General features: G+C 47.1%; 6 protein-coding genes across 14 annotated transcripts; 2 read left to right on the top strand and 4 right to left on the bottom strand.

Moving 5' to 3' along the window:
• Positions 1-22,340: 22,340 nt before the first annotated feature.
• RHCG (Rh family C glycoprotein) lies at positions 22,341-47,770 on the bottom strand. Of its 6 annotated transcripts, none has more exons than XM_048481886.1 (11): positions 46,859-47,770; positions 42,860-43,046; positions 41,561-41,711; positions 40,658-40,805; positions 38,628-38,794; positions 37,330-37,467; positions 36,520-36,656; positions 34,397-34,521; positions 32,946-33,019; positions 29,520-29,619; positions 22,341-22,370 (listed from the first exon to the last, which is right to left on the bottom strand). In XM_048481886.1, the coding sequence occupies exons 1-10, from the start codon at positions 47,064-47,066 to the stop codon at positions 29,551-29,553; spliced, it is 1,404 nt and encodes a 467-aa protein (XP_048337843.1). In that variant the 5' UTR covers positions 47,067-47,770; the 3' UTR covers positions 22,341-22,370; positions 29,520-29,550. The 6 variants fall into 6 exon arrangements, 3 of the variants coding, with proteins under 3 accessions (XP_048337843.1, XP_048337840.1, XP_048337842.1); XM_048481883.1 differs by lacking the exon at positions 22,341-22,370 and adding an exon at positions 28,435-28,795 and having other exon boundaries at positions 29,516-29,619; XM_048481885.1 differs by lacking the exon at positions 22,341-22,370 and adding an exon at positions 28,435-28,795.
• A 4,530-nt stretch (positions 47,771-52,300) lies between these two features.
• Positions 52,301-59,204, bottom strand: LOC125424539 (protein Mis18-alpha-like). The gene is made up of 5 exons (XM_048481862.1): positions 58,738-59,204; positions 57,272-57,338; positions 55,947-56,069; positions 54,197-54,290; positions 52,301-53,246 (listed from the first exon to the last, which is right to left on the bottom strand). Exons 1-5 carry the CDS (start codon positions 58,898-58,900, stop codon positions 53,166-53,168), a joined length of 528 nt encoding a protein of 175 aa, XP_048337819.1. The 5' UTR covers positions 58,901-59,204; the 3' UTR covers positions 52,301-53,165.
• Positions 59,057-84,355, top strand: TICRR (TOPBP1 interacting checkpoint and replication regulator). The gene is made up of 22 exons (XM_048481861.1): positions 59,057-60,644; positions 61,113-61,386; positions 62,346-62,587; positions 63,387-63,630; positions 64,148-64,277; positions 65,242-65,381; positions 65,561-65,764; positions 66,975-67,123; positions 68,008-68,108; positions 70,364-70,457; positions 70,749-70,828; positions 71,628-71,867; positions 72,901-72,997; positions 74,466-74,529; positions 75,207-75,353; positions 76,048-76,138; positions 77,468-77,529; positions 78,263-78,382; positions 78,717-78,865; positions 80,055-82,200; positions 83,187-83,306; positions 83,891-84,355. The coding sequence occupies exons 1-22, from the start codon at positions 59,997-59,999 to the stop codon at positions 84,001-84,003; spliced, it is 5,655 nt and encodes a 1,884-aa protein (XP_048337818.1). The 5' UTR covers positions 59,057-59,996; the 3' UTR covers positions 84,004-84,355.
• Positions 84,356-87,068: 2,713 nt separating this feature from the next.
• KIF7 (kinesin family member 7) lies at positions 87,069-112,781 on the bottom strand. 2 transcript variants are annotated; one of them, XM_048481949.1, is made up of 19 exons: positions 112,521-112,781; positions 111,207-111,585; positions 110,013-110,213; positions 108,857-109,265; positions 106,520-107,027; positions 102,208-102,348; positions 101,174-101,371; positions 100,322-100,500; positions 99,557-99,663; positions 97,648-97,806; positions 96,666-96,868; positions 96,029-96,226; positions 94,969-95,094; positions 93,867-94,043; positions 92,297-92,512; positions 91,654-91,860; positions 90,278-90,476; positions 89,735-89,869; positions 87,069-87,944 (listed from the first exon to the last, which is right to left on the bottom strand). In XM_048481949.1, the coding sequence occupies exons 2-19, from the start codon at positions 111,520-111,522 to the stop codon at positions 87,592-87,594; spliced, it is 4,032 nt and encodes a 1,343-aa protein (XP_048337906.1). In that variant the 5' UTR covers positions 111,523-111,585; positions 112,521-112,781; the 3' UTR covers positions 87,069-87,591. The 2 variants fall into 2 exon arrangements, with proteins under 2 accessions (XP_048337906.1, XP_048337907.1); XM_048481950.1 differs by having other exon boundaries at positions 102,208-102,345.
• An 87-nt stretch (positions 112,782-112,868) lies between these two features.
• On the top strand, positions 112,869-121,406 carry LOC125424587 (ras-related and estrogen-regulated growth inhibitor-like protein). Of its 3 annotated transcripts, none has more exons than XM_048481952.1 (5): positions 112,869-113,234; positions 115,736-115,903; positions 117,977-118,030; positions 119,459-119,535; positions 120,213-121,406. In XM_048481952.1, exons 2-5 carry the CDS (start codon positions 115,765-115,767, stop codon positions 120,636-120,638), a joined length of 696 nt encoding a protein of 231 aa, XP_048337909.1. In that variant the 5' UTR covers positions 112,869-113,234; positions 115,736-115,764; the 3' UTR covers positions 120,639-121,406. The 3 variants fall into 3 exon arrangements, with proteins under 3 accessions (XP_048337909.1, XP_048337908.1, XP_048337910.1); XM_048481951.1 differs by having other exon boundaries at positions 112,869-113,240; XM_048481953.1 differs by lacking the exon at positions 117,977-118,030 and having other exon boundaries at positions 112,869-113,240.
• Positions 121,407-124,436: 3,030 nt separating this feature from the next.
• On the bottom strand, positions 124,437-135,528 carry PLIN1 (perilipin 1). The gene is made up of 9 exons (XM_048481939.1): positions 135,471-135,528; positions 134,527-134,588; positions 132,219-132,420; positions 131,240-131,322; positions 130,748-131,000; positions 128,789-128,961; positions 127,482-127,595; positions 126,775-127,035; positions 124,437-125,350 (listed from the first exon to the last, which is right to left on the bottom strand). Exons 2-9 carry the CDS (start codon positions 134,569-134,571, stop codon positions 124,955-124,957), a joined length of 1,527 nt encoding a protein of 508 aa, XP_048337896.1. The 5' UTR covers positions 134,572-134,588; positions 135,471-135,528; the 3' UTR covers positions 124,437-124,954.
• Positions 135,529-139,882: the final 4,354 nt, after the last annotated feature.

The following is a 139,882-nucleotide window of genomic DNA, read 5'->3' as shown; positions in this document are numbered from 1 at the left end:
AGGTACCGGCCTCCGTGTCCAGTAGGACCCCCAAATATACCAGCCGGCATGTGGGGCCCTCTGTCTTATCGGCCGCCAAGGGCACACCGAGGTCGGCCTCTAAGCCCTAAAAGACTTGAAGGGCTGTTGCACATGGTTCAGTGCCGCACACCCCCACAAATAAAAAATCATCCAGACAGGACTAATTCCCAGCCCCGCCAAATACCTCCTGGTGCGGGGCCAAGAAACCGCACTGGACATAATGTGACAGGTAGCAAAACGCCCGACAGTGCGCTTCTTCGGCGCCATAACGACACCGCAAACACCCTCAGGGAAATCAGGGCTAGTTCCCTTCACACCACAGGATCCCAAACCAACAAGTGCTGGTTCGGTTTTCTCCAGGCGTTGAAGAAGGCCATAGAAACCGCTGCTGCCTAATATATAGGGACCGTGCTCCTCCCCTTGCGCTCGTGCGTCAAGTGCAAACAGGCCAGGTAAGGCTCAGCTGCCCGGCCGGCCACAGGGCTCACTGCTCTGGAGCTCACCATGTGCCCTGCCCCCTGTCGCAATGATGGCCTAGTTTACTCTCGAGCCGTTATTTAGCTGCATCACAGATATTACAAGCAAGAATGGGCTGTACCTGTAAGAAAGCAGCTGGTGATGGAACGGACATGCAAGTCACGATCTAACCGCCCCAAGCCTTGCCTAAGCATGGTGTAGTGGTTAAGAGCAGGTGCACTCTAATCTGGAGAACCAGGTTTGAGTCCCCGTTCGGCCACTTCTGCTGTGGAGGCTTATCTGGTGAAGGCTTATCTGGTGAACCAGATTAGCTTGTGCATTCCAACACATGCCAGCTGGGTGGGTTAGTCACAGTTGTTGGGAGCTCTTTCAGCCCCATCCACCTCACAGGGTGTTTGTTGGGGGTGGGGGGGGAAGGGAAGCCCCTTTGAGTCTCCTTTCAGGAGAGAAAGGGGGGATGCTTTTCTATATTATGGCATCTTCACATTCTGGGTGGGAGCTCCGTTATATTCTCCTTGCCTAGATATACTTTCAGGAGAGAAAGGAGTGATATAAATCCAAACTCCTCCTCCTCCTCCTCCACATTACAGAAAAGCATGGAACAAGTGAGTCTGCAGCAGTATCAAAACCAAAGGATTTCCTCGCCAACATTCGGATTGACCTTAGTGCTCTCTCTCTGTTACCCAGTAAGCCGGGGCTTCCCGGACAGCAGCACCACCACCAATGCAGCTGCCCAGAACGAAAAGGGACTATTGTCTGTGCCAACTCGTTCATGCAACCAAGCGGAAAACATACAAGCAAATCCCCCAAAGGGGGACGCTGGCACCCCTGAAGCCAAAGTCTTTCTGTTCATCTCCTGATTAACAGTTGTAGAGCGGACGCATCTTATGCCATGATTGGCTGGCACAAGTCAGCAGTTTTGAGAAAGACCCCTTCGGCTTATAAGGAACCCGCTTGTATGTTTAAATATAGAGTTCATGGACAGGCGGTCTTAAAGAGAGCGTCCCAATTTTTTTTTCCCCTTATGGGCTAAGCTCTGAATTCTGCCCGAAGTCCTGGGTCATTTGGATGATACAAAAAGCAACAAGAAGGAATAAAGCACATGGGTATATCTAGGCAGGGAGAATATAACTGAGCTCCCACCCAGAACGTGAAGATGCTATAATATAGAAAAGCATCCGTCAAAATGTGCAGAGTTTATTTATTTATTCATTACACTTATACCCCGCCCACCCTCCTGAAGGACTCAGGGCTGCTTTACAAAGGATACATAATAAAAATATAATAAAAACAGTATAAAATCACCAAATAGAAATAGAAATACAATAGAAATACAATAGAATAGTAATTTAATACAACCTTATAATACAAACATCATCTGGGAAGAGGCAGCGGAACTTCTTAGATATAATTGGTATTTTTCGTTGTTGTTCATAACCTTTCTTGAACAATGTGGTTAAAACAAAGTTTTGAATTCCTGTTGACATCCGTACAAATTAACAAATAAATGTAACACCACTGACATTCATTGATGCTTACAGTTAACATAGACTTCCAAATCTTCTGTCTTTAACTTAAGACTTACTGGAAAACTTTAGACAGAAATTGGGTTCTCTTTTCTGATCTTTTGGGCTTCTTTTTATTTTTTTACAGATCTATGGCAAACTGTGATTTCAATTAACTGTAAAATTATCAGATGTCACAACCTGGGACACGGATCCAAAGGATCTATTTTTCTTATATGTTTCATTGCACTAGTGAAGGGACTGCAACGCCTTTTTTTTTTTGACTGATGTGAAATTTTGGGATTTTGAAATCTGTGTTTATTGGATTGTTCAGACTTGTGGACAGTTTCATCGCAGTTTTTGAAAAATACTGTTGGTGTCTTCAGCCTCGGACAATTAGAATCAAATTAATATCCAGCTATGTTTAAGTTTTAGCATGATTCTTCCTACGTCTTAAACCATGGACTTGGCCACATTTAACCATGGACTTGGCCACAGTTGTTTTATTGCATATGTGGCCATTTCTGATTATTCGAACACAACACTTGGTGACTAGACAGCCAAATTAGAGTCAAAGGAGCTAGGAAATTTATTATCATTATTTTAATTTTGTTTGATCTCACGGATGCCAGTTCTTTAGCTGGTTGTTGGCCTTTCATTACAATGCGAGCCTCACCTAGGCATTGTAATGTATCGGCGTAGCATTTGTGCGGATCCCAGCAGGGCTGTCTTCTGAATCTGACAGATATTGATTTTGGCACAGAGGAGGGCAACCAAAATGGTAAAAGGTCTGGAATCCATGCCCTGTGAGGAGAGACTTAGGGAGCTGGGGATGTTTAGTTTGGTGAAGGGAAGGTTAAGAGGTGACATGATAGACATGTTAAATATTTGAAGGGATACCTTGTCGAAGAGGGAGCAGGCTTGTTTTCTGCTGCCCCAGAGACTAGGACATGGAGCAATCGATTCAAGGTGCAGGAAAAGAGATTCCACGTAAACATTAGGAAGAACTTTCTGATTGTCAGAGCTGTTCGACAGGGAAATTCACTGCTTTGGAGAGTGGTGAAGTCTCCTTCTTTGGAGGTTTTTAAACAGAGGCTGGATGAACATATGTTGGGAGTGCTTTGATTCCTCCATGGCAGGGGGGGTTGGACTTGATGGCCTTTGGGGTCTCTTCCAACTCTATGATACTATGATTCTATTATTTTGTTGATTTCTAGGGGTTTCACCTTATTACTGTTATCATTATCATTGTTATTATTTATTCCCTGCCTTTTACAATAGTCGCAGGATCTCTATCTGGGTTGGTGATGGTCCATTCATACTCAGCCATGTAAACTGTCACTTTATATTGCAGTCATCATGGAATGAATCGTGTGTGAGAACCAGAGCAGCACTGATCCTATCTTTCTTTTTGTTTTCTACAGGCGAAGGTGTATCTGAGGCTCCGTGAATGGCAGTAACACAGCGGATTCCACTGAAGTTCAAGTCTAAAACTGGAACCAATATGACCCTGTTGAAAATGTTGTGGGGAAACCGCCATTGGCAGACAACACATCTGAAGTGCTGAGGCCTCCTTTTTTTGCAGAATTATTATGTTTTAGGAGGTTGCATAATCTGCTCTGGGAGAGAAGGTGGCACAGTATATATAGCCCAGTCTTATCAGATCTCAGAAGCTAAGCAGGGCTGATACTTGGAAAGGAGACCACCAAGGAAGACCCTGCAAATGAAGGCCACAAGGGCCATTACGTCCCACCCCCTGCCACGCAGAAACACACAATCAAGGTGCTCTCAACATATGCTCATCCAGCCTCTGTTTAAAAACCTCCAAAGAAGGAGACTCCACCACTCTCCCAGGCAGTGAATCCCACTGTCAAACAGCCCTGACAGGTCAGAAAGTTCTTCCTAATGTTTAGGTGGAATCTCTTTTCCTGCACCTTGAATCCATTGCTCCATGGATTCAACAGGACGGGCCTCAGCCAGCCGACATCTTCCACTTGGCAACTCAACCCTCCTGCTATGGGGGAACCACTGAATTCATCTGACAAGTCAGAGAGACAGAGACAGACAAACAGCCCCTTCAGCCTTCAATGGTTATGTGCAGCGCCCACCCCTTCGTGCCCTCATTTGCAATGCCTGAGTGGGGATTTCTCTATTTGGTGAGCTAACAATGCACGTTCCCAGGGCCTGGGATGACGCTGACATTGCTGAAGTATTGGTGGAGAGGGTGAGGGGCAGGGGTGGATTGAAGGGCTGGGAGGGAGAGACGCACATAATGCAGAGGCAGGCGTGGGAAACGGAGGCATCTGGTGGCAAAGTTCCTGCCAACCGCTTTTCATTCTCAGTCAACACAATCCCAGAGGGCTCGATGGGGCACGTGGGTGGAAAAGGCATCCCGACAGTCTCACGTCCTCTATCGCTGGGGAACCGGGGCCTGACGTTCCCATCGGGCCTACTTCAGAGACGACAAACACCTTTGAACTATCATCCATCAAGTGAAAGAATATCAGCGTTGGGGAGACAACAGGATGGCCCTCGGATGCTCTTACGCACAGACTCAAAAGGGTGGCCCGCAAATCCTTCCAGTTTTGCAAGCCAAGTTTTGGTGACACAAAGCTATGATCGCACAGGACATACAATAATTCACCCACATACACACTGCAGCATTGGCCCCTTCCACACATGCAGAATCCACTTTCAGTGCACTTTGAAGCTAGATTTTACTGTGCGGAAGAGCAAAGTCCACTTGCAAACAATTGTGAAAGTGGATTGAATGTGCATTATTCTACCTTGTGCCCCATGATGATGTCAAATTTCTGATCCCTGCAATTTCGACCTTCCTTTTGGTTTCACTTTTCCCCTGTTTGAACCTATCCCATGATTCTCTATCATCATGCAGTTTTCCATTTCCTGATTCAAAATTCAAAAACTCTACGGGTTTAGGCAAAGACTTTAATCTTCAACTGGACACTTGGCTAGCCTTCCTGGAAGCCCCGCTACAGCTGCTGGTCTTGGGTGGGGGGGGGGGCGGAGAAAGGAGTTGAATTGAATGTTATGATGTTTTGATTGTCATGTTTTATTTTTGATTTTTTGACTTACATATTGGTAATTTTATTATCCAGATTTTATTGTGAGACACCCACAGGATAAGGCAGGGTAAAAATTCCTCATCCTCATCCTCATCCTCATCCTCATCCACCACCACCACCACCACCACCACCACCACCACCACAATAATAATAATAATAATAATAATAATAATAATAATAATAATAATAATAATAATAATAATAATAATAATAATAATAATAATAATAATAATAAGAGATGTATCATACTTATACATTCTGGTTTCTTTATTCTGTGCCCAGCTGGACTGCCCACTTGGACCATGTGCCGACATGTAGCATCGCTTACAAAAGCATGTACTATGTGAATGTTTATTGGTGCTAGCAAAATTTTACTCCATCCTTCCCCCCAAGATATGCAAGGTTCTCCTCTACCTCCCTTTCCCAGTTTTATTCACAGAACATTCTGCAATGTGATGTAGTGGTTAAGAGCAGGAGGAGAGAACCAGATTTGATTCCCCACTCCTCCACCTGAGTGGCAGAGGCTTATCTGGTGAACTAGATGCGTTTCTGCACTCCTACATGCCTGCTGGGTGACCTTGGGCTAGCCACAGTTCTCTCAGAACTCTCTCAGCCTCACCTACCACACAAGGTGTCTGTTGTGGGGAGAGGAAGGGAAAGGAGCTTGTAAGCCACCTTGAGTCACCTTGAGAAAGGTTGGATTTCCAAACTCCTACTCTTCCTCCTATGTACATTAGGTTGAGAGTGACAGATCAGATGACTGCTCTGAGCTCCAGGGCATGTTTCCTAAATCCCAAGCTGACACAGTAACCATTACATCACACTGGCATAACACATAACAAAGCTATAACACCTGTGAGCAGCAGTGGCGTAGGAGGTTAAGAGCTCATGTTTCTAATCTGGAAGAACTGGGTTTGATTCCCAGCTCTGCCACCTGAGCTGTGGAGGCTTATCTGGGGAATTCAGATTAGCCTGTACACTCTCACACACGCCAGCTGGGTGACCTTGGGCTAGTCACAGCTTCTCGGAGCTCTCTCAGCCCCACCTACCTCACAGGGTGTTTGTTGTGAGGGGGGGAAGGGCAAGAAGATTGTAAGCCCCTTTGAGTCTCCTGCAGGAGAGAAAGGGGGGATATAAATCCAAACTCTTCTTCTTCTTCTTCTTCTTCTTCTTCTTCTTCTTCTTCTTCTTCTTCTTCTTCTTCTTCTTCTTCTTCTTCTTCTTCTTCTTCTTCTTCAACGCCAGCAAAAATGGAGGCCGCCAAGGTAATTTAAATGAATGCAAAAATAAACCAAATGGGGAACATGCACACATTCCTGATATGGACTGCAGGGTGCCAGTGGATGAAAGCTTATTCCCATTCTTGTTTGTCTTTGTGACACTGACCAAATCTGATTAGCTAGCCACAAGGTCCCCGGTTGATGCCATTAGCTGAAACAAAAAGAAAAGTTGGTTTTTATACCCTGCTTTTCTTTACCTTAAGGAGTCTCAAAGCGACTTACAAACGCTTCCCCTTCTTCTCCCCACAACAGACACCTTGTGAGGTAGGTGGGGCTGAGGCCCCTCCCACACGTGCAGAATAATACACTTTCAATCCACTCTCACAATTGTTTGCAAGTGGATTTTACTATTCCGCACCGTAAAATCCAGCTGCAAAGTGGATTGAAAGTGCATTGAAAGTGCATTATTCTGCAGTGTGAAAGTGCCCTAAGAGAGTTCTCAGAGAACTGTTAACTTTTATATTAAGCAATTAACTAGTATCTGGGTCTTAGGCAGTGGTGGGATCCAAAATTTTTAGTAACAGGTTCCCATGGTGGTGGGATTCAAACAGTGGCGTAGCGCCAATGGGGCTGGGCGGGGCACGACGAGGGCGTTGCCGGGCATTCCGGGGGCGGGGCATTAATAATTTCTCTGTTACTGTAAAAAACTGTTACTGTAAAAAAAAGTTCCTAATTTCCAGCTGGTATCTTTCTGTCCATAATTTAAACTCATTATAGCAAGTCCTATCGTCTACTGCCAACAGAAACAACGACTTCTCCTCTAATTGACTGCCTGTCAAATACTTAATACTTTCAAATACTTACTTTTGTTTCTAGAAATCAAAAGAAGGATACTTTCCTTAAACAAGGAACTTGACCATATTACTAAAACATGTTTTTAAAACAGCCCAACAGGGAGAATTATCCCGTTTTCTACCTTTGCTAACCAGCCACATAGGAAACAACAGGACTTTATGATTTTTGGACCTAATGAAATTTCTAACGGAAAAGCAGACCCAATTAGTAACCCCCTCTCGGCACACACAAATAATTAGTAACCCACTCTCGGGAACTGGTGAGAACCTGCTGGAACCCACCTCTGGTCTAAGGGGATGCTATTAAAAAAAACCCTATATATCTAAACGACACCTATGGCCTTCCACTGCCCAGCATGTGAAAGATACCAGCTCCATCCCTTTCACGATCTCCTTCTTTAGGCAAAAGGGGCAGTTCTTCTTTCCAGCACATTTGCCATTTCCTGGTCTAAGTAAAGAGTGTCATAAAGTGACAAGCTAAAAGCCACTGATTACTGTGGATTCATGGCATTTATTCTTCCCCTGAAAAGAGCAAACATCAGAAATAATGTGGTCCAGCCTGCCTTAGAACCTAACCCTGCAATTAATCAGCATTCATGTGAAGAAGGTGCAAAGCGCATCTGATGTGGAGAGAAAGAGAGGGGGAGAGTAAATAAAGACAGATGCTTTGTGTGCTGGGGGAAGAAACATCCTTAAAATGCACAGTGGATCGAGACACTCCAGATGCTAATGTTCCTTGTGCTATGAATTTCAGGCGTTTCTCATTAAGCTGCAAATGTCTGAGTCCCTTCATTTCCTGGACATTTGTCCATCTTCAGTGCAATGAACAGACCCTGCGGTGATTTGTAGGGCGCTCCAGGAATCCTTTGCTCTGGGGTGTACTTCTACAAACTGTTGCCTGCATTCTAAAATATCCGTACAACATTTTAATACGTGTGCTGGTCACCCAGTGATGTGTGTGTGTGATTTTGCTGTCAAGTCGCAGAAGGGGTGTGATGATCGTAGGATTTTCAGGCCAAGGGACATTTGGAGGTGGTTGCCATTGCCTGCCTCTACATGAAAGAACTGTGACTGGTCCAAGGCCACCCAACAGGCTTCATGGGGAAGAGGGGGGGATTGAACCTCTCCAAGAGTTATGTTAGACTAGGACAGGGGAGATATGAGTATGAACTCCCATGAAATTCATTTGATGGCCTTGGGCAAGTCATACCTTTTCTAGGCTGACAGGGATGTTGTGAGGATAAAATTGCAGAACTATACATGCCACATCTTACCTTGATTGGCCTCTGAAGTTGCCAGCCATAGATGCGTTTGAAACGTTGGGAGCTAAAAATGCCGGAGCACAGCCGCACAGCCCAGAAACTGGGTGGTACGCCCAGGGGGACATATGGGGTCAAATGTCCACAGGTTGTGGCCTGCATGGGGGGCAGAAAATTGCTCCCACACCCAGCAGTGGCGTAGGAGGTTAAGAGCTCATGTATCTAATTTGGAGGAACCAGGTTTGATTCCCAGCTCTGCCGCTTGAGCTGTGGAGGCTCATCTGGGGAATTCAGATTAGCCTGTGCACTCCCACACACGCCAGCTGGGTGACCTTGGGCTAGTCACAGCTTCCCGGAGCTCTCTCAGCCCCACCTACCTCACAGGGTGTTTGTTGTGAGAGGGGAAGGGCAAGGAGATTGTAAGCCCCTTTGAGTCTCCTGCAGGAGAGAAAAGGGGGATATAAATCCAAACTCTTCTTCTTCTTCCTCCTCCCCTCCCGGGTCCCTACACAAAATGTTGTTAGGTTGTGGTGGGGGAGGGTGGCCCCACATATGTGGGCGGGGCAGAAAACTCAGATTTTGTACCTGGCTACATTTTCCCTAGATACTCCTCTGCCCAGAAAACCCAGCCATTCTGTGCTTCTTGCAGGAGGGCTGGGATTAAAACGTGATGGCTAGATAACTGAGCTCTAATGCAATTTCATATTTGACATGCAGTACTATTTAAGACACGTCTGCCTTTAATAGCTGCCCGGTAAAAGCTGGTGAGCAGATAGTCGTCTTTAATATACGCAATATTGAACACTACTTTTAACATTCCATTATAGTTTAGCACTTAGTAACGGTTGACAGCCAACAATTTATGACATTTCATATTTCATGGCACAGTTTCCCAAACTGTGAATTTGAATTTCAGCTCTGAATGGTGAAAATAGGAACACTGGCAAAACGTAAATATTGGCAGACACTCTGGGTTCAACACTAGGATTTTGTGGTGAAACGCGGAGGCTCATTCACCCTTATTCTCTGGTCGCGTGGTGAATTCTCTGCCCCCACCCCCCACCCCCAATGACTCATAACACCTCTTCTGCCTTCCTAGAAACACGTTAAACCCTTTTTAAAATTCCAAAATCTCTGAATGTTTCTTTTCTTCAACAACAACTTGATGTTTACATTTTGAAATGCTAATTCAGCTTTGCGACAGATTGCTGATTCTATTGCTGATTTGATTATTGTCCGTTTTGCAGGATGCACTTAAAAGTTTTTGACCAATTTTAATTATTGCTGCTGGCTGTTGCTGTTTTAATTGTGTTCAGATGACGGCCTTGAGACGGTTACTTGAAACGGACTTCCGTCGGGATCGAACCCAGGTCGTGAGCAGAGCTCGAACTATTGTTCTGCAACCTACAACTCTGTGCCGCTGGGCTCTTTTCCACATTACAACATGTTTGATACATATATACTTGCTAAATCAATCAAACCCATGCATTGACTTCATCGCACAATCAACAATTATTCAGCAGTGATCGATCCACACATGCGAGCTTTCCCAAATTTTTAGGAACTGCAGATCAGTCAGTATCCTGAGGTGAAGAGCGTGGACACTGTCATTCCCCGCTATCTTCCGCACTACACCTGTTACAATACAACAACCTTTATTAGGCATATTAAAATAGGCTCCAGAGAGTTACAGACATTTCTGAAGTACAAATCAAAAGTACATTCAAAACACAGACAAATAAACTGTATCTAGCATTGGAGGTTACTTAGAAAATTCTGTCACTTGTAAAAGAAATTTTGCTACTTTTTCCAAGAGCACGGCCTCTGTGTTATTTAACAAAAGCTCCACAACAGAGTTGTCAGAGTCTTTTTCAGATTTGTCTAAGACCCGCCCAGGAGAGAAATTCCTAATACCCACATATCTCGGACAGTCAAGTATAATGTGAGCAAGAGTCTCCACTTGGTTTTTACAGTGTGGACAGACCCGATCCTGGAGAGGGATAGATAGGTAGCGACCCTTTGTAATAGCCGATGGAAAAGTATTGCATCTGGCCCTTGTAATAATCCATCTCTGTTGGGGTTCAGTTAATAGTTCAAGATATTTGGCTATGTGCTCCTGTTCCGGTACTATTCCGACAGAAAGGGGTGAGCGTGGCCCAAAACGTCTCTCATTGACCCCGAGCTCTTTTCTCGGCTAAGGGCACAGGCTGTTTGTTTTGCTACATGGACAAGAATATTTGGGGGAAACGCTCTTTTAATTTCGCTTTCCAAATTGATTATTCGAACCCTGACAGTTCAGCGGTGCAGAAAGCAGACTGGGGGTGGTGGGGGTGGGGGAAGAGCCTTTTCAAGGAAGAAATCGCTTGTGGGCTACTCTTGACCCATCGCCTGCCTCTCTGGACGACAACCCCACAGAGACCTTTAATCCACAGGGATCAGTAAATTAAGCCACTAAAGCATGAACAGCCTAAGCTGTGTTTAATCGGCCCCTTTTGTGCACAGCCCATGGCTAAATGACCGTACAAAGAGAAAAACCCACATGGGGGTCAGAAAAGGATGTGGCGGGTGATTAACCCCCCTAACCTCTCCGTTGCCAGGGCAAAGGCCTTGACCAAGAGCCAAGATACTGTCAGGAAATACAACTGGCGGTTACCAACAGGTGAGAAGGGAAAGGAACCCAATCGCCTGTATTAGGAAAGAACAAAATAACATGCCCCTCGGTTCCTATGGATACTACCGCGGGATATTTTTTTTTTTTTGCCGTCATCTTGGAAGGGGTATAATTGTCCCAAAATTAGCTCCGGTTGGAAAAGCGACCATAATTGGGCTCCCTGGTTGAGAGAGGTGTTATTTGGTGTCTGAGCATTCCTGGGCTTTGGGGTTTTCACTCAGCAAGATTTACTCTCACGACCCCCTTGTATTTTAAAAAAAATGGCTGCCATGTTTTATGATGTTTCTGTTTATTTACATGATTTTCATGCCACATACAACCAATGTAATACAAAAACCCAACAGTATATTTGAAACAAACAACCCCCCCCCCCCCGCCCCCAAATCAGTATGAATAACAGCCAGGACTAAAAATGGCATTTCAACTCAAAAGCCTTCTGGAATAAATAAGTTTTAAGTGGTGTTACAAAGCCTGCAATGAAGAAATTAAACCCATCTCCTTGGGAAGAGAGTTCCATAATGTAGGGACGGCTACTAAGAAGGCCTTATCATGGGTCTCTGTTGATGAAATTGTGATAGCGTTGCTTCCCATGACCAAGTCTTCTTGGCTAATTTCAAAGCGTGGTCAAGAACGCAGGAGGAGAAGACTTTGGATCTATACCCTGCCTTTCTCTCCTGTAAAGAGACTCAAAGGAGCTTGCAAACTCCTTTTCCTTCCTTTCCCCACAACAGACACTTTGTGAGGGAGGTGGGGCTGGGACAGTTCTGAGAGAACTGCAACTAGTCCAAGGTCACCCAGCAAAGGAGTGGTCAAACAAATCCAGTTCTCCAGATAAGAGACTGCCGCTCATGTGGAGGAGTCGGGAATCAAACCTGGTTCTCCAGATCGGAGTCTACTGCTCTTAACCCTTCACCACACTGGGGCATAAGTGGTCCTTTGGGTTCTTTAGAGCAGTGATGGCGAACCTTTTTGAGACCTAGTGCCCAAATTGCAACCCAAACCCACTTATTTATCGCAAAGGGCCAACCCTGAATGCTGAGGTTTTAGTTTAGAAAAAAACAGTTGTCTCCCTCTTCCTCCGCCCCACCGGCTTGAGCAGGGCCAGCCTGCTCTAGCCTCCAGCAAGTCCCATGCACACCACTCTGTGCCTCTCTAGCATCCCTGCCTCCTCTGCATCCCCCCCCCTCGGGCAGCAGCCACCCGGAGCACAGGCACCAGGCCCGCCAGCCGAGTCCTCCCTGCTCACCGCGGTGCACGTATGTCGTGCTCAGTGGCCCAGGCCAACCTAGATGTGTGTGTGGGGGGGGGTGTGATTTTCCGCCCCCCACATGATGAACTCTGTGTGCGGGTGTCCACAGAGAGGGCTAAGAGGGCCACCTCTGGCACCCGTGCCATAGGTTCGCCATCACTTCTCTAGAGATTTAAGAGATCAAAATGAGCCCGTTGAATTGAGTCTGGGCTGAGACATAATGAAAAGAAATAAAACTTACATCAAATTGCAAATGGCGGCAACCCCCAATTTACATTCTGGAGGATGCACTCTACAGCAGGGGACATTTCCAAATCGTTGTCAGAGGTGGCTCTGTGTAGACTGAGCTGCAGTAGCCACCTGGGGTCTGGCAACTCCACTCAAGCAGTTCAGGGCCTGTCCATAGAACATCACGCTATTCCCAAGGTGTCGTGTGCATACTGGAACTAAAAGTCAAGGACAATGCAGGACAAACCAAAGGAATCATCAGGAAATGTAAGACATGGGTGCAAATACACTCCACGCTAATCTTACATCCCCGTTATTTGGAAGGCAACAAACACGTGGCCATCTTTCTGAGCGAGCTGTCTTTATGGGCAGCTGTTTAGCCCAGCTGTTTTCTTCAGACTGCTGCTCCCTATAAACTCTGCTACCAAACTGGTTAGGTTCCTTTTTCTGAAGGGAAACAGAACACCATTTAAAAAGGGGGGGGGGGATAAATAAGTACAAATCTTTGCCTTCAGGGCAGCATCATCTCAGCCAGAACTGCCCCCTCTTGATGACAGTCTGTGATGTAGCTTTAGTTCAGGTCTTGGATCCATTTTAGAAAATCTAAGACCCCTTCCGCACATGCAGAATAATCCACTTTCAATCCACTTTCAATGCCCTTTCAATCCACTTTCAATTTACTGTGCAGCACAGTGAAATCCACTTGCAAACAACTGTGAAACTGTTTACTCCTGTTTACTCCTCCCAAAGGCACAGATTCCTTTCACTTTAAGACAAAAGAAAATGGTTTGACCATCATTGCTAAGGCTGCTATAGTTATTGAGGCATTTGTTAAAGGAACACAAATGCCTTAAGCATATATATATTCCCCTTTAAAGTTCTTAAAATCCCTTTTAATGTCTATGCTTAGTGTTTTAATGTGTTCTATCCTTTATGTCATTTATCTTATGCTGATAAAGATACTCTTAAGATATAGTGCTTTCTTTCAATTTGATCCTCAATATATTCCAGAGTGGGCCTTTCAAATCTTGCGGTCTGTCATGGCTCTAGTCAACTAAAATCTCTTTGCCACTCCTCTATTCCTACCTCAATATCAGGAAGGTGTTGCTGAAGCCACCCGACACCTTTACAGATGGTATATTTGTAAGAAATTCTCCTGTGACCATGAGAACTAGAAAGTAACTTGAAGAAGAAATAGAAAGAGGAGGAGGAAGAGAAGAAGATGACGACGGGCATTATTTTACTATATGCAAATCATACATGAATTGTAGATCGTATATGAATTGTAGAAAGCTGAGACAAAACCCCTATGGAGCCACATTCCTGAATCATTTTCCCATCCTATCGCCTTCTGTCTCCCCTTCCCCCTTCTCTTCCCTTCCTCAAATTTCCCTTAGAAGAAGAATAACCTGCAGTATTATTTTCCCCCTCTTTTCTAAAAAACTAATGGACTCCTTAAATAGCAAAAACTGCACCCTGTAATTAAGATCTTGCTTTTTAAATGATTAATCATTCTAAACCCCTTCAAGCAGCATCCCACGTATTTCTCCTCTCACATTGAAATGCAGATTGGAGGAAGAGGGAGGGGAGAGCAGCTACAGAGCAATTAAAATCTTTCACAGCTGTCCTTCCGTTCAGCGATCTCTCCAGATGTCCAGTTATATCGCTAAGCAGGAGGCTGCAAGTCACCAGCAGTAGCTGCGTCATTGCGGCCTGCGCTGAATGAACGATCCACCCATGGGTTTGTCCTCCGGTCTTGCAGTAGCCAGCAGTTCTAGCAATCCACGAGGCCCTCTTTGCCAGATCGGACCGAGATTAACCTTGCTGTCAGCACCAGACATTACTGGTTGCCTCCTAGGTTTCTTAACCAGCATCTAGGCCTTGACTGGAAGGATGCCTCTAACCACGGAGTCTCTGCTTAGCAATCGAGCTTTTGTGTAACATGTTACATGATAAACAGGAATGAGCAGGGGACCATCTAGGATGGTTTTAGCGCCACCTGTTTGTTGTTTTAATGTTTTAATACTTGATTGTTGTTTTATGGCTGTTTTAATCTGTATTTATTTGATGTTCGCTGCCCTGAGCCCAGCTGGGAAAGGGCGGGGTATAGACAGACAGATTGTCCGACCGACCAACCAGTGGCCAATTCTGAGTCGATCCATTTGGATGCTGGGATTCTTGCAAGGAGCTAGATTGGGTGGAGCTTGGTGGCGTAGGAGGTTAAGTGTATCTAATCTGGAGGAACCGGGTTTGATTCCCAGCTCTGCCGCCTGAGCTGTGGAGGCTTATCTGGGGAATTCAGATTAGCCTGTACACTCCCACACACACCAGCTGGGTGACCTTGGGCTAGTCACAGCTTCTTGGAGCTCTCTCAGCCCCACCTACCTCACAGGGTGTTTGTTGTGAGGGGGGGAAGGCCAAGGAGATTGTGAGCCCCTTTGAGTCTCCTGCAGGAGAGAAAGGGGGGATATAAATCCAAACTCTTCTTCTTCTAACCCAGGGGTCTGCAACCTGTGGCTCTCCAGATGTTCATGAACTACAATTGGCCATGCTGACAGGGGCTGATGGGAATTGTACTTCATGAACATCTGGAGAGCCGCAGGTTGCAGCCTGGTCTAACCCAATGGTTCCTGAACATATTGAGCCTGAGGGCAGATTTGGAATTTTGGCCTCTTCTGTACATGCAGAATAATGCACGTTCAATCCACTTTCACAATTGTTTAAAAGTGGTTTTTGCTTTTCTGTACAGTAAAATCCAGTTTCAAAGGGCATTGAAAGTGGATTGAAAGTGCATTATTCCACATGTGCGGAAGGGGCCTTCGACATGGCATGGTGCACACAGCCACAAAATGCCTGCCGCAAGAGGCAGAGCCAGCCACAAAATGATTTCCCACAGCTTAACTTCAGTAACAGAGTGCAGATCCTTGTGCTGTGGTTGCAGCTGCTTCCAAAGCAACATTGTAAAAAAGTCTGCACAATCAATCAAATCTCCAATATTCAATCAGAAGCATTGCTGGGCAAAAACCCTACCTGGTTGCCCCCGATTCCTAAAGGCAGGCACCCAAAAAAGGGTTGGTAAAAGGCGAAACTTATATGATCAGAAGAGAAACCAGAGCAAATGAACCAAATACACCAAAATGTGTTTTCCTTCATACCATAATAAACCTCAGGGGAAAATTGAAAAAAAATGTTGGTGGGCATTTTGGGCAGTGGGCACCCCTTGTCTAATCCACCAAGGAGTCGCTTCGTAAGTTCCCAAGTAAAAATGATCCTTTGGAATCCCCTAACATAGTGGTGTCTTAACTTTTTGAAGACTCACTTTATAAACTTAATGTGCTTTCAATGTGCTTTCACAATTGTTTGCAAGTGGATTTTGCTATTCCACACAGTAAAATTCAGCTGCAAAGTGTATTGAAAGTGGATTGAAAATGCATTATTCTGCATGTGCAGAAGGGGCCTGAGCAGCCCAGAATTGCTTCCATGATGGTTAAAGGTTTGCCTGCTAAGTCCGGCTCTCACAAAATGCTCAGGGGGAGAAAAGGACAGGGGCTGTAGGCAGTGGTGGGATCCAAAAATTTTAGTAACAGGTTCCCATGGTGGTGGGATTCAAACTGTGGTGTAGCACCAATGGGGCTGGGCGGGGCACGATGGGGGCGTGGCCGGGCACAACGGGGGGCATTCTTGGGCGGGGCTGTGGTAAGGACGCAGCCGCTGCGCCGGTCCTTGGGCGGGAAACGAATGCACGCAGGCGCAGGCTGCCACGCATGCTGGTGCACCTCCTGCTAGACTGCTTCAAGTTCTGCACGCTACTGCTGAGAGGAGGGGCGTAACTAAGGCAAAAATCATGTGGCAAAATCACCAATTAGTAACCCTCTCTCGGCACACACAAATAATTAGTAACCTACTAATTAGTAACCTGTGAGAACCTGCTGGATACATGTCTGCCTGAGCAGCAAAAATAATTGAGCCTGGGGCAGTCTTTTAACACATAAATCTATTGCAGCATAAGTTTCCATGAGCCAAAGCCCACTGAGCTAAACATGTTAGGGAAAGGAAGCAAGCATGCCCTCAAACACTAGCTCTAGGAAGTCACCATAACAATTTGGGGCTTGAAAATGGCACAAGATAGGAGGGACAGTGCCCCCTAGTGGCCCCCACTGCAATCAACAATCCAGAAGCAAATTCCCTGGAGCTCTCTGTAGGGCCCTTCACGCACAAACCTTTTAAATCATTTTGAGGCAGGAAATAAAATGTTTCCTCCAGGGAGTTCCATGTGGTTTTTACCCCGAAGCATTTTATTTGCAGCCTCAACAAGTTTTAAATGAATGTTCTTTTAAAATGATTCTTTGGTTGAAACGTTTTGAAAACGTCTTCAATTGTGCAATCTTTTAAAGACATCCCCCCCACCCCACCCGTGACATCCCATACTTCCTCCTCTGCATCACTTTCTGAGCTCAATACGTTTGTCCTTGCCTGTTGATTTTGATCGTTCCTGTGTGTGGTTTTTTTTAAAGAAGCTATGAGAATTGCAGCACAAAACTTTGAAGCACTGAATTATTGATTCAACTCATAACTCAAAGACAAAGGAAGAACAGTTAATGGAAGCCATGAATTGCTTCATGGGGGCGAGTGCGGACTAACATCATGGTAAGGGAGGTATTGAAAACGTTTTGCTAATGTTTTAGGTGATTTTTTGCAGAAAAGGTCTATGTTGGCACACACCAGAGTTTGCTTTTTGACACTTCAAGACTATAACAGACTTCTCTTGGGAATATAAACTCTGCTAGGAGTCTAAATCTATATGTCATATGTCATAGAACCATCACTGCTTTTTAAAAAAACATAGGGGACACATGGGTTTGCTCAGCAAGCCCAATAGTACCCCCCGGACCACTTCAAGAGCCAGTGTGGTGTAGTGGTTAAGAGCAGGTGCACTCTAATCTGGAGAACTGGGTTTGAGTCCCTGCTTGGTCACTTCTGCCATGGAGGCTTATCTGGGGAACCAGATTAGCTTGTGCACTCCAACACACACCAGCTGGGTGACCTTGGGCTAGTCACAGTTCTTTGGAGCTCTCAACACCACCCACCTCACAGGGTGTTTGTTGTGAGGGGTGGGGAAGGAAAAGGAGTTTGTAAGCTCCTTTGAGTCTCCTTACAGGAGAGAAAGGTGGGATGTAAATCCAACTCTTCTTCTTCTTCAGGTCGGGAGAACAGTCGGATGGAGGGGAAGGGTCAAGTCCATTCTTCACATGTGTTACGCTCCTGATTCCAACTGGACAATATGCCAGCCTAACTTAATCCCCCAACAGGACTGTTATGAGATGAAATGGGGGCCAAGAAAACACGGCTTGTCAGGCAAAGGCCTGAATAAATTGCCACATAAATAAAAATCAGCAGGATTTCGCATTTACAACAGGATAAGCCCAAGGGGTGAATCTGCTTTGAATTCTGGGCTATTATGCCTGGTGCTTTTGAAAAAAGAAAAGAAAACAATGCAGCTGCATCTGGCAAATAACAGTTTCTTGCAGAAAGGGCTGCAAAGTTCCAAACCCCCGTGGCACATTGGATGGTTTCACTGAGTATATTTTGCTTCCCGCTTTGCCAGATCTTCTGTGTACAAACTAGGCTGCGGTTGTTCCCTTGCTATTTCTTTTGTGCCCAAGAAAGCTTGGTCTGGTTCCAATGTTTTCCATCAGGGTGCAAAGGCTACGAATGGAAGACGTCCAAACTAGCAAATCCATGTGCCCCCCCCCACCCTTCCCCAACCTCCATCTTGCAGTAACCTCAGCATCAAACTCATACGCATCCATCTTCTTCATTTATGCGCATGAAATTCTCTTGAGGGGAGCATGTTTGGCTTTGGGGGGGGGTGATAGGAGACAGATACAGAGAAGTCATTCAAGGGACTCTGGAATCAAATGGTGTATAATGATTTCCTTTCTCTTCTTCGGCTATTGGTGGCTTGTCCGCCCCTCTGTGGGAGTTCTCGTCCAGTGGCGGAATGGGACCCCCTTGTTGTGTCTGGCCGCTCTGTTCCCTTCAACTCCATTGCGACTTGACCAAAGGTGGCCGGAATTTCGTTCTTGAAAAGCCTTAACGCAGACAGAATGGCTCGAGTCCTGTGGGTCTGGTCCTGGCCGTGGGAGGGGTGGGCCGTGGGGAGCCAGGCTTTGCCTTTTATGCCAATGCTAGCAAACAACACAGATGCCCTTTTCGGCTTCGTTCTTCATGGGCCAAGGCCCAGACAACAGTCCCTTGTCGAGACCGAAGCGACTTCAAATCAGTATGCAGAGGTGGTAGCCACTTGCTAATGGACTTGCATAAAACACTCTAGGAGGTAAATAGACACACACAAGCAGACACTGTGTGCCGTGCGGGGACGCCTCTTTGTTTCCACATCTCTATTGTTGTGATGCCGGCAGAACAGTGATAGAGAGGGCTCTCTGTGTTGGGTTCCTTACACTTTTGACTGCCGGATAAAAGGGGAGCAGAGCATAAAGAAATAGGGGAGAACTTTTTTTATTAAAAAAAAAAGTCCAGACGAAGTTACAGCCGTCTGTTAAACGTCAATTATGGCTGAATAGAGACGTCTGCTGGGAGCTTAGTTATGGGCGCCTTTCTCCCACAGAGATTTTTTTTCTTTTTGGCTAGCCAGAGATGCCTTCGGCAACCTAATTGGGAGATTGTAACTCTATAAACAAGCTCGGGCCTTAATGGCGGCTGGCGAAGATGCAAATGAAAAAGCGAAGGGGCTCCTTGGAAATCTGATGGCCGAGAACAGGAGTGAAAAAATAAAAGAGTGAAGCAGGGAGAAGAAACTTCGATAATAATAATAATAATAATAATAATAATAATAATAATAATAATAATAATAATAATAATAAGTAGTAGTAGTAGTAGTAGTAGTAGTAGTAGTAGTAGTAGTAGTAGTAGTAGAAGAAGAAGAAGAAGAAGAAGAAGAAGAAGGAGGAGGAGGAGGAGGAGAGGAGGAGGAGGAGGAGGAGTTTGGAAATCCTTTCCCTTCCCCCCTCTTGATGCTTGGGGATGTTGCTGCCCTATATAATGTTTATTGTGGTGCACATTCTCTGAGAAACTCGGTGGTTCTCTCTGAAAATATAAACGTCACTGCATTATCCCATGAATGATATTAAATTAATAGGAATAAGACTATTCTGGCACACAATGGCCTGCGTACATTTTGAAGCCAGGATTGGTTACATTTTTAATCTGCCGTTCCTCCATCGAGATCAGAGCAGCACACGCAATTTCGCTTTCCCCCATTCTGTCCTTGCCCCAGAACTGTGATTGAGGTGAAGGAAGGGGGCTGGCTGGCCCAGTGTTACCCTGGGAAGCTTCATAGTGGAGGGAGATTCAGACCCGGTTTTTCCATATGCTATTCCAAACACTACGTTGCACTGGAGTTATGAAAAAGAATCTATTCCCAGATTTAAATTTGCCAGAGTGGAACCAGGCAGTGCGGATAGAATGAAGCACTAACACAGTGCAAATGCGAGATAGCTGTTTGGACAGTATAGCTTAGGCTGCCAACCCCCAGGGGGTGGCTGGGGATCTGCTATTACTACTCGTCTCCAGGTGACCTGGGGAAAATCGCCAGTCTGAAGAAGAAGAGAAGAGTTTTGGATTTATATCCCACCCCCCTTTCTCTACTGCAAGGTGACTCAAAGGGTGTACAATCTCCTTTCCCTTCCCCCCTCCCCACAACAAACACCCTGTGAGGAAGGCGGGGCTGAGAGAGCTCAGAAGAACTGTGACTAGCCCAAGGTCACCCAGCTGGCATGTGTTGGAGTGCACAAGCTGATCTGAATTTCCCAGGTAAGCCTCCATAGCTCAAGTGGCAGAGCAGGGAATCAAACCCAGTTTTCCAGATTAGAGTGCACCTACTCTTAACCACTATGCCACTTTGAAAGGAGAACTTTATGATTATTTTTGTTGGAATTTCCCACACAGAGAAGCATCTCATGTGCTGATTAAAAGGACAAAAGGTTTATTAGGACCACATTTAGGATAGGAAAGCAGGAAAGATAGTATGCTGCTACCTTGCTAGCCTGGAAGAGTCTCTGTTCTAACTTCTGAGAAGGAGCAGGTCTGAGTATCAGTCTGAGGACAGATGTGACCCAAAAGGACAGAGGGGTTGCTAATTTTACAGCCCTCTTTAGGTGACCCCTTGCCCGCCCCCAGCTCCTTTGCATTGCTACATCCAACAATTATACCTCACTGAAGTCCTTTCCCTCCCCAAATCCCATCCTTTCTCAGCTCTGCCTCCAAATAATCTCCAGGTTATTTCCAAATCTGGAGCTGGCAAATCTAACAGTAGCCCCTTGCAATGGTAGCAACGTGACTTGCCGTCAAAGGGACTTTACACATTTCAATAAAAATGCAAAAATAATATATTGTTCGTCAGATAAAAATTTGAGATGAGCACATAGCGTAGTGTGGTGGTTAAGAGCTGGTGCACTCTAATCTGGAGAACCAGATTTGAGTCCCCACTCAGTGACTTGAGCTATGGAGGCTTATCTGGTAAACTAGATTAGCTTGTGCACTCCAACACATGCCAGCTGGCTAGTCACAGTTCTTCAGAGCTCCCTCAGCCCTACCCATTTCACAGGGTGTTTGTTGGGTGGGGGGGGGATATTGTAAAATCCTTTGAGTCTCCTTACAGGAGAAAAAAGGGGGGGGGATATAAATCCAAACTCTTCTTCTATAAATCCAAACATCACAAACTGCAAATAACCCTCCTGAGGTTGCAGGGCTGGCGGGGGGGGGGGGGGACATTCTCAAGCTTCAAATTCATGACACAAAAATTCAGAGCCTGAGTATAATCAAATATATAATTAACACAGGTATATGGGAACCACTGTCCCATGGCGTTTTTCTCTATTGCTCCAGGTGGTCCCACCTTCTGAGATTTTGTGGCAGTGACAGAGCCTTTTCTGTGAAGGCACCCTAGATCTACAACGCCCTCTCTGCAGGCAGTGTCACTCTTCAGGTGCCAAACTACATCTCCTCCATATTCCAGAAGTATGATTTATGGTAATACTGTAGCAGTTCTGTAGTGCTTTGATTCAACAAAAGACATAAGGCTTTCTAGCCTGCGCCAAGTTGCTGTGCTGTTCTAAAGGTGACAGGAGGAGCTTAAAGAATGCAAACTGAAAATAGATGTTCTGTATTTTGTTTATGTAGCCCTGAGGGCTTCTGTAGCTTTTTCTGAGTAAATAGTGTTTTTTTATTAAATGTCTATCTCACTGCACAATGACAACCAATTTTGTTGACTGACATTTGATTGAGAATTGCAGTTCTCCTTGTCTTAAGCACTCCTATTTTGTTTTAACTTGGGGGTTTGGGGCTATATTTTGCTGTTTTGCCTTCGATAGTTTATTGTTTTGTGAACCATCTTAAAAGCTTATTTTTCTGGTGGAAATCTAGGACACACATCTCTTAACATCACTTGTAATAATCTCTGTGGCTACCTGCTTTTGCTGAACGAAAAGGAGCCCAGTTTTTACAAGTCTTAAACTGTTAAGCCACTCAGTTTCCATATTGTTTCTGCTGGACGAAAAGGACCACTCAGTTTCCATATCTTGTAGAGCTCAACAAAACGCTTTTTCTGCAACTCAAAGTCCAAAATTGCACACACAACATTTTGAGCACCAGGACAATTGGGATCCTGACCGTTGCTATTCCTTCTGCCTTTGCATTCCTCGGAAGCATTTGCCTTCCGGATGCTTCCTCAGACTGGAAAACTGTACGTGTGGGAATGAGACGGGCCGAAAACAGCTGCCCTATAGGGAACAAGGGTTATCAATAAAAGCCTGCAAGTTTACAACCAAATTCAAGCAAATTGTTATTCATGGCAGCTTCTGCCAGTTCCTTTTTATGACCATGGGAGGGGTGAAGGTAAAATTACCCTCTTTCCCCCTCGTCTCCCATTCCCTTCTGCAGCCTATAATTCAAGAAGGAGACTGGAAGCTCCCTCCCATTATCCGGGGGTGGAATTCCAGGCGAGATGTTATCTGCCAATCAAATGCTCATTAAAAGGGAAGGAAGAAAGAGACCCTACAGAACAAGATGTTTAGTCTGAACCCCCTCATCCTGTTAACCTGAGGCCTGCCAGACTAGGCCCCAGCGTGCAATAGCCGGGTTCGTGCCTCGCCTAGCAACAAGCCCGGGCGGACCAGCCTGAGTCCTGGCCGGAGAGAAAAACCCCATTCATGTCCACGAAAGATTCATCGTCCTGGCTGAAAGTGGTTCCTCCCCTCTTTCAAGCGCTTGTCAGCAGGGTGAATGTGGCTTAGCTGCGGAGCTGATCAGATCATGGCTAATCTGTTATTTCTCGCCCTGAAAACTGCCACCGGACTTTCAAACAACTTTAGAGAGAGAGAGAGAGATCTGGGAGCAAGCCAAAGAGACGTCTGCCAAAGCCATATTCCAACTCTTATCCTCCACCTCTGCTCCACGTGCGAGAGTTGCCAACTCTGGGCAAATTCCTGGAGAGGGGAATTTGGGAGAGGGATTTCCCCTAGAATATGGGTTCTGAAACTGCCTATAATTTGTTCAGTTTCTGTTTTCAAACATCGGCTGCTTTCGCCTGCAGCCTCTGCCCAGATCTCAGCATGCAAACTCATGGCAGAAACCGTAAATAAACCTATTTAGTAATGTACTAAATTCTTTACTGGCCGTGGGGATCTGTTGGGACAATAAAAGAGAAGCCTTGTTTTGTCATAACTTTGTGGACAAAATATGCATGAGAACTCTATTCAAAAGTCAACTGCAGATTTCTCCGAGGGCTTATTTACACCTTGCTCTGTGCAACACTTTACCGGCATGTAGATCATAGCATAAAATGTACAGAATGTTTTTCTGCTCCGGATACACTCTCTGGGAAGCTGGGAGAGCCAGCGCGGTACAGTGGTTAAACATCTGGACTCAAATCTGGGACACTCAGGTTTGAATCTACAGGTGGGTTTGCTGGGTGACCTGGGGCCAGGTGCACAGTCTTCATCTAACTTTGCCTCACAGGGTTGCCGTGACAGAGAAGAGATGCTTTGGGGTTCCCATGGGTCATAAATAAATCAAATAAATAAATAAAGCTGCCAGATGTCAAGCATTTGTGTACCCTGAACAAATGGAAACCAAAACTGACTTAATTCCTGTCTTCAATGTTTTTGTAGATATGCCAAAGTAGCACACTGTGCTTCCGTTGCCTTCTTTCTTTGGCTTGCCCAGTCTACAATGTGCAGTATAGACTGGCCAATATTCACACACCAGCATGGTGTAGTGGTTAAGAACAGGTGTTTTCCAATCTGGAGAACCGGATTTGACTCCCCACTCCTCCACTTGAGTGGCAGAGGCTTATTTGGTGAACCAGATGTGTTTCCGCACTCCTACATTCCTGCTTGGGCTAGTCACAGTTCTCTCCGAACTCTCTCAGTCCCACCTACTCCACAAGGGGTCTGTTGTGGGGAGAGGAAGGGAAAGGAGTTTATAAGCCACCTTGAGTCTCCTTACAGGAGAGAAAGGTGGGATATAAATCAAACTCTTATTCTTCTTCATTCACATGCGCAAAGATACTTCTGCATTCCCTCCATGGGCACACACTGAATGTCTTGTTCTCCAATGCAAACCGTTGACCTCCTCAGAAAAGTTGCTCCGCACCGACTCCTTTCAAGGATTAGCTTATGATCTAAGCCCACCTACCCCTTCACTAATAGTAGGATTAAACACTACTGTTCCCTTGAGCCCACCTCTTTCCCCATTACTGCACTAACTAACATCCTCTCCTGGGGTAAGCTGCCATCTTTACATGATAATTTTTTTAACCTCTTTTCTGCTTCTTGGCCCGCATCTCTCAAGGGATTAGCTGCCAGTCCAGTCCTGAGAGCTTGGCTGAATGTGACTTGTTTCAAGCTGCCCTTCCCACCCTGGGAACCGGTCTCAGGATGGCTTCAGCCAATTGCTTCATCTCCTGGCGTTCAATTTGTACCTCCTAATCCCCCCACCCCCACCTTAAGACTAGGCCTGGAGTTTGAATGACTTCTTCACCCACATCTCTTATACATCCTCAGAAACAGGATAGACTTTTGCTTGGGGCAACCTTTGGTGGGGAAGGAGGAGGAGGAGGAAGAAGAAAGAGGAAGAGGAGGAGTTTGGATTTATATCCCCCCCTTTCTCTCCTGTGTGGAAACTCAAAGGGGTTTACAATCTCTTTTCCCTCCCCCGCAACAAACACCCTGTGAGGTGGGTAGGGATGAGAGTGCTCAAAAGAACTGTGACTAGCCCAAGGTCACCCAGCTGGTTCCCCAGATAAGCCTCCACAGCTTAAGCCGCAAAGTGGGGAATCAAACCCGGTTCCTCCAGATTAGAGCACATCTGCTCTTAACCACTGCGCCACTGCTGCTCCTTGTGGGATATGGCCTTGAAGCTTATACCTGTTCTCTCCACAGATGTTGAGACTTCAGCAAGAAATTATTTTCACAACAACTCTTTAGCTAAGGAATAAGTAAAACATCTAATTGTTGGCATAACTCATCCTTAAACATATGTTTTTGGGTATGTTTAGTCATTCGATTTTTCTAGGAAGTTATTGGACATATCAGTTTTGTATTAGAACATGCCTTGATTTTTGAGGACATCTGTGTACTTTTAAACTATTTGTCTGTCTCATGTTGGTTAACTGGAGGCCAATAAAAATGGGCCCTCCAGACCCCTACCACAGCCGAAAACCTTATATTACAACACCGGAAAGATAAAAACTCACCTCTGGAAAATCAGTGGATTGAGGACTCTCAGTATTCAAATGCAGGGCATATAGGCATCAGTGGCCCATGGACTTGCTGTTTAGATATTGGAAACCATTGATAGGAATGTTTGTCCGTGTCCAGGTTCAGGCAAGTCTCTGGAACCACAGGCAGCAGCAAGCAGAGCCCAAGGGAACCACACAGGCAGTTAAAAGCCCCAGCACCAAACCAGAAGGCCAGATCCAGAAAGCACAAGCCAGGTCACAGTCCAAGGTCAGGGGTGAATCCAAGAAACAATGTCCTAGCACAGCCCAAAGTCAAATGCACAGTTCTAAGGGGAAGCGTAACAGCCAGGATGTGAGGCTTCTAAAATGGTTCACCCTTTTCTGGCTGCTGCTATTAGGGAAACCCGGAACAGGAGCAGGTACAACCGCTCAACCTGCTGAGTCAGTCACAGGCAGGTGTCACTCATCGCTGGCTAAGCAGCCTCGGGGGTGTCAGTCTGATCCTGGGCTGATTCAAGCCAACAGGCAGAAGTTGGCCAGCGCTGGGCTGCCAACCGCACACCACAGCACTGCTCCTGTGCCTCCCTCCAAGGCCGCCTTCTCTGGCCTACAAGGGCTCTGGCAACCCTGGGGGTTAGTCTGGTGGTGTGTGATGAACTGTATTGAAGTCCCCAAACTTTCTGAGCCTGCGGGCACATTTGGAATTCTGGCATGGCACGGTGGGCACGGCCACAAAATGGCTGCCATAGGAGGTGGAGCCAATGACAAAATGATTGGCAGTTTAGCTTCAGTAAGCCCCACATAGTCCCACCCACTTCCTAGAAACATTTGGTGGGAGCCATAGAAGATGTCTGGTGCATTGCTTCCCACTGACACCATGCGGGGGACCCTGCAATATATATATATTAGTGTAAACGTCTCACTGAGATGATATACTACATTTTGAAGGAGATTATATACTACATTTCCAGAAAGTGACCACCAGCCAGTATGGTGTAGTGGTTAAGAGCGGTGGACTCTTATCTGGAGAACCAGGTTTGATTCCCCACTCCTCCACATGAGCAGCAGACTTTAATCTGGAGAACTGGGTTTGATGCCCCCCTCCTCCACATGAGCAGTTGACTCTTATATGGTGGTCTGTTTCCCTGCTCCTACAAAAGAATCCTGCTGGGTAACCTTGAGCCAGTCACAGTTCTCTCAGAACTCTTTCAGCCCCGCCCAGAGGCATAGCAAGGGGGAAAACTGATTGGTGCACTGGTGTGTCCTCCGCCCCCACCACACCCTTGCCACACCCCCACAGGAGTGCGCGCCGGGTGTGTTGCACGCCCCGCCCCCTTGGAACTACCCCCCACCTCCCTCACAAGGTTTGAGGAAAAGAAGGCATTTGTAAGCCACTTCAACTCCTTAAGGTTGAGGAAAGCGGGGTATAAATCCAAACTCCTTTTGTATTCTATGTTTGCATTTTAGAAGCATGGGGGGACTGTGGGGCATAAATATCTTGTTCTGGAGTGATAGACAGTATTAGTCTAAAGTGGACCTATACACTCCAACATGAAGTATAGCAGATGTTGGATAATCAGCTATTCCTTGAGCTTGGGGGGGCGGGGGGAATTCATACCAGAAGACACTGAGGCCCCTTCCGCACTTGCAGAATAATGCACTTTCAATCCACTTTCACAATTGTTTGCAAGTGGATTCTGGTATTTCGCACAGCTGCAAAGTGGATTGAAAGTGGATTGAAAGTGGATTATTCCGCATGTGCAGAAGAGGCCTGAGACTGCCCTGACACTATGTGATGAGTTAATTTAGCCCTTGAGATTATTCTTGATTAAATGTGTTAGAATATCAAGTGAAAAGGTGATTTAAGAACAACTGGATTGGCAGTCAATACTCCAATATGGAAAAAAAACACCCTTGGCAGAGTTTTAAAAAGGTTCTGCTGGAGCCCATGAAAAGTAAACAGGACATGTGAGATTGAGGCCAGTCTCTGGGGGTGTGCAAAGTGTTTCCCAGCAACAGACTTCTGTACTTACAAACAGGCAGCTCTTTCGGTAACCAACCCAAAACCGATTTTGTAAGGCGATCAGCAAATCGCCAACTCGGTTCTAAATGGAAAACGAAACATGGATGTCGGCCGAAACATCAGTCCTAACTGTCAAAGGCTGACAAGGACGCTGGGAGGACCGGGGCACACATAACTGATGGCAGCGATCAACAAAGTTGATGACGAGGTTGACTGCGCTCGCTCACCAGTTTTGACTGCTTATAGTAGCACAGGAAATCAGTGTGCAAAAGCCCTGCCGTGCAAAGGGATCCCCAGAGCCACCGCATGGAGCAATCTGGTCTTGGCCCGGCAGCCATCACATAAGCCTAGAGAAATTTGGGTACGTCACCTCATCCTTCACATAGCTCTGCGCTCGGTCCCTCTGCTCCTCAGAGGCAAAGGTGGGATCCAGTAGGTTCTCACAGGTTCCCGAGAGTAGGTTACTAATTATTTGTGTGTGCCGAGAGGGGGTTACTCATTGGTGATTTTGCTACGTGATTTTTGCCTTGGTTACGCCCCTCCTCTCAGCAGTAGCGCGCAAAACTTGAGGCAGTCTAGCAGGAGGTGCACCAGCGTGCCTGGCAGCCTGCGCCTGCGTGCATTCGTTTCCTGCCCAAGGACCAGCACAGTGGTCCTTGCCACAGCCCCACCCAGGAATGCCCCGCCCCTGGAATGCCCAGCCACGCCTCCATCATGCCCCGCCCAGCCCCAATGGCGCTACACCACAGTTTGAATCCCACCACCATGGGAACCTGTTACTAAAATTTTTGGATCCCACCACTGCTCGGAGGGTAATCTTTTGGAGGTCCCTGGCCCACGGGATATCCGGCTGCCCACCATGAGGGCCTGGGCTTTCAGTGCGCTGGCCCTACCTGGTGGAATAAGCTTCCAAATGAGATCAGGGCCCTATGGGACCTTGTTTCCTCAGGGCCTGTAAGTCAGAGCTTTTCCGCCAGGCATTTGGCCAACCGACCTGACCTGACTGTTCCTCCTGGCCTCTGTGGGCACGGCAGGGAGGGAGGGAAGTTGCCATTGAGTTGAGTCGTTTTTATTGCTTTTATTGGATTTTATGTATGTCATACTGTTTTATGGTTATCGATTGTTCGCCGCCCTGAGCCCTATGGGAGGGTGGGATATAAATGGAAAAATAAAGGAAGAATATATACTCTCTCTCTCTCCGAGGCTGACCTGCCAAAGAATCCTGATGCAGGAATAGAAAAATAAGGCCATAGGTTACTCCATAAATAATATTTATATCCAGGCGTATGGGTGTAGAGGATGGGGTTGTGGATGCCTTCTTTTCCAGACAAACCACAAACCCCTCCTCCATGAGGAAACCAGAGGGTGTAGAAGGAGACCACGAATCACAGGCAGAGAAGCCCAGCAGGAGAGGCCAGTTGGGCGTGGTCATCAGCAATGTCCTGAAAGGGGAAAGGCAGAGAAGATTTGTCAGTAGGTGGGTGACATCAACCCCCTCTTCCTTATTGGCTTGGATCAAGGCTGCTTGTTTATCACTATGTTTCTCATACTATTCCAACCCATCTAAAACGTGATGCTATCCAGTGGTGGGATCCAAAAATTTTAGTAACAGGTTCCCATAGTGGTGGGATTCAAACAGTGGCGTAGCACCAATGGGGCTGGGCAGGGCATGACAGGGGCATGGCCGGGCATTCCGGGGGCGGGGCATTGCTGGGCAGGACGCAGCCGCTGCGCCAGTCCTTGGGTGGGAAACGAATGCACGCAGGCACAGGCTGCCACACACACCGGTGCACCTCCTGCTAGACTGCTTCAAGTTCTGTGCACTACTGCTGAGGAGCGGAGGAGGGGCGTAACTAAGGCAAAAATCACATGGCAAAATCACCAATTAGTAACCCCCTCTCGGCACATGCAAATAATTAGTAACCTACTCTCGGGAACCTGTGAGAACCTGCTGGATCCCACCTCTGACGCTATCTCTCCGTCATGCTGAAGTGCTTTGATTGTGTGTTCCTGCATGGCAGGGGGTTGGACTTGACGGCCCTTTGGGTCTCTTCCAACTCTATGATTCTAAGTGATATCTACCCGCTGCCATCCTCGAGGACATGGCAAGTCAAGAAACAAAACCGGAAATCAGCAAATGCACAGATAAAAAGAAACCATACCCACTCTAAAACTTGGCCACGATCAGAAAGATGGATTAAGAGCTGGTCCCAGATTTGTTGGAATCCTGCATGGAATACAAGCTAGCCTCCTCATCTTCAAGCACCTTCATGGAGACAGAAAAACATCCATGGAGTCAATAGCATCTTCTTCAGAGCTGTTGTTTTATCCACAGTCTCTCGGCTCCTGGAGGCCACAGAGAGGATGCTCTGGCGTGCCAGACTTTCTCATAAGACAGGCCGCATCTCCACCTAGTGGCAGGTAATGTCTATGCACTTCAAAACAAAGGTTTGTTAAAATCCTCTGGAGATGCCAGCCACAGATGCAGGCAAAATGTCAGAAGAAAATACTACTGGAACATGGCCCTGCAACCTGGAAACCCCATGATATCCCAGGCCCTTTCCCCACTTACCCTTGTCGGAGGGTTGCTGCGTGCAATTCCCAGCATGCGCAATTCCTGGCGCGCGCCCCAGCTTCCCCATGACCCCGCGCTCTGCGCAGGGCCATCAAAAGGCGCCATTTGAAAAGGCGCCAGGAATTACACACGCTGAGGGGGCGCGAGAGAGGCAGCGTCGGGGCGGCTGCGTTCTCGCCGCCCCTGAAGTGAGGAATGCAGCTGGACCCCGCGCTACTTTAGGAGAGTAGTGCGGGGCTTAAGGTAAGTGGGGAAAGGCCCCCAAAGGTTTGTTAAGTCTGGGCTGGGTTTTTAAAAAAATCCAGCACAGGTGAGCAGGAATACAGTTTGAACGAAGGGAGAATTTAAACTTTATCTTCTACACCACACCCTTTTCCTGATCTGAAACAGCCTCATGGTATTACCATTTGTCTCACTGGAGCAAACACAGACACCTATGCAGTTTTAACATCTGAATTTTAGCGATGGAGTATTGCTGTGTGCTTTCTGTTAACTGAACTCCCAGCATTATGCACGTTCAGGCCCTTATAAGGGTTTTAAAAAGTGACAAAGATCCATTTGTCTGAAGTTTAGAAGCTCTCTTAAAATACAGAATATTACTAAAGTTAAGATCTGTTTTACTTAATATTTCAGGCGTGTATTTTTTCCCCTCTTTTGGTTAATTATGAAAAATAATAGAATTTATCAGAGAGAGAGAGAGAAGGACCCAGGTTCAACCTGGCACTTTGAGATTTCCAAAAGACTTTGGTCTGCTTAAGACCCAGGGGAGGGGCTATCAGTCAGAATGGGGGATACTGAGCAGAATGAACCAACTCTGAACAGGTCCAGGAGAGGGCAACCAAAATGGTTAAATGTCTGGAATCCATGCCCTATGAGGAGAGGCTTAGGGAGCTGGGGATGTTTAGTTTGGTAAAGAAGCAGAAGCAGAAGCAGAAGCAGAAGCAGAAGAAGCAGAAGAAGCAGAAGCAGAAGAAGAAGAAGAGGAGGAGGAGGAGGAGGAGGAGGAGGAGGAGGAGTTTGGATTTATATCCCCCCTTTCTCTCCTGCAGGAGACTCAAAGGGGCTTACAAGCTCCTTGCCCTTCCCCCCTCACAACAAACACCCTGTGAGGTAGGTGGGGCTGAGAGAGCTCCGAGAAGCTGTGACTAGCCCAAGGTCACCCAGCTGGCGTGTGTGGGAGTGTACAGGCTAATCTGAATTCCCCAGATAAGCCTCCACAGCTCAGGCGGCAGAGCTGGGAATCAAACCTGGTTCTTCCAGATTAGATACATGAGCTCTTAGCCTCCTACGCCACTATTTGAAGGGATGTCCTGTTGGTGAGGGAGCAAGCTTGTTTTCTGCTGCTCCAGAGACTGGGACCAGGAGTCATGGGTTCAAGGTGAAGGAAAAGAGATTCCACCCAAACATCAGTAAAAACTCCGATAGAAGGGCTGTTGGACAGTGGAATGCACTACCTCAGAGTATGGTGAAGTCTCCTTCTTTGGAGGTTTTTTAAGAGAGATTGGATGACCATCTGTCAGGAGTGCTTTGAGTGTGTGTTCCTGCTTGACAAGGGGGGGGTCTCTTCCAACTCTATGATTTCATGATTCTTCGGACCCTGTCAGTGGGATAAATAGATGGACCATCCACTGTTTTCCAAACAGAAATATGGTGCCCCTTGATACACAGGCTTCATGGTACTTGCGCCCATCCAGGGCCTATCCAATCATAAAAGCAATCTTGGCAACTATCTGGGATGCCACCAAATGCCAGAGATTGTGCGCTTCAATTCTCCTGGAAGTTTCCAACAGGCAACATTGCCACCTAGTGGCACACGGGCTGTTCTCTCTCCCTCTCTCATCTGTGTACAGAGACTTGTCAAATCCAAAACAGGTTTCTTCTTGAGGCCTTAACTGAAGTGTGAGCAAGGCCTCGGGTTTTTGCTGCCGTGCACTTGCAGAAGAGGCACACTGAAGAATCGTAGCACCTCACTGGTTGGCTGACATGCCCTGTATTCCACAGCTGACATGCCCTATATTCCACAGACCCACATGAACAGACAGGGAGATACCTTCTACTGGATGAATTTATTTGTGTGTAGCCACAGGTAGGAGTATATGTGATAGATTAAATTAAAATATACAGCACTGGCCAAAATATACAGCAATATTAGGTAAAATATATAGCAATGTACCAATAAAACATATCAAGAATCAGCTCTGAAAGACTGCTTTCTTCACAGTCATATTGGGCCTTTATTTATTTTAATTTTTTGCAGCCAGGGCACACAAAGAAATTCTATAAGAAATGTACTTACCAGCGTTAGCAAAAATATTAGATTCTCAGAATCAGAGTGGATATTTAAACCAGAAACCACTACCTCCTACTGATCTGGTCTGTGAAGGTGTATTCTTACTGGGAGTAGTTCTCCACAGTCTCAGGGGTCTTTCACACCACCTGTTATCAAATTATTTTAACTGGAGGTGCTAAGCGACGAAACCAATAATTTTCTCAATGCAAACTGGATGCTCTACCAACTGAGCCAAAGCCTTCCCTCCCTCCCCAGTTGTAAATAAAGGAATAAGAAAAGGTAAACCGCATCCTGCAGAATAAGAAAAGGTAAGCCAAACCTTGGTCGTGATCATTTTGTGAACTGTTCCAAGCCTGCATGCCTCACAAAAGCCCCTTCCGCACCTGCAGAATAATGCACTTTCAACCCCCTTTCAATGAACTTTGCAGCTGGATTTTATTGTGCAAAATCCACTTGCAAACAATTGTGAAAGTGGACTGAAAGTGTATTATTCTGCAGGTGCGGAAGGGGCCAAACACCTGCGGGGGGTGGGGATGGTGGAGGGTGGATCGGGGACAAACAGAGCCAAGATGACCCTGCAGAGCCATTTAGTAAGTTATTTACTAAAATGACCACTGTAAAGCCCTTTAGCATCACCAAAGGGCTGCCTGAATGCCAATCACTGTTAATCCAGAGGGGATCCTCTGCCCATAAGCTGTTACAGAAGGAACAGATTTAGAGTTCTCACCTCCCAATAGACATCATCATCAAAGCAGTTTTCGTCCGTCGGATCGCCAAAGAATGGCAATTTCAAAATGGTACCTGGAGGAAAGGACAATCGAAACACCAAGATTATTGTTACGTATTCACTAGGGCAAATGAATGCCAGCGAAATTCACTTCTTGTGTAAGATCTGAGTCAGAAAAATATCATAAGCAAAAGTCAGTGGGATGTCCAGGCTTCCTTTTCTAAGTTAATTTCACACAGGGGCCCGGGGGGGGGGGGGGGGCTTTGCATTCTTCTCATGGTAACATTGCATTTTAAAAATCACTTTCACGTCTGAAGTCCCATGGAAAGGATTCTAAATAATCAGAGTTCGGGTGTATTGTATGACTGCACTACATGGACACAGAAATCACAAGTTCCTGCCAGGATCCATCATCTTCAAAATGTCCCCTTTTCAATAGCTTTATTTATTTTTCTTTGTTACCAAAGCCAAAAGCAATTCCCTGGCTTATTTGAGAACCAAGGTTCTAGCCCTTAAGGGCTGAAAAGCTAAAAAGTGTGTGGTGTGACTCCCGACAAACCAACTCTAGGAGAAATGGCTAGGCAGGAAAACCATCCTTTGCTTTGATAGGACGCACAAGAGATCAGACAAGGGGAAACTCATTTCAAAGTGCTAAATGTGGTGCTTGAGTTTTTCTGCTGGAATCCAAAATGTTGTCTGGCAGGGAGTACACGGACCCATGGATCAGAGCATTGGTCAAAATTGACCCACCCAAAAAGGCCCACTGCTGAAAACTCTACTCTGCCTACTGCATTAGAGTTAGCATCAAAGAATCATAGAGTTGGAAGATACCACAAGGGCCATCAAGTCCAACCCCCTGCCATGCAGGAACACACAATCAAAGCACCCCTGACAGATGGCCATCCAGCCTCTCTTTAAAAACCTCCTAAGAAGGAGACTCCACCACTCTCCAGGGCAGTGAATTCCACTGCCCTGACAGTCCAAAAGGGAATGCCCTGACAGTCAAAAAGTTCTTCCTAATGTTTAGGTGGAATCTCTTTTCCTTCCCCTTGAACCCATTACTCCTGGTCCTAGTCTCTGGAGCAGCAGAAAACAAGCTTGCTCCCTCACCAAGATGACATCCCTTCAAATATCTAAACATGGATATCATCTCACCTCTTCACCTTCACCTTTCATTGATTTAAAAACACTGTGTTAACAGGCAGACTGTATATATGATGTCCATGCACGGGCAGAAATTATAACACATTCACGACCCATGCCAAGGTTTAATTTCTAGAAATTCTGGGCGGGGAGCAGAATGCTACAATGAATTACATTACTAGCGACTCACCCGACAAAATTTTAACAGAGCCCAAATCAAGATTTAAAAATGGGAAGGTGATTTGCCAAGGACCAGGAAACAGGAATTGCCCAAAATAGGTATACACTGAAGGAACATACCTACTCACCTACAATGGCCCCGCCCACCAAGGCCATGCCCAAGGAGACAGCAATGCCAGCTGCCTGATACCCCCCTTGGATACTAGGCGTCCTGGATGCGTAAACACCAGTAAAGTCAAAAGCACGGATCAGCCTACAAGGAAGGGAGACATGGGGAAAAACTACAGTGAGACTTTTCTCTGAGTGAAGAAAGACTCTGGAGGAACAGAATGGTGTAGTGCTTACAGAGTGTCTGGTAGGACCTTGTTTCAAAACCTCTGTCATGAAATTGACTGGGGGCCTTTCATACCCTCTCCCAGCCTTACCTGCCTCACAAGACTGGTGTGTGTGAGAGCCAGCGTGGTGTAGTGGATAATAGCCAGTGGATTCTAATCTGGAAAACCGGGTTTGATTCCCCACTCTTCCACCTGAGTGGCAGAGACTTATTTGGTGAACCAGATTTGTTTCCGCACTCCTACATTCCTGCTGGGTGACCTTGAGCTAGTCATAGTTCTTTGGAAATTTGTTCTGGGCTTCATGGTCCAGTTGTTCAAAAGCCAGTTCACTCTGGGCTTTATGAGCCAACTGATGTAGTGGTTAAGAGCAGGTGGATTCTAATCTGGAGAACCAGGTTCGATTCCCCACTCCTCCACCTGAGTGGTGGAGGCTTATCTGGTGAACCAGATGTGTTTGCACACGCCTACATTCCTGCTGGGTGACCTTGGGCTAGCCACAGTTCTTCAGACCTCTCTCAGCCACACCTGCCTCACAAGGTGTCTGTTGTGGGGAGAGGAAGGGAAAAGAGCTTGTAAGCCACCTTGAGTCTCATTACAGGAGAGAAAGGTGGGGTACAAATCCAAACTCTTCTTCTTCTTCTAAAGTGGGGCGAAGGAAGCCATATTTATCCCTCCTTGAGCTCCTGAAGGGAAGGTAGGATAGAAATGGTTAGATAGAATTGTCAGTAGTTCTCCAGGTCTCTGGGCCTTTCATTAAAGGTGAATTAGCATGCAATACAACTGTTAATTATATATGAAAGAGAGTGTGGATGGGATATGTGTGTGCAAATAATCCAGAAAAAGGAAATAAACAGATGACTAATCACACTATAAAAATGGATAGTAAAATATTTACTTAATTCTTATTTTGTGAATAAAAATTTAGAAAGTAATTATCATATTTACCAGTGTCCTTTGAGCAATTTTGGATTACTAGCAGAATTTTTATCAGTAATTTTGAAAAAACTTTTAAATAAAGTGATATGTATAATCTTGTTTCTGTCTTGAGAATTAACTGGAATTGTGATTCGATTCTTCCGTTTTGGTAATTTCTATTTATAGAAAACAACCACGACAACAATAATAAGCAAGAAAGTGACCATCATCAACATAGCAATACCTGGTGACAGCAAGGCTGTTAAAAAAGAATATGAGAAGGTCACTAAATATCACGATTTGAAAATCGAGATTCAGTGACTACACTGTTTCCCCGAAAATAAGACATCCCCGGAGAATAAGACATAGTAGACTTTGCTGACGTGCTAAATATAAAGCATCCCCCGAAAGTAAGACATAGCAAAGTTTTTGTTTGGAAGCATGCCCGACGAACAGAACACCAGAGCATGCAGCTGTGGAGTGGAAAAATAAGATATCTCCTGAAAATAAGACATAGCGCATCTTTGGGAGCAAAAATTAATATAAGACACTGTCTTATTTTCAGGGAAACATGGTATGGCACAAGCCAGCTGAGGTTGTTGCAGGGCCAATCGGCATCCTGGGCACCATTTCAAAAACACCAGGGATACACTTGAAACATTTGTCAAATCGACACAATCAACATCTATCACATTCAGAAGGCAGCCCTGCTAGGATCCGCACAAATACTGTGCCAATACATTACAATGTCCTAGGCCTCTGGGTGGGGCTTGAATTGTAAGGCAAGGCCAACAACCAGCTAAAGAACTGCCAGTTGTGATATTAAACAATAATAATAAAGACCTGGCAACAAATGTGAGCTTTAAAAAAGTCTCGAGAGACCAAAAAAGAAAAAAAGAAAGGCAATTTAGTAATCAGGCTGGACCCAATTTTAGTTCTGACAGTTTTGTTCCTCTGTTTTCCCCAACCTTGTCCCGGTGATGCAATCGAAATGGCCATACCCTTCATATCCATAGACTCCCTCTGTAGCGGCAGCAGCTGTGACAGCTCCCACGATGCCCCCAATTAGCCCCGGCATGCCATGTAAGTTGTGGATGCCACACGTGTCTTGGATACGCAGCTTGGACTCTAAGAGAGGCTGGTAGGAAGGAAGAAGGCACAGAGTTGCTCAATGCTCATCTTTTTCTTAAGCCATCTGCACCCATCTATCTAGTCTCCGGATACTCATGTGGATAAAAAGATGAGGCCAGCTGCAGCTCCACTAACTTGGCTCCACTAACTTGGGACTTGCAGGGGAAAAATGAAATTTGGCTTTTTAAATGTGTGAATTAACACCCCCCCCCTCCCCCATTACATAACCTGCAAAAAAAATTAAAACATTCTGGCAACATCTAATGGGACTCGCTGTCCCTCCCTCTTGGGGGAGGATTTAAAAACTGGGATTTTGCGGGACGCCTCTTATTATTTTTACTGCTGTTTTAAAGGTTTTAGCAATTATATTTATAACTGTATTGAGATTTTATGTTGCACACCGCCCGGAGCCCCTCGGGGATGGGGCGGTATAAAAGTCTAAATAATAAATAAAATAAAATAAATATTGGAACCCCAAAAGGAACCTTCTATGCTACTGTGGCAATAGCCATCACCAACTGGAAGAAGGAGAAAGCAGGGCAAAGTGGAGGGAGAAATATGATTTCCCTGTTCCCCAAGTCCTGAAATGTCCACCCTGCCTCGTATTAAATGTTCAGATAAATGAACGGAGGAGGCCCTCTCATCCGCATCCGGCACAGCCAATGTGGCTGAGCTCTTACTGTGAGAAAGACAAATCCAACAGTAGAGACGATGCCACACATAAAACCAATGATGAGGGATCCATATGGGGTCAGCATCATCTCCGCAGCAGTCCCGACAGCCACACCCCCGGCCAGGGTAGCATTCTGGATGTGGACCTTTGCAAAAGAGAAAAAAAATCAAGTGCCTTTCAATGCTTACTGAGGCCTTGGCAGTAGAGGTGGAACATGGGGGCTGAGGGGGGGCGGAGACACAGACGCCACTTGCAGGGGTCACATGGGGGTGCACTCAGCCAGTTGCCCTCCCCTGCCCCCCATGCCAAGAAAGTGACTGGAGCCATGGATCGTGGGCTCTGGGCAGTCGGGGGCAGAAGGGGCTCCAAAACTTTGCAATTCTCTCCTTGGAGAGATCATCTTGGCCTCTACTAGAAACTGGTAGTTAAGACAACCCCATTCCCGAAAGAAGAAGAAAAAGAAGAAGAGGAGGAGGAGGAGGAGGAGTTTGGATTTATATCCCACCTATCTCTCCTGTAAGGAGGTGGCTTAAAAGCTCCTTTCCCTTCCTCTCCCCACAACAGACACCTTATAACAGTGGTGGTGAACCTTTGGCACTCCAGATGTTATGGACTACAATTCCAATCAGCCCCAATTGGCCATGCTGGCAGGGGCTGATTGGAATTGTAGTCCACAACATCTGGAGTGCCAAAGGTTCGCCACCACGGCCTTATGAGGTAGGTGGGCCTGAGAGAGTTCTGAGAGAACTGCAACTACTAGCCCAAGGTCACCCAGCAGGAATGTAGGAGTGCGGAAACACACCTGGTACACCAGATAAGCCTCTGCCACTCAGGTGGACCAGTGGGGGATCAAACCCGGTTCTCCAGATTAGAATCCACCTGCTCTTAACCACTACACCACGCTGGTACTGGGCTTGTCATTTTTAGATTCTGTTCTGCGGATTTTGATTACGTGGTGTTCACTTTTGTCTTCTTATTGTTCCTTGTAGTCATGTTTTTTAGATGAGTTGGGTTATTGTTAGTTGTTATTTCCAGCTTCTGAAAGGGATCTGGGGATCTCCTGGAATTACAGCGAATCTCCACATTACAGAGACCAGTTCTCCTGGAGAAAACGGATGCTTCCAGGAGATGGGAATTGCACCACACGGAGGTCCCCAGGCTCTGTCCCCGAATCTCCAGGAGTTTCCCAACCTGAATTTGGCAACCCCACCCCCATCCCCCACCAATGGCTAGGGGGTGTTTAGCAACCCCTCTGTTGCCATGTTAGCAACTGGCCACGGGAAGACTGCAAAACCTTTTGCTCACCATATTCAGCCTGCCTTTCTTTTCCAGCACGCTGGAGAAGGCCACGGTGGTGAGGACGCAGGCCGCCAGAGAGCAGTACGTGTTGATGACGGCTCGGTGCTGGGCGTCCCCCCGATCGGAGATGGCCGAGTTGAAGCTGGGCCAGTACATCCATAGGAAGAGGGTGCCTGGGAAAGGAGATGAAGGTGTGTCTGGTGGCAGCCTCCACCTAGATCACAGGTGTCAAACTTGCGCCTCTCCAGATGTTATGGACTACAGTTCCCGTCATCCCCTGCCATCATCATGCTGGCAGGGGATGATGGGAACTGTAGTCCATAACATCTGGAGGGCCGTGAGTTTGACACCTGTGACCTAGATGCACCCAAGCAGTTCACAAAGGAGAGAGCAATTATGGACAGGCACGGGTAGATAATTGCTGCCCACATTTAGCCAATGTAATTGAATCCGTTTCTCAGATAGTTCTACATCAGGGGTCTGCAAACTGCGGCTCCGGAGCCGCATGCGGCTCTTTCAGGTTTATACTGCAGCTCCACGTGACCTAGAGGTCGGAGGGTAGCGTGGGTGTGTCCCTCCTGCCCTCCAGAGCAGCGCTGGAAGGAATGGTGAGTGGAGGGGCCGCTTTTCGCGTCCCTGCCACTCACCTCTCCTTCCAGCACTGCTCTGGAGGACTGTAGGGACACGCCCACGCTGCCCTCCAACCCCTGGAGGTTGTAGCATGGGCATGTCCCTCCAGAACAGCCACCACCACCCCTCTGCTATCCCCACAGCCGCCATCCCCCCTCTGCCCCACTGGGCAGAGTGGGTTTCCCTCCCCGGCGCTGCTGCCTCCTGCTGCCTGAGAGGCGGCAGCACTGGGCAGGCCACAGACACCATCCCCCATGTGCCCCACAGTGCAGGCGACTGCCTGCTCCGTTGGGCAGAGGGGGTTTCCCTGCCCGGCGCCTCCGCCTCCCAGCACTGGAAGGAAAGGGGAGTGGAGGGGCCAAACCAGAGGTGGCTCCGTAGATCTTCGGGGCTGTGGAAAACGGGTCCAAATGGCTCTTTGGGTGGTAAAGGTTGCTGACCCCTGTTCTACATTGTGAGTTTTACACTGAAGATAGACCGCACTTAATTACCCACCCCCCTGTTACTCAGCTTTAAAGTTGTGGTCTATTATTTGGAGGATGCTAAGAGAGTTCTGATGAAGCAGTGGTTTGAAAATAAACAGGCTTCGGTATCACACGCTGTAGCAAAATTTTGTCGTTTAGCTGTCAAGAAATAGAACGTTCTGATAAGTAAGAAGGTAGACTAATGATTTTATATGCAAAGAGAAGGATAACCGGATCCCCAAGGATTGCCTACTTTTTAGTTGTGGCAGAGGACTTTTGAACCGTTACTTGATATTTGTTTTTTGTTTTCCCTCCTGCATAAAAAGTGTACTGCAAGATTTTACTCTGAACTGTATTGACAGATGCTGGTCGATTGACTGTAATAAATTACTGTTAAAACAGGAGACCTTCTGTGAGCAACACTGCAGAATAGAGAATTGGCATAAAATAGAGAATTTTGGCTCCAGGGCTTTTGTATCAAGCTGTCTGCTGGGTAAGGGAAAGGGACTCATTTTAGAAAGGTTAATGATGGAAAGAGGAAGAGGAGGAGAAGACGTAGTAGTAGTAGTTCGTATTTAGACCCCACTTTTTCTTTTCTGTAAGGAGACTCAAGGTGGCTTACAAGCTCCTTTCCCTTCCTCTTCCCATAGCAGACACCTTGTGTGGTAGGTGCGGCTGAGAGAGTTCTGAGAGAACTGTGACTAGCCCAAGGTCACCCAGAAGGAATGTAGGAGTGCAGAAACGTATCTGGTTCACCAGATCAGCCTCTGCCACTCAGGTGGAGGAGTGGGGAATCAAACCCAGTTCTCCAGATTAGAACCCACCTATTCTTAACCACTGCACCACACTGGCAACCTGAGCAAATCTCCGTGGAGCTTGGCCACCACGAAAGCTGAAGGCATCTTTTTGGAATGCCCCCGACCCAAAGACGAGCTCACCCACCGATCATGGAGAAGAGATCCGAGTGGTAGACAGAGCCCTGCTTGTCTTTGGTCTGTTCCAGGTTGGGTCGATACAAGATGGCGGTTACGGTTAGACCAAAGTAAGCGCCAAAAGTGTGGATGGTCATTGATCCACCGGCATCTTTAACCTGAGGAAGAGAAAGTTTTGGTCTGGAGAGGGTTCTCTTAGCATTGAGTGGAAGGTTGTTCGATAGTCTCCCACACACCAGCAAATTTCCCCAACTGCAGGAAAAGTACATGGAAGTCATGGCCATGTGTAAAATTCAGGATCACATCGCTGGGGCTAGTTCAAGACATTTTGGCCCCACCTCTAGCTTCTGAGCCCTCCCACCACTGCCTGAGTTTTAGGGATGCCAACCACTCAGGGGTGGCTGGGGATCTCCCACTATGACAACCAGAGGTGGGATCCAGCAGGTTCTCACAGGTTCCCGAGAGTAGGGTACTAATTATTTGTGTGTGCCGAGAGGCGGTTACGAATTGGTGATTTTGCCACGTGATTTTTGCCTTAGTTACGCCCCTCCTCTCAGCAGTAGCGCGCAGAACTTGAAGCAGTCTAGCAGGAGGTGCACCGGCGTGCGTTTCAGCCTGCGCCTGCGTGCATTCGTTTCCCGCCCAAGGACCGGCGCAACAGCTGCGTCCTTGCCACAGCCCCGCCCAGGAATGTCTCGCCCCCGGAATGTCCAGCCACGCCCCCATCGTGTCCCGCCCAGCCCCATTGGCGCTACACCACAGTTTGAATCCCACCACCATGGGAACCTGTTACTAAAATTTTTGGATCCCACCACTGATGACAACTGATCTCATTTCCAGAGACCAGACAGCCCACCAAGACTCTGGATTCCCCTTCAGTTTGTTTGAACCACACAGAATAGAGCAGGCTTACGTGGAGCAGATCCAGCAGGATGTATTCATTCACAGAGAAGAGGGTGACTTGAAACAAAGTCATGATGAGCACCTGCACGGGGCTGACCTTGCCCAAAAGAGCCCCAAACGCGATGCAGACGGAGCCCACGCAGAAATCGGCTCCAATCAAGCTAAGGGGAAGAGAGGAGGAGTCAACAGAGGGCAGGAAAAGAGCAGTATCCTGATAAGTAAGAGGCAAATCAGGGGCGTAGTGGTGAAGAGCAGGTGCACGTCTGGAGAACCAGGTTTGACTCCCCCACTCTGCCACTTGAGCTGCGGAGGCTTATCTTGTCAACCAGATTAGCTTGTGCACATCAACACATGCCAGCCAGGTGACCTTGGGCGAGTCACAGTTCTTTGGAGCTCTCTCAGTCCCACGTACCTTGGCAAGTTTGGGCAAGAGACATGGTTTGCTATTGCCTGCCTTTGTGTGCCAACCCTGACCTTGCTCAGTGGTCTCCCATCCAAGTACTCACCAGGGCTGGCCCTGCTTAGCTTCCACAATCTGATATAACTAGACTAGTCTGAGCCACCCAAGTTAAAGCACAGCAGATCGTCTGATCTTCATTCGTCTCCCGTTAAAAGCTTCTCTTGCATACCTGTCCCACCCCTTCAGATTTTAAGGTGACGGTAAGCCAATGGTACATCCAATTCTAAAGGAAGAACCAGACCTGTCCTATACGTGCCAAGGAGGAGGAGGAAATGAGAAAGTACAGTGGTCCATAGCAATTCAGATTGCAGGATTTTGTGTGTGTGTGTGTGTGTGTGTGTGTGTGTGTGTGTGTGTGTGTGTGTGTGTGTGTGTGTGTGTGTGTGTGTGTGTGTGTGTTCTACTGCTATGATCCAACTTAATGTTGTACTGAGATTCATCACACATAGACTGTCTCTCAGGAAGGCTTTCTCTTTCAGCCAGTTTGCAATGCAAAGAACAAGAAATGAATTTCTTGGTTCTGGCCCCTAGGTTTGCCAACTCCAGTTTAGGGGGAGGAAGAGGAGGAGGAGGAAGAGGAAGAAGAGGTGCACCTGCTCTTAAGCACTACACCATGCTGCACACTGCACACTGCACACTGGAGATTTGGAGGGGGTGGAGCCTGAATATGGAGGGATTTAGAGAGGAACTTGGGTGGAGTATAACGCCACGCAGTCACCTTCCAAAGCATTCATTTGCTCCGGGCAAACTGATCTCTGTGACCTGGAGATCAGTCGTAACAGTGCAAGATCTCCAGCTGCCCCCTGGAGGTTGGCAACCCTACCACCCCAAGTCCAGCCCTGCTCTTACCTTTCAATCCCAATGAGTATCTTCCCATTTTCAAAGGTGTGGAGCCAGCCCTGCATCAAGAGAGCCCACTGAATCCCAAAGGCAGCCAGGAGGAAGTTGAAGCCGACGGCTCCGAAGCCGTAGCGTTGCAGAAACGTCATGAGGAAGCCGAAGCCCACGAAAATCATCACGTGGACATCTTGGAAAGCTGCGTTATGGAAAAGCAGACTTGTTCAAGTTTGCAGCTTCCCCGTCTTCATCTGGGGCCTAAGTTGTGTGAGTAGTGACCAATGCCCTTCATGGTGCAGGGGTGTACCACCCAGGGAGACATAGGGGGTCAAATGTCCCCAGGGTGTGGCCATTTAGTCACATGGGGACGGAAAATCACCCCCACACCCCTCCTCCTTCCCCCAGGGCCCTTACAGGGACTTCAAAACCTGGTGCAAAAAAATTGTTTGGTTGTGGGGGTGGGAGGGTAGCTGCCCACAAGGGGGCAGGGAAGAAGCGTGGAAAACTCAGGTTTTGCACCAAGCTACATTTCCCCCAGATACGCCTCTGCGGTGAGATCTAGTTCACACACTTGGTGCTTTTCACTAGACGACTGCAACATCTGGGATCGACTCATGTGCATACTAGGTACTGCAGCTGCGTCTGCGATGCTGCAGGCAGAACTCTGTTGCGGAACATGGAGAATGCAAGCTATAGACCAGGGGTCTGCAACCTGCGGCTCTCCAGATGTTCGTGGACTGCAATTCCCATTAGCCCCTGTCACCATGGCCAATTGGCAGGGGCTGATGGGAATTGTAGTCCATGAACATCTGGATTACCGAAGGTTGCAGACCCCTGCTATAGACCTACCTGTGCAAATCAAGGGGGGGGGTTGCAATTGTTATAACTGGAGACTGAAAGCGGGACATTCTGTACGCAAAGCAGACGGCCCTTTCCCCAGAAAGAGGAAAGGGGGGGCATATTTTGTAACAACATTGCATAAACCTGAAGGTATTTAATGATTAAACCAAGTCCGGCTTGATCCAGGGTTTCTGCGAAATTGGGCAATAGAATGTGCTGGAAACCAGTGCCAATTCTCACTGATTCTCGCTAATGAAGTGAAGTGTTTAGGAAACTTAAGCAGAGGGCATGTGGTTTTACTCCCTAGAGCAATGAATCAGGAACCTAATTTCAAAGTTTTAAGTGCCACTCGCGAATTGGAAAAACTCAGGTCAGTTTAACAGAAAAACAGAACCTTCCTTTTATTCCCAATGAGGCAATTTCACAAACAGGGCAGACCGCATAGCAATGTGATGCCCGGGTGAACCGAAGTAAATTCCTGTCCAGGGCTGGGTCTCCAGAAGTGCAGTTCTTGTTAGCTTCAACTTCTGACAGTGGATTATTAGCTGCTTAAATTCCTGACAATGCATTCTTATCCCATTCTCTTGGCAGGCTGCGGCAATGGTAGGACTAGAAAGGGAACTGCCCCACCTAAAGCACTGTTTGCAGGGAGTAAAAAATGCAGGTTGGAAAGCAAGAGGCAAGAATCCTGCATTTAAGTCACCACCGGGTGAGCGCGGGCCTGACACTGTCTTGGGACATTGTCTCCGCCTAACTTTGCCTTAAGAACATAAGAAGAACATAAGAACTAGCCTGCTGGATCAGACCAGAGTCCATCTAGTCCAGCACTCTGCTACTCGCAGTGCCCCACCAGGTGCCTTTGGGAGCTCACGTGCAGGATGTGAAAGCAATGGCCTTCTGCTGCTGCTGCTCCCAAGCACCTGGTCTGCGAAGGCATTTGCAATCTCAGATCAAGAAGGATCAAGATTGGTAGCCATAAAAGAAGGTGGAGGGGAAACTGCCATGCGTAGCCACAAGCGGAGAAAGTCGAGAACTCAAAGTGGTTTTGCTGGCAGGTGGTCCCGGGTTCCACAGCCTTCAGGGAGGACGGCTAGGGGAAAAAATCTTGTGCCCGAGGACCAAGCAAGTTGTAATGCTGGGGATCTGTGGCCCCTTCCGCACATGCAGGATAATGCACTTTCAATCCACTTTCAATGCACTTTGCAGCTGTGCGAAATAGCAAAATCCATTTGCACCAACAATTGTGAAAGTGGATTGAAAGTGCATTATTCTGCATGTGCGGAAGGGGCCAAAGTGTGGATCGAAAGAGGTACAGCAGAGGTACTGCAAAAAAGCCCTTGCACGAGAGAGCAACAATGTGGATTGAGGCCTCTCCTCTGTCCTGTGTCCTTTCCTGCCCTTCCCACCTCCACCTCGCTGCTTTAAGACCCAGCGGGCCCCTATTGCTGGTAGGGGGAAAAGACAGACTCCCATCTTTGGCCTTAAAGCTGCTTGAGGGAGCAATTGCTGATTGGGGAAGTGGTGGGCACAGAGGAAGAACTGAGCACCCTGTCACCAACTCTGGGGTTCCCGATGCTTGATCAGAGACAGAGAGATTTAGGCCCCTTCTGCGCATGCAGAATAATGCATTTTCAACCCACCACAACTGTTTGCAAGTGGATTTGGCTATTCCGCACAGCTGCAAAGTGCATTGAAAGTGGATTGAAAGTGCATTATCCTGCATGTGCGGAAGGGACCTTAAGGTTGCCAGGTCCCCCTGGACATTGGGAGGGGATGGGGCGGGCTGAAAGATCCAGGTTGGGAAATTCCTGGAGATTTGGGAGTGAGGCCTAAGGAGGGCAGGGACCTCAGTGGGGTACAACACCATAGAGTCCACCCTCCAGAGTAGGGGTGGCCAACCTATGGTGCTCCAGATGTTCATGGACTACAATTCCTACCAGCTGGCAGGGGCTGATGGGAATTGTAGTCCATGAACATCTGGAGCACCACAGGTTGGCCACCCCTGCTCCAGAACATCCATTTTTTTTCTCCAAGAGTGCTGATCTCTGTAGTCTGGAGATGAGCTGTAATGGCAGGGAATCCCCAGGTCCCACCTGAAGGCTGGCATCCCTGCAGACGTTGCAGCTTTATACATCTGCAGATGAGTGTAAAAGTCCCATTCGGCCCTGAGACTTTGCAGTGAGACCTTTTATCAAGAGGAAACAATATTGGGGGTTTGATAACTTTACTGCAAGAAGGCTCCCTTTACTCATGGGGAGCGGCACGGAGCACATTTGGAGGTTTAATCTCCAAATCACCCATGAAAAAGACCTCGGGCATAAGATCTCAAGATCAGCCTCTGCCCTGAAGTCTAGAGAACACACACACAAAAGGATATGGTACTTACACAACTCTCTTAAAATGTTTACATTTTAAAACTTGTCTGCACTTTCTTGTCTCCACACCAAATTCTGAAGCGGCTGTTATCGACAAGCATTTGTGGGCAAGAAACCACAGTCAAGTTTTATAAGGATTCTTTTAATTTTAAATTTTTATTTATCTGTTTGTTTATTGCATTTTTACCCCCACCAAATCTGCTGGAGGACTCAGGGCGGCTTACAATAAAAGCATATAAAACAACAATGCAATAAATAATATAAATATATATACATTAAAAGGCTTTAAAAACAAGTTACAATAAATAGCATAATTCCATACCTTACAGAAGTACCAACACAATTACAATACAAATCAGTGAGGCCAGCACTAATGAAAAACCCCATCGGTGTTAAAATCACTCTGTCGAGCGGTTGGCCCTCATGAGAACCATAAAAATAACAGCAGCAAACCACCTAAAAACATGGCAGGACTGTCAACATGAGAAACTGTTCAGATATATAGAAAAAAAAACTTTTTTTGCAAACCTGCTAAAAAGGGAGAAACATTCAAACAACAACCGGAAGACTAAATATGACCTGGGAGTAGTGAATGTTAACCACCATTGAGAAGGATTTGGATATGACTGCCCAAAAGTCTGCAGAGACTTTGTCAGCCCAGACTAAACAATCGACAAGAGGGTGAACCAGTACAAAATGGCTTTCATATGCTCCTATATGCCGCACAGAAGTCGGGAAAGGGTGTACACGTGGGGGGGAATTGGCATTTATAAGTAGTGTGTTTAATATGACTCACATGGGTATCTGAAGTAGAAGTCATTCTCAGCGTCGCTGGTGATGTTCTTCTGGTACTTCTCCTCCGGCCAGCCGGCTGCGTCGGCTTCTGGGTTAAAGCGCACGAAGACCCCAAAGAGGATGACCATGGCCACCTCCCAAAGGAGACACACCAGCGGCAGGCGCCAGCGCATGTCCGTGTTCCTCGCCATCAGGTTGAACCTCGCCATGGCTTCACTGCCCTCCTGGCTCTTCAGCGAAAACAGAAGCCCAGAGGAACGGCAGGAGAGCCTCGGGCCAGAGCAGGGGACGCTGAAGGCCGCTGGAGCATTTTATGTGGATCTAAAGGTGTGTGGATGTGACAACAGAGCTGTCAGTCAGAATAGCTGCTTCGGGATAGGTTTCTCAGGCCCAGGTACAAGGAAAAGGGTGGGGCGTGTGCCTCAGGTGGAGACTTTTCACTCAGTAAAGAGGCTGCTTTTTGTTGGAACAAACAAACAAATGCACCGTCTCAGTGCCTTCAGGGACTTGGCCCCAACAAACTTTTCAAAGCAGTGCTCCAATATCTGGAGTGCAGTTTGGACTGGGTGTCTGGCTTTGCCATATCAGATACAGGTGTTTCCGTATTGGCAGGGGGCACAGATCTGGGATAGCCTTGTACACAGGTTCAAACCCTACTATCCCCAATAAGGGAGAGCAGGAGATCTCCCACTATTACCACTGATTTCTAGGTGACAAAGATCATCTTATCACTAGAGACAGACCCATATCAAACTGTGCTTCTCACTTCTTTCATCTGCCTCGATTCATTTTCTGTCTCTAAATTGCAGCGATCATGGTGTAGTGGTTAAGAGCAGGTGGACTCTAACTGGGAAAACAAGGTTCGATTCCCCGCTCCTCCACATGACTCTAATCTGGTGAACTGGATTTGTTTCCCCACTCCACCCCGTGAAGCCTGCTGGGTGACCTTGGGCTAGACACATTTCTATCCAAATTCTCTCAGCTCCACCTACCTCACAAGACGCCTGTTGTGGGGAGAGGAAGGGGCTTGTAAGCCACCTTTAGACTCCTTATGGTTGAGAAAAGCTAGGTCTAAATACAAACTCTTCTATTCCTCGGCTTCAACACAATTAGCCAACCTGTCACCGTTTATCCAGTGAGCTGTTCTTGCACAGACGGCACAACATCTGGCTAAATAACTAGATGGTCCATGGGTTCCCTGATTCTTTTTCCACCTTTAACCCGATACCTTTGCATGCAGAATGATTAAAGCAGGCATCTAGATTTTCCTATCTCTGTCCTCCCTTCTCCAGAACCCCCAAATGGCAAATTACAAAATGCTGGTTGGCCTCTCCATGTGATTTGACCTTCTCACTCACCCAGCCTTCCAAGGGATGCCGGCCTTCTGCAGAGAGATGGGGAGCTACCCTCCCTAACCAGCGCTAAGGTTGCTATGGCTTGGCTGACTCTCTTGAAGTTCAGAACCTGAGGCTCAGGGGCGGAGCTTGAGGACTACGGGCCAGTGACTCATAGATCGGAGGGCGGGGCCTAGCGGAACAGGGTGCAGAGCCCACCTGTGTCCAGGTGGGAAGATGTTGAGCCTGAAGGTGAAGCAAGCAACAGGAAAATAGGAGGTATCTGTGGCTCTGAGTTTTTGATTCTTCTTTCACTGTTTGAAGGTCAGGATGGCCAACTGGTGGCCAAGGTTGTGATACAGGTTCCAAAGACATTTTTAGAGCTTGGCGTTCAAAACAATATAGCCCACTCTTTGATTTGCAAGAAGTACTATGTTTACATGCCTCTTCTAGCCAGTATATTTTAGCCTGACCTGGATAGCGCAGGGGAGCCCAATCTCTTCAGATCTTGGAAGCTAAGCAGGGTCACTGAAGGGAAGACCACCGAGGAAGTCCAGAGTTGCCATACAGAGGCAGGCAATGGTAAACCACCTCTATTTGTCTCTTGTCTGGAGATGAGCCACCATTCCAGGGGATCTCTGGGTTCTACCAGGAGGCTGGCATCCCTGCTTAGCATCTGAGATCTGATGAGATTGGGCTACCCTGGATCTGGCAACCTCATGTCCCCTCCCCCCACACCACTGGGCAGAGGAGACCTAGTAACCCTAATACTTCTGTTGGAAGTCCCAAGGTCAAGCCCCGACACTTTATTTCAGCACTGCCGTGTGGGCACAGCAGTATGTTTTAGCTGTTGCCTTTCTACACATCCGATGGAGCTGCTATGAAAGCAACACAACCCCAACCTGCTTCACTTTGAATGTCTCTTGTAATCCCCCTGCCTCTGCATTCCAGCATAAGAAGAAGAGTTTGGATTTATATCCCCCCTTTCTCTCCAGTAAGGAGACTCAAAGGAGCTTACAATCTCCTCCCTCGCCCCCCCCCCCCACACACAATAAACATCCTGTGAGATGGGTGGGGCTGAGGGAGCTCCAAAGAACTGTGACTAGCCAGTTGGCATGTGTTGGAGTGAACAAGCTAATCCAGTTCACCAGATAAGACTCCACAGCTCTAGTGGCAGAGCGGGAAATCAAACCCGGTTCTCCAGATTAGAGTGCACCTGCTCTTAACCACTACACCACTCTGGCTTCTGGATGAATCTTAAAAAATGCGGAGGAGCTCATCAGGGAGCAACCGCACAGAACGGCAGCCGGAACCTTAGTGATGAATCCATAAGTCCATTTTTTAGTGGTGGTGGTGAGGACCCAGAAGACAGTCTGAAAGCTCCAGACCTGTTAAAGCAGCATCACAAGGTGACTCTGTCCTAAAAGCCAAACCAAAGAAGATCCCTCTTTCCTTTCCCCTCTCCCAGCCAACCCTTGCAGATAGTGACTCGCCAAGCCCTATCAATTCTATGGGATTCTCAGCCACTTTTTAATTTTCTCCAGTGGGGGGGAAAAAAGCAACTCGGCTTATCTGCTCTTTAAACATTTTGTTTTCAGTGTGGAAAAAAGGAAAAGCTGTTCCTTCCTTTCCCACTGAACCAACACGACTCTCTCAGCCGGCTTCAGGTTTCCCACCTTATCAGTTTTCAGATCGGTCATTTAAGAGCAGTCATTCAAGTTGCAAAAATGCCACGCTCCACTGCTGCTCCTCACAAAGATAAGGCTGTTGGCTTTTGCCCGCTGATTTGCGTGAGGCACAGTTGGCTGCCGAAGCCCCCGCCCCTCCTTTCAGGTCACCCTCCGGAGGAGTCATAAACAGTGTTCCAATGGTTGCAGCAACAGATTAATGCGAAGGTACAAAAGGTAGCCGAGCAAAGAGGACATCACAGGAAGGCATTCAAGGGGACAGGTTTTCCCACACATAGAATTATGAACTATGCTTTGATACTGAGGAGCCCCATAGGGCAGAGCAATAAGCTGCAGTACTGGAGTCACAGCTCTGCTCACGGCCTGAGTTCAATCCCAACAGAAGTCGGTTTCAGGTGGCCACCTCAAGGTGGACTCTGCCTCCCGTCCTTCTGATGTTGATAAAATGAGCACCCAGCTTGCTGGGGATAAAGTGTAGGCGACCCTGTAAAACAAAGTGTGCCTAGTAAACAGCGTGAAGTGGCATAAGCTCACGAATCAGCCATGACCCAATGCTTGCACAGGGGGTTACCTGGCCCTTTCAGATGATATTGTACTGCCTGAATGCCAGGATGGCCAACTGGCAGCCATGGTTGCGATTTGGTTTCCAGAGACATTTTAAGCATAGGATGGTTTAAAATAATATTACTCACTGTTTGATTTGCATCTTCTAGCCAGCATATTTTAGCCCGATCTGGCTAGCCCAGGGTACAGTAAGGATTTCAACCTGAGTTTCCTAGGATCTGGGGTTCTCAGATCCTTAACCACTACACCATGTTGGGTGTCCTTGGGCCATTCACATACTCTCAGTCTCGACTCTGGCAAATATTTGAATGGGAGACTAAAGGTTGGAAGCTTGGAAGCTACATAGGGCCAGCACTGGTCAGTATGTAGATGGAAGACCACCAAGGGATACCAGGGTCAGTACGCACAGGCAGGCCATGGCAAACCACCTCTGAATATCTCTTGCATTGAAAAACCTATAGAACCGCTATAAGTTGGCTGCTACTTAATGGCAACAGAACAAGTTATTTTAACCAGGTGGGAAGGTCTCTAGGCACACTCCTCAGAAGCAGAAAAGGTGGCAAGTTATGTCAATCCAAAGTGACAGCTAAAGGTAATCTCAAGGGACAAGGCTGACAGGCTTAGCTTGTTTTAGAAGGGACGGGACACACCACAGCTTTGGGCAGTCCCTAGGATGAGTCATGAGACTGGAGCAGAGAGTTCAGTGTGACGTAGGGAGCGGTGGTGGGGCTTGGAGAAAATCCAGCAGAAAAATCTGTTGCAGGATGGGAGAGCCCTGGTTTCAAGAAGACAAGAGACCAGTGCAGGTGAGCCTTGTCCTGGTGCACCTTCTTCCTCTTGCTTGAGCACCTTTGGGCATGTCTCGGGATATGCAAGACGATCTGACCAACAGGCAGCCGTTTAAAGCAGCACTTAGAGCGAATTTCAGAGATTACATGTATAAGAACTGTCCTGCTGCCACATGGGGCATTTTAACACAGTAAGGTCAGTAACAGTCTGAAGGTCAAACAGGCATGGTGATGAGAAACCGAGAATTTTTGAAGGCTACAAAGTGCTAAAGAAAGGCATAACTCAGATTTAGGCCATTTATTTATTTGCTTATTTTGTTCAATTTATAGGGCCTCCTGGATGGGCTCAGGGTGGCTTGAAACAGTAAAATGTAACAGTATAAAAGTATAAAATCAGTATAAAAGTGAAGAAATATATAAATGAACCAAAGGACCTGGCACCAACTGCATGTATTCCAACTCCAAAATTATCCTTAGGGTTTCCCCTAGTTAAACTGGAATTCATGATAACTAAAATACAACAAAACTGTAGAAAAGCAAGAAACTGAATGGTGAAAATCCACAAATCTGTGCAAAAAGATCCTTAAAGGAACAATTTGAAAGTTTCTCACAGTATCTGTGGTGTCCGTTGTTTTTAAAAACAACTCCAATGACATTCTTTACTCTGTTGTGGAGGAAAGTGTAAGAATAGCACCCCAAAATGGAGTTAGTTCGAGAGTGACGTGCCCTTATTTCAAAGACCACGTGTGTGAAGCTAAAGCTAAAACTTCAGGCCAAAGGAATGTTTTAGAACAAAGACTCATCAGATCAGACAACACAAAAAGTGCAATTTCCGCTGGCCTTAGAGAAAGACAAGGAAGATCAGATCATTTTTGCAGTTTGCATCACATTTGTCAGTTTCGGGGTTGCCATAGGTCAGCTGTAACTTGGCAGCAAAAACGCCAAACAAACACTGTGGCTGACAACACAGATTATCACTGCACTGAGTATTTTTCTCAGATTACCTGGACGGCCTCAGCCTAGCAAGGCCCCTTAACACAGCAATGACGAAATACACACCAAGCATTACTCATTAGGACAAAACAAGGACGTTTATTCCTCTTTGCTACATATGTATTTTTAAAAAGGGCAAAGCAACAGGATGACGAATCCAGGAAAGAGTCTGTAAAATAATGACTGAGCTCCAGCACGAGGGCTTCCCTCCAGGGGCAACAGATCTTCTGATCACTCACCCTTTGAACACCCATCACAAAAGGCTCCTTTAAAAGCTACTGCAAAGATACACAGGAGAGGTGTCGATCAGTGGCTCTCCTCTGAGGCTGCAGTTTAAGTGCAAAGAGTGTGGGGTGCAGATGAAAAATAAGATGTTGAGCGATCCACGAATGAGTCAGTTAGGTGTGCTTACGGGCAAACTGTGGTCAGATGCAGCAACCTCTATTTGGACAGACATCGCAGCTTTGGGGCGAGGGCCTGAATGCTCCACGAAGTGCAATTGATTAAAATCTACCCTGACCTCCTTACCCTTCTCCAGGCAACTACCAGGAAAAGGAAAACAACCTAAGCTGTCTGGGACCTTCATATCCAACATTCACCAAAGAGCATTAAGCTTAGTGGGTAACAACCTACTGGTGGTCTGTGACTCCAGCCTGGCGGAACACTCTCTCAGGGCCTGAGGGATTTGCTGCAATTCTGCATGGTCTGTAAGACACAGTTGTTTTACTAGGCCAACAGTTGACAGCAACAATGGGGTGCCAATGGAACTGAAATTATTCTGATTTTAGCTTTGTGAAATGATTGCTGTGAGCCGCTCTGTGCCCATCTTAGACAGGGGAGGGAGGGATACAAAACTAAATAATAATAACAACAACAAATTCAAAGAGGCTATAGCAAGCCTATGCACCTATATCGACTAACAGCAACAGTTACAGTTTGTTTCAGCTGTTATTGGGAAGGGATGCAAAACTTGATTCTATTAGAGATAATCGGTGCTCCAGTGCCTTCAGTGTTGCTGTTGCCTATTAAAGCAAGAAGACATTATTTTTACATTAAACCATACACAGTTGAACCACAATAAAATATAATAAAAAACACACACATACTTATCTATATTATAGAACATGCCAACAAATCACAGCTGACTTATGGCGACCTTATAGGGTTTTCAAGGCAAGAGACTTTCAGAGATAGTTGCCATTGGCTGCTTCTATGTGGGCTGAGAGGTTTTTGAGAGAACTGTGACTAGCCCAAGGTCACTCAGGGGCCCTTCCCCTGGAGGAGGAATCAAACCTGGTCCTCCAGATTACAGTCTGCCACACTTGACCACTATACCTCACAGCTCTCATTTCAAACCTAATTAACTGTAGGTGGCCCCCTAACAATAAATTCCCTCCTTTATCTCATTTAGCCAGTATAAAAGGAATCACTTGATGTGGGTAAAATTTCCAGCAGCAATAATGTCAGTGAGTGCTTTGGTTCCAACATCACACAAGGCTACAGTTTATTCAAACTAATTATGAGTTAAGGTGGTTATCTGGCAATCCACTCCACCCTACTAACTCTCAAAATAGGGTCTGAAATCACGGCCTGAGGTTTATTAACCACAGTTAGTCTCAACTATGTTTTTTTATGATGCCACCCTTATCACATTGTGGGCTGGGATACCAGGTGATTTTCTGTGGTAGGAAAGATTAAAAACAACAAACCCAGGATTCATCAAAGCAAACAAGGAACTGCACGGTCATCTGTATGCTGAATCCTGATTTCATCAGCTCTGGGGACAACTGCAATTTTTGGGGTGTCAACAGAGGCCCGGCAAAAATGCGTGTCAAGTTTTTTTCTTCAGTGTTACAAGGCTACTGAGTTAACCAAAACAAGCAAAACAACAACAAACAAAACAATAAAACCATCCACAGTAATAGGAGTTCCGCCATTAACAAACAAAGCATGGAAACCACCGCCTCCTTACCCTTTCTAGTGATTCTTCCAAAACGGCCTGACTTTCAAGGGTAAGAGGCTCCTCATCCACATCAGCTTTTCGTTCTGCACTTCCTAGGGTATAACTTGGACATTTGACAGTTATTAGGAGCCTGGCGATCATCTAATTAAAGCAAGACGTCTGACAGTGCCTCAACTGAAGTAACGCCAATCAACAATGACAGTTGCATCTGTAGCATCTTCTGCTACAGAATGAGGCATCAAGTGACTGAGAGGAGCCTATTTCCATCAGCCCTCTCCTAACATTTTACTGCAAACCATAGGCAGCGAGTGCTATTTGCCTGAGTAAATTTGTAGCTGAGAATACGCCATTGACATGTACTGTACTGGTACAGAATTCAAAATAGGGGTATGATAATTAAATGAATATTATCATGATTAAAATGTTGCAAACACCATGCCAAAAATGGGACAATAATCAATGTCTATTTAATGCAGTGTAATGACTGAACAACTGCTGCACTCTCCCTTTTCTCTTGCCTGAATGTGTACAATCCTAAATAAGCCCCTATATTTTTAACCATGTATAATAAGGGAATCACAGGTCAACACGATCAAAACCCTTTGTTTTACTATCAGACAGGTTTTGTACAAGTTTATCAGCATGGCTGATTTTCTAGCAGCAAGTTCCGTATTTCAGAGGTTGCATAAGATAAACATCGTTGCCAGTCCTTTTAAGCCCTGGCTGGGATAGCCCATGCTAGTCTGATCTTGTCAGATCTTACAGGCAAAACAGAGCCGGCCACAGTCAGTATTTGAATGGGAGCCCAACACAGAATGCCAGGTTTGATCCACAGCGGCTTCAAACAAGGCAACACCTCAGCATAAAACCATATCCATTTTAAGACAATGGGTCTTTTCTACTTGGCAACAATGAACAGGTTGGCAGAGAAGAAGAAGAGGAGGAGGAGGAGGAGGAGTTTGGAGTTATATCCCCCCTTTCTCTCCTGCAGAAGACTCAAGGGGGCTTACAATCTCCTTGCCCTTCCCCCCTCACAACAAACACCCTGTGAGGTAGGTGGGGCTGAGAGAGTTCCGAGAAGCTGTGACTAGCCCAAGGTCACCCAGCTGGTGTGTGTGGGAGTGTACAGGTTAATCTGAACTCCCCAGATAAGCCTCCACAGCTCAGGCGGCAGAGCGGGGAATCAAACCCGGTTCCTCCAGATTAGATACACGAGCTCGTAACCTCCTATGCCACTGCTGCTCCTAGGTGACGGTGACATCAGCAGGCACAAAATGCTTATAACCAAAGACGGTTATAAGAATCTGGGGGCTAAAAGGAAGTCGAGTTCATTGAAATCTACTTAAATGCTGGCCAAGATCAGAACCAGTTCTGATCTTTTTCCTTATCCTCCATGCACATGAGAAAGAAAAATGTGATTGAAGGGAATCCATGTGCAAAAACAAAACAAAGAACCCGCTCCTAAAATGTAAAGATAGGAGCAAAGGAAAGAAAAGCATCATATGCCATTAATAAAATTTAATGGAACGTTATCCCCATGCCTTGAAAAGCTTCCGTTGCCTATTTCCACACCATCAATGTCTATTAAAGAAGTAGGAGTGTTTTCCCCAGGCTGGTTGGCAACCCTGGCAAGGAATCTCTCCCATCAAATTCCATGCACAAGAAAAGGAGCTCCAAGCCTCACACTATTGAAAGTTCCCAATCTAATCAAAACAGGAACAGAACGCTCGCTTGGCCATTTAAAAATGTTCTTTCTTACCTTTCAAGACAGTCAATGTTTAAACAGTACAAATCTCGTTTATAATCGAGATGCCTCGGGGTGCATCTGTATATGCTTCCAAGGGTCGTTTTGCATCCAGAGCAAAACAAGGTTTCAAGCACGCTACAGAAGCAAAAACAAAAAAACCCTTCTTTAATAAAAAAAAATACCATGGTTAGACTAGCTAGTATGTCATTTATTTGACATATAGACATAAGAATTATACGTTCATATCCCTCCTTTTCTCATAGTTCAAGGCAGTGTACAACAGTTCAAAACATTTTCACTGAAAACCAAAAATAAAATCCCAAATATGTCATAGTTTAGAACATAGTGACAAGACGCTGCTTCCCCGTCCTGCTTAGTGACAGGCTCATCTATGACCACCTGTGGAGACTTATGGATCTAACTGGCTTCTGGAATGCTCTGCAAGACCTTAGACCCTCTGACGGCTCCCTTGATAAACTGGTGGAGGTCTAGAACCAGAGGGGCCAAACCAGAGGCAGCTACGAGCATGAGGGCGCCGCTTTTCATGTTCCCTCCACTCACCTCCTTCTAGCGCTGCTCTGGAGGGCTGGAGGGACATGCCCACGCTGCCTTCCGACACCTGGAGGTCGGAGGGCAGCATGGGCATGTCCCTCCAGAGCAGCCGCCATCCCCCCCTGCCCCATCCCCCGCCATCCCCCCCTGCCCCATCAGGCAGAGGGGGTTTCCCTGCCCGGTGCTGCTGCCTCCCGCAACGCGAGAGGCTGCGGCACCGGGCAGGCCACAGCCACCATCCCCCCTCTGCTCCATCGGGTGACATCAGTGCTGGAAGGAAAGGTGCTGGAAGGAAAGGTGAGTGGAGGGGCCGAATCGGAGGCGGTTTCGTGCGGAGCTGCCTCTCCAGCTCGGTAGACCTTCGGGGCCGTGGAAAACTGGTCCAAATGGCTCTTTGGGTAGAAAAGGTTGCCGACCCCTGGTTTAGAATATTCAGCTCTCTTGAAGCCATCAAGGCTATTCCTCCTCCCCCCCTGCCCCCATGTCCTTTCTGTTCCCAGGCAAACCCAGCCCCCTGGTATACTGAGGAGCTACAGGTGATGAAACGGTAGCTGAGACATCTAGCTTTCAGGGAAGAAAATAAATTCAAACCTGGGTTGCCCAAATCCCAGTCCAACACTCTGACCACCACATCATAGAGTTGCCACACTGAACTTTACTGTCTTATAAGGGATTTTTAAAGGCAAAATAAATGTTTGCGGTGAAAAGAATGTGCTAGCTATCCCAGCGGGAAGGCTGCCTACAAGCCATATTGGACTGTCCCTCTGGAACTGGACACTGCTTACCAACCACGCTCCTCTGGCCAGTTTGAAAGCTTTTGCTCTTTGTCCACTGTGACAGTGGAAGAAACAGCTGTAACAGGAAAAGATAAATCAAAAACACAATATGCCACCAAAATAAAATGCATTAATATAATTAAACACTCCGTCCAATTACATGACCATGCGTTTACATGTAACAGCAAGGCATGGGAGTGGAATAGCATTGTTTTCTGGCCCAAAATAGTTTCCCATTGCCATTGGGTCATGGTATAGTGACCTAGTCAAACAACTGCTAAGCATAATTAGTGACAACAGAAGTCAGCAAGGACCTGGAGCCTGCTACTGTCTTCGTGTCCATCTTCCCGGACAAAAGCAGGTGGGTTGCTTATGCCATTTCTTAAGAAAGCCAAGGTATGCTTTTCATGAAGTCTAACATGGGTGGGGAGACTTCTTTTAAAATATGTCTTGTTTAATCTGTTTCAATAATAATTTTATATGTAACATCTCCAGGGAGCCACTTATGCATTTTTTAAAAGAATGCGCCAGAGAAATAGAAATGGCAGGAATAGACTGGGCTGGTATTTCAACAAAAATATTGCCCCCATCTGCATCTAAACAAATACTCTAGAGTAGAGGGAAAGGAAACAGGTGAGCGCACCACATGCAGAGGAAGAATAAATAGCACAGGTTTGAGTAAATGTTTCCACTAAATAAACTTTAGCTACACAAGCTTCTTAACTGTCAGACCTCAAGAAAAGAATCCTTTTTTTCCACTAGCATCAAATTAAATACCACAATTCCAGCTAAAATTAAACTACGATTTCGAAGATAACCCTGATCCGTTCTGTAATTTTCATAAATCCCTTAACCCCCATTTTTGTTGAAGACACAAATTTTGCCATGTAAATACATTTTCACTCTGCAACAGGAATATTAGGGTGTGTGTGTATACAGAAATCTCTACATCCTGTTATTGGTACTTATTGCACTTTCATTGTATTACTGTATGTGTGAATTGTTGGGAGCTAACCTGAGCCCACGAGAAGGGTGGCATATAAAACTAATAATAATAGGTATTGGTTACATGCAAATGTTGCTACAGTGTCAGATTTTCTACAATTGCCTAAACTTTTAATTTTTTAAAATTGGGAAGCTGTCCCTTTAGAGCAGGAGCTCCATGCCCCATTGGATTCTTTGCTTTGCAGAAACTTAACCTATATTTTGCCTACTGCGGTTTGAGTTTTTATTCCCACCTGGACCAAGGGACCTAAATCCAGGCTAAGGCCCCTTCCGCACATGCAGAATAATGAACTTTCAATCCGCTTTGCAGCTAGATTTTACTGTGCAAAATAGCCAAACCCACATGCAAACAATTGTGCAAGTGGATTGAAAGTGCATTATTCTGCATGTGCGGAAGGGACCGAAGAGAGTGACGGGTGTAAATCGCATTTACGGAGGATGAAAACAACCAGGCCGCGCAGGCTACTCGCCCCTGAGGAGGAGGGACCGGGTGTCTTCGTCGTTGGCCTCCCAGTCGAGCGTGTCTCCCACCGCGCGTTTGCAGCCGGCGCACAAGAGCACCATCGGCAGGGGCTCTCCTCGCCCCGCGGCCTTCGCCGGGCCTTCCCGGTCTTCGCTGCCCGCGGACTGCATCACTGACCAGGAGCCGTGTCTCACAGAGCCGGGCGGCGCCGCCACCGCCGTTCAAACCACCCGCGCTCCGCCTCCTCAACGCCCACAACGGTTCTCCCGGAGGCAAGGAGAGCGGTCTTCGTGCGCATGCGCCGGTCTTCCCACACCGCAGACGCCGCAACGGAATTCACGGGGTCTTCGTGCGCGTGCGCACAACACACGTAAACTGTCATCTCGGGACAGTTAAAGGATGGACAAGTCAAAGCCTAGAGCGACCAAAACACACCGCTCTTATTTTTTTACTGAGCGACTTAGTTCCCCCGCCCCACTACACAATCTCGCCAATTATCAGCTTTTGTGAGGATGCTTCCGGTATCAGAGCCGGAAAGGGAAGTACTCCAGATAGTCGCGAGATTGTGGAGAGGCTGGAGAATCCTCGGGACCAATGGCAGGGTAGCGCCTTGGAGCCAATGGGAGCGCGAGGTTTCGAGCGCGCCAGAGTTGGATTGGGGGGTTTGAGATACGGAAGGTCATGATGGCGCCGTGATGGGACCCCCGGACCCAAAGAGGGGCTGAGCGGGATCCGCGCTCCACGGGACTGGTCCAGGCTTGGAAGCAGCGGGGCTAACGCTCTGTGGGATCCAGTGGCTGGGAGCGGGCACGTAGGGATTCATTGTCAGATTGCTGAGAGGGGACCTTAGGGGTTAATTATCAAGTTATTAGGGGTTAATAAGTTAGGAGTTAATAAGTTATTGAAAAGGAGCCTTAGGGGTTAATTATCAAGTTAGTAGGACTTAATAAGTTACTGAGAGGGGCCTTAGGAGCTAATAAGTTATTGAGAGGGGCTTTAGGTGTAATAGTCAATTTATTGAAAGACCCCAGTAGGGCAGGCGGGGGTGGGGTAGGTAGGACAAGGCAACAGGAACATATTGGGGAGGGGGATGAAGTAGAAAGATTTATGAAGGAAGATTTCCCAGTGAGCATATTTGAGAGGTTAAAAGCACCAAGAAGGGGACTTTGATGTTCCTCATGGAGTCAGCTGTTGGCTGAGGCACACAAGCCTTCCTCACCTGGTGAATACAAGTTGGCTGGAATATAGAATATCTTCGAAGGCATCATGACCTGCTCCCACAATGTGGTCTTTCTCCTGGACACAGCTGGTTCTGTGCAGAAGGCTCATCTTCATCTGGGCACCTTGAAGATCCTGAATTACTTGGGCTGCAGGTTTGGCCTGGCCAAGGTCCGGTGGGGCTTCAAGTTCTTTGATTCCTTAGGTGTCCAGGGAAGAATTTCACGGGTTGGCAGTTTCCGTGAACTTGGTTCTCGCAGCTGGGAAGACTTTGAAGAGGAACTGGAGGCCAGGTTTGAAAACTGTTACCGCACTCGGAACTTGCCCGGACCACCTCCTCGAGCCACTCTTGCTCAGAATGTACTGAAAGAAGCAGTGCTGGATTATCAGTGGGACCGACCTGAAATCGCTTCTCCGGCAAAGCCGGTGCTGAGGAGCCAAAAAAGCAAATTAACAGGGACTTCAGAGAGCTCTGACCTTTCTGAGGGTTTTATAAATGCTATTTTCCTCTTCTCTCCCTGCCCTCATTCCCGGAGAGAACTGTTGCAGTTTGTTTCTGGAAGTCATGCTTCTTTGTCTGATGAGCTGCTCCCTTCGCAGGACCTGGCAGAAAAATTCATACCCAGGGGAATTCAGGAAATGATGGCAGAGCAGAAAATCACTTTGCATTGGGTGGACACTGCTGATGACTCCACGGTAATGAGAGAATGAATCATTTGGGTTACATTACAACTGTTTTATTGACTTTTTGGTCAAACATTAGGTAGTGTTTTAGTTTTGTTTGCTAGTCTTTGTCTGTATGACAAAACTGACAACGAGGGAGGTCTTTTGTAATGCTTCACTCCTTGTTCACCTGAAATCTGTTGTTCATTATATGTTCTCTTTTTTCAATCCTGCTTTTAATGCTAATATGCTGTTTCTTTTTCTAAAAAGCATGCTAGGCAAATGCATAGGCAGGCAACCGAGAAACATTGGAAGCATACTGTTCTTTGTGTGGGATTAAGAGCATCAGTTTTCATCAACAGGGAACTAGTATTTAATTTCAAAAATGGCATCTTGAATTGCAGTATTTCTGTGCATCATATAGGTTTCCTTGTAATGTACATTTTACTGTCATCACCTCATTGATATAACTAAGCAGTGTTTTCTGTTTCCTTCTTTCAGCTTCTTGATTCTCCTGATCATGTTGGGTACCACATATTGACTGAACTGATGCACATTTTGAAGGGCACCATTTTGCCCTCAGGCATCTTCCTTCCACGTTTGAGTTGTCACAGGACAAGGACCTTCCCTTTTGAGTCCATATTCCCTGAGCCGTTCTTTTCACAAGCTATGATGTTGCCTTTGGATTCCACCCTGAACTGTCTCTTCTTTTCGCCTTCTGCGTTACAAGCGTCATTCCCCCAACTGGAAGGAATGTTATTTCTCAACAGGGATGGTAATAAAAGCACTGCTACTATTATATTCTGTAAGGGTTTCTTGCCCAAATTAGGTGCATTCAAAAAGTAGGCATTGTTCTGTTATGTTTTTGTATCTCTGGATGAATTAATGGATCTACTTTTATGCAGTGAACCGTAATGAAATTGAATTCTCTAAGTAATCGCAATTGCGAAGTTGAGCTGTAAAACTAGGCTGCCTTGAATTCTCTCTTTAAAAATTATTTTCTTAATTTTTCATAAAAATATAACATTGTAAAAATAGTTAATCAAACAAAAGAATAGGAGCCAAGAACAACATGTAACTTAATTACAATTCCAAATATAAGGAGAGAGCCAGTAGTTAAATGATGTTGTATAAGAACATAAACTGATGAGCTGATATACTTTAAATATTTTTTCCAAAATTATAAAATCTATAAAGTTATAAACTTTTGTCCTCCAGCATGAGCATCACCATGATTCTATGTACATATGTTACGTTTCCACTATTTACATTTCATTTCATTGTTTCTTTATGAATAATATGGGAAGTTCTTGAGTAGGTCTTGGCTAAACTCGTAAATTTTGCCATTGTTTCATATCCCCTTGACTTATTTTCCCAATTCTCTAAACATAGCTGCCTTGAATTCTTAATACAGATTTGAAACAATTAACATATAATTTATTGCTGAAGTCATCCTCATGAGGAATGGAGGGTAGCAAATCTAATACATCTGAAAAGGAACCCAGAGAAGAAGCTGCTGGGTTAACCCTTGTCCCAGATAGATTTGTGGGAGGGTATTTGTTGCTTGCAGAAAAGTTTCCTTGTGTGTTTCCCAAGCTGGTAAACAAAGCATGAATCCTTGCTTGTTCCAAAGTTACCAGTTTACTGAACACATTACTTTGTCTTGGTTGGTTTACCTGTTTCTCGTTTGAAAGCTTTTCAGTCTCACTGGCTTCTGTTTATTGTCTCGAACAGGAACTCAAAAACCACAGAGCTGTGCAGTGACACTGGTGCCCTTGACTGTGAGCCAGAGACGTTTTGAGAATCCAGTCAGTATTTCTCTTAAATGTGCAGTGGCAGCTGGGGATATGATGCGTACTAGCGGCTTCCGCACAGAGGACTGGATAATTTGGAGTTCCCCACTGGACCAGTCTGTTCAGGAGACTTCTTTGTTTCAGCATCTTTTAAGGTGCATCGTGGTCCAAGGATTACATCTGGTAAGTGACTGGCTCTGTTTTGAATAACACCAGATAGCTAGTTGCGAAGAGATAAGCTAACAGCTTTTTATATCCGTTTATTTCTCTTACATCCCATCTTTCAGCAGCAATGGGACAAATTTCCCAGTGGGTCTTCCATACTGTCTAGACTTGCACTTTGTTAAGCTTTCAACACCTTAGCACCATTCTTGGGCCTGTCCTGTTGGTCATTGCTTTGTTTGCCCCTCATAAATTCTATTGCTTCTTTTGTGGGTTTTTGTGGGGGCCTTGAGGGAGCAATCCTAATCAAGTTTACTTGGAACTAAGTCCCATTTTATTCATTGGGACTTATTCTGATGAGGGTGTTCTCCATGCTGCTGCCTGAATCTTCTAGATTCATACATAAAACGCTGATAGAGAGCCAGCGTGGTGTAGTGGTCAAGAGCAGGTGCACTCTAATCTGGAGAACCGGGTTTGATTCCCCGTTCTGCCACTTGAGCTGTGGAAGTTTATCTGGTGAACCAGATTAGCTTGTGCACTCCAACACATGCCAGCTGGGTGACCTTGGGCTAGTCACAGTTCTTCAGAGCTCTCTCAGCCCCCTCCACCTCACAGGGTGTTTGTTGGTGGGGGGGGGGGGAGGGAGGGAAAGGAAATTGTAAGCCCCTTTGAGTCTCCTTACAGGAGAGAAAGGGGATTATAAATCCAAAATCTTCTTCTAGATGTTTTGGAAGCATCATTCTAAATTATTGTGCATCCTCTAAGTCGGTAGGCGATTTATCTGTGTAACTCTTGCTGCATCTTTGTTTCTGTTGGGAAGGTCGCTGACGTGTCTCCACCTGGATCCTGCTCCCCCTGTACTGGGATTTTTTCCCCCATTTCCAGTACAGCTGCAGTTCTTTCCCTTCTCTGTGCTGAAAGAACAGCTGAAGTTGAGAGATGTCTCCTTCAGACTGCTGAGGAAGGGAACCTATTGAAGGAGGCTGACTTCAGCTGTCCAGAAGCGGAGAACAGCTTGCTGGGTCAAGTAAACGACTTGAAAGAAAGTGACCCAGCTAGTCCAGGTAAGTTTGTTTCTTTGCTTATTGAAAACTGCCAATTTAAAATTTTTATTTAACCTGATATGCTGCCCTTTCCTGGCCCAATGGTCAGGCTTAGGCAGCTGACAACATTCCAAATAAACATCATTTACAATGCACATAAAACTCACCACTTGCCCGCCCTCTGCTGGGTCTTCTCAGTACCTTTGCACATTAGACGTTGCTACATCCAACAGTAATGGGGAATAAATACTGTGCTGTGAACGCCTATTAAATTAGGTGCTGCGGAACACTGGCAGGATAGTGCTGCTGCAGGCATCTTGCTTGCAGTTTCCTAGAAACACCTGGTGGGCACTGAGTGAACTCGATGAGCTTTGGTCTAACCCAACATGGCTTTTCTTATGAAAGCATCGTGGTTTTCCTCCTGGGGAAATACACCTGGAGTTTGAGGCTGCATTCTTTTAGCTGTGGCAAGGGCTGAGGCTGTTGATTGTTATTTAGGATTTTTGTTTGCTTGTGTGTGTTTGTAAACGGTCAACAGAGACACCAGTTCCAGAGTGGGCCCAGCAGGAGCTGCTTCGGGCACGTCGCTGGAGCCCTGAAGTGATTGAAGGCTGGTTCCCTTTGTCAAACCTCTGTGGAGCAAGCTTCCCTCTGATGGAATCGCTAAGGTAATCTTCAGAGATACTCTGTTTGTAGAATTCTATCCAATTTGTTTATTGTCTTTGTGCCAGTAAGACTTATGGTAACCCCATAAAGTTTTCAAAGCAAGAGACATTCGGAGGTGGTTTGCCGTTGCTTGCCTCTGCATCGCAACTCTGGTATCCCTTAGAGCAGTGGTTCTCAACCTTCCTAATGCCGTGACCTGTTAATATAGTTCTTCATGTTGTGGTGACCCCCCACCATAAAATTGGTATATATAAATTATAAAAAGACCGTTTTCTGATGGTCTTAGGCGACCCCTGTGAAAGGGTCGTTCGACCCCCAAAGGGGTTGCAACCCCCAGCTTGAGAACCACTTCCTTAGAGGCTGCCCATCCAAATTTTAAGCAGGATTTGCTTAGCTTCTGAGAATTGACCAGATCAGATTGGCTTGGACCATTCAAGTGAAGGTGCTCCCCAGTTAGCTCCTCTCAAATACAATTTAAACTGAATTGAAACCCAGTGTGGTATAGTGGTTAGAGTGGCAGACTAGGAGACACCTGCCTCACAAAATGTCTGTTGTAGGGAAAGGAAGGAAAAGGAATTAGTAAGCCCTTTAAGTCTCCTTAATAAAGAAACTTCTTCTACCTGAAACCGACTACTTTTGGGATCTTACTTGGCTCATGAGCAGCCCTTGGACTGCAGTACTACTTCTTGCCATTCTGCATATTGCCTTGTATAAACCCCAGTTTAATCATTAAAAAGTAGTTTCCCGTGGAGCGTTTCCATTTGGTCAAAACTGCAGCAGTGTGATCTGGGATGGCACAGGGTACAATGATTGTGTTAAATGGCACAAGAGAATAGGCATTCTGGTCTTTAGTCAATAGAAGGATATGAGATGTTACTTGCCATAGGTCTCTGCAGCAGGGAGAAGCAGCTCTTTTCCTCCTTGGGCCTATAACCCTTATTTTGGTGGGGATCTTTATTTCCACAGGTTACTCCAAGTAGCTCCACCTACTGCGGAAGAGACTTTGAAGTCCGAAATAGACTTGACCCAGAGCCTGGCTGAATTTTATCAGCGGAGAGCCTCTGACGTCTCCACTACATCTCGTCGACAGGATCACAAAAAGAGGCGTATGCACAATTTATGTTTTTGCTGATGTTCTGCATGTTAACCATCCCCAGTACCAACCTGTTCTTTTAAAAAGATTGCATTCTGCTGTCCTTGATTGCATTAATGTCTACAGCATTTGAGTGTGGTTGGTTGGTGATAATTTGTCTCAACCTGGACACACTTTTTTTTATTTGGGCAGGTGGAGCTCCCCGTACTCCGGTCAGACAGAAGATGAAGAGCATGCCACGTTCCCTTCAGATGCTGAATGTTGCGAGGCTGAATGTGAAAGCCCAAAAGCTCCAGCCGGATGAAGAGCCAGCAGCAAGTGAGAAAGTGGCCCAAAGGCCCAGAAGATCCGATGACGGAGTGGAGGAAAATGGAAGAACCGCGAGAACCAAGCTAGGTAGGTCCAAGATGAAATCCACGTATTTTCATTCTGGGCCCATAACCCAGATGGCCTTTCTGTCGCTCCCTCCACCCCAGCCTCCAGCAATAGTGTTCTGTAAGAACTCAGTGTAACATGTGCTAATGGGGTATAGTGGAGAGCCAGCATGGTGTAGCGGTTAAGAGCTGGTGGATTCTAATCTGGAGAACCGGGTTTGTTTCCCCACTCCTTCACCTGAGTGGCAGAGGTTTATCTGGTGAACTATATGTGTTTCCGCATTCCTACATTCCTGCTGGGTGACCTTGGGCTAGTCACAGTTCTCTCCCAACTCATCCCCACCTACCTCACAAGGTGTCTGTGGGAGAGGAAGGGAAAGGAGCTTGTAAGCCCCCTTGAGTCTCCTTACAGGAGAGAAAGGTGGGGTATAAATCCAAACTCTTTTTCTTCTTCGAGGGTTGGACTAGGATCTGAGAGACCCAGATTCAAATCCCCGCTCTGTCATGAAAGCTTGCTGGGTGATCTAGGTCCAGTTGCACACACTCCGCCTATCCTGCCCCTCGGGGCTGTTGGGAAGATGAAAATAGAGGAGAAGAACACTGCAAACTGCTTTGGTTCCTGTTGGGGAAAAAAAGCAGGGTATAAATGAAGTGAATAAATAATAGGTGCTGCTGGGGTGTGTGTAAAGTCCACACAGGCCACAGATGAGTTACAGCAACCTCTTAGGGTCTGCAAGGCAAGAGGCATTCAGAGGTGGTTAGCCATTTGTTTCCTATGCTTGAATTTGCTTCGTTGTCTCCCACCCAAATACTTACCAAAACTGATCCTGCATAGTTTCAAAGATCTGATGAGATCAGGCTAGGCTGGGACTTCCACGCCAGGCTGTAGTTTGCTGCTGTAGTAATGTCTAGGATTCTGTGTCTTGGCAACTGATTTCAATTAAAATCACAAACAAGAAACAGACCGGCTCTAAGAGCTGCGCCAAGAGCGAATGAAGCTGAAGGGAACAACAGCCCTGCTTTGCTTCGGAGATCTAACAAAATTGAGTTCTACCGTGCTGGCCTCCTCCCGCCCCGTCTTCTACTATCGCCTTATTAAATGCAAGATCTGCTTGCTTCAAAATGGAGTTAAGCGCCTTATTAGTATTGTTTGCATTGCAGAGGACGTTTTTGTGTTCAGCCCTTGCTTTCTATCAGTTGCCTTTTTGTATGTCTGTGTGTTTGGAAAACAGGCTTCAAGACTGAGGAAGAGATGGTCTCTTACACAACTGCGAGCTACCAGAAGGCTGTGGCCAGCGGAGAGAATTTGTCCCTGTGTGCTCGTGATATTGTGGCAGCTACGAACGTTTTTCAGATAGCAAGTGAGGTCCAAGAGAGAGCGGTAAGTGGATAGGCATCCTATATGCAAAATTGTGTGTGTGAGACAGAGACATTCCTTGGGGGAAAGAAAAAAACAAGCATGCAGTGGTTTTTTTGACATCAGGTAGTTGTTGCTGATCTATAACTAATACAATAGTATGTTTACCAGTGTTTCTTGCATTGTGGAGATTGAGTCTGCTAAATTTTGGCTATAATAGTATGTGTACTTTTTTGTACATACGAGCAGGCTCTGTTGGAACTGGGGTCCATGACAATATTATTTGGTTAATATCTTTTCCAGCCAGCATGGTGTAGTGGTTAAGAGCAGGTGTATTCTAATCTGGAGAACCGGGTTTGATTCCCTACTCCTCCACTTGAGTGGCAGAGGCTTATCTGGTGAACCAGATGTGTTTCTGCACTCCTACATTCCTCCTGGGTGACCTTGGGCTAGTCACAGTTCTCTTAGAGTTTTTTCAGCCCCACATACCTCACCAGGTGTCTGTTGTGGGGAGAGGAAGGGAAAGGAGCTTGTAAGACACCTTGAGATAAGGGTGGGGTATAAATCCAAACTCTTTTACCTCCCCAAGCATCCCTCAAGCCCCCAACCCTGGAGACCCCATTGGGGTGAAATCACTAGCAGCATTCCCAAGTAGTGCAGAGTCTCTAAGGTTGCCCCAGAGATAAGGCTGACGTTGGCTGACCCAAAGGTTGAGGAAGTTACTACGCACCTGAAGCAAAGGAAAACAAGCCCCCCGGCCATAGTTTCATGGCAAGAGCTGAAATGTTAACAGTTCTTAGCAGGGTCTTGACACTTGTCTCTTTGCTCTTTAAGCCATTAATTTAGCAAGTTTAATTATGATGTCATTGTTTTACCGCTGCTGTTTTTTCTTCTCTTTGTGTCCACAGGCAACCTGTGCAGGTGCTGTTCGAAGCAGCCTCCTGAGGACCAGCAAAGCCCTCCGTCAACAGCTGGGCAGCATCCCCGATCAGCAAGTCAAACTCAGAGAGTATGGGCCCATTGTATGCTTTCTGAAACTGTTTGTTCTTACTCCCATGACATATGGGCATTTGCCTGTGCAATAATGGCTGTCTCACTGTGTGTATATGTGGTGCAGGCGCTGCCGAGTCGCAACCGACCTACCCACCTATTAGAATACTTCCTTGTAAAGCAAATGGTGAAGTACTGAAGTCTATTCAAAGAGAGAACGCTAAACCTAGGGATTATGCAGACTTCTGTGAACCCATGGGCATCTCCAGACCTCACCATCCGTTTCTATGTAAATTATAGAAAGTTGAATGCTGTCACTAAGACAGATGCTTATCTGATGCCCCGAGTGGGTGCTTTGTTGGAAAAATTATATCTGCTATATATACTATAAGGAGCAGCAAAAATTATATCTACTATTGATCTGTGTAAGGGATTTTGGCAATTCGGGATGAACAAAGGGTCTCAATGTAAAACTGCCTTTATAGCAGCTGATGGGTTGTATGAGTTTAATGTTCTACCTTTGGGCTTGAAAAACTCCCCAGCCTCATTCCAGAGACTAATTAATTCACTATTGAATGAAATTAACCAACCCTATAGAGTTTTTAAGGCAAGAGACATTCAGAGGGGGCTCGTGTCTGGTCTAGGATCCCACTCAATGACAGGCTCTGGATTTGTCAATCAGAAGCTTTATTGGAATGGACACTTTGAACCTGGCTTTGCAAAAGCCAGTTCTGATCCGCCACTCAATTTCCCACAGTATAACCCCTCTGTTGCCACACACAACCCCTACCCCCCGTCCTGCCCCTTCCCATGTAGCGCAACAGCAGAAGTGGAGGAAGAAAAAAAGTCCCCCCTCCCCAAGGTCGGGCGAGAGATAGAAAGCCACCTGGCAGAGAAGGCCAGAGATGCCTCTGTTATCTATAGTTCCAAGCAGACAGGAGAGAAGGGAAGAATATCAAAGGGTGATCAAGAGGCCCAGCGTGAAGCACCTACAGGCCCCCTGGCAGTTTGCCATTGCCTGTCTCCACATAGACACAGAATATTCTGAAAGAACTGTGACTGGGTCAAGGTCACTAAGCAGGCTTCATGTAGAGGAGTGGAGAATTGAACATGATTCTCCAAATTAGAGTCCACCATTCATGTGGAGGAGCGGGGAATCAAACCCGGTTCTCCAGATTAGAGTCTTGCCGCTCTTAACCACTGCACCATGCTGGCTCTCTGGGCTGTTTCACTACAATTCTTGCCATTATTAAGTGTAGCTTTCTTCATTAGACTCATGGTAGCCACACGTGTCTGATATAAAACTAAAGTTCTCAAAATCAGCAGGCTGCAGCAATTAATATAATAATAATTGTCTGCTATCAAGTCACAGCAACTCATGGCAAGCCCAGGACTGTGGGCAAGAGATGAGCAGAGCCGGGCTAATCCGGCAATGAGTTTTCAAATTGTTAATTAATTTTTTGCTGACTTATGGCAACCCCTTAGGGCCATGCTGATGGGAATTGTAGTCCATGAACATCTGGAGTGCCATAGGTTCGCCACCACTGCCTTAGGGTTTGCAAGGCAAGAGGCATTCAGAGGTGTCATGCCCCTGATATTCATAGCGTCATAGAGTTGGAAAAGACCCCAAAGGCCATCAAGTCCAACCCCCTGCAATGCAGGAACACACAATCAACCCATCCTTGACAGATGGCCATCCAGCCTCTCTTTAAAAAACTCCAAAGAAAGAGATTCTACCACACTCCCAGGTAATGCATTCTACTGTCCAACAGCCCTTAGTGCCAGGAAGTTTTTCCTGATGTTTGGGTGAATCTCTTTTCCTTCACCTTGAACCCATTACTCCTGGTCCTAGTCTCTGAGACAGCAGAAAACAGGCTTGCTCCCTCACCAACATGACATCCCTTCAAATATTTAAACATAGCTATCATTGTCCCCCCTTAACCTTCGTTTCTCCAGACTAAACATCCCCAGCTCCCTAAGTCTCTTTTCATAGGGCATGGATTCCAGACCTTTGACCATTTTGGGTGCCCTTCTCTGGACATGCTCCAGCTTGTCAATATCCTTCTTAAATTACGGTGCCCAGAACTGAAAACAGTACTCTAAGTGAGGTCTGACCAATGAAGAGTAGAATAGTACAATTACTTCCCTCTGTTTAGACACTGTACTCTTATTGATGCATCCCAGAATTGCATTGGCTTTCTGGCCTGCCATGTCACATTTCAGATCCTAGTCTGTCACCTTAACCACATTATTGCTCTCCCCCTTTTTTTACAGGTGCCAGCTTCAAGTGTATTTGCGCTTGGAGATGTCTGTGCAGTGCCCCTGGGTACAAAGCAGCACAGATGAAATGGAACAGCTTGTCGAGGAGGTAAGCTAAAAGCCCGGTTTCACTGGGCTCCAGAGAACTGTGATTCAGTAGAAACCAGAATTGCGATCCAGTGGCTGTGAATGGTTTCTTCGACTGCTCTCAGGCCCATTCCGCACATGCAGAATAATGCACTTTCAATCCGCTTTGCAGCTGGATTTTACTGTGTAGAATAGCGAAATCCAATTGCAAACAATTGTGAAAGTGGATTGAGAGTGCCTTATTCCGCATGTGCGGAAGGGGCCTTAGTTTAATTGACCTGCAGCTACTTTTCCTCCCCTCCCTCCCTTGCAGATGACGGAAGTGCTGCGCATCTTGTGCTTGACCGAAGACCCAGCGTACCTTACCAAATTTTTAGAAGATGTTGTAGAAATGTAAGTCCTGGCTCGGATCATGGAGGAACGTATCCTTATGCTTGGTTGATTTCATCAAACAGTGATGGCAAACCTTTTCGAGACCGAGTGTCCAAATTGCAACCCAAAACGCACTTATTTATCGCAAAGTGCCAACACGACAATTTAACTTGAATACTGCGGTTTTAGTTTAGAAAAAATGGTTGACTCCAAGGTGTGCATTACTCGGGAGTAACTTGGTGGTAGTTGGTGGCTTTGCTTTGAAGCAACCGTGCAACTCTTCCAACGGGTGAATCATGACCCTAGGAGGGTTTACTCAGAAGCAAGCCCCATTGCCAGCAACCGAGCTTACTCCCAGGTAAAGGATCACACTTTAGTTCTTTGCATGAAAATCAGTGGGGTTTAACAGCGCTTAATAGGGTTACCTACACTGCTTCCCCAAAACTAGGTCTTAGGTTTAATGCTAATAATCGAGCCCAGCGGCCCAGGCCAGCCTAGATTGGGGGGGGGGGGGTGCTCTGTTTGCGTGTGCCCACAGAGAGGGCTCTGAGTCCCACCTCTGGCACCCATGCCATAGGTTCGCCACCACTGTCATAGAAGTATCTTTAGCTGGTACATAGATAGAGAGATAGAGATAGATATTTATACGTTACTATTTCCCTGTAGCCTCTGGTTCGTCGGTTATGACGGATTGGACCACTGTTCCATCTGCTTCAGTACTGTCTACTATGGCTTGCGGTAGCTTTCTGGGGCTTCGGCAAAGAAGGGTGGCAAGAGACCCTGTTGCTTAGTTCATGTTCTTGTTACGCTGTTTTTCTAGATATATGGATTCGATACCCAAAACCCTCGGGAGCTTATACTACAGTCTGGGGACGCAGGTGCCGCCCAAACTGGCCTCCCTCCTGCCAGCAGACTTCTTTGGCGATGATTCCCTGAGCCAGGAAAGCCCCGCCCCGCCCCATCTGGCTTCGGCCGCTTCTGTCCCCACTGCCAGGCCGGGTTCTGTAAGCGACGAGGGGAACAAACTGGAGGAGCTCCGCACCAGATCAGCCAAGAAAAGGTGAGAAGTAACACTGGACTGGAATTGGATCAGGATGCAGTTTATTTCTGGATGTCATAGAATCATAGAAACCAAGTCGGAAGGAACTTCCAGAGACCTCTAGTTCAGCCCTTTACACAGTGCAGGAAATACACTATTACTGCACACAAACACACACTCATTGGGCCTACTCCAGGCCCGGAAGATGTCAAAAAGCCTCCAGTTTTGCCAGGAGAAAAATTGCTTTCTAACCCCAAAGTGGCAATAAGTGTGTAAGAACAGGCCACAAAGGCTGAGCTAATTCATCCCCATTCTTGCCTTCCCCTGAAGTCTCTGAACTCCAGATTGATAAAAGAACTGAAATTACCCAGTTCTTTAGCGGGGGGGGGGAGGAGGAACGCAGCAGAGTTATAAAAAAGAAGTTATCCTTTAATAAAGTTCTAGATATAAAAAAAGTTGGGCTACAAAACATATTTACAAAAGGAGGAAGACAAAAGAGCTAAAAAGCTCTGGCAAGCAAACAAGCTGACACAATAAGTGAGCAAGAAAAAAAATACAGCGCAGCGGCACACAATGATGCAGCATAAGGACCAGGAGGAGAGCAGGATTTCTGGAGGATGCTTGAAATATAAGCCCTACTCCAAAAATAAGCCCTAGGTTCAGATTCCCTGGCGCAGCTGATCTAGTCATGTGGGGGGCGCACAATCATGGAAAAAAAGAAGACATCCCCTGAAAATAAGCCTTAACGCATCTTTTGGAGCAAAAATTAATATAAGACCCTGTCTTATTTTCGGGGAAACACTATGGAGCATAGAAAGCTACACCATGATATACAGACAATGAAGGTGACCCCCAATTAACTGCCCAACTGCCCTGCATTAACATACAGCAACCCAATGATGCAAATGTCTTGCTCCGGCAATGACTTATTCAAGAGATGCCAAACATTCTAACACAGATTTCAAAGACTTTTGCAGACGGTGCAGAGTGGAGGCGGTTCTTCTTCAGATCAGGGCTGAAATGTTACAGTTACAACATGATCTTCTGCTTGTAGAAAGAGCACGTTATCCAGGCACCGAAGCGTGACCGACTCATCACTGAACTTGCGCCAAATAGAGATCCCTCGAGCACGCAGAACTCGGATTAGAAAGGTAAAAATGTTGTGCAAAAATTTTCATGTAAAATTCATGTGAAGGTAAAAATTTTCAGGGAGAAAGACCATACCTGAAATCTGTGACCCCTTCCGCACATGCAAAATAATGCGTTTTCAAACCACTTTCACAACTGTTTGCAAGTGCATTTTGCTATTCCGCACAGCTTCAAAGAGCACTGAAAGCAGTTTGAAAGTGCATTATTCTGCATGTGTGGAATGAGCCTGTGTCTATTTGCTTTGTGGCTATATGTGATCTTTAGGAGGACTTGATGCTGAAGATCACATATAGCCACAAAGCAAATAGACACAGGCTCATTCCGCACATGCAGAATAATGCACTTTCAAACTGCTTTCAGTGCTCTTTGTTTTAATTTCTTACTGGAAAAGAAACGGCATGGGGAAAAACTCAAAATCCAACCATTAAATATAATTTTTGAAAGATATACATAGAGACTAAAAGTATAAATGGTGGCAGAGCTACATATAGCTATAAAAGGTTTCCAAATATCTAAAAATAAGTCCATATACAGCTGTTGCCTGTATGTCATATGTCCAATATTGATAGAGTTCTGAGGTCCTCGGTCGATTAATTTACTAGAGGTGAGCTTTTATTCGCCCTATCATTTTAATTTCATATGGGAAAACACATCAAACGGATGTTGTCGTGACACAATGCTCCATTGTTCTCTAGCTGCAGAAATGGCAAATGGCAATCTAGCGTAAGTAGGTGCATTCCATTTTGTGGGGCACTGGACAAGAAGCCCTCAATAGTTACTCCAAGCTAACATGTCTGCTGATGATATAGACTAACATCAGGGAAGCCAAATCCTCTTTGATGCTGTTCACATTGTACATCGAAAAAAGTTCCATTTGGTTTCATCCTGATTTTTAAACAAACAATGCTACACTTGATCTTAGCCAAGAGACGGAAAAGCCCTATTGCTCCACTAATTATTTCAAGACCTTAACTGTTCCGCATTATCATAGGTGTTTTACAAAAGCAAGGTTAAATGTATTCCCTTCGGAATACCTGAAAGGTAGGTTCAAAGGTGTACCTCTAGCTCTCAGGACACGGAAACTGTCTAGACTGTAAGTTGCCCCATCGTGAGCACCAACTGAGGTTGTTTTCAATGTTGTTGAACCTGAGAGGAAGTTCTGCGCAGTCCTGTGTCCCCTTTCTGGCAGGGTTTCTTTGGCAAAAAGTTTGGCGGAGGTATTTAGCTTGAAAAACCAGAGAACCTCGGATGCTGATTCCTGGCGTTAATTGTTTAGTTTTAACTCTGTCTCTTGTGTACATTTATAATATTTTATCGGCTGTGTTGCTATTCAACTGGTATTATGTTTTTCATTTTGTACATGGTCACTGGTTTGGGTCAGTAGACTTGCAGTGTTAGTTGCCGGAACAAGGCCTAGGCATATAGATGCAGTTTAGAAATCATTCCAATACCTTCTTCTAATGCCTTCAGGACAGTTCCCAGGTGTCAGTTGATCTGAAACCATTCCCAGCAGCACAGAAAACACCAGTGCAAGGTATGTCTCCTTTTCTTTCTTTAGTCAGAGCCTAGTTGGTGGCTTTAGGTGTGTTTTAAACATGCTTGTTTTCTCCCTCTGGCTTGCTGACGGGCACAGCAGGTAGAAAGGAACAGTGGTCTGCCTCATGGAGACCTTGAAGGGTTTTCAAGGCAAGAGGTGAGGTGGTTTACCATTGCCTGCCTCCACGTGGGCATAGAGAATTCTGAGAGAAGTGTGATTGACCTAAGATCACCCAGCAGGCTTCATATGGAGGAGTGGAGAATTAAACCCAATGAGAATCTGCCGGTCTTAACCACCACACCACAATCAATTGAAGAGATAGGGAGATAAAATACATTCTTGTCTGACACCTTTGCCAATTGGAAACCATTCTGTCCCAACAGTCGCCTCCATAGTACGTGTTGCATATCAAACAACCAGATGCCGTGGCGTACTAATTTCTTTTAAGACCAACCATATAATGCCACTTTGTTGTAATCTATGAAATGCAAATGTTTATTCTCAAATTCTCTTGTATGCTCCAGTAACCAAAGTAGATTTGCAAATTTACAAGAATGTTGCTGATGTAGTTTTTCAGCATGATGAATGTTTTGCTGTTTTTCATCACTTTTCTTTCATATTGAGGTAGAAGTCCTCTCTTTTGCTTAGCGTTTGGCTTTTCTTGATGCTTTCAGAAGTGACGAAGGTGCGACGGAACCTTTTCAATGAGGAAACGCAGGCTCCAGGCAAAAGGTCCTTCAAAAGGATCCCTCGAAGCCAATCGGTATCAGCTTTGGAAGGGCTGAGGCCCAAACACAGCCAATCTAACGAAGCTCCTAGAGGTAAGAAGAGGAGTTTGCATTTATACCCTGCTTTTCTCACCCATAATGAGCCTCAAAACGGCTTACAAGCTCCTTCCTTTCCTCTCCTCACAACAGACAGCTTGTGAGGCAGGTGGGGCTATGAGAGTTCGGAGAGAACTGTGACCAGCCCAAGGTCACCCAGCAGGCTACATGTGTAAGAGCAGGAAGACCAATCCAGTTTAGCAAATAAGAGTCTGCTGCTCATGTGCAGGAGTGGGGAATCGAACCCGGTCCTCCAGATTAGAATCCACATGCTCTTAACCACTAAACCATTCTGGCTCTGAGAGAACTACTGCAGTTGGATAGGGTTCTCGCCTTATCAGGGCTATTCTTGCTTTTTCTGAAATAATGCATCCTATAATTTCCTGCCACGTTCTTTAAAGCAGTAGCTACATCCACTGTTCTCTGAAACTTCCCGACAGTCAGGGGTGTTCAACAGTGGAATGCACTAACTCTGAGAGTGATGGAGTCTCCTTTGGAGGTTTTTCAAGAGAGGCTGGATGGCCGTCTGTCAGCAGTGCTTTGATTATGTGTTCCTGCATTGCAGGGGGTTGGACCTGATGACCCTTGGGGTCTCTTCCAACTCTATGATTCTTTGCAAGCAAGCTTTGCTAAGCTTCAGCCACAGTGCAGGCTCAGGTGCCTTGCATGACCATTGCTTCCTCTCTTTCAGATCATCACAAGCTACTGACCAAACGGGTGGCTGAGACGCCGTTGCACAAGCAGGTCTCCCGGCGGCTGCTGCATCGGCAGATCCAAGGCCGGTGAGTTGCACACCAGGTAGCTCAAACTGCTTTGGGCAGAGAGGGAAACGGTCACAAACTCCCTCCATCAGGTGCTCTTTTCCTGTTCCATTCCGCATGCAACTCTGCCAGTAGTCCCTCTACCCCTTCCGTCCCTCTGCACGCAAGTTCCCTATCTCTGCATGGAACTGAGCCACCTGCGAGAGCTTCCCCTGTTGAACGGTCGCCCAATCTGCGCGGCACCAACACAGTGTCTGTGCTGCCTACAGGGTACATTGAACTCAACTGAGCTTTCCCCTTAACCCCCCACCTGGTGCCAAACCTTCAGACTTTTTCTTTATTTTATTTAATTGATTGGACAGTATTTATTTACAATATTTATTTATCAACGACCAGCACAAGATTAAATAATAATAATCACAGTATAAAAATCCTCAATACAAAACCCAAACACAATTAAACTTACTAATAACAATTGAGGGCAATATTTGTTGTATGGAGTTATCCAGAATTATCCTAGTCTTCGGTGCTGTCGGGCCAAATTTAGTGACCTTGTTTCAAAATTCTTATCAGGCAGTTTTATCTTGGACTTTTACTTTGTACGTTGTCTGGGATGACCGATGTTACTGTTAAAAGGGCACTACAAATCTGTTTGTGAAAAGTACAGTCCAACAGAACATCTCTGATCAGTTATTTCTTAATTTCTTTTCTTTTCTCACGAAAAACAAATGAACAAAACATAATGTATTACACATCACATATATATTGACTTCCAGCTGTCCCATCTTTGTTTAAAGTTCACTCTAGATTCATGCATATAATTAAGACATTACTTCAATAAATGTTTCTTAAGTGTATTCTAGTGTTTACAATCTATTGTTTTCTTGAGATTTCAAACCCTGCCACTGCTTCTCTATTTGAATAGGTTTTCAAAGATATTCTGTAAAAGGTTTCCAGTTTTCTAAAAGTTGTCCAAACCGTTGCCTCTTAATAGCCATTTCTGAATATTCTGTGACTTCCAGAATCCAGTCCTCTTTTGTTGATATCTTATTATCTCTCCGTTTTGCATGTATAAAGTCCTTGCTGCGGTCATCATATACATAAACAGAGTTCTATATTGCTTAGGAAAGCCCTCTCTCATAATCCCCAACAGGATTTCTTTGGCTTTTGACTTTCTTTGGCCACTACTTCTCTATTTGAATTTTGAGCCCTCTGGGGGAGGGCGGTATATAAACCCAACCAATATAAATAAATAAATAAATAGGTTGTCCAAAAGTATTCCGCAAAATGCTGCTCCTATCTTGTTTTATGTAATTATATTCAATAAATCAAGGGCTGTTTTCACTGCAGGTGTTCAGACCCAGGGCCTGAAGTGGGTGTTGTGGAAGAATCTCCGGAAAAAGCTCCAATTGGTAGGTATTGGTGTAAATCGAAATCTTTTTCCTCTGTTCTGGATGACACAAACTTTGGAAAACGGTGGTCCCCTCGCCATAATTGATCTTAGCAGACCAGGTGCTCGGGGGGAGCAGCAGCAGCAGCAGAAGGCCATTGCTTTCACCTCCTGCACTTGAGCTCCCAAAGGCACCTGGTGGGCCACTGCAAGTACCAGAGTGCTGGACTAGATGGACTCTAGTCTGATCCAGCGGGCTCTTTCTTATGTTCTTATCTTTGAAACTCAGCAATGTGCATTATTCTGCCTGTACGGAAGGGGCCAGAATCTCACCCATTTGGTTTTGTACTAAAAAGGCATTTGCTGTTAGGAGGGGGAAAGCTGGCCGTTGCATTCCTTCTGCCCAAAGAAATTTCAGATAATTTCAGATGCAGATAATTTGTTTCAACAATTGTAGAAACTGGCAGCTTTCTTTTTTTTTTTTTTTTTGGCAGGATATAACCTATTTCCTGGAGTTGTGGGGAAAATTTGGACTTTGCTTTGCTTATGTAGGAAGAATTGCTGGGGAGAAGGGAAGGGCCCAAAAGCATAGCGAGCAAAACTGAATTTCTCAGTAGTGGCAGGTGGGTGGTAGGGATAGAAGCAGAAGTTACTTTTTTGACATGGGTGGTTCAAGCCTTCCTTCCGTGGTCAGGAACATAGTCTTGAGGACATTTTTTTTAAATGTTAATGCATTTCTCTTATTCCCTTTAAAGTTGGCTTAAGAAGGAGCCCTCGGATCAAGCGGTTGTTGCTGGATAAAACGTTATCTGGTTCGTTCCCGTCCTCCCAGGCTACCTTGAAGAATGTTCAGCACACTCCAGAGGATTTAGCAGGTATGCGAGCAGGTTGGTGCTCTGTCCCGGTGAGGAGATGCCTCTCTGGGTCCAGCAAGATTGATGCTTCCTCTGGCCTCTTCACCAAAAATCACACCCGCTTTCTGCCTGGCGACTGTATGGCAGAGATTCAGATTTCCAAATGTAGGTCTGTAAAACTTGAAATTCTTGCTACACTCTTACCCACTAAAAGCAAGTTTGTCCTGGGCTTCATCGGCCAACTGTCCTAAATTCCCCTTCTGCCCTGGGGTAGAAAGTGAACCAGCTAACACGCTGCCCAAGAACTTGAGGATACAGAAGCCACAATAACAGACATTCTGGTGTTTTTTCGTAGGCCAGGCTTTGCTGTGCCCTAAAAAAACCATCCAGTCCCCCAAGAGCCTTCTCTTCGGAGCGCTTCATGACACACCCGGTTCTGGAGGGACCGAATCACACAGAACAAGGAGAACATCTTTAGTCTCAGATGATCCTGTTGCTTACCAGGTAAAACACCTTTTGTGTGGCTTCTGCTTATATCTAGTTGTCTCTATGACTGCAGGCTGTCTGTTGCAAGGTATAGCTACTTGGGCTCGACTAGACACAGTCCGAGACCAACAGAAAACACTGAAATACAATACAGTAATAACGTTCATGAGCAGTTTCGCATGACGCCAGTGATCTCTGTCATCTGCTAGCAATGTGGCAAAACGCTGCCCGTGAAGTGGCTGAGTCCTTATCTCCAAGTAAAAACTGAATGCTCAAGTTATTAGGGTAACCGGGGGTAACTAGACAATCCAAAAGGCTTAGTCAAGCAGGGGCAAGATTAATTGGTTTCCAATGTCCTTGCAGAAGTTACAGTATTGTAGAATGTGATCCGTCATGGTGTAGTGGTTAAGAACAGATGGATTCTAATCTGGAGAATCGGGTTTGATTCCCCACTCCTCCACCTGAGTGGCAGAGGCTTATCTGGTGAACCAGATGTGTTTCCGCACTTCTACATTCCTGCTAGGTGACCTTGGGCTAGTCACAGTTCTTCTGAACTCTCTCAGCCCCACCTACCTCACAAGGTGTCTGTTGTGAAGAGGGGAAGGGAAAGGAGCTTGTCAGCCACCTTGAGTCTTCTTACAGGAGAGAAAAGTGGGGTATAAATCCAAACTCTTCTTCCTCTTCTCTTAATTGCATTAGCATTACAGGGACATAGACGTGCCTTCCTAGGCCACTTCCGGAACCTTCCGCTAAGCAGGGCTGATAGAAAAGCATTAAAACAAGCTGTTGAGAAAGCCCATCAAAATTTAATAATAGCAATAACTGTTAAATGTGGTGCAGCACCAACAGCCTCAGTCGAGCTGATCATTTCATAACGAGCAATGGCGCAGAGTTGTTGATAACACAAAAGCAGGAGAGACCAGCCGTTGAGGGTGCCCTGCTTTTATCCTCCCCTCTGCTGTATAGGGTCCCTAACGTCATCGGGACCCATCATTCGTCTTGGGAGGGTGGCATATGGGTTCGTGGGATACTGTTTTAGATTGTAGATTTTAAACTTTTATATGTTTATGTTTATATATGCTTTTATATTGTTCACCGCCCTGAGCCCTTTGGGGATAGGGCGGTATACTAAATCAAATAAATAAATAAATAAAATGCTGTTCTTGGTGCTCCAAAGTGGTGATCTGTTGTCATTTCCCTTCTGCAGACACCTAAAAAAACTCCCCACCGGTCTTCTCAGAGACTGCTGAGCCCCCCCGGCACTGTCCTGAGAAGATCTCCTCGGATTCAAGAGAAGGCCAAGCAGGCCCTTCTGAAAAGCCCAGTCCAAAAACAGACAGCGGCAAAGAATTTGGGCTGCCTCTTCTCCCCTCCCAAGCGGAAGAGCAAACCTTCACCTGCATCCGCTAAGAAGAAAGGAGAATCTCTGACTCACGCTGCTCTGCCAAAGGGAAACTTGTCTCCGCCTTGCACAGCTTGGCTGCAGCATACACCCAGAAAGCAGGAGACGGGGGAAGCTCTGGATGAGGTGTTTGGTTCACCCCAAAACGGTTCCCATTCAGCCTCCTATTTCATAGCACCAGCTCTGTATCCATTGTGTCCCAGGGAAAGCTCTCCCTCTCAGCTTCGCTCTCCTAGGCGATCCTCAAGAATTATCCAGAAACTGACCTCTCCAGCTTCCGCTCGGAAGAGGCAAGAAAGGCCAGAGGAAAAAAGATCGAGAGATCGGAAGCCTCTGACGCCATTGAAGTCAGACTCTGTGCCAGCAGACCGATCCCCCAGAAAATCTCTAGGTGGGCTTTTGGATCAGTCTTTGAGCCCCGAGAGCATTGGGGTTGCTGAGGCTTCTTGTCCTCAGCTGTCCCCGTCCAGTTTGGAAGAGGCGCCCACACCCAAAAAATCATGGAAAGCTCAGGATGCATCCGGCATGACGCCGGCAAAATCTGTCCAGTCCCCTTCCAGCACGTCAGAAGATCCCTTGCATGCACACAGAAGTAAGAGGGGATCTCTTCAGTGGGATGTAAATGTCAGTCTTTCCACTGAAAAAGATTCGTTCTGCAGACCTGGAATTAATGAGTGTGTCTCTTTGGTGCAGAGATATGAACAGACTGCAGGAATTGGGACCCCAAATAAGAGTCGTTCAGATAAATGTCTGTTACCTGAACTCTTGGCTAGAGATAGTGAGCGTGTTCTGGATTCCATAGCAGCATGTGAGTGCATAGATCCTGCCAACGTGGGGAGCCACAAATTGCTCTCAAATACATCTGCACGGCCACAAACCCCCACAACTTTACCAAATAAAGTTTTGCCAGCAGCAAAGTTTTTGGATTCGCAGCAGCCGGTTTTCCAAACCCCTCCCAGACACGCCACAAAACCCCTGGCCCCGAAGCTCGGTTCGCGCACCTATGTGCTACGCTGCACTCCAGACAGAAGGCAGCGGGAAGCTGCCGCCCGGCTGGGCAGCCTCGAAAGCACCTTGCTTACTCCGCCAAGTACTCACGCTTTGCCTTGTGCGATGGGTCCACCTACCTATGAGGTTCAGCTGGAGATGCAGGCGTCCGGCCTGCCCAAGCTCCGCATCAAAAGGGTTAGTTCCGGGGTACCCGTGGAACCACCATCCCAAGCAGAGGCGAGAGAACTCAAGAAAGAGGACGGTGAATTTGACACAGGGGAACTTTGTGTGAGCTGGTGTGGCCGGCATTCCAGTAGACTGGAACCAGTCTGCATCTCGCCATCTTGTTGCCGGTCTGCCCACAGTACTCCGGGGGAGTCGGGAGGGGGGCAGACATACATATGCCAGTCCTACACCCCATCTCGCTGCATCTCAAGCTCCACTCCACCATCGAATGGCCACGTAGGGGTTTCTTGGACACCTTCTCCGAAGCAGAAAATCAGAGTCACCCCCGAAGCGATCAAAGACTGGCCGCGGAGGAAGAGGGCCGTGGTCGGCTGCAGCAAGAGCGAGAGGCAAGCGGAGCTCACTGTGGAAATCCCAGCTGCTGACAAGTGGGGAGGGAGGACTTTGGAGCTCTCTGGGGGCAACGGAGCCCTGGGTGCGGGTGAGTTTGAACTGGAGGGCGTCTACAGGCTCCAAGACCAGTCGCCGGGCAGTGACACAGAAACACATGCGGATAAGTGTGTCCCCAAAGGGACTTTTGGAGTACGGTCCCGGAAAAGGGTTTTTGAACACCTGTCTCCGGAGGAGGAAGCTGGTGGGGAAGTCAAAAGGACCTGCCCCGTCAGAGAGGACTCTGCTGGGTCTGTTCACCCGACGGAACTGGTCAACGTAGCCCAAGAAAGAGCGTCACCAGTCGGAACAAATGGGGAAAAAGAGGAGGCCTTCGGTTTTCCAGGTGATTGTGATCAACACTTGGAAATTCAAAACTCGGTTGTAACAGAACTGCCCCGGAACCCACAAGGGTTGAAATGGAGCGCCCCCAAGCTGATCTGAGGCACATCAATGGGGGTGTTCTCGGTCAATGGGGAGCAGACCTTCAGGACCGGGTGGGGAGGCACCAGTGTGTTGGGTTGGGGGTGGCTGGCAGGGAGCGTGACCCTCTGACCGAAGCCCAGTGGCATAGGGCTGGGAGCTGGAGGAGCATGATTGGACCAAATGAGCTTTGCTCTCTTTTGCTCTGAATTTAGGGAACCTCCCTCTTGGCCATTGCAGGTCACCTGAGGAATCACAGAGCCTAGTTAAGCAGCTTGTTTGTCCATTCCTGCCAACAGAGCAAGAGGGGAAAGAAACGGTTTCTTCTTTGTTTCCTGGTCCCAGGCAACCAAAGCAGTCTCACAAATCAGCAAGAAAACCATTAACTTGTAGACCCTTTCAAAAAATTGTCCTTCATTTAGAAGCAGGCAATGACAAACCACCTCCTAATGTCCCTTGCCTTGAGACAGGCAGGCAATGACAAACCACCTCCTAACATGCCTTGCCTTGAGAGAGGCAGGCAATGACAAACCACCTTCTAACGTCCCTTGCCTTGAGAGAGGCAGGCAATGACAAACCACCTCCTAATGTCCCTTGCCTTGAGAGAGGCAAGCAATGGCAAACCACCTCCTAACATCTCTTGCCTTAAGAGAGACAGGCAATGCCAAACCACCTCCTAATGTCCCTTGCTTTGAGAGAGGCAGGCAATGGCAAGCCACCTCCTAACATCTCTTGCCTTGAAAACCCTGTGGGGTGGCCGTAAGTCACCTGTGACTTGAGAGCAAACCCCACTTCCCCGCAAAAACCAGGCACACTCAAGAGTCCTTTGGATTTGGTAAACCTCTAAGCAATCAAGATTTCATTCAGCTGTACCTCATTTGCTGACCCTTCCTCATTTCCCCTTCCCAGGCTTAACTCCACCCGGTTCTTCCATGAAGAGCTCCATCTCTGCTAGCAGTCTTCGGGCGCTGACAGTGTCCCCCATGCTTTACCAGGGACGTGCCACATCGTGGAGGAAGCGCCGCCCAGGTAAAAAAAGAATGTGATTGGGTTAAAACTGCTGAGAGCAAGCGGAAGGGGAGGAGGGCAAAGATTTGGAAAGGCAAGTTCCCTGAGTGGATGGAGCATCATTCAGGAGAGAAAAGGGAAGGGTAATAAATCCAAACTCCTCCCCTTCTAATTTCACAAGTTTCCTGTTTTAAAACTGGGCAGGCATCAATTTAATTGGCTGTGTATTTGGGGCAGCTGGGACTTGAGAGCCAGTGTGGCGTAGTGGTGAAGAGCAGGTGCACTCTAATCTGGAGAATCGGGTTTGAGTCCCCCCTCTGCCACTTGAGCTGTGGAGATTTATCTGGGAAACCAGAGTAGCTTGTGCACTCCAACACATGCCAGCTGGGTGACCTTGGGCTAGTCACAGTTCTTCAGAGCACTCTCTGCCCCACCCACCTCACAGGGTGTTTGTTATGGGCAGGAGGAGGGAAAGGAGATTGTAAGCCCCTTTGAGTCTCCTTACGGAAGAGAAAGGGGGGATAAGAATCCAAGCTCTTCTTCTGGGGCTGGAACTGAGCACTGCCTGCCAATCCTTTAATGGGCTCCATTTCCCTCCCATGCAGAAGACAACTCTGAGCTGGCGGCTGCAAGTGAAGAACTATCTCCATTCCAAAGAGCGCCCTCTAGACGGCACCTTCTCAGCAGGACATATTCGCGGAAACGCCTGCTGAGCTGAACTCGGGTCCACGACCGTGCGAACACTTTGAGCCAGGTAGCGAGAGTTGGCTTTGGACAAGATCCTTTTAAAAACCAAAGCCCAGGCGTCGCTGGTCCCAGCGGAGGCGTCTGTTGTCCAGGGGCTGCATCTCCCCTCTTGAACCTTTCTGCAGTGGGCTCCTTCGTTCCCGTGGCCAGGAAGGAAAAAAGAAGGAACAGGAACCGGAGGGAAAAGCTTATTCCTCCATAAACGTGGCCGGGTGCCGTTGCAGCGGCCCACCTCCCTTCAGCGACCGAAAGGAAGCAAAATACTGGGATGGAGAACTGTATTACTTTTAACTGATTGTTTTGTAAAATAAATTTGATAACAAGCTTGTTGTCATGGTGCTGAAATTCCGAGCATTCTGAATGCTGGAGAACTCGTAGACCAATACTGAAAGATATAAGGCCAGCCAAGCCTAAAAAACAAGGACTGTATATATAGGGATACCAGCCAGAAGTCAGAATGTTATAACTTCCATACGCATGAGTTAAACGTGTTACTCAGCCAGACTGCAGAGTTCTGGACAGTTGGGTTTAGAAGCGAGGCTGACTGTATGTGACTTACCTGCGCTCTGCAATTTTACCCATTCCACTGGGAGCCTGGGCAGGGACAACAGGCCCATCAGGCTATGACCAAATTGTTTTCCGAAGCTGAGGGCGCTTCCGCACCTGCAGAATAATGCACTTTCAATCCACTTCGCAGCTGTGCAAAATAGCAAAATCCACTTGCCAGCAATTGTGAAAGTGGATTGAAAGTACATTATTCTGCATGTGTGGAAGTGACCAGAGGGGAGCATGGCTGTGCGAGAGAATGCCTGCTGCCCAGCAGGGGTTCAGCCTGGCTTCAGTGTTGGTGTGTAAATCTCCATTGAGTGGCAACCAACTTGTGGCGATCCCAGCAAGGGACTTCCTAGTCAGGTGAGACACAGAGGTTTGCCGTTGCCTCCCTTGGTGGTCTTCCATTCTGAGATAGGGCTTTACCATGCCACCTTCCCTTTCTGGATGATCTGAAGTGTGGTTAAGAGTACTGACCCTGAGTTTCCGAGATCCGATGCAGTCGAGCTATACCATTCTGCCTTAGAACATAAGAACAAGCCAGCTGGATCAGACCAGAGTCCATCTAGTCCAGCTCTCTGCTACTCGCAATGGCCCACCAGGTGCCTTTGGGAGCTCACGTGCAGGATGTGAAAGCAATGGGCTGCTGCTGCTGCTGCTCCTGAGCACCTGGACTGTTAAGGCATTTGGAATCTCAGATCAAAGAGGATCAAGATTGGTAGCCATAAATCGACCTCTCCTCCATAAATCTGTCCAAGCCCCTCTTAAAGCTATCCACGTTAGTGGCCATCATCACCTCCTATGGCAGCATATTCCAAACACCAATCACACGTTGCGTGAGGAAGCGTTTCCTTTTATTAGTCCTAATTCTTCCCCCCATATGCCTTCCCTCCACATGGCTTTATTTTAAAAGTTTGAGTCCAGTGGCCCCTTTAAGGTAAACTAAGTTTTATTGTTGGTAATAAGTTGTTGCGTGCACGCACGCCGCTTCAGGTGAAGGAAACACGTGGGTGAAAGCGTCTACCAAGAATAAAGCTTCGGTTTTCAAGGTGCCACTGGAGTCAAACTTTTTCCTGCTGCTTCAGACCAATATGGCTACCCACCTGAATCTATTTGCACGGCTTTGTTAAGGTTACCACCACACAACGGCTTACAAAAAAGGCTGCGTGTTTATTCATAAGCTACAGTATAAAAAGTCTAAATATACACTTTCCTCCATTGCTTGAAGCAGCAAATCGTGACCGTCTCCCGCCTCCCTAAATGGAGAAGTTGGCCCTGTGCCAGAGGTAGTGGTCTTTCCCAACGCTGGCAACTCCCCACAGGAAACAAAGCTCTCCTTAGAAAAGGCACAAGTTTGCTTTTCACTTCTTCTAGGCCTCAGGAGTACCACACCGCAGAGCTTCTACACGTCTATATCTTTCTCAGGCTTGGTACCATCTTGCCAGGTTGTGTTTGCTTTCATGCTATCCTTTGAAACTGCTTTTGTTGCTCTGAGCCAGCATGGTGTAGTGGTTAAGAGCAGATGCATTCTAATCTGGAGAACTGGGTTTGATTCCCTGTTCTGCCGCCTGAGCTGTGCAGGCTTATCTGGGGAATTCAGATTGGCTTGTGCACTCCAACGCATGCCAGCTGGGTGACCTTGGGCTAATCACAGTTCTTCGAAGCTCTCTCAGCCCCACCCACCTCACAGGGTGTTTGTGGTGAGAGGGAGGGAAAGGAGTTCGTAAGCCCCTTTGAGTCTCCTTACAGGAGAGAAGGGGGATATAAATCCAACTCTTCTTCTTGCAATGTTGTATGGTTTGCATATGTTGGTTTGTGCTGGGCTGGTGGCGGATTCTTGCATTGTATGATGGCATGGATTTTCTGATTTTACATTCCTTGGGCTTGCCACAGCATTCCAATACAGGGTTGTTTGGAGGGATCTCTGGTTTAACATTGGCCTGGATTCTCGGGGTGTACATTTGTTGCATTAGGCTTGCCATATTGTCCTGTTCTTCTGCTGAGGTTCCCTGGTTCTGCATTGGTTCTTTGGGCTTGGTGTAGTGGTTGGAAGCGGTAAACCTAATCTGAAGACCTGGGTTTATTTCCCCACTCCTCTACATGAGCAGCGGACTCTTTTCTGGTAAACTGGACTTGTTTCCCCACTCATCCACATGAAGCCTGCTGGGTGACTTTGGGACAGTCACAGTTCTCTGAGAACTCTCTCAACCCCCCTCCTTCCCCCACAAGGTGTCTGTTGTGGGGTAGGGAGGGAAGGAGTTTATAAACCACCCTGAAACTCCTCACAGGACAGACAAGTGGGATACAAGGAGCAGCAGTGGTGTAGTGGTTAAGAGCAGGTGTACTCTAATCTGGATGAACTGGGTTCTATTCCCCGCTCTGCCGCCTGAGCTGTGGAGGCTTATCTGGGGAATTCAAATTGGCTTGTGCACTCCAACACATGCCAGCTGGCTGACCTTGGGCTAGTCACAGTTCTTCTGAGCTCTCTCAGCCCCACCCACCTCAGGGTGTTTGTTGTGAGGGGCAAAGGGAAAGGAGTTTGACAGCCCCTTTGAGTCTCCTGTAGGAGAGAAAGGGAGGATATAAATCCAACTCTTCTTCCTCTTGGTTCTGCCTGCCTCAAGATACTTTTGGCCACTGGTTGCCGTTGTGACTCTGACTGTTCTTTGCTCTGGTTAGAGAAGGAATGGTAACAATGGAGGCTGGCTGGAGGGGCGTTGCTCAGGGTCCCAGATCACTTGACATTTGGGGATTCTTTAATGGACAGGGCACCACCAGCACTGCTACAATTTTGGTGCCAAGTGCTCTACAAAAAACTGGGAAGGTTTCCCATGGGGAATAATGCAGCTGATGACTTAATAGCACTTAACGCGCTCAAATACTTTAGAAAAAATCTGGATCCAAATACCAAACTGGTATTTAGAACTGGGCTAATGGGCAATACTGATCTGGTGGGGGGTGGGATGCTTCCTTATGTCTGGAAAATATCAGTCTTTTGAGCTGAACATCTCTAGAGTGGATATTTCCTGACATCTATGATCGCTGGGCAAGACAGTCCAGGAAAACCATTCAGGGCCCCTCTGTACAATTCTTTGCGGGATTTCAGAACAGGAGCCAAGCTTAAGGGTGGGGACACTTCCTTGGCCTGGCCAGATCGGAGCAGGAAGTCGGTATCTTTCTGGTGAAGGTCTTCTGGCATTGGTATGTTGGCAGAGGACTGCGAAGAGCGCCTCCAGGTGGCTGGCAAAGGTGCATGCAATACATCCCTGTGCCTCTCCAGGGGTTCCAGCATGCCATTATTGCTGAGGTTATCTTGCACCCTAAATGAAACAGGTCTATCCCCGGCTGCGTTTCGTTCCATTCCTATAAGAGAAAAGAGGGAAATGTTCCATGGTATAAACCTTCTAACCTCTTACAAACAGGGGTGAATTCCCAATAAGAAGGGATGCCACAGATCTGAAAAAATCAGTCCCTGAGCATGTTTATGTGTGTGTATTAATTGCCATCAAGTTGCTTTCAACTCTGAATGAATGTTCTCCATTCCGTTATAAACAGCTTTGCTCAGGTCTTGCAAACTGAGGATTGGCTCCAATCAATTTCATGTTGGGCCTTCCACTTTTCCTAGCATGGAAAACAGGAAATCATTCGGACGCCAATTCCAACAGTCTCCGCAGATACCTCCGTTTTCCCTTCGTTTTGATCGAAATCTATTTCTAGCCTCCTTTGCTGCAGTTTATATTACCTAAAGAAAAGTTTCCCCTTCAGTCGTGTCCGACCCAGGGGTGCCACTGCGAGCAGTGATTTCATAGACAAGCCTCTTTTGTGGGGTAGTTTGCCATTGCTTTCCCCGGCTATTCTTTACCCACTAGCTATGAGCTCGGTACTCATTTACCGACCAAGAAATGGACGGATGGCTGAGTTGACCATGATGCAGCTGCCAAGATATCTGACCCACAGGGGGTTTGAACTCCTGACCGTGTGAGTGGCAGTACAAGCACTTATATTACCTACAAAGAAGCTAAACTGACATTCTGGATTGAAGCTGAAGCAGTCAGGGAGAAGTACTGGATCGTTGTCTGGCCAGTCCTCAGAACTCCTTCCTTTTGCCCTGTTCCCTCAGGTCAGTCACAAGGGGAGGGGAGGGGTGGGGGATCAAACCCGATCCTCCCAGAGTGCCACTCACGTGGAGGAGCAGGGAAACAAAGACTTTGCTAGTGTGTTGTGGGTTTCCTGGGCTGTATGCACAGGTGGGATCCAGCAGGTTCTCACAGGTTCTTGAGAGTAGGTTACTAATTATTTGTGTGTGCCGAGAAGGGGTTGCAAATTGGTGATTTTGCCACATGATTTTTGCCTTAGTTACGCCCCTCCTCTCAGCAGTAGCACGCAGAACTTGAAGCAGTCTAGCAGGAGGCGCACCAGTGTGCGTGGCAGCCTGTGCCTGTGTGCATTCGTTTCCCGCCCAAGGACCGGCGCAGTGGCTGCATCCTTGCCACAGCCCCGCCCAGCAATGCCCCGCCCCAGAATGCCCAGCCATGCCCCCGTCGTGCCCCGCCCAGCCCCACTGGCGCTACGCCACTGTTTGAATCCCACCACCATGGGAACCTGTTACTAAAATTTTTGGATCCCACCACTGGCTGCATGGCTGTTTTCCAGTAGCATTTTCTCCTGACGTTTCACCTGCATCTGTGGCTGGCATCTTCAGAGGATCTGATGATAGTAAGAAGGCCAGCATTTTTCATGAGTTTGCCCGTGACACCAGTGATGATGCCTGGGACACGGGATGATGAAGATGAGGCCTTCTCATCTTTCCAGACCTTGAACTCTAAAGTGGCCAAGGGCCCAGCAGTACAGGTACTGGAGAACCACAGTAGGCTGCGTAGGATCTGAGCGACCTCAGGCAGCTCTGGATGAAGTACAGAACAACTGCAAAGTTCTCAAGTCTATTAGTGAGGCCCAGGTGTCCAGACCTGGTATATATACTCCACTTGCTTTACTACCATCAGATCCTCTGCAGATGCCAGCCACAGATGCAGGTGAAACGTCAGGAGAAAATTCTGCTGGAATATGGCCACACATCCCGGAAAACCCACAATGCCCTAGTGATTCCGGCAGTGAAAGCCTTCGACAAAGACGTCGCTGCTTCCGCAACTAACCTCCCAGGTGGCTCATGCTCAGTTTCTGGTTCAGTTCTTGGTTCACCCACATGCTGTGGGCCAGCTCCTTCTCCAGGGCTTGGATCCTTCCTTGGAGCTGAAGTCTACTGGTTGCCTGCCTCTCTTCCATGTGCTCTGTGTAAAAAAGAAAAGGCAAAAATCGGCTAGGAGTCCAAAAGCCGAGCGATGAAGCCCTGTTTAGATACTTGAAGGGATGTCCTGTTGGTGAGGGAGCAAGCTTGTGTTCTGCTGCTCCAGAGACTGGGACCAGGAGTAATGGGTTCAAGGGGAAGAAAAAGAGATTCCACGTAAACATCAGGAAAAACTTCCTGACAGTCAGGGCTGTTCGACAGTGGAATGTACTACCTGGGAGTGGGATGGAGTCTCCTTATTTGGAGATTTTTCAACAGAGGCCGGATGGCCATCTGTTGGGAGTGCTTTGATTGTGTGTTCCTGCATTGCAGGGGGTTGGACTTGATGGCCCTTGGGGTCTCTTTCAACTTGATTCTATGAAGCCGACACCCTCTGAGAGCCTTCGTTTACCTTGGCTCTGCTGCAGCAGCAGCTGGATGTTCTGTTCGTGCTCCTTCTGCTGCAGAGTCAGCCGGCGGTCCATCTCCAAGCGCTGGCGCTCCAGGGCCACCTCCAGCCAGAGCACCAACTGCTGCTGCTCCTCCAGGTGCATCTCAAGCTCAGAAAAGGCAATGTGTTGCTTGTGCTGATCCTCTCGGAGGGTCACCACCTGGCCAGAACAATGTCAAACTTGATGAACGCGTTAAAAGTTAAGTTTTAAAAACCCAACAGACAACAAGCAAGACAGATGATATTGTTTTAGTATATGTGCTGCCGAAGCAAGCACAATGATGATATTGTTTGACAGCACAGTTGAGTAAAAGCCACTATGAGGCTTTTGTTTTGTGATTGTTACCAAATAGTCTAATCTCCAGTGCCCTTCATTTAAACTTCTTAAACAAAGAGGGAGAAGAGGTTAGATTTATATCCCACCTTCCCCTCCTGTAAGGAGAGTTCTTTTCCCTTCTTCTCCCCAGAACAGACACATTGTGAGGCAGGTGGGGCTGAGTGTGTTCCCAGAGAACTGTGACTAGCCCAAGGTCACCCAGCAGGAATGTAGGAGTGCGGAAACACATCTGGTTCACCAGATAAGCCTCTGCCACTCAGGTGGAGGAGTGGGGAATCAAACCCGGTTCTCCAGATTAGAATCTACCTGCTCTTAACCACTACACCACACTGGAACATATCTATCGCTCTGTGCATCAGTTTGGAATACCAAGTTCCTCAGATCAAATACTTTACTAGAGTATGGAATCTGGGATAGGCTAATAAACTTGAATATTATTATTGTGGGAAAGTCGCGTCGTGTCTGTTCTTAAGATTGATTCAAAGTATAGTTTGGAAAATATACTGCCTGAGTTAGACATATGTTTTATCCCGAATTTTAATAGGCCTAGATCAGGGTAGGGAACCTGCGGCTCAAGAGCCACATGTGGCTCTTCTGCCCTTGCACTGTGGCTCCACGAGCCGAGCCGCCGGCCCCATCCTTGCCCGCCCTGCAGGCAGCAGGGCAGGCACATCCATGCGCTTCTCAGAATGAGCAGAGTAAAAGGTTAAAAAAACCCCTATATATATATATATATAGTGTTATCTTTATTTTAAATGTCAAAAATTATTTGCGGCTCCAAGTGTTTTCTTTTCCCGTGGAAAATGGGTCCAAATGGCTCTTTGAGTGTTAAAGGTTCCCTACCCCTAGCCTAGATTGACACGAGCTCTAATAGGCAGGAGCTCACGCCCTGCTCACATATATATGTTGGGGGTCCTTTTGGTAAAACTAAAATGCACCTAGAAAAATAATTTAGGATAGATTCCAAATTGGGACACAACAGTTCGTTCCAACCCCATACCTTATCAAAGTACTTGCAAAGCAGCGCCCGGGTCTCCGAGGACGAGAGGTAGCTGAGTTTGGCCATCAGGTTCATCTCACACTGGGACAGAAGGCTGGCGGAGGATCGCAGGACCCGCTGCCGGCAAGTGATCGACTCGTTTTTGTACTCGATCGCGGCGTCCAGAGCCTCGATAGCTTCATCCAGCTGGAAAAGAATCCGCTCCTCCTAAAAGCAGACACGAAAGAGAGAAGAAGAGTTGGATTTATATCCCCCCTTTCTTTCCTGTAAGGAGACTCCAAGGGGCTTACAAGCTCCTTCCCCACCCCAAAAAACAAACACCTTGTGAGGTGGGTGGGGCTGAGAGCGCCAAAGAACTATGACTAGCCCAAGGTCACCCAGTTGGCATGTGTTGGAGTGCACAAGCTAATCTGGTTCACCAGATAAGCTTCCACAGCTCAAGTGGCAGAGTGGGGAATCAAATCCGGTTTTCCAGATTAGAGTGCACCTGCTCTCAACCACTACACCACACTGGCTCTCAAATGGTGTTCTAGCAGGCGCTTATTTCTGCTTCGATAAAGTGATTTGCAGTCCCTTTTGCAGAACGGAGGCCGGGTTGAGATTTGCCCAAAGCCGCCCAGCAAAGTCTCCGTAGCCAATTCACCTCGGGGGACAGCAAGGTGCCCTGCCGGAGCTTCTTGTCTATCTCCAGCCTTTGTTTGAGCAACTGGTCCTTCTCTTGACGCAGGTTGTTAATTTCTTGCCGGATCTGCTGCTGGTCTTTGCCGCTGCTGTGGCAAAGCTGCCCGTTCTTCTGCATCAGTTCCTTTTCCAGGTACTCCAGACGGCTGGACACCCGCATGATGTCATCATTCAGCGCCTGAAGCAGGGAGAGAAGGAATCGGCCCATACAAAATTAATCAGCTTCTACCCCAAGCCTCTACGCATTCACTGACCCTTATGTAGAAGAAGATGATATTTACAGTCTTAGACCAAACGTTTAAAATACAATTTAAACAGTCGAAGTTTTAAAATCCATATTAAATGACTAGTATAAAATATAGTTAAAGCATCGATCTTGCTGTATTTCAACAGCAGAATACAACTGAGATAGCAAAAGCTTGAGATGGCAATTGTCACAGCCTATTTTAACAAAATCACAAGACCCCTTAATTCTTTTTTTCAAAATTCCTCATTTTACAAAGATTTAAACAAAATCTAGCAACTGACAATGTAGTATTAAGATCTATCCCCATTAACAACTATCTTAATTTATTCTTGTAATTACTACCAGCAAGTCCCTCCAATGTTGGGCCCAAAATATCTTTGTGAGGCTTATCAAGCGAAGGACACCTAAGGACATAAGTTCCATGGTATCAATCTCTTTTTATGAACAGTCACATAGCCTTTCTTCCAAAGGGATTTTCTTCCATCTTCCCTCATATTATGTTTGTGTTTCAGAGGAGATGATTCCCAGTTGACCCTACTTAATTCCAAGCAGAAGCAAATATGGTAGCTTCTTTGCATTGGATTTTGGCATGGAATAAACAGCTCCAATTTGTTCTTTCTTTTTGAATTACAGGCTAAAAAGTTAGAGTAGATATAGTACAGAAACTCAGTTCCCCAGATTAAGGTTCGCTGTTCTTAAGCCCTACATCATGCTGGCTCTCTTAAAAAGATTTCTAGCCTCAGTAAAATAGTTTCATTCGAAAGTCACATAATACAGAGTATTTACACTATCTGCGCTATAACTTACACTATCAGAGGAGGTTATCTTAAGATATCTCCCTTGCAAGACTCTAGATGGTAAGGCATTTTGGTGTGCCAACATGTAGAACAAGAGTTTGATTTATATCCCCCCCTTTCTCTCCTGTAATGAGACTCAAAGGGGCTTACAAACTCCTTTCTCTCCCCCCCCCTCACAACAAACACCCTGTGAGGTAAGTGGGGCAGAGGGAACTCCGAAGAACTGTGACAAGCCCAAGGTCACCCAGCTGGCATGTGTTGGAGTGCACAAGCTAATCTAGTTCACCAGATAAGCCTCCACAGCTCAAATGGCAGAGTGGGGAATCAAATCAGGTTCTCTAGATTAGACTGCACCTGCTCTTAACCACTACACCATGCTGGCATGCCTTTACCAATAGACTACCCTTCAGTTCTGCAGATAACATTTGTTGAAAAGATGAAATGATTATACTTCAGACGCAGAAAACAAAATAGCTGGCCGACCCCACCTGGCTCGAGCGAAGCCTCTTATTTTCCAGACCGCTCTTCTCCTGAAGGAGAGCTTCCTTTTTCACCACGATAGCTTCGCGTTTTGTCAGCTCATCTTCCAACTCCTCCAAGGCCCGGCGCTGCTCGAGGACTTTCTCGATCTCTGAATCCAACCACTTTTTCTGCTCCTCAATTTTCTGAGGGGACAGCCAGAGAAGCCTTGTTAGATGGATTCTTTTTACAAGGGAAAAGCAGTGGCGTACCACCACAATGCGGTACCTGGTCCCCGACAGTCTCCCCACCCCCCACCCAACTCCCCCTGCCGCCGCCGTATTACCAAAGAGAAAACAAAGAACCCTTTTCCTTTGGTCCATCCAAGCAGTGCTGGCTGGTAACCCACTGGTCTGGTGGATCTTGTTCCTAACGTTTCGCCTGCATCTGTGGCTGGCATCTTCAGAGGGGTATCACAGTGGGAAGTCTTACACACTGTGTCCAGTGAGAAGGGAATGTATATCGTCCATATCCCAAGGGGAACCAATCAGTAAGTGTATGTGCCAGAATGTGCCAGCCACATTCCCTTCTCACTGGACACAGTGTGTAACAGACTTCTCTCTGTGATACACCTCTGAAGATGCCAGCCACAGATGCAGGTGAAACGTTAGAAACAAGATCCACCAGGCCACGGCCACACAGCCCGGAAAACCCACCACAATCAATGCACTTTTAATTCACTATTACAATTGTTTGCAAGTGGATTTTGCTATTCCGCACAGCTGCAAAGTGAACTGAAAGTGCATTATTCTGCAAGTGCGGAAGGGGCCTAAAAAACAGCTGTCGCTGGGGTCTAAACCCAAAGTGGGCATGGGAATTTGGTGTCTTGAAGACGTGCTAAATGAATTAGAAAAATGACCAGTGAAGAGTGAGAATAATAAGGAAAAATATCTATATAGCTGAGAGAGGAGAGGGGAGTATTAAATCCAGCATGCATCTGTGGGCCCAGCATTTGACTTCCTAAGCAGAACAGTCTTGGCTACTTTGGTTTTAGAGATTTTAGAGAAGAATATGAATTGATCTAATAGTTGCTTGATGTCGCACAGCAAGAAAGCCACCGCTGTTCTTTACCTGCTGCTGCTCCAGACTGATAACTGAGCCGTTGCTCCCACTCCGGCGCTTCCTCTGGAAGGCAGCGATCTCCTCTGTTTTGAGGCGCAGGATCTTCTGGTGCTGTTCGTGTTTCAGCTCCAGTTCCTGGGAGAAGGAAGGGGAGGGACACTATCAGACCAAAAGGAACACACAGCAGAGAGTTTAATCTATGGGCCAGCGTAGTATAGTGGTTAAGAGCAGGGGGATTCTACCCTGGAGAAAAGGGTTTGATTCCCCACTCCTCCACCTGAGTGACAGAGGCTTATCTGGTGAACCAGATGTGTTTCCACACTCCTGCATTCCTGCTGGGTGACCTTGGGCTAGTCATGGTTCTCTCAGAACTCTCTCAGCCCCACCGACCTCACAAGGTGTCTGTTGTGGGGAGAGGAAGGGAAAGGAGCTTGTAGGCCACCTTGAGTCTCCTTACAGGATAGAAAGGTGGGGTATAAATCCAAACTCTTATTCTTCTTCTTTCTCAAATGACCATACTAACATCTTTATCTGAGACAGAATATAGCTCCAATCCTTTCCCCACCCATAGTAACTGGCTTCTTTCTTTCTTTCTTTCTTTCTTTCTTTCTTTCTTTCTTTCTTTCTTTCTTTCTTTCTTTCTTTCTTTCTTTCTTTCTTTCTTTCTTTCTTTCTTTCTTTCTTATTTGACTTCTATACCGCCCACCCCTGGAGGGCTCTGGGTGGTGTACAACAACTGATATAATCTAAAATAACAAGAGCACATTCAATAAATACATACAATATAATAAAATTAGGGCTCTAAATTTCACATTAAAACCATTTAAAACAGCGCACAAAACACCACGTCAGCAATCTAAAAGTCCCTCTGAGGAGGGAACGGAAAGGCCCAAGATGTAAGGCTGCAGCTTTACAGCTTGCTGCATTATAAAATGTTAAATATTTTAAGGCACGGAAAACTGTTTTTTTAAAAGGCTGACCTGCCGCTTGAGATGGACAGTTCCCCCTGCCCAGCCTTAGGGCCCGTCCCATTGCATCTCACTGGCACTCTCTGACCAGCTGCGTTTACCTTGACCCGATGCTGCCCTCGGTGCATCTCCGTTTCTAAGCGCCGCTTCTGTTCCACCTCCTCCCGCAGCCGCCTCTGGAGCTGCCCCTGCTGCTGCCGCATCAGCTGCACGTGCCTCTCCAGCTCCTGCACCCGCGTCTCACTTCGAGTGGAGAGAGACGCCAGCCTCTCAGTTGCCTGCTTCTTCTCCTGCAGCACCTGCTCCCGGAAGACACAGGAAGTTGCCTTGGACTCAATCGGATCCTCAGTTTCCCAAAGTCAGTATTGCGTCCTTTCCTTTGCTTTGGGAGGGTGCAGCAGTGGCGCAGTGGTTAAGAGCAGGTGCACTCTAATCTGGAGGAACCGGGTTTGATTTCCCGCCCTGCCACTTCAGCTGTGGAGGCTTCTCTGGTAAACCAGATTAGCTAGTGCACTCCAACACATGCCAGCTGGGTGACCTCACAGGGTGTTTGTTGTGGGGGGGAGGGAGGGAAAGGAGCTTGTAAGCCCCTTTGAGTCTCCTTACAGGGGAGAACTGGGGGGATATAAATCCAAACACTTCTTCTTCAACATGTGATTTTGCATTGTTACTTTTATGCAAACATTCAGGACATTTTAATTCATAACCTGACCATCTCGACACATTCTCTGAGCTCACCTTGGCCTTACTCTGAGCTGCCGCCACTTTGCTGCGGTATTCTTGCAGCTTCCGTTTCTCCCCAGCATCTCGGGGCTCTTTGCCTTCCAGTTCCTGCAGCTGCCTCTGGCTGTCGCCCAGCTCCACCCGCACCTGCTCCGCCTCCTGCTCCAACTCGCAGATCTTCTGGCAATACTGCTTATTCATGGTCTGTGCGTGCCGGCCTGCAACGGGCGAGAGAGCTCTGAATTTGCCACTGGAGGACCAGGCTGGCTTCTGACTCTCAGGAGAACCAGGCGACAACGGAAGCTGAAGCGCTTGGATTCCAAGGAAGCATCAGAGAAAATTACAAGTCGGGAAAGAGGTTTGTATGCTAGATAATGGGGAACAACGAACCATAGAGTTGGAAGAGACCACAAGGGCCATCCAGTCCAACCCCCTGCCATGCAGGAACACACAATCAAAGCACTCCCGACAGATGACTATCCAGCCTCTGTTTAAAAACCTCCAAAGAAGGAGACTCCACCACTCTCCGAGGCAGTGAATTCCACTGTCAAACAGCCTTGACAGTCAGAAAGTTCTTCCTAATGTTTAGGTGGAATCTCTTTTGCTGCACCTGGAATCTATTGCTCCGTGTCCTAATCTCTGAGGCAGCAGAAAACAAGCTTGCTCCCTCTTCGACATGGCATCCCTTCAGATATTTAAACATAGCTATCATGTCCCCCCTTAACCTTCGCTTCTCCAGACTAAACATCCCCAGCTCCCTAAGCCTCTCTTTCATAGGGCAAGGATTCCATACCTTTTACCAGGAAATGACATAGGAGGAAGGAGTAACAGAAGCATCACTTGAGAGTCCCAAAACCACCTTAAGCCAAGCTAGAAAACCAGCAGAATATTGGTCCTGGCTCTCAGCCACAAGGGCACATTTGGATTGAGCTCTCGGGATTTGGAATTTTGCGTGTTACAGAGACCCGGCACAGGTAAGAGTTGGTCAGCCTTTCACCTGTCTTGATAAGTTCCGTGATCAAGTCTTCTTTCATGCGGATGTTGATGGCCAGCTCACGGATTTTCTGCTGAGCCTGTACCAGCCGCCACTCCGAACCTTTCCCCGAACAGCCTTCTCCGACGTTGACCGGCTCTGGTTTCCTGCCGTCCACTGCGACTGCAAAAAATGGAAATTCACATGTGCAAGATTCCCGTCTCAGCTGGGAAAGGAACAGAAAGCTCTCAATGAATACATGTGAAATTTAGATGTAGATGCAGGCATACTACTAGACTTGGGTTCAGCAGGCAATGAAAAGTCAGATCTTAAATACAGAAACATGCTTTACAATGCCAGAATGCACAAGTTTGGCTGCGTTCAGCCACAGTGTGTGCCAGCCACAATCCTTATGGTGAAGCTCTCCCTGAAAAAATTGGGGCACTAAGGGAAGAAGAAGAAGAGGAGGAGGAGGAGGAGGAGGAGTTTGGATTTATATCCCCCTTTCTCCCCTGCAGGAGACTCAAAGGGGCTTACAATCTCCTTGCCCTTCCTCCCTCACAACAAACACCCTGTGAGGTAGGTGGGGCTGAGAGAGCTCCGAGAAGCTGTGACTAGCCCAAGGTCACCCAGCTGGCGTGTGTGGGAGTGTACAGGCTAATCTGAATTCCCCAGATAAGCCTCCACAGCTCAGGCGGAAGAGCTGGGAATCAAACCCGGTTCCTCCAGATTAGATACACGAGCTCTTAACCTCCTATACCACTGCTTCATGCTTTCTCTTATGGACGCAACAGCAAGCCTTGGATAGGAAAAGAACAGTTGGTTTTTACACCCTGCTTTTCTCTGCCTTTAAGGCGTCTCAGAGCAGCTTACAAACTCCTTTCCCTTCCTCTCCCCACAACAGACACCTTGTGAGGTAGGCAGGGCTGAGAGAGTTCTGAGAGAACTGTAGCCCAAGGTCACCCAGCAGGCTTCATGTGGAAGGATTGTGGATCGAATCCAGTTCTCCAGATCAGAGTCCACCATTCTTAAACACAACACCATGCTGGGATCTGCCATTGTCTGCCTCTACATGGGCTGAGAAGGTTCTGAAAGAACTGTGACTGGACCAAGGTCACCCAGCAAGCTTCAGGTGAAGGAGTGGGGGATCAAACCTGGTTCTCCAGATTAGAGTCCACAACTCTTAACCACCACACCATGCTGAGCTTCAGTGGGAGCCAAAGAGAGAAGATGGTATTTTTGGAACTGCAGGAAAGATATCTCACGGGCTCCTTGTCATTTGGAGCCAACTCCAAAGTTCTGGTCTCCAGCACCACTCCCCAACTCTGAAATGTCTGACTCAGGTAAGCTATGTGTAGGGTAGTGGCAGCAGAGGCAGCTTACTCAGGTAAGCTATGTGTAGGGTAGCAGCAGCAGAGGCAGCTGAGGAACACGTTCCCTCCCGCAGCTCCATGTCAAAGAAGAAGAATTTGGATTTATACCCCACCTTTCTCTCCTGTAAGGAAACTCAAGGTGGCTTACAAGCTCCTTTCCCTTCCTCTCCCCACAACAAATACCTAGGGAGGTAGGCTGAGAGAGTTCGGAGAGGACCGTGACTAGCCCAAGGTCACCCAGCAGGAATGTAGGAGTGCAGAAACACATCTGGTTCACCAGATAAGCCTCTGCCACTCACGTGAAGGAATGGGGAATCAAACCCGGTTCTCCAGATTAGAATCCACTTGCTCTTAACTACTACACCGCGCTGGCTCTTAGCAGATGTGTCAAGTCTTATCTGCTCTTGCTTTTCCATCCAACTTCTAGTTTTGGTCAGCTTGTGTACTATTTCACGCTATAAACCAAGAGCCCTGACCGTTGTTTTCATTCTGCAGAATTCTTAGAAATACCAAATGGGAGCTCTTCCCCTGATTCTCCTGGTTAAATTGAAAGAGTCTACCTTTGGATATTTCTGGAGGTTCCTCCTGCATCAACACTGGGTTGCTTTTGTTCCGTTCTCTGCCTCCGTTGCTTGAAATCTTCTCTCTGATCCAGTGGATTCCATTTCTAAAATGGCACAAAAGGATCAACTTTAAGACAGGGATTACACATGATTCCAGAGGACGGATGAAAGAAGGGGGGGGGGAGGAATGATTCCTTTAAGTTTACTTAGAGATCGTTTATCTTGTTTGGCTAGGTCTTAAACAACGCAATCTTTTGCCTCTCATTGAAGTTGCAAACTGTGTTTGTGTTTACATAATGGAAATTAGATTTTACAAGGCCACCTCCTAAACCTGCCAGATAGGTCTTAATTACCAAGAGTGATCAGGTGGGGGTCATCTCCCTCTTCCCGGACTAGAAGAGAAGATGCTATAAAAGAACTCTGACAAGCGGCTAGATATTTTCAATTCAGACTTTCTACAGGAATTCATTCAAGTCATGCCTTGAATTGTATTGCCTTTGATTCTTGAAACTGTTTAGAGCTGAGAGAGAGCTATTTGTATTGTTTCTTTTTCTTTCCTTTTAATAAAATTTTTAAAAACTCAGCTGTTTGAGAGTATCTGGATGAAGAACTCTGGTCTTGGTACATTACAGGAAAAAGGGCCCTGACTTAGGACAAACCCTCTTATCCTTCACATCTCAGCCCAAAGAAACCTTCAGATGCTAGGGAGTGAATATGTGCCCTTTGCAATGCAAGCCAGGCAAACTAGCATGCTCGTTTCACCTGCGCCGGTAAAGGGGCTGCGTCTGCTCACGCTCTCCTTCCTCCTCCTCTTCTTCAGCCTCTGGGGCTGCCTCCTCTGGAGTCTGGTCAAGTTCCTGCCTCCATATTTCATCATCAGATTCCAAGTCTTGAGGGCAACTTTGATGGCCCGTTCCACTGTAATCTGGGGGACTGCAGAGCTGTATACAGAGGAAAAGAGAATGGAGACGCTTAGTGGCGAAGGTGCATTTTGCCTCAGCTTAGAGATTACTCATCCTCTCAAAGGGAACATTCCTTAGGTTTGGACCTCCCAAGAATGTCAGTTCTTCCTTCTTTATTAAATCCTCTTTGCCCAGGATCAGAGGCACCATGATTATTAGTCTGTTTACTAGCCCTTTACTAGACACACCCCAGAGCAAGCCCAGTCAAGGAACTTATTCACTAACCAACCAGAACCTTCGCACTAGGAAATGCAATGGTTGCAAACGACCTCCTCTTTTGTGCAAAAACCTATGAAACCGATGAGCTCCAAATTACTCCTCAATGCAATGCAAACTGCAGTGTGCCATCGTGTTTGCAACTGCGCCTTAAGAATAGAAACTCCAAATTACTCCTCAATGCAATGCAAACTGCAGTGTGCCATCGTGTTTGCAACTGCGCCTTAAGAATAGAAACTTTCTAGGCTCAGTTTATTCAAAGTTTTATGGATGGTCTCTGACTGCAGTAACTCTCTTCTGCAGCTTCTTTTGTGCCTGAATTTATTTAAACGATGGAGCAGGGAGAAAAGTCAAGGCCGGTCCCCGAAAATGACTCTGACAAAGCAATAAAACGCATACAGCGTCGGCACAGGTTGCCACAGAAAGCCCCACAAACCTTGTTGTGGTCGGGAAGGCCAAGCTTGGGCCAGGGGGGAGGCTGGGCAGCACCCATGGGTGCTGTGTGAGGTCTCTGGCCAAGTTGAACCAGGTAGAGACTTTGCAGCAGTTCGGGCACTCCTGAGTTCGGCCTTTCCACCTGCAGGCATTTGTGTAGTTCACAGATGAGATCTTGTTGCTCCTGTAACTTGTCGCTCTGCAAGGAGAGAGACAGATGCTGTTTACACTGGTTGAAACGGAAATTTCTCCCAAACCGACCGGTCTGTTCAACATTTCAGGAGACTTTTATCTCCCGGATTGAGAATGGTGAGGAATAAATCAGGTTATTGTGGTTTTTCCCAACATTTTGTTGTGAAGATGGCTTATACTCAGGCTGAGGCACTGCTGAAGCAAAGAATAGCAGAAGTAGAAAGTCAACATGATTTGACTAGAGTAAAAAATGTTCTACTTGACATGAGCCCCATGAGCTTGATAATTCCGAGTACAGGACAGCATTTACATTGTTAAGATGCAATGCACTCCCTTCTGCTAACCTAGGTATAGGTAGGATAGTATCCAAGTTGGGCAGATTATCAAACAGATGTGGATGAATAAAGATCAGTGGGAACTGAGGAGGTAACACTGACTGATATTAGCTGGGAAGATATTCAGTGGGCATTGCAAGTGCCCATGGTGTGAATATGAGACACAGTTGCATAAGAGAGAAAGAGCATTTTGTCCAAATAGAAGAAGAAGAAGAGTTTGGATTTATACCCTGCCTTTCTCTCCTGTAAGGAGACTCAAGGCAGCTTGCAAGCTTCTTTCCCTTCCTCTCCCCACAACAGATGCCTGGTGAGGTAGGTGGGGCTGAGAGCGTTCCAAAGAACTGTGATTAGCCCAAGGTCACCCTGCAGGAATGTAGGAGTGCAGAAACACATCTGGTTGACTAGATAAGAGCTTCCTACTTGTGTGGAGGAGTGGGGAATCAAACCTGGTTCTCCAGATTCAACTGTTCTTAACTAGTACACCACACTGGCTGCTAGCCAATGATACCTGCTGTTTGTACTGCTCCATGGCATCCTCGAGGGCGGCGAGGAAATCTCGGTTCTCTTCTTCTAACCGTTCCATTTGTCTCTCCAGCCTCGCCAGAGAGTCCTCTCTGACTGTTTCAGATCCCTTTGGATGGCCTTCCTGCTGAAGAGAAAACAGAAAATGGGTTGTGCTCCCACACCGCCTTCGGAACACCCTTGCTGCCTTTCCGCAGAGGGAAAAGATGAGGCACAGCATCTGCAACCATGGATACGGCACAGCCAGATGGACCAAACAGGGGTCTTGCATTTCCACCAATTCCCCTTCCTGCTTCAAATTTTCTCCGTGTCATTCCTCTGGTCCCCTAAACGCAGCATTTTGTGGAGCTCACAGTGTCAGGCATGGCTCCTGCCCTCCCTGGTCCCACACCGGTCAAGGCCCAGGCAGCACCTGGGCCTCCTTTACATGTACCTTACTAAGAGCATAAGAACAAGCCTGCTGGATCAGACCAGAGTCCATCTAATCCAGCTATCTGCTACTCGCAGTGGCCCACTTGGGAGCTTACATGCAGGAGGTGAAAGCAATGGCCTTCTGCTGCTGCTGCTTCCCCAAAACTAGGTCTTAGGTTTAATGCTAATAATCGAGCCCAGCGGCTCAGGCTGATGTGTGGGGGTGGGGTGAGGGGGGACTCTGTGTGTGCCCACAGAGAGGCCTCTGAGTGCCACTTCTGGCACCCGTGCCATAGGTTCGCCACCACTGCTGTAGGAAGATGGGTGAGAGTGTTTGAGCAGGAAACTGAAAGGAATAAATATGTTTGCAGAAAGCCAGACTCCTAGATCTGGCTTCTTGCAGTTGGAGTCTCTGCTGACAACCCAATAAAGACTATTAATTTTATATCTAAAGTCCATTTTATTGAACGGTGTACCAGGACCTAACACAAGGGAGCAGAAGAAAAGTTCAATTCATCCACTGGAACATTTTAGCTGGATCTAACCCCATATCTTATGCCAATGGCTCCCTTTCAGCGTGGTGTAGTGGTTAAGAGCAGGTGCACTCTAATCTGGAGAACCAGGTTTGATTCCCCACTCTGCCACTTGAGCTGTGGAGGCTTATCTGGGGAACTAGATTAGCTTGTGCACTCCAACACATGCCAGCTGGGCGACCTTGGGCTAGTCACAGCTCTTTGGAGCTCTCTCAGCCCCACTTATTTCACAGGGTGTCCGTTGAGAGAGTGGGAAGGGAAAAGGGTTTGCAAGCCCCTTTGAGCCTCCTTACAGGAGAGAAACAGGGGGGTTAAATCCAACCCTTCCATCTTTTTCTAGCATTTCCAGTCTCGGTGGTGAAAAGAACTGGTAAATTTCAGCAGACGCACAGCAGCCCTGCAGGGTTTTCAAGGCAAGAGACATTCCGAGGTGGTTTGCTTTCCTCTGTGTAGCAACCCTGGTATTCCTGGGTGGTCTCCCGTCCAATTACTAACTAGGGCTGACCCCGCTTAGCTTCCTAGATCAAAGGAGATCAGGTTAGCCAGGGCCATCCAGGTGAAGATCAGTCAGTCCAGATAAGACCTCGCCTCACTTTGCGATGCGTTCCTTGATCTCTGGACCGTCGCGGCCTCAGAAACTTTAGGAAAAGTGCAATTAGCGCTTGCAGAAACACCCTGGCGCTCTGCCGTCACAATGAATGCGCTCTGTTGTGGGGAGAAATTACTGCAGCTAACGGGCTCTTCAATCTCGCAGGGGACAAAGACCAATGGTGAGAAGACAATGGCCAACACATTCCAATTAGACCCATGATGCGTGTTTAGCTAAATGGTGTAGACAATCTGGGCTTTATTGCGCACAGCCGCCTGCCACAGACAGGGGAACGTTCCTCATCACTTGCTCTCTTCAAACCAGCAGAACGAGCCCACCCTGAATTTCAGGACGGGCTTCAGGGAGTCCCTCTGGGGGGCTGCAATGGCTACCTCAAGTTGGGGCAACAATGGTGTTCACGCAGGACACTGTCTACATGGGAAGAGAAATGTGGGGGGCTTCAGCTTCACGCTCTCTTTAACAAGGCTCAGTTCATTCCCAGGTCATCTTGTCAATCAATTCAGGCACCACACTGAACTTCTCCACACAGACTCTTTGATTTCTTTTCTCTTTCCATCTACTCTTGCCCTGGGGAAACACCAGCATCTGGAAGTAAACAACCACCGTGCCTGTTTGGTCACTTTTGAAAATGAAGAATGATGCACTTTCAAGAGAGCCAGCGTTGTGTGGTGATTAAGAGCAGATGGATTCTAATCTGGAGAACCGGGTTTGATTCCCCACTCCTCCACCTTAGTGGTGGAGGCTTGACTGGTGAACAAGATGTGTTTCTGAACTCCTATATTCCTGTTGGGTGACCTTGGGCTAGTCACAGTTTTTTCCCTACTCTCTCAGCCCCCCCACCTCCCAAGGTGTCTGTTGTGGGGAGAGGAAGGGAAAGGAGTTTGGAACCCACCTTGAGTCTCCTTACAGGAGAGAAAAGTGGGGTATAAAGCCAAACTCCTCCTCCTCCTCTTCTTCTTCTGAACTTCATGGCTCATTGGACCACGGTGAATTTGAACTCAAATCTCCTCTGTCCTCATCTAACATAACTCTGGGAGAGTTTCTTCCTCATGAAGCCTGCTGGGTGGTCCTGGGCCAGTCACAGTTCTTTCATGTGGAGGCAGGCAATGGCAACCACCTCCAAATGTCCCTTCTTTTCTTCAATCCACTTTGCAGCTGCATTTTTACTGTGCGGAATAGCAAAAACCACATGCAAACAATCGTGAAAGTGGCTTGAAAGTGCATTATTCTGCACGTGCGGAAGTGCCCTCTGTTTTTCTGTTGAGGACAAACTCTACTTCACGGCAGACTTTCTGACTGTAGTCTGCCAGTCCACCACAATTGGAGGTTGGACCATTCAGATGTATGCCACTGTGTGTGTGTAAAGTGCTGTCAAGTCGCAGAGGACTTACAGCCGTGATAGTGAACCTTTGGCATTCCAGATGTTATGGACTATAATTCCCATCAGCCCCTGCCAGCAAATTGGCCATGCTGGCAGGGGCTGATGGGAATTGTAGTCCATAACATCTGGAGTGCCAAAGGTTTGCCACCACTGACTTACAGCAACCCAGTAGCGTTTTCAAGAGACTAACAGAGGTGGTTTGCCATCATCTTCCTTTGCACAGTGACCCCAGTATTCCTTGGTTGGTTTCCCATCCAAATACTAACCAGGACTGACCCTGCTTAGCTTCTGAGATCTGATAAGATCAGGCTAACCCCGGCCATCCAGGTCAGGGCAGACACTGAACTACTGAACCACAATTCATCTTCTTTAACAAGGGCTTGGGGCAATGTTGGAACTCAAGCAATGCCTCTGTTTACCAGAGATAAGAATATTCCCATTAGCTAACCTGATGAGCTATGGAACCAGTAGGGGGGAGTATGGAGTCAAGAATCCCTATGCTTGCCAGGAAATCCCGTCTTTCTTTCAACTCCTTTAATCATATAAGAAGAAGAAGAGTTTGGATTTATACCCCACCTTCCTCTCCTTTAAGGAAATTCAAGGCGGCTTACAAGCTGCTTTCCCTTCCTCTCCCCACAACAGACACCTTCTGAGGTGGAGGGGGGGGGGGGCTGAGAGAGTTCAGAGAGAACTGTGACTAGCCCAAGGTCACCCAGCAGGAATGTAGGTGTGTGGAAACACATCTAGTTCACCAGATAAGCCTCGGCCACTCAGGTGGAGGAGTGGGGAATCAAATCCGATTCTCCAGATTAGAATCCATCTGCTCTTAATCACTACACGACGCTGGCTCTCTTGAAAGTGCATCATTCTTCATTTTCAAAAGTGCCCAAACAGGCACGGTGGTTGTTCACTTCCAGATGCTGGTAAAAACGCTGGTAAAAACGCATCAGAGAATCTCAGATGTTACCGCAAGTTCGGATCGCGCAGAGTTTGGAGGGGGCGGGCTCGGGTCGTTGGCCCTCCTAGCGCCTCCGAACCAGCTCAGCTCGGGCCAAGCCGAACCGCCAAGCCGTGCAGCTGGGTGGCAGGACTAGCAGTCAGGGGCACACATGCACCTGGCCGACCCACCTACTGCGCTGGTCTCCCCTGGATGCTGCCTCTGCCTGCTGTCGCTTGCCTGCCCCCCGCATCTCGCGCCATTTCGCCAGTAAGGGGGGGCACCTAAGTTCAGTCGGCAGGGAGGGGGGAAGCCACAAGCCATTAGGGGAGGAGGACGGGGGAGCTCCACCACCTTCCACTGCCTATGGGGAGGCATCAGGTTTTGCCCAGGGCTCCAGTTTGCCTTGTTACGCCCCTGTTGTACCTGGTGGTTCCGGTCATCTGCTGAAGTGCTCTCAATTCCACTGTCTAAGCCGGAGGCCGAGCTCAGCCCGCTCCTCTCGCTCTCCACAACGCACAGCCACTCCTTCACACGCAGGATCTGATCCACAGTCAGGTTGCCTTCTTCCTGCAACTCCGTCATGAGCCGGTAGGCAGCATCGGTGCACGTCCTGTAGTGGGAGCACTCCGCCAGCAAGCGGGTGGTGCGGTCCTGCGAGGGGCGCTTGGGGGCCAGGTCAGAGCGGTTGATGATACGGGTCTCTGCGCGGTGACGCTGCTCCGTCGCCCTCTGCAGGCTCTTGATCTGCAGCCGCAGCTCCGCCACTGGCTCAGCTTCCTTGCGGCAGTTCACCACTGCCCTGTTCTTGATGTTCTGAGCACGGCTGGCGTAGTTCAACGTCGTCAAGCTCTCGTCGAAGTCAGAGGAGGAAGGGCTGACGCAAGCAATCATCACAGTCTGAGCGTTCCCACCGAGGGAGTCTTTCAGGATCCTAAAGGAGTGAGCAGAATAAAAATAAGGATGCCATTCCGCTGCTGGGACTCAGACTGAATGGACAAAAACATGAATCCCAACATGTGGAGGTGCAAAGTACCATTAGCAATCATCTTAGCCACATTTAATATCACCCAAAAAAGGGAAATTGGCATGGTATAGTCCTATCTCAAAATGGAATAGCCCTATCTCAGAATGGGAGACCACCAAGGAAGGCTGTGCAAAAGAAGGCAGTGGCAAACCACCTCTGCTTCCCAACTGCACTGGAATCCCCTTGCTGGGATCAACATATGTCATGTGTGACTTGATGGCACTTATGGACATAATATCAACCATGGAATACTGCAAATCATTTCTGAAACTAGTTTCAAACCAGCGAGGTCCACCAGCTCACTAATGAAACCTATTTTATCATGAGAGCTCTACGGGGGTCACATTGGCAGAACAAAACACCAATGAATGAGTCAGTTGTCTTTCTCACAATTCCATGCTAGGGCTTATGGCTATTAAAGCCTCCGCGCTCACGGCAGTAAGAGCCAAGCTCCTCTCATTCCGTGGAGGGTGTTTTCTATCTCCAGGAGCTCAACCCACCTAGCAACAAAAAACAGATGGTTCATTTCCACTGAGTGGGCAAGGATTTCGCTGGAGGCAACACGTTTGAACGATGAATCCGACCGATCTGTTTTTACATCCTGGCAACGGCAAATTTCCACAAAGGACTGAGAACCCTGAGCAATCCAAAGGTTCTTTGAGGTTTTTTCCCAGCATAACATCAACAGGGATAACAAGCTGCTAAATCTAAATCAGAAACTTGTGTGTATTTGAGTGAGTGAGTGTGTGTGTGCATGCTTATGGGGTTTTCGAGGCAAGAGATGTTTGGAAGTGGATGGCCATTGCCTGCCTCCATGCCACAACGCTGGTGTTCCTGGGCGTCTCCCATCCAAATGCTTTCCAAGGCTGACCCTGCTTAGCTTCTGAGATCTGATGAGATCGTGGTAGCGTGGAGCTCTCCAGGCCAGGGCAAGAGAGATAACAAGCTGGTAAATCCAAATCACAAACTGGTAAATCTAAATCAGAAACTTCTTCTTCTTCAAGCAGAGCATCCTAGAACAAAGATAGTCCAGGAAATGGTGGAGGAATTCACAAATCTCTTGTCATATTTATCCTGAACAGGGTATAGCTTCTGAGATCTGATGAGATCGGGGTAGCCTGGAGCTAACTGTTGCCAAAGCAACAGAGATAACAAGCTGGTGAATCCATATCAGAAATTTAGAAATAATTAAGGAGGGCCATCAAGGCTTAAAGCAACTGCTCACCAAAATGTACAGAAGTGTGACTTTGTGCAGACAGGAGAAGTCACAAAGCCAGTGTATTGTCGAAGGCTTTCACAGCCGGATTTAACTGGTTCTGGTGGGTTTTCCGAGCTGTGTGGCCGTGGTCTGGTAGATCTTGTTCCTAATGTTTCGCCTGCATCTGTGGCTGGCATCTTCAGGGGTGTATCACAGAGGGAAGTCTGTTACACACTGAAGATGCCAGTCACAGATGCAGGTGAAACGTTAGGAACAAGATCTACCAGACCATGGCCACACAGCCTGGAAAACCCACCAGAACAGTGGTTCTCAACCTGGGGGTCGGGACCCCTTTGGGGGTCAAACAACCCTTTCACAGGGGTCGCCTAAGACTCTCTGCATCAGTGTTCTCCATCTGTAAAATGGATAACTGTTAGGGTTGGGGGTCACCACAACATGAGGAACTGTATTAAAGGGTCACGGCATTAGGAAGGTTGAGAACCACCGCACCAGAACCACATAGCCAGGGTCGACCTACCTGGTGATTTTGGAATCCCGGTAAGGAATGTGACTGCCTTTCCGGCGGGGGTCCCCCAAGGCACTGATGACGTTGCCCAGCGCCAGCAAACTGCTGTTGATCTGGATGCTCTCCTTGAGCCTCTCCCCGGTGCTGCCCGTCTTCACCACCCGCTCCGAGCCGGCCAAGTCGACAAAGTGGAACTTGGAGGTCAGGACTTGGCCAGGGACTGGAACCAAGGCCTTGTCTTGAAGGGTGAGGCGCCCAGTGCTCCGGCGCTGCTCCATTGTCACGGTGAAGATGGTGTGCGAGCGGCTGGATGTTTTGTTGATGTGGGTGGTACCGGTGTGCTTGGCCGTGTTGCCCATTTCCAGCAGACTCACAACCTCATCCAAGCCCTCCACTTCAATCTCCTTGACCCCATACAACACTGCAAGGAGAGAGGAACACCAAGGATTAAAAAGGATGATGAAGACGAAGAGTCTGGATTTATACCCCACCTTTCTCTCTGGCAAGGAGACCCAGGGTGGCTCACAAACTCCTTTCCCTTCCATTCCGCAGGGGTCACTGAGAGCCAGAATGATGTACTGGTTAAGAGCAGGTGCGCTCTAATCTGGAAAACCAGGTTTGATTCTCTGCTCTGTCACTTGAGCTGTGGAGGCTTATCTGGCGAACCAGATTAGCTTGTGCACTCCAATACATGCCAACAGAGAGACTTTGGGCTAGTCACAGTTCTTTGGAGCTCTCTCAGCCCCACTTACCTCACAGGGTGTTTGTTGTCGGGGAAGGGGAAGGGAAAAGAGATTGTAAGCCCCTTTGAGTCTCCTTACAGGAGAGAAGGGGAGGTATAAATCCAAACTCTTTTTCTTCTTCTTCCTCTCCCCACAACAGACATCTTGTGAGGTTGAGCAGAGTTCTGAGAGAACCGTGACAAGCCCAAAACCACCCAGCAGAATAGTAGGAGTGAAAAAACAAATCTAATCCACTAGATCAGAGTCTGCCACTCATGTGGAGGAGTGGGGAATCGAACCCAGTTCTCCAGATGACAGTCTACTGCTCTTAACCACTACACCACGCTGGGGTATGACAGTTTTGCAACTGAAACCAACAGTCCTAAAACAAGTTCTAAAAGGGACTATCAGGAAAACAAGAGGAACAGCAACTTATCCACACGTACCAATGTTGCCTTTGTCGTCTTCTCGTATCTGAATGTCTCTGCTCGCCGTCTCCACTTGCAGGAGGTCCCAGAATTCCTCCTTATACACTTCCAGGTAAGAAATACGGACGGTGTAGTCCAATAAATCATTCTCGTCCATGAGTCTGAAGGCTTCAGCCATGGCTCGGGGGATGACGCCCTGCTCATCTTCATTGATGGAGGCTGGCCAAGAGAAACATCAACACAGTTGGGAGGATGGGGGTATCACTGGCAGTAACAAGCGTAAGAAGAGGAAGAAGAAGAGTTGGATCTATATCCCCCCCTTTCTCTCCTGTAAGGAGACTCAAAGGGGCTTACAAACTCCTTTCCCTTCCCCCCTCACAACAAACACCCTGTAAGTGGGGCTGAGAGAGCTCTGTGACTAGCCCAAGGTCACCCAGCAGGCATGTGTTGGAGTGCACAAGCTAATCTGATTCACCAGATAAGCCTCCACAGCTCAAGCAGCACAGCAGGGAATCAAACCCAGTTCCTCCAGATTAGAGCACACCCGCTCTTAACCACTAAACCACGCTGGATCTCAGGAGGAAACGATCCTGTTGCCAGCAAAAATGTCAAGATGGGAGAGCTAATTTACACAACTGGTCCAAATGGCAACTTTGCTGCAATGGGAAATAATGACCCGATCCCGTGTACATACAGAGACGATGGTACCACATAAGGCAGACCTGGTCATCTCTATCACAGTGCTACTATATGTCTCCTTCTGCACATGCAGAATAATGCACTTTCACAACTGTTTGCAAGTGGAGTTTGCTATTCTGCACAGTAAAAACCAGCTTCAAAGTGCACTGAAGGTGGATTGAAAGTATTGCATTATTACACAGGAACCTCTCCAGCCTTTTATGTTGCTGCTAATGCAGACTGACATTGCTGTAAGAGCAGCAACAACAACAAAAGTGATTAAAATTTATGGAACATTTTTAAAAGTTCACTTTCTGAACATGGGTAGTAAATGCTGCCTGAAGACAACCCTAAACAGTTGGAGCAAGCAACAGGTTGGCATGAAGACTCTTCAAAGCAAAAAAAATTTTCTTGTTTGGGTTCCAAACCAGCCAAGATTTACATACCAAGTTTCTAAATGCTAGCATTCACATTTAATGGACAAGGAAAAGGGAGAGCTCAGAAATTAACGCAGTAGAGGACAACAGAACTTACAGACAGTAACTTCTCCGATGGTGTAGGTCTTGCCAGACCCTGTCTGGCCATAAGCAAAAACAGTCGCATTGAAACCTTGGAAGAAGGCCTCCACCAGCGGCTGGACACAAATGGCATATACGGACTCCTGGCTGGCGGATTCGGTTAAGACAGTATCAAAGTGGAAATGGCGATTGTGCCCTAGGGTTACTTCCTTTGTCTCCGGGTCTCCTCGCAGGCAAGTCTGGTGGCCACGCAACTGTTCCTTAGGCAGCAGGGGTCGAATGCGAACAGCCACCTGGACGGGGATCTCCTTGGATTCAGCCTTCCGGCCCATGGTCAGTCGCAAGTGAAGAGTCAGACGTGTAAGCCAAGCAGGGGTGCCATAGTTCCACCGGCTCTGCCACGAGAAGGTAAAATTAGAGCAGACACCCCTACATAAGGAATATTGGCAACTTGGTTCCAGAAGTACAGTGGTCAAAGCAGGGCACCTGCAGAGCAAGAAACCCCACAAAGCACAGAATCCACTACTGTCAGGATTCTCAGAGAGTTCCACTATCACAAACACCAGGCTGCCTGTAGGAAGCAAACACGACTTACAGAAGAAACAAAAGTTGGGTGTGTAATTGTGCAATGTATGGAATGTGCAATGTATGGAAGCATGTAACTGACATGCTGGTGCAGTGTGTGGAAGCATGTAACTGACACACTTTGCAATGGAGGAGCAGGGAGAGGGTAGCATAGGAACACTTTAAACACAACTGTGGGTTAAATGCGGAATATGCCTCTTTTGGCTGAGCTTTTCCCTGTAACTTTTTTTTCAGGCGGACCTTTCCTTGTAGCTTTTAGCTGCACACCAAGAAACGTCCCCCCCGTTTCTTTCCAAAGATGATACCTGCATAAGACTCTAACCTCGCGCCAACACACAAAAGCTTATATCAAGGGTGACACTTTTGTCAATCTGTAAAAGTGCCCCAAGACCCAAGGGGGTTTTTTTGCAACTGATCCGAGGTGATGGAACAGTAAATACAGTTGCTAACTGGAAATCATAGTTTTTGCAGTCAGTCAAGACTTGCCATGCTCCAGTTTAATATGCTATATAATATGCAATATATGCAATATATGCAAAGCTATATAATATGCAATATATTGTGCCATATTATAAGCACGAACTCTTCTGCTACGAAATTTGGTGGCGAACCTTTGGCACTCCAGATGGTATGGACTACAATTCCCATCAGCCCCTGCCAGCATGGCCAATTGGCCATGCTGGCAGGGGCTGATGGGAATTGTAGTCCATACCATCTGGAGTGCCAATCCTGCTTATTTCCCTACCTGGAGGTTGGCGACTCCTTCCGACTCTCCCGCGCCCTTTCCGGGAGAAAGCCGCTCCCCGGGGCCAGGCGGGCGCCTTCTGCACGCGCTCAGAGGCACGCCGGCCGGGCCAACGACGCGGAGGGTACCGCCGGGACGGGCCTCAGCGCCTCCATGGCTAGGCCCAAGCCGGGGGCTCGGGTGGAGGAGGGGCCCGGGCCAGCGCGGCGCAATGGCGTCAGACCGCGCCCCTCCCCTCCAGCCGGGCCGGGGCCGTCCCAGGGGGCGGAGGGGAAGGAGGGCGAGCGGGGCGGACCATTGGGGGGGGGGGGGCGGCGGCTGCGGGGTCTTCATGTGGGGGGCGGGGTTTGAGACCCACAGAGATCCCCTCCCAGTCAGAAAAAAACATTTACAACGTTTTAAAATTAGTTTTCTGTTTTTTCCTAACATTTTTACTAATGTTCTGATTCTCCCAGCATTTTTTTTTATTAATGTTCCAATTCTTCTAACAATTTTATTCATTTTCTAACTTTTCTAACATTTTGTTAATGTGCTGTTTTTTAACATTTTATTGATTTTCTAATCTTTTCAAACATCATCAATTTTCTTTTGATGGTATTGTTAATTAATTTTCTCATAATCACTGACAAACCAAAAAGGAAACGTATCGCAGAAGAAGAAGAAGAAGAAGAAGATGATGATGATGATGATGATGATACAGCTATCCCAAGAAGTGTATGGGTATTGTCTGTCTATATATTGATTCTTAAATACTTAATTTTGTGGGGAAAAGCATCACAGTCAGTTGTCTTTCCACTGTTTGTTATATGGCAGTGATGGTGAACCTTTTCGAGACCGAGTGCCCAAATTGCAGCCCACTTATTTATCGCAAAGTGCCAACACGGCAATTTAACTCGAATACTGAAGTTTTACTTTAGAAAAAATGGTTGACTCCAAGGTGTGCATTACTCGGAAGTAAGCTTGGTGGTAGTCGGTGGCTTTGCGTTGAAGCAACCGTGCAACTCTTCCAACGGGTGAATCACGACCCTAGGAAGGTTTACTCAGAAGCAAAGCCCCATTGCCAGCAACCGAGCTTACTCCCAGGTAAAAGATCACACTTTAGTTCTTCACATGAAAATCAGTGGGGTTTAACAGCGCTTAACAGGGTTACCTACACTGCTTCCCCAAAACTAGGTCTTAGGTTTAATGCTAATAATCGAGCCCAGCGGCCCAGGCCAGCCTAGATGGGGGGGGGGGGGGGGCTGGCTCTGTTTGCGTGTGCCCACAGAGAGGGCTCTGAGTCCCACCTCTGGCACCCGTGCCATAGGTTCGCCACTGTGTTTTGTTAAGAATCTTTAATTTTCTGACGGTTGGTTTTATATTCAGCAAAATGTCCAGATAATCCTATTTGATCTGTCAGATGTGTAATTGAACAGCAGGGGTTACTTATTGGCACCGCAGCAGCAGCAGCATAATTCTAATCTCGAATTCTCCTATTTTTAGATTCATGAATCTTTGATCTTGTCTAATCTCTGTTGCCAAGAGTTCCCAAACCAGGATGAATAATAATGGCAATAAGGGCAGTCCGCTCAATTAATGGAAATCCGCTCAAAAATTTTCATGGGGTAGACGGGGCAGTGCCTCATCACTTGTTTTCTTTATGGAGGTCTCATAGTTGCAGAAAAGAGCCAGCATGGTGGTGTGGTTAAGAGCAGGTGGATTCTGATCTGGAGAACGCGGTTTGATTCCCCACTCCTCCACCTGAGTGGTGGAGGCTTATCTGGTGAACCAAATGTATTTCCACACTTCTACATTCCTGCTGGATGACCTTGGGCTAGTCACAGTTCTCTCAGAACTCTCTCAGCCCCACCTGCCTCACAAGGTGTCTGTTGTGGGAAGAGGAAGGGAAAGGAGCTTGTAAGCCACCTTGAGTCTTCTTACAGGAGAGAAAGGTGGGGTATAAATCCAAACTACTCCTCCTCCTCCTTCTTCACTCTTAATCCTTTAGGTATTATATTTGGTTGCTTGAGTTCAGATAGAAAGGTGGCCACACACACCTGACAGTTTCTCGGAGATAACTTCTTTGCTGTGAAACTTAACAGAAGTAATGTACAGTGTATGATACACTCCTGGGTTTTTGTGCCCCACAAGCTAATGCTTACATGGTATAGCCGTCTGTCTACAGCACCATCCTGTGAATTGCTAAAGCACAAACATACTGTGAACCCCTTCCACATCTGTGCCTCATCCCTGATTGGAATCGGACCCTCATAGTGCTTCTAATGATGCACCCATACATGAAGAGGAAGAGGAGGAATTTGGATTTATATCTGGATAGCTTTAAAAGGGGCTTGGACAGATTTATGGAGAAGTTGATCTATTGCTACCAATCTTGATCCTCCTTGATCTGAAATTGCAAATGCCTAAGCAGACCAGGTGCTCGGGAGCAGCAGCAGCAGCAGCAGAAGGCCATTGCTTCCACATCCTGCATGGGAGCTCCCAAAGGCAGCTGGTGGGCCACTGCGAGTAGCAGAGTGCTGGACTAAATGGACTCTGGTCTGATCCAGCAGGCTCTTTCATAAGTTCTTATGTACAGGAAGATAGCATCTTATGGCTTCGATGTCAGAAGCTTGGATACTTACTGATGCATACTTATTATCACTCATCTTGATTTTTTAAATAATACACTTTCGATACATCACGTGAGCAACTTTGCAAAGGCTGCCAATTTTGTTTATAAAATACTTTGGCAAAAGATAGGCCACAAACACATGCACCTTGCTTTCTCCTAGGCCATTGGTCCTGGCAAGAGTCAGACAATTGGGGTGCTGTGTAGTTTCCGGGCTGTATGGCCCTGTTCTAGCAGCATTCTCTGAAGATGCCAGCCACAGATGCAGATGAAACATCAGGAGAGAATGCTGCTAGAACACAGCCATACAGCCCGGAAACCACACAGCACCTTAGTGATTCCGGCCGTGAAAGCCTTTGACAATACAGTCAGACAATTCTTTTTGGGATGTCTGAGCAAAGTACAGACAGCATTGAAAATAACCTGGATCACAGCTGGATTTTCCCACTAATACGGGGGGGGGGGGGGTTGGACTTTGTCTGTACTAGTTATGTTCCTAGGGCTTGTGAGCAAAGCCCCTCCTATTCATTAGGAATGGTACAGCCCATGCAAATCACCCCTACGAATGTGGTGGGGAAATGAATCTATTCCCATTCTGCTTAAACAGAGAGAAGCAGCTAAGACTGGGTGAAGAAAATGGTCCTCAGAATCCCTCTACGAAGAAGTACCAGCTTGACTCCGGACCACCAACCTGTGGTGGAGGTGCCCACCCCCACCCCACTGAAAATGGATGTAAATGTGGTGGTTTTAGGGGGAGACAGCGTGGGAAAGTCAGGTGAGTTTTGTGCCTATCAGGTGTACTGTTAGGTGAGCTAAAAGTGGAGAAGTTTGTAACTTTGTGCCGTTAACTTTGAGAGACACAGGATTGTAAGGGGTGTGTGAATATGCTCAAGTGATGTGCGTGTGTTTTGCACACTCCTGGTCAATTTTAATGACAGTCATAGACGAGCATAAGGTAAATAAAACATAACTCAAAGGATGACATGTTTTAAAATAGTAAATATGTATCCAAAAGAATTGACCAGTGATATGAAACTGGAAATACAAGAGAGTATGGAAACATAAAACAGGATAAAAGCTTAAGTATTAAAGGGGAACAGAAACATTTAAAAACTATTTAAGAACTATTAAAAGCTATAAAAGAGGGATAGGCACTGAGGTGGGATTCAGCCGGTTTGCACCAGTTCTCCAGAACCCATAGCTAATTTTTGTTTAGTTTGGTGAACCAGTTGTTAAATTATGTGTATCCCACCACTGGATAGGTATAAGGGAGCAATAAAATTGGTAAATAAAAGGCTGTAACTAATCCTGCTTAGAAACTCAGACCTTCCTGCAATGTATCTCAATACCTGCTACACAAAACCCGGCAGTGTTATATGTTATGTCAGGACTGGTATCTGGAAGCAGAATAGCATTGTTCTGTGCGACCTGGAAATCTGTGCAGCAGTGGTGAAAAAAATCTAATGCGTATATTTTTGTAATACCGACAAAGGAAAAACACACTCAAGATGCAGGGGCAGAACATAACTTTGCTAAGCATTGTCAGTTAGGCATGATCTATGAGCAGCAATAATTGTAAAGGAAATAGCATAGCTTTTGCCTCTGAGCAAATTACAAACTGGTGTGACATAGCATCCATTTGGCCTGGGAGGCTGCTGATTTGGTTCACATCACTGCTGCAAACTCACTAGTTTAGGCAAGCGAGCCACTTTCTCAGGGCTGTTGTGAGGATGGCAACTACAGCCAGTGTGCTTGTTCCTAATGTTCCTAATGTTTCGCTCGCATCTGTGGCTGGCATCTTCAGAGGTGTATCACAGAGGGAAGTCTGCTACTGGACACAGTGTGTAACAACTTCCCTCTGTGATACACCTCTGAAGATGCCAGCCACAGATGCGGGCGAAACGTTAGGAACGATCTACCAGACCACGGCCACACAGCCCGGAAAACCCACCACAACCAATCAATGGGTAACTTCGGGCCGGTCACATGTACTCAACCTAACCTACCCAGTGGAGAGGTGAACAATGTGGGCTGATTTGGGCCCCTGTTGGGGAGAAAGGGAGGATGTAAATGAAGAAATAATAAATAAAATCCTGTAGGTCAATTGCCCGTCCTATACACAATTATTCCCATCTAAGCCTGTTGGGTTTCAAATGCTGTGAAAATGCTATTTGTATTTGAGAAGAATAATCAGATGTGCTAAGTAAACACTGACAGAAAAATAAAAGGAAGACATTGTTAGGGCATTTCACAGCTTGGGATTCGGTCTGCGATAACTTCCTTTATCCATTTTATAACTCTCCAAGTTGTATCCAGAATTATATCAAATTGATCCATGAAATGACTTCTGTATTTGGAAAATGATGTCCCTACACAGCAGCGGCCTGGCTTGGATACCCATCCAGGATTTTGACATTTTGACATTGCTGATATATTAACTGGATCTGAGGACATTCGTCCTGTCAATCGTTGTGAATATATCCCAGCCAGGTCCACAGGACTTATTCCCTATTAAAAATGTGTGTTAGATTTCAGCCTGAATTTATTGCCAGCCCTCCTTTGTTTGAATTAGTGCACAGGTAAATACTGCAAATAATGTGATTTCTGAGTTTAACGTGCAAGGATCAAGCCTGGGGCGCTGCAAAAACTTTGGGAGTTTATCCTATTAAAAATGTACATCATTGATGCAGCCCAAATCTGGCTAGTTGAATTTTTGAGGGCTTTCTTGGATGCGGGTTTAGGTTCTCTCTCCACGCCCCCTTCCCGCTCAGCTCAGGAACATAAACAAATGTGTTTCTCCTGCAAACACATCCAATGTGGCAATCACAGCTCCCACTCTTCTTTGCAGCTTTGACAGTTCGCTTTCTCACCAGGCGATTCATTGGTGAATACGGAGAGATGGGTGAGTGCCGTCATCCATCGGGCGGATTTGCGCTTGATGTCCTTGTGGATGTCTCAATGACAAACTTGATCAGAAAGGGTGGGCATCCAGGACTGGTGTCAGGGGTTGGCACGTCTGAGCACCTGGTGAGGGTCCTTGCCCATCGGGAAACCCTGACCCAATCTAATGTCTGAAGGCAAGCAGAGCACAGAACAGTAACATCTCCTGAGAGCCAGTGTGGTGTAGTGGTTAAGAGCAGGTGGATTCTAATCTGGAGAACCGGGTTTGATTCCCCCCTCCTCCACCTGAGCGGCAGAAGCTTATCTGGTGAACCAGATGTGTTTCCGCACTCCTACATTCCTGCTGGGTGACCTTGGGCTAGTCACAGTTCTCTCTTTACTCTCTCAGCCCCACCCTACCTCACAAGGTGTCTGTTGTGGGGAGAGGAAAAGAAAGCAGCTTGTAGGCCACCTGGAGTCTCCTTGCAGGACAGAAGGGTGGGATATAAATCCAAACTCTTCTTTATCTTTGGGGATAAGCTGAAGTGATACTGAGGAACTGAAGTCTGCTTCCCAGGCATATACTTTAGCTGCAGAAACGCAGTTGCTGGTTGTAAGAATTGAGTCTAGGGTGTTGGGAAGAGTGGCTTGATTGATGGCCCTGCGCTTGTCCCCCATAAAAAATACTCCCCCCTCCAATCTAACTTAAGTCTTTTTTGCCATCAAGTCACAGCTATGGCACCCCTGCTGGGTTTCAAGGCAAGAAACACTGGGAGGTAGCTTTCATTGCCCCTTTCCCTGGTATTCTTCAGAGGTCTCCATCCAAATACTAGCCGGAGTTGGAAAGTTGTATTCTCAAATTCGGTGGGTCTTACTGCCAAGCCGACACATTTATTCAGCAAGGCAACTCTTAGATATTGGGGGTGGGGGAGTCACTGGTAGCTAGAGGAGTATCTAGGGAAAATATAGCCCAGTGCAAAATCGGAGTTTTCTGCCTCCCCCCATATGGGTGGCCACTTTCCCCCACCACGACCAAACAACTTTTTTTGCACCAGGTCTTGAAGTCAGTGTATGGACCTGGGGGGAAGGAGGAGGGGTGTGGAGGGGATTTTCTACCCCTCACATGAATAAATGGCTGCAGCCCGGGGACATTTGGCCCCATATGTCCCCCTGGGCGGTACAACCCTGCTGGTAGCTCACAGTGTACTACTGGCATCACAGGAAAAAAGATCTGCGTCACTGGCACACCTGTGGCAGAAGACCAAGAAACTGGGGGCTGGCCTCAGACGTCAGGTTTACGTTATTTCCTCTGTGGAGCTCGCTGCTTTTAATACCTAGAGAAGAATGTCAGATAGGAGAAGGTGCAGCAGGGCAGCTGCAGGGTGGGTAAGAAAAGGCAGGGTGCTTGGGAATGGTTTCCTGGCAACTTTGCATCTTTTTTTCTTTCCAGAGTCTCTCTACACTCACACGCTAGCAGCGGAAGGCAAGGAGTTTTTATTCCACATCTGGGACTTCCCTTGCTCACAGGTGAGAGGTTTCCTGCTGGTCTTTGAATTCCTAGAGGTCCTCAGTTACCTGGAGGTATCCATCAGGACACACCAGCGCAAAGGCAGAACTCTGTGTGGGTAAAGAGGGGGGCCCCAAGAGGGCTAAGAGCAGGTGCACTCTAATCTGGAGAACCGGGTTTGATTCCCCGCTCTGCCACTTGAGCTGTGGAGACTTATCTGGGGAACTAGACTAGCCTGTGCACTCCAACACATGCCAGCTGGATGACCTTGGGCTAGTCACAGCTTTTTGGAGCATTCTCAGTCCCACCCACCTCACAGGGTGTTTGTTGTGAGGGGGAAGGGAAAGGAGATTATAAGCTCCTTTGAGTCTCCTTGAAGGAAAGAAAGGGGGGTATAAATCCAAACTACTACTACTACTACTACTCTTCTTCTGCTTCTTCCTCTTCTTCTGACTTGGCCCATTAACTTCACCCTGCAAGGTTGGTTAGAGCAAGAGAGCGTGTGACTGGGTCCAAAGCCACCTGGACAGTTTTATATTAGATCAGGAATTTGAACCTTTGCTCAAACCACAACGCCACTGTGCCAACCGGCCCACAGAACGGGGTGGCTATTGAAAAGCGCTGGGCAGATCTAAAGCGGCGCGCGACTGCCCATTTTGTGGCGCCTTCACGTTTCGCAACTTCTCTCTCCTTTCAGCTCCGAGCGGACGACGGCTCTTCCGAGGACAAGCGGATCCAGTGGGCCGATGGCTTCGTCTTGGTGTACAGCATCTGCGACCGAGCCAGCTTCACTAGCCTGCAGCCCAAAGTCCAGTGCATCAAGGCCGCCAGGGAAGGTGCCGGCCAAGACAAGGTGCCCATTGCCATTGTGGGCAACAAGAGGGACCTGCACCACCGGCGAGCCGTCTCAAGCGAAGAGGGTCGCCTCCTGGCGCTCTCCTTGGACTGTGAGTTCTACGAGGTGTCTGCGGCCGAAGCCTATCACGGAGCGCTCATGGTTTTCCACGGCCTGGCAGAACGCGTCTGCGAGGCCAAGCTGGCACTGAAAAAAGGCACGGGCATCCGCAGCATTGTCAAGAGTGTCTCTGCGGTGTTTGCTCGGAAGAGAACAGACTCGATGTGAGCTGTCGCCAAGCTGCTGCTGGGAACTTAATGGCGGGTGGCCACCATCTGGGAGAGCGGCGCACGATACCGCTCTCGTGTCAACAACTCTATGTGGCGATCTCTCGTCCAAGGCAGTCTGCAGACTGGCTCAGACCATTAGGCAGTACAGCCGATAGCTGGCGGGGGGGGGGGGAGAGCAGAATTCAAGAGGCCCCAGCCAGTCGTCAAGGGGGACAATATGCAGCCCACCCACCTCAGAATCTTGAGACAAAACAATTTGTAGCTGAGAGGGGAGCATTGTTTTGCCCAAGGTAATTTTGCACGGGGTGAGCCGGCGTGGTTGTAGCAGCTAAGAGCAGCAGGCTCTAATCTGGAGAACCGGGTTTGATTTCCTACTTCTCCTCATGAAGCTGCTGCGTGACCCTGGCCCAGTCACAGTTCTCTCAGAGCTCTCTCAGGCCCAGCGGAGGCAGGCTGTGGCAGCCCCCAGTATGGTAAAGCGGTTAAGAGCGGCGGACTGTAATCTGGAGAACCGGGTCTGATTCCCCACCCCACCACAGGAAGCCTGTTGAGTGACCTCGGGCCAGTCACAGTTCTCTCAGAATTCTCTCAGCCCACACAGAGGAATCCAGGGCAGGGCAGGGCAGGGCAGGGATGAAGAAAGTGCAAAGCACAATCCCTCACCATCCAAGAGAGCCAGTGTGGCGTAGTGGTTAAGAGCAGGTGGATTCTAATCTGGAGAACCGGGTTTGATTCCCTGCTCTGCCGCTTGAGCAGCGGAGGCTTATCTGGTGAACCAGATGTGTTTCCGCACTCCTACATTCCTGCTGGGTGACCTTGGGCCAGTCACAGTTCTTCAGAACTCTCTCAGCCCCACCTACCTCCCAAGGTGTCTGTTGTGGAGAGGAAGGGAAAGGAGCGTGTAAGCCACCTTGGGTCTCCTTGCAGGAGAGAAAGGTGGGGAATAAATCCAAACTCTTCTCACTACCCTTCCAGGTCTGCATAAGCCCCTCAGGGATGGGGCGCGGGGGGGGGGGGGGCTTCAAAGGAGGCCTATTCAGGATATCAGCCCTCCCAGCAAGGGGGTGTTGGGTCTGCAGCCTGCTCTCTAGTTGAGGCATAATTAGGCACTTTGTGTGATACGATCTTGGCCTCGCCCTGTAGAGCCTGGGATCCATCCTTCCGTGATATTAGCAGCTTGGGGCAAAGAAATCTTCAGCTGCATCTCTTTCCTCTGAGATCTTTGCCAAATTCTCCTTCAACTTCCGGTTCTGTCTCACTCGCCTTCGTTACCAAGGCAAGTATGTGCCAAGAACTGGGTGTCCTCTTCTCCCTCTCGATCCGTTCCCTGCCAGCACGTGGCGGCTGTTGTTCAGCGATGCCCTCGCACATGCCTGGACAGAGGGAGACGTGGCTTTTTTCCAGAGCTTGTGTGGGTGTGGCAGATCTGGCATAATCGAGCCCCGGGCGGATGCTGCATCTGCTGGAAAAGGATCCCCCAGGCGCTTGACAGTTGGTGAAGTTGGCAGGCAGCAGGGCTGACTCGTGAGGAGGAAGCTGGATCTTCTGCTCTCGAATCCCAAATACACAGGGCGCCTGGCGACGGAGGTGGGAAGGCACTGCATGGTGTGGTGGTTAACAGCAGGTGGATTCTAATCTGGACAACTGGGTTTGATTCCCCACTCCTTCACCTGAGTGGCAGAGGCTTATCTGGTGAACCAGATGTGTTCCCACACTCCTACATTCCTGCTGGGTGACCTTGGGCTAGTCACAGTTCTTTCAGAAGTCTCTCATAAGAACATAAGAACAAGCCAGCTGGATCAGACCAGAGTCCATCTAGTCCAGCTCTCTGCTACTCGCAGTGGCCCACCAGGTGCCTTTGGGAGCTCACATGCAGGATGTGAAAGCAAGGGCCTGCTGTGGCTGTTGCTCCCGAGCACCTGGACTATTAAGGCATTTGCAATCTCAGATCAAAGAGGATCAAGATTGGTAGCCAGAGATCGACTTCCCCTCCATAAATCTGTCCAAGCCCCTTTTAAAGCTATCCAGGTTAGTGGCCATCACCCCCTCCTGTGGCAGCATATTCCAAACACCAATCACATGTTGCGTGAAGAAGTGTTTCCTTTTATTAGTCCTAATTCTTCCCCCCAGCATTTTCAATGTATGCCCCCTGGTTCTAGTATTGTGAGAAAGAGAGGAAAATTTCTCTCAAATCCCACCTACCTCACAAGGTGTCTGTTGTGGGAAGAGGAAGGAAAAGGAGCTTGTAAGCCACCTTGCGTCTCCTTACAGGAGAGAAAGGTGGGATATAAATCCAAACTCTTCTTCTTCTTTGTATACGTCCAGAGCCCACCTCTACCATCTCTCAGTCGGCACAGAACCCAGCACTAGCCCTGGAAAAAGACTCTTGGATTCAGCTTGGGCGAGAGTGTGGTGTGGTGGTTAGAGCATTGGATTAAGAGCTTGGAGACCAGATTCAAATCCCCCGCTCTGCCATGAAAACTTGCTGGGTGGTCTTGGGCTGATGGAACATTATCAGGCTAACCTGCATCGTGGGAGTATTGTGAGTTGAGGAGAAGAGAGATAAGCTGTTTTGCAGCCTTATTGAGTGTAAACAAAGTAAATAAATAAAAACAGAGTACAATCGCTGAATACATTTGCTTATTTCAGCCGAGAAAACGACGCTGTCCGATTAAATAAAAGCCACACACGTGGCCTTGTTGGATTAAACCACAAGCACACAGTCACTTTTGCCTGCCAAAGATCCCCAGAACAGTCCACCTTTAAGGCTGGATGGATATAACCATCCTCTTGCAAGGGTTGCTTCTGGTGTAACTGGAGACTGGCAAATTTCCACAAGGACTTATCGTGTTGATCTATGTGTGGTTGGATTCAGTGCTGTGCTGCCTGCCTGTGAATAAACTGCGTTTTGTGGGGTTTTGGAGTTGTGTGCCTGTGATTTGAATAGCCACATGGTAAGTGGAGGTTCTGCAAGCACAATAAACAGAAGGGCAAGAACTGAAAAGCGGGGAGAAAATGTCTTCACCGGCCACTCTCTGGAAGTAGAAACTTCCTTCCCGCTCGGGCTGAGGCTTATCCTATGAACTGGATCGCTGCTGGATTCAGGATGGGCAAAAGGAAGCGCTAAATCCTGTTGGTGGTGCCACAAGATTAGCTAGATTTAAAAGGGGGGGTCGGACAGACATGGAGGAGGGGGGGTCTTGAGAGAGCCAGCATGGTGTAGTGGTTAAGAGCAGGTGTACTCTAATCTGGTGAACTGGGTTTGATTCCCTGCTTTGCCACTTGAGCTATGGAAGCTGATCTGGTGAACCAGATTAGCTTGTGCACTCCAACACATGCCATCTGGGTGACCTTGGGCTAGCCACAGTTCTTCGGAGCTCTCTCAGCCCTGCCCACCTCACAGGGCGTTTGTTGTGAGTGGGGAAGGGAAAGCCCCTTTGAGTCTCCTTACAGAGGAGAAAGGGTAGATATAAATCCAAACTCTTCCTCCTCTTCTTTTGCTTGAACAGAAGAGGAGAGACATATTGAGGTATCCCTGGTGCATGATCTAGTTCATGTCCCAATGCTTTGTTGAAGCCTTAATGTCCAAGCCTTGCGGTAAACATCTTGTCCGTATTTGAATGTTCCCATGCTGGCATTTTATGATGTTTTTTAAAAGAAAGCACAGAGACAGGACATTCCAGGTTCATCCTTTGTTGTGGGCCAGGCAGGGGTGGGGGTGGGGGAAAAATGCACTTGTGAAGATGGGGGTAGAAATCAAGTTGTAGTAGCTAACATGCTTTCAGCGGGTCAGAGATAATCTGCAGAAGCTATCGTTTATTGAAGCAAGGTGTTCATTATAAGCAGGTAAAAGTTTCCAAACAAACAAATAACTGATCTGATATATGTGATGCTAACAATTTCTCAATGCCAAAATAACAGACTTACGGCCAAATGCTTGCTGTCTCCCTTGGCTTTTCCTGCTAAGGGTGATGCAAAGTTGCTCTTTCCGACATTTTGGAAACTGCAGAGATTCCACGGTGAGTTTGGGGGAGGGGAAAATATTACTGTGAATCCAACCCGAAGGGAATGTGGACTTGATGCGAAGTAGCCCACAAGTGCATAAATGGCAACTGTCTTTTGAGCAAATCCCTGATCCTTCCATTCATATATTTTAAGCATCCGCACAACACCCCCCACCCCCAAAATTTGGCTTCCACACACAGCATGACAGGTAAGCTACGGTCCCAGTTCAAAAGGAACTTGTGAAAGCTTGCAAAGAAGAATTAGCCGACTTGGACTGAAAAGAGATACCGAGCTTGGGTTGTCTTCCCTTCAGTCTTTCTTAAGGGCGGTGCCGTGGAGGCCTGTGTAGTGAACCTTCCCGTAGGCAGACTCTAAGCTGGGGCGGCACAGCCCTTCGCTCAACCGCCGGCTGCCGGCTGCCTCTTTGTATGGCGAGAAGGCAGATTTGCGGGTGCCGGGGTGGTCGGCTTCGAAAGCTGGGGCCCGGTGTTGGAAGGGGGCTTGCTGCGCCGGGGTGGGCTCATCGAGATTGAGGAATGAGAGGGGAAAATGGCCACGGTTGGACCGCCAGTCTCCCTGTGGCTGGTAATGGGTCCTTTCCTGGGCATGAGTGGCTGGCTGGTCACTTTTCTGCAACTGGGCTGTCTCAGCCCCATCCGTTGCCACGGTCGCAGTCCTGTCTTCCTTCACCAAGAGCCTTGCAACCTGAACCAGAACCAGAAAGAGGCACACAGAGCAGGTAAACTCAGCCGGGGGCCCAAACAGCCTGCAGAACTTCTGCTCGAGAAGTTCTGGGTTCAAATCCCCTGGTAACACAATAAACAAAAAACACCGCCAGTCCTGCAGCTTAAGAACACAAACACACAAACTTCGATACTTACTAATACCTTACTAAGTGAACTGAAAAGTGAAAATAAGCACACTGTTGTCTAGGGTCTAAAACAGATGGTTCCAGTACGCAGCGAAACAAAAAGAACTCACAGATTATAATTGTTCCTATGTATACAGTTGTATTTTATGTATATGTGTTAATGTGGTTTGTATTTTTGTAACTTTTGGAATTTATGTATATTTAAAACTGTTTAAAACAATAGACAACAGTGCACTTATTTTCACTTTTCAATTCACTTAGTAAATCAGTAGTAAGTATCGAAGTTTGTGTGTTTGTGTTTGAATCAGTAGCACTGGTGGTGTTTTTTGTTGTATTGCTGTTTAGTACGCTTAGGGCCTATTTATAGTGTGTTAAGTTCAAATCTGCTCGTCCCAACACTCTGTTGATGAACCTTCCAGGCAGAAGATTTAAAACTTCCTTTGTGTGGTGGCTGTCACGCACATACAATCGCAACGGTTCCAGTTAAGAGAACTGGGATGCATCCAAACATTATTAATTGCTGCTTCTGCAGTCTTGGACTCTGAATAATCCAGCTGAGAAAGGACTGCTATCAATCGGGAATCAGAAGTTTTGGAAATGAGAAGATGGCAATGACTCAGGTTGCCAGCTTCAGGCTGGAGATTTAAGGGTGGAGCCTGAGGAGGGCGGGGTTTGGGAAGGAAGGGCGGGACTTCAATAGGGTCTAAAGTCTGTCTTCCAAAGTGGACATTTTCTCCAGGTCAACTGATCTCCGTCGCCTGGAGATCAACCATAATAGCAGGAGATTTCCAGCTGCCACCCAGAGGTTGGAAACCTTCAAGAAGAAGAAGAGGAGGAGTAGGAGTTTGGATTTATATTCCCTCTTTCTCTCCTGTAAGGAGACTCAAGGTGGCTTACAACCTCCTTCCACTTCCTCTCCCCACAACAGACACCTGGTGAGGTAGGTGGGGCTGAGAGAGTTCTGAGAGAACTGTGACTAGCTCAGAGTCACCCAGCAGGAATGTAGTAGGAGTGTGGAAATACGTCTGGTTCCCCAGATAAGCCCCTGCCACTCAGGTGGAGGAGTGGGGAATCAAACCCGGTTCTCCAGATTAGAATCCACCTGCTCTTAACCACTACACCACGCTAGTTGTCACAGGAGATGGAGGCAGAGACAGGCTCACTGGAGAGCAGGAGAGCATCTTGCCTAATTCCCAGTCGCAACATGTCCTGCTTCCTATCTATCAGCTCATCAGTTGTAGCAAGAAAGATCACTTACTGGTACATAGTGGGAGAGAACTCCCAGAAGGCTGCTGGTGGCGGCCTGCAAGATCTCCCACAACACGGCCACTTTTGTGCTCAGTTCTGGCACCGCCCTGCGTGGGGAGAGGTGCGAGCGCTGCCCCGCAGCATCACAGGGTGTGACGTGGTCTCCCTCCTCAGCAGAGATGGTGGCGAAATTGGCTGTTTGCACATTCCAAGTCTGGTTGACCATCGAGGCCTGGCCCTCATCTCCACTGGCGGGCCGGAGGAAAGACTTCTGAAATGTCAAGAAAGGCCATCACAACACAAACAGCGCAAAGACACTTCTAGAGCTAGAATGAAGCATCACGCAGGATCTGGGACAGCTGGGTTCAAATTCCCACTCCGCCGTGGAAGCGTGATGTCTGACCTTGGGCAAGTTGCACACACTCAGCCTAACCTATCTCCCATGGCTGTTGCGAGACTAAGGTCCTTTCCGCACATACAGAATAATGCTCTTTCAATCCACTTTCACAACTGTTTGCAAGAGGATTTTGCTATTCCGCACAGCTGCAAAGTGCATTGAAAGTGGATTGAAAGTGCATTATTCTGCATGTGCAGAAGGGGCTATAAATTTAATAAATAATAAATAAATAAATTGAAGCAAAGGCTGTAAGCCATGTGGAGTCCTTAATGGAGAGAAAAGTGGGATACAAATAAAGTAAAATTCATAAAGGAATATACCATGTTTGTTGTGTCATCTTTGTTCTTTCTTTCTTCCTCTTTCTCAGATGCCTTTCTCTGCCCTTCGCTTGTTGATTCTTGTATTTTGGAGAAGACTTGCTGGGCCAAACCACCCTGGACAGAAAAGAGAAGAAGAGTTTTGGATTTATATCCTGCCTTTCTCTCATGAGACTCAAGGTGGCTTACAAGCTCCTTTCCCCACAACAGACACCTTGTGAGGTAGGTGAGGCTGAGAGAGTTCTGAGAGAACTATGACCGGCCCAAGGTCACTCAGCAGGAATGTAGGAGTGCAAAACACATCTGGCTCACCAGGTAAGCCTCCGGCATTCAGGTGAAGGAGAGGGGAATCAAACCTGGTTATCCAGATTAGAATCCACCTGCTCTTAACCACTACACCACGCTGGCTCTCAGCTAACTGGCAGGGGGCTGAATGGGTGGGAAAGATCCACCCAAGATGCCTGCCCTGTCCATCTGCAATCTTCATACGCCCATCTCGCAGCCGTGTGGCATCACACACAGGGGGGCGGCTATAGTGGAGTCCATGATTCTTCTCAGACCCAATAAGTTGGCTGATCATATCAAGAAGAGAGTGGAAGAGACAGTATGTTGAGAACCCAGGGAAGAGTGAGCGAAAGAAGCATGTTTATCTACATGAGGAGCCCTTGATACAAAGACCATCTTGGCCAAACTTCACAGAGGTGCAATCTTCAATCAACCTTTCAGTAAAAACAACATCCACATTTTTTTTCAGAGCCAGGAAAGCAAATATATTTAAATATCTTATGGACTAGCACCATGATTTTAGACATACTTGCCAATTAAAAAGAACTCATGCCTGCCACAGAAAGTAGCGGCGGGGCACTCCCTCGCATCTCCCTGGTACAGTTTGAAAAGAATGTTGTAACTGAAATTCCCTGCAGTTCTTGAGAGGGAAAAGGGCCAGGGAAACTCTGGTGCCTACCGTACATGCAGAATAATGCACTTTCAGTCCACTTTCACAATTGTTTGCAAGTGGATGTTGCTATTCCACACAGCTGCAAAGTGCATTGAAAGTGGATTGAAAGTGCATGATTCAGCCCAATCAAGACACGTTCGGCACAGGCAAGCTCAGAGACAAGCACACCCAACATCTCCAAAAGACCCTTCCTTGCCTTCTCTCTCTCCCCCCCGCCAGATACTATTTCACCCACGTACCCTCACCACTCCAATGCCCAGTGCATCCCAGTTGTGGAAAGCTTGAAGACTTCAGGACTAAAGCCCAACACCAGATTCACCTGAGGCAGGAGAACACAATGAGGTTCTCTTACCAGGCCTGGAATCCACATCGCCCATTCTTGTCCCTTGTCTCTGGTGTGCTGGGCGGCTCGGGTTGTCTCTCTGTAGGCATGCTGGAAAACAGTGTGGGCCAAAGTTCTGATCTTTCTAAAAATGCTGGAGGGAAATCCTTCCCTTGAGGCGTGAACCCCTGAATCCACACGAACTGGGAGAAAATGTGCAGAGAGATAAACATAGGCAAAAGAGTTAGAGTTCTCAAACATTATGTGACATCACAGCATGTCAACCAATCATTAGGAGGAGAAATGCAAGAGATGCTCGTAGTTTACTGTTGCCTCTGTATAGCAACCCTGGACTCACTTGGTGGTACACCTGGGGACCCCCATTTTTGGCATCTCCTGTTCCCCTTTTTTTCGGTACACATGTATACCATAATGTCTCCTCCCATAGGAGGTCCCCTCCCAGGGGGGTAGAAGGTCTTTTTTCTTGAGTCACCATCTGTGGTTAGGTTTTTTGCTATGATGTTGTGTCTTAATTGTTTCTGGTTTTAATTATTGATTGTAATTATATGATATTAAGATCACCTCTGCTATCTCAATCCTTCTAAGTAGCACTGCGCCATCTGCTTAACAGAAACATACAGTTTTAATGACTCTCCACAAGTGGAAATAACCCCAGTGCCACCTAGTGGTAATAATTGCATCTTTTAAAAATAATAAAATCAAGCTTTATTTAAGGTCAGCAAGGTTCATTCAGTCATTCATTTATTGGACTTGTGGTTGTCTTCTTTTTTTATTAATAATTTTTTATTTTCCCAACACAAAAAGGGGGGGAACCCACAAAAATACACACGTCCACAATTTCATTAATACAAAATAGAACTAAAGAATGCAAAAAACCACAGGAAAGAATAAAACACAAATCTGACAATCTCTAAACCCAGCCAATTAGGTAATAATTGCATCTTGATTTTGGGGCACAATGGGAAAATAAATTACACTATAGCCCCTGTTTCTGCCCCAAGGTATGTTGCATGCAAGCAACACAGTTTGCAACCATGAGTGACCTCAACCAGCAGGTGGAAGCACTTTATAGAGCAGTGATGGCGAACCTTTTTGAGACTGAGTGCCCAAATTGCAACCCAAACCCCACTTATTTATCGCAAAGTGCCAACCCCGTAGTTTAACCTGAATGCTGAGGTTTTAGTTTAGAAAAAACCGGTTGGCTCCCTCTTCCTCCACCCCACCCACTCGAGCAGGGGCCAGCCTGCTCTAGCCTCCAGCAAGTCCCGCATGCACCGCTCTGTGCCTCTCAAGCATCTCTGCCTTCTCTACACCATCCGCCCCCCTCGGGCAGCAACCACCCAGAGCACAGGCACCAGACCTGCCAGCCAAGTCCTCTCTGCTCACCGCAGTGCGTGCACGTCGTGCTCAGTGCCCCAGGCCAGCCTAGATATGTGTATGAAAATCACCACACACACACACACACACACACACACACACACACACACACACACACACACAATGAACTCGGTGTGCGCGTGCCCACAGAGAGGGCTCCGGGTGCCACCTCTGGCACCCGTGCCATAGGTTCGCCATCACTGTTATAGAGGAAGACTTGAAGCATTCCAGGCTACTATGGAAAGAAATTGACACATGGAATTCATGTGGAATTCACAATATTGCTGAAAGAAATTGACATGTGGAATTCACATGGAATTCACACTAGTGGAAAGAAATTGACATGAGGAATTCACAAGGTGTCTAGGTGACCGAAGGCACATTTATTGGGCACTGATAACAGTTCTAAGGAGATATGCCACAAGATTGAACATACAGGAATAGATCTTGACGCCTTGGCCTTCTCAAATATGAATGACATCCTGAGGAAGGTTAAGCAAAGATTACTAGACCATGAAGAACAACTACTGTGTCCAGCCAAACCAAAATTTTGCTCCCCACAGTTATGTGGAAAGGGCCATTGTTATTCACCTGAGTTACTCTTAGGTTTTGAAAGGAGGAGGTCCACCAACTTCTTCACCTTTCCGGTGGCTGTGTCCACCCCTGTTTCAGCCAGGTGGCTCACTTGACTGCTCCTGGTGCCTTTGGCTGCCTCCCTCACAGTAGATTGAGTCTGCTTGTACCTTTCTGCAGCCAGCCCCAAGATCCGGTCCAGGGCATCAGCTATAGAGTGCACAGTGCTTTGGACATGAGTGTGGATGGAGTCCTTTAGTTCAGAGGTCACCTGGAGGAGAAATGACAGAGAAGAGTGCTGACCACCTGGCTCTAACATCTGTGCTATACATCTAAAGGGGTCCCAACAGGGAATTTCAGCCACAGAGGTGAAAAAGCAAATTCACAGAGTAGAAGTCTAGCAGCACCGATTATCCAGAAATGCCAAATAGATCCTCCATGTTCTGAAGCAGTGTACCTCCAAATAACCTAATTCAACAAAGCAGGGATTTTTTAAAAAAAAAACCTTACTTCCTCCACTGGCTTGTGAAGGGCAGGAATCCTTTGCTCCAAGTGATCCAGCCCTTGGCAGGCCAAGACGTTGGCAGCTGCAACTGAATAAAGAAAGGATACCAGTATTAGCACAGTACGGGAGGCAGCGTTGACCAAAACTGTGGATTTCTCAAACAAAACTTGGACTGGAACAGCACAACAACAAAATAAGTCTTTATTAAAAAAAACACACACATGCATTTATTGTTCCATTTGATTGTAGCAACAAGAATAGTCCTTGCCAGACACTGGAAAACAGAGCATTTACCTACGGCTGAAAAATGGCAGGAAAAGGTCCCACATTTATATATGATGGGCAGGCGTTCGCATCAAGAAAAGCAACCATCTGCAGACATTTATGTACAAAATTGGCAGTTGTGGACAAAATACATTTCTAAGAATTATGATTTGAATATTCAACCAGTGGAATATTAAGGGGTAATAAAAACTCTATAATATTAAATATGGTAAGGTAAAAATAGAATGTAATTTCTAGAATTCTCAGAAGACTGTGTTTTGATTTATAAGATAGGAACTTTAGTTTGTTAGAACTTGTATAATGATAATGAAGAATTCCATTATAAAATAATAAAGGGACACTAAGTAACTAGTGTGCCTAATGGAGAAGTTCATTAAGGTGGTATGGAGGGAGGGATAGGAAGAGGAAAGTATGTTGAATAAATTTTTGTTTGGGTGTTCTTGTTCTTTTCTTTTGGTTGGATTTTAATTTTGGAACTGTATAATTCTAAATAAAGTTTAATTTAAAAAAAAAAACCTGTTTATCACAGCCATCCTGTGTGTGGGTTTAGTGCTCTCAAGAGCCCCTGAGATTAAAAAAGCAGGAAACAGTACCCATAAACATCGGTGCAGTAAAATAGGATTCAGAAATGCTGGCATGAAACATTTTGCCAGAAACTACCAGGACCACTGGAAAGGATACAAGACAGGCAATGCTCACGCTGAGGTTCTAGCTTCTGTACGACAGGTTCCACACTCCACCTGGCAAGGGAGCTGGCGGCTTGGACTCCTCTCTCGTAAGCTTCACACACCGACGCCACTAGAGGATGCAATTCTTTGGTAGCATTGTATGTCTTTTGGAGGCTGATGCATGCCGAATTCACCATCGGCAATCGCAAGAATCTTTGGAGGGCGTTATCCCCCTGAAAAAGAAGAAGAAGAAGAAGAGTTTGGATTTATATCCCCCCTTTCTCTCCTGCAGGAGACTCAAAGGGGCTTACAATCTCCTTGCCCTTCCCCCCTCACAACAAACACCCTGTGAGGTAGGTGGGGCTGAGAGAGCTCCGAGAAGCTGTGACTAGCCCAAGGTCACCCAGCTGGCATGTGTGGGAGTGTACAGGCTAATCTGAATTCCCCAGATAAGCCTCCACAGCTCAGGCGGCAGAGCGGGGAATCAAACCCGGTTCCTCCAGATTAGATACACGAGCTCTTAACCTCCTACGCCACCCGTGTCGATACGCCGGTCAACTGACTGTTCAAATATTGCAGTCTGACTTGCAGAAATTATTCCTGTGTCAAATGTCATGAAGCAAGAATACCAGGGCTGCCGGGGTGGAAATTTAGGAAGCCTCAGACACTGACAGGACCTGGATGATTGGCCATGCTGACAGAGGCTGATGGGAATTGTAGTTCCTGAACATCTGGAGAGCCGCAGGTTCCCTACCCCTGGTTTAGAAGATTTGTTTTCATGTTGTGTTTGGTTTGAGTCTCGCTGTGGGAGGAGAGGCCCTTGGGAAATCTTTGGCTGGCAGGCCTTAGAACGCCACTGTTTTGATGCCAGCCGAGGGCCACTTGACCCTGTGCCCTGCGGCCAGACTTGGCTACCCAGGAAGACTGGACCAGGAATGTTCCACACCCTCCCGTGGGCATTCCTCATAGGCAGATTGTAGTCTGGTGGCTGTTTACAACTGCCTTGTGTGTGTGTGTGTGTGGGGGGGGGTTCTTCTTTTGTTTTTTGATCATGAGGTGATGGAGAAGAAGAAGAGGAGTTTGGATTTATATCCCACCTTTCTCTCCTGTAAGGAGACTCAAAATGGCCCACGAACTCCTTTCCCTTCCTCTCCCCACAATAGACACCTTGTGAGATCAGTGGGGCTGAGAGAGTTGGGAGAGGTGACTAGCCCAAGATCACCCAGCAGGAATGTAGGAGTGTGGAAACACATCTGGTTCACCAGGTAAGCCTCTGCCACTCAGGTGGAGGAGTGGGGAATCAAACCCAATTCTCCAGATTAGAATCCACCTGCTCTTAACTACTATGCCACACTGGCTCTCAGATGACTTACGGTTATCCTGTGGGGTTTTCCAGGCAAGAGATGCTGAGAGGTGGTTTGCTGTTGTCTGTATAGCAACCCTGGACACACTCAGTGGTACCCTGAGGACCCCCAATTTTGTCATCTCTTGTCCCCCTTTTTCTGTATACATGTATGCCTTAATGCGGGCATAGAAATGACAGAGAGACCCTAAAGTGGTATCAAAGTCACACTAAGGTGGAAGGAAACACAGGGCATCTTTTCTATCCACCATGGAAATATCTGTCTTAAGAAGAAGAAGAGTTTGGATTTATATTCCCCCCCCTTTCTCTCCTGCAAGGAGACGCAGAGGGGCTTACAATCTCCTTTCCCTCCCCCCCCCCACATGAGGTGGGTGGGGCTGAGAGAGCTCCGATGAACTGTGACTAGCCCAAGGTCACCCAGTTGGCATGTGTTGGCGTGCGGAAGCTAATCTAGTTCACCAGATAATCCATGGCTCAAGTGGCAGAGCAGGGAACCAAACCCAGTTCTCCAGATTAGAGTGCACCTGCTCTTAACCACTACACCACGCTGGATTAATTCAAGGGCCATTTCTCCCAAGGATCTCTGACCCTTTTTTCAGGTAACAACCCAGATTTCCAAACCAACAAGCAATGCCAACATCTGCTTGACCTGAATTTTAAAGAGAAACAGACACTTCTTCCCTTGAGCAACTGTGATTGAAATGTCTAATAACAGAACAACTGTCTTTCTTCTGGGACTTTCCTAATCTTTCCGGGAAGAGTGGTTGGTTTCTTGATCTGCCCTTTAATTAAAGTTCTCTTGGAGGAACTGAATCTTCAATGAAAGGTGCAGATGGGCAATTATCTGCTGATACTACCTTTCCCACCGGGATGATAGATCTACAGGAATTATAGAATCAATAATCACATCTCTCCTCAGGATAATTTGCATACCTCTTTAAGGAAAGTAATTCACAACACATGGCTGCAAACCTACCTGGTGGCTTCCATTCAGCATAGCTTGCTTGCTTTTGGCTGCCATTGCTGCTAAGTGTTAGCCTGCAAAAGTAATATGCAGTGAATTAAGTGAGAGGTTTCACCCATATACAACATGTTCTCGATTCTGCTTTTTAAAAATGCTCAGCTGGCATCTTCAACATTTACTGGTTAGGGCTGCAACTTCAAGCAGAAGGAATGTCTTGAAAACACCAGAAAGAGAGAAAATGGCTTTCACAACTGAACCAAGACTATGGACAGCCTGTTGCCATCCTGCAATGGAGGAAACCAAAAACCAAACAGGATAGTTAACAGTGAAGTTTCGATATGGGAAATGCGCCCTCTTGCATAGGGGTAATTCTCCTACACAGCTGGTAGGGAGTGACTTGTAGCTCCATGGTTTTCCTCCTAATTCTTTTTAGTTCCGTGATATCACAATCCAAAATGTGACAGAAAGAAACAAGCTTGTTAAAACCTACCATTTAATGGCTAAATTCATTTCTAGGGTGGAATCCTGGAAACTCTGAGGCGATAACAGAGGTGCATCTGAACATGGACAAAGTGCTTTCCCGCCTTTACAGTAGTCACAGTATTTGGGGATTAAGAAGAACTTCTAGAATAGATAAGTAGGGCTCTTAGTCTTGCTTGAAGAAGAGTTTGGACTTACACCCTGCTTGTAAGGAATTCCATAGAAGCAGAAATAAAAGGCTCTTTGGTGAAACCCCCCACCCATGCACTCAAGGTTACTTTACCATCAACACCATTGAAACCTTTACACTGCTTTTCTCAACCGTCAAGGAGTCTCAACCTGGCTTACAAACTCTTTCCCTTCTTCTCCCCATAACAGATACCTTGTGAGGTCAGTGAGGCTGAGAGAGTTCTGAAAGAACTGTGACCCACCAGCCGGCTTCATGTGGATGAGTGGGGAAAACAAACCCAGTTTACCAGTTTAGAGTCTGCCACTTATGGGGAGGTGTGGGGAATCAAACCCGCCCACTGCTCCAGATTATAGTCCATTGCTCTTCACCAGTGGACGCTGCTGGCTCTCCTCCATACCTCTTTTTAAGGAAACAAGGGACATTTAATGTGAAAGACCTCCAGCATACAGTCAGTCGGAGTACACAATACAGACTTCTGATGGACAAATAGTCTGATTCTGTAAAGGGCTTCCTATTCAAAGGCCTCTTCCACACATGCAGAATAATCCACTCTCAATGCAACTTTGCAGTTGTAAAGTGGAATAGCAAAATTCACTTTGGTAAAACAATTGTGAAAGTGCACTGAAAGGCTAATATTCTGCACGTGCAGAAGGGGCCAAAGTGTGCCTTAATTTTGACTCTCCTTACAGGTCCTGATAACATCCTGATTTCCTTGTTCCCTGCCCTCTTTCCCCTGTGCTAGAACCTTTCTATATGTTAGAGACACAGCATAGAAAGAAATGTGTGTTAGTTGAACATATACGCAAACTGCTTGAGCTTCTTGTGTCCCCATGCTAGGGGACTGCAGCCCCTTTGTCATGTGCAAGTTATAAAATACATTGCTACAATCCGCGTCTAGTGCAATATATAATCCTTGTAATCCATAAGTGGTTTTGGAAGCAACTGTTTAACGTATGATACCATTGATGATTATATAATCAGTGACCTTTCCCTTTTCATCTTCCTAATGGAAGAAAACAAGAATTTAGAATTAAATTCTTCTTTATTTACCTATCTTTTTCTATCTTTTTATTTATTTCTATTGTTCTTTTCTTTCTTTTTGTTCTTTTTTCTTCTCTCTCTCTCTTCTCTCTCTTCTTGTACTCAAAGAAGAAGAAGAGTTTGGATTTATATCCCCCCTTTCTCTCCTGCAGGAGACTCAAAGGGGCTGACAATCTCCTTGCCCTTCCCCCCTCACAACAAACACCCTGTGAGGTGGGTGGGGCTCAGAGAGCTCAGAACTGTGACTAGCCCAAGGTCACTCAGCTGGTGTGTGTTGGAGTGCATAGGTTAATCTGAATTCCCCAGATATCTGAATATCTGGGGAATTCAGGCTAATCTGAATTCCCCAGGGAGCAGCAGTGGCATAGGAGGTTAAGAGCTCGTGTGTCTAATCTGGAGGATCCGGGTTTGATTCCCAGCTCTGCCGCCTGAGCTGTGGAGGCTTATCTGGGGAATTCAGATTAGCCTGTATACTCCCACACATGCCAGCTGGGTGACCTTGGGCTAGTCACAGTTCTGAGCTCTCTGAGCCCCACCCACCTCACAGGGTGTTTGTTGTGAGGGGGGAAGGGCAAGGAGATTGTCAGCCCCTTTGAGTCTCCTGCAGGAGAGAAAGGGGGGATATAAATCCAAACTCTTCTTCTTCTTTGAGTACAAGAAGAGAGAGAAGAGAGAGAGAGAAGAAAAAAGAACAAAAAGAAAGAAAAGAACAATAGAAATAAATAAAAAGATAGAAAAAGATAGGTAAATAAAGAAGAATTTAATTCTAAATTCTTGTTTTCTTCCATTAGGAAGATGAAAAGGGAAAGGTCACTGATTATATAATCATCAATGGTATCATACGTTAAACAGTTGCTTCCAAAACCACTTATGGATTACAAGGATATATTGCACTCGGGCACGGATTGCGCAGCAATGTTTACTCTTTGCACATGACAAAGAGCTGCAGTCCCCTGGCATGGGGACACAAGCTCAAACGGTTTATGACATGTTCAGCAACACACATTTCTTTCTATGCTATTAATCTCTAACATATAGAAAGGTTCTGGCTTTGGGGGAAGAGGGCAGGGAACAAGGAAATCAGGATGTTATCAGGACCTGTAAGGAAAGTCAAGTGGGCACACTTTGGCCCCTTCTGCACGTGCAGAATAATGTACTTTCAGTGCACTTTCACAATTGTTTGCAAGTGAATTTTGCTATTCCGCACAGCTGCAAAGTGCATTGAAAGTGGATTATTCTGCATGTGTGGAAGGGGCCTTTGAATAGGAAGCCCTTTACAGAATCAGGCTATTTGTCCATCAAAGTCTGTATTGTGTACTCCGACTGACTGTATGCTGGAGGTCTTTCATGTCAAATGTCCTTGTTTCCTTAAAAAGAGGTATGGAGGAGAGCCAGCATCGTCCACTGGTGAAGAGCAATGGACTATAATCTGGAGCAGTGGACGTTTGATTCCCCACACCTCCCCATAAGTGGCAGACTCTAAACTGGTAAACTGGGTTTGTTTTCCCCACTCATCCACATGAAGCCGGCTGGTGGGTCACAGTTCTTTCAGAACTCTCTCAGCCTCACTGACCTCACAAGGTATCTGTTATGGGGAGAAGAAGGGAAAGAGTTTGTAAGCCAGGTTGAGACTCCTTGACGGTTGAGAAAAGCAGTGTAAAGGTTTCAATGGTGTTGATGGTAAAGTAACCTTGAGTGCCCACCCCCCCAGTGGGACCTTTTCAGATTACTAAAGGGATTAATGATGTCACTGCCCGCTTAGGTGTGCCTATCTCGCTTGGTAACATCGAGCCTGTCTTCCATTCCAGCTTACTCAAGGGGGCTCCCGCTTCCGATGCTTGGCACGACTCACCGGAGAGGCCCCCCCCCACCGACTCATTATTGATGGCCACAAATACTACGAAATTGACGCTATCCTGGATCTCCCGCTTTAATCGCAAACGCTCAGAATATTTAGCTTCTTGGGTGGATAATATTCCTCTGGGCATAATCAATGGGTTTATTCCGAAAACATCGAAGCTCCCACTCCTTATTAAGCTGCTTTCCAATCCACACAAACCTGGGGGGAAGGGGTCTTCTTTAGGGGAGGCAGAGTGTAAAGGATTCAATGGTGTTGATGGTGAAGTAACCTGGAGTGCATTCCATTGTTCGGGCCATGGGCCAGATGCATCGGGCGGAGACTTTATCTTTGCGCTGAGATGAAGCCTCTGTTCCCATGGGAAGCAGGAAGGGGGGATGGGGTGACTGGTATTATAACCTGTGCTTCTGGCGGGAAGTGTCATTCCTGCCACTGCGTGTACTTGAGCTTTCTAAGATGTCTTAATAAATGGACTTTTACTCCCAAAGCCTTTTATTTCTGCGTCTATGGAATTCCTTACACCAAACTATTTCCAAAAAGTTGGCCTGCATTGACAAACCTTCCCACGTGACTCACAGTCGAGGAGGAATGTTGCGTCTGAGCTCCAGCAATATGCCCAGAGGTGGGATCCAGCAGGTTCTCACCAGTTCCCGAGAGTAGGTTACTAATTATTTGTGTGTGCTGAGAGGGGGTTACTAATTGGGTCTGCTTTTCCGTTAGAAATTCCATTAGGTCCAAAAATCATAAAGTCCTGTTGTTTCCTATGTGGCTGGTTAGCGAAGGTAGAAAACGGGATAAATTCTCCCTGTTGGGCTGTTTTAAAAACATGTTTTAGAAATATGGTAAAGTTCCTTGTTTAAGGAAAGTATACTCCTTTTGATGTTTTAGGAAACAAAAAATTAAGCATTTGAAAGTATTAAGTATTTGACAGGCAGTCAATTAGAGGAGAAGTAGTTGTTTCTGTTGGCAGTAGACGATAGGACTTGCTATAATTAGTTTAAATTATGGACAGAAAGATACCAGCTGGAAATTAGGAACTTTTTTTTACAGTAACAGAGAAATTATTAATGCCCCGCCCCCGGAATGCCCAGCCATGCCCCTGTCATGCCCCGCCCAGCCCCCTTGGTGCTACGCCACTGTTTGAATCCCACCACCATGGGAACCTGTTACTAAAATTTTTGGATCCCACCACTGAATATGCCCTTTGCTCAAGTGCAGCTGAGCCAAGCTTCAGCGGTGCTCAGAGCAAAAAGACTGTTTATCCTGGAACATGATGCATCCTCCGCAATATGTAAGGCTTCCATCAGAGAACCCCAGGGTTTCCCGGGCACACAAGCTAATCTGCAAACTATTCCTTGAAGGCAGAGTTCAAAAGCAAGTATGCGATTGGGATTGTCCAGGAGAGGGTGATGTTTCTGCCCAAATCTGAGAGAGAATCCAGCAATGTCAAAGGCTTTCACGGCCGAATTCAACTGGTTGTGGTGGGTTTTCCGGGCTGTGTGGCCGTGGTCTGGTAGATCTTGTTCCTAGCGTTTCGCCTGCATCTATGGCTGGCATCTTCAGAGGTGTATCACAGAGGGAAGTCTGCTACTGGACACAGTGTCCCTCTGTGATACACCTCTGAAGATGCCAGCCACAGATGCAGGCGAAATGTTAGGAACAAGATCCACCAGACCACGGCCACACAGCCCGGAAAACCCACCTCAACCAATCTAGCAATGCTTTTACGGGCATGAAAAAGTTTAAAGTCCCTCTGCACACTGTCTCCTCACTTCTCCCAATCATATTTCACCTTACTA

The sequence above is a fragment of the Sphaerodactylus townsendi genome, linkage group LG17 (genome assembly GCF_021028975.2).
Source record: "Sphaerodactylus townsendi isolate TG3544 linkage group LG17, MPM_Stown_v2.3, whole genome shotgun sequence".
Taxonomy (NCBI): domain Eukaryota; kingdom Metazoa; phylum Chordata; class Lepidosauria; order Squamata; family Sphaerodactylidae; genus Sphaerodactylus; species Sphaerodactylus townsendi.
Note: the sequence above shows the minus strand (reverse complement) of the source record. Positions and strands in the feature narration are given on the sequence as shown.

Excerpts from the sequence above, each read along its gene's own strand:
- RHCG (XM_048481886.1), bottom strand. The coding sequence starts at position 47,066 with ATGGCGAGGTTCAACCTGATGGCGAGGAACACGGACATGCGCTGGCGC. Across the intron at positions 37,468-38,627 it reads AGAAAGGCAGGCTGAATATG|GTCCACATCCAGAATGCTAC; the intron begins GTGAGCAAAAGG and ends TCTTTTGCAAAG. Across the intron at positions 33,020-34,396 it reads GGTGGGCGGGGCCATTGTAG|GTACCATTTTGAAATTGCCA; the intron begins GTGAGTAGGTAT and ends CCTTTCCTCCAG.
- LOC125424539 (XM_048481862.1), bottom strand. The coding sequence starts at position 58,900 with ATGCAGTCCGCGGGCAGCGAAGACCGGGAAGGCCCGGCGAAGGCCGCG. Across the intron at positions 56,070-57,271 it reads TGGCCAGAGGAGCGTGGTTG|CGTGCTTGAAACCTTGTTTT; the intron begins GTAAGCAGTGTC and ends TTGCTTCTGTAG. Across the intron at positions 54,291-55,946 it reads AACATTGACTGTCTTGAAAG|TTATACCCTAGGAAGTGCAG; the intron begins GTAAGAAAGAAC and ends CAAATGTCCAAG.
- TICRR (XM_048481861.1), top strand. The coding sequence starts at position 59,997 with ATGACCTGCTCCCACAATGTGGTCTTTCTCCTGGACACAGCTGGTTCT. Across the intron at positions 70,458-70,748 it reads TGGAACAGCTTGTCGAGGAG|ATGACGGAAGTGCTGCGCAT; the intron begins GTAAGCTAAAAG and ends CCTCCCTTGCAG. Across the intron at positions 77,530-78,262 it reads TCCGGAAAAAGCTCCAATTG|TTGGCTTAAGAAGGAGCCCT; the intron begins GTAGGTATTGGT and ends TTCCCTTTAAAG.
- KIF7 (XM_048481949.1), bottom strand. The coding sequence starts at position 111,522 with ATGGGCCGGAAGGCTGAATCCAAGGAGATCCCCGTCCAGGTGGCTGTT. Across the intron at positions 109,266-110,012 it reads AGACGACAAAGGCAACATTG|TGTTGTATGGGGTCAAGGAG; the intron begins GTACGTGTGGAT and ends CTCTCCTTGCAG. Across the intron at positions 94,044-94,968 it reads TCAGTCTGGAGCAGCAGCAG|AAAATTGAGGAGCAGAAAAA; the intron begins GTAAAGAACAGC and ends CTGTCCCCTCAG.
- LOC125424587 (XM_048481952.1), top strand. The coding sequence starts at position 115,765 with ATGGTCCTCAGAATCCCTCTACGAAGAAGTACCAGCTTGACTCCGGAC. Across the intron at positions 115,904-117,976 it reads AGACAGCGTGGGAAAGTCAG|CTTTGACAGTTCGCTTTCTC; the intron begins GTGAGTTTTGTG and ends TCTTCTTTGCAG. Across the intron at positions 118,031-119,458 it reads TGGTGAATACGGAGAGATGG|AGTCTCTCTACACTCACACG; the intron begins GTGAGTGCCGTC and ends TTTTCTTTCCAG.
- PLIN1 (XM_048481939.1), bottom strand. The coding sequence starts at position 134,571 with ATGGCAGCCAAAAGCAAGCAAGCTATGCTGAATGGAAGCCACCAG. Across the intron at positions 131,001-131,239 it reads TTCACAAGCCAGTGGAGGAA|GTGACCTCTGAACTAAAGGA; the intron begins GTAAGGTTTTTT and ends TTTCTCCTCCAG. Across the intron at positions 125,351-126,774 it reads TTCTCTCCCACTATGTACCA|GTTGCAAGGCTCTTGGTGAA; the intron begins GTAAGTGATCTT and ends GTTCTGGTTCAG.